The 142,621-nt window shown below is 41.3% G+C and overlaps 7 protein-coding genes across 17 annotated transcripts in view; 5 read left to right on the forward strand and 2 right to left on the reverse strand.

The window, feature by feature from the left end:
- Positions 1–9,310: 9,310 nt before the first annotated feature.
- htr1e (5-hydroxytryptamine receptor 1E) lies at positions 9,311–10,441 on the forward strand (the record flags this gene model as incomplete). Its single annotated transcript, XM_084377510.1, is given in 2 exon segments — positions 9,311–9,970; positions 9,974–10,441. Coding segments are annotated over 2 exon segments (1,128 nt in total).
- Positions 10,442–14,774: 4,333 nt separating this feature from the next.
- Positions 14,775–47,933, forward strand: znf292b (zinc finger protein 292b). The gene is made up of 8 exons (XM_084376997.1): positions 14,775–14,991; positions 35,686–35,840; positions 36,011–36,086; positions 36,430–36,565; positions 37,329–37,531; positions 39,855–39,991; positions 40,452–40,593; positions 40,993–47,933. Exons 1-8 carry the CDS (start codon positions 14,827–14,829, stop codon positions 47,497–47,499), a joined length of 7,521 nt encoding a protein of 2,506 aa, XP_084233123.1. The 5' UTR covers positions 14,775–14,826; the 3' UTR covers positions 47,500–47,933.
- A 2,029-nt stretch (positions 47,934–49,962) lies between these two features.
- On the reverse strand, positions 49,963–53,186 carry gjb7 (gap junction protein beta 7; the record flags this gene model as incomplete). The annotated part of the gene is made up of 2 exons (XM_084377511.1): positions 53,039–53,186; positions 49,963–50,766 (listed from the first exon to the last, which is right to left on the reverse strand). The coding sequence occupies exon 2, from the start codon at positions 50,749–50,751 to the stop codon at positions 49,963–49,965; it is 789 nt and encodes a 262-aa protein (XP_084233637.1). The 5' UTR covers positions 50,752–50,766; positions 53,039–53,186.
- Positions 53,187–58,745: 5,559 nt separating this feature from the next.
- Positions 58,746–73,862, forward strand: smim8 (small integral membrane protein 8). Its single transcript, XM_084378526.1, has 2 exons — positions 58,746–59,066; positions 73,461–73,862. The coding sequence occupies exons 1-2, from the start codon at positions 58,938–58,940 to the stop codon at positions 73,617–73,619; spliced, it is 288 nt and encodes a 95-aa protein (XP_084234652.1). The 5' UTR covers positions 58,746–58,937; the 3' UTR covers positions 73,620–73,862.
- A 3,405-nt stretch (positions 73,863–77,267) lies between these two features.
- Positions 77,268–106,888, forward strand: rad51 (RAD51 recombinase). Of its 7 annotated transcripts, XM_084377556.1 has the most exons (14): positions 77,289–77,387; positions 77,801–77,929; positions 78,051–78,089; positions 78,241–78,306; positions 79,131–79,230; positions 96,978–97,078; positions 98,735–98,872; positions 99,297–99,414; positions 99,560–99,651; positions 100,231–100,325; positions 104,839–104,952; positions 105,804–105,933; positions 106,023–106,144; positions 106,246–106,888. In XM_084377556.1, exons 5-14 carry the CDS (start codon positions 79,221–79,223, stop codon positions 106,367–106,369), a joined length of 1,044 nt encoding a protein of 347 aa, XP_084233682.1. In that variant the 5' UTR covers positions 77,289–77,387; positions 77,801–77,929; positions 78,051–78,089; positions 78,241–78,306; positions 79,131–79,220; the 3' UTR covers positions 106,370–106,888. The 7 variants fall into 7 exon arrangements, with proteins under 7 accessions (XP_084233684.1, XP_084233685.1, XP_084233686.1 ...); XM_084377557.1 differs by lacking the exon at positions 77,801–77,929 and having other exon boundaries at positions 77,285–77,387; XM_084377558.1 differs by lacking the exons at positions 96,978–97,078; positions 98,735–98,872; positions 99,297–99,414; ... (4 more) ...; positions 106,023–106,144; positions 106,246–106,888 and adding exons at positions 82,061–82,265; positions 83,207–83,457; positions 83,756–83,946; ... (1 more) ...; positions 84,957–85,156; positions 85,417–85,896 and having other exon boundaries at positions 77,268–77,387.
- Positions 106,889–107,745: 857 nt separating this feature from the next.
- On the reverse strand, positions 107,746–121,531 carry rmdn3 (regulator of microtubule dynamics 3). The gene is made up of 12 exons (XM_084376921.1): positions 120,908–121,531; positions 119,920–120,109; positions 117,535–117,678; positions 114,682–115,006; positions 112,738–112,840; positions 110,244–110,304; positions 110,088–110,163; positions 109,938–110,015; positions 109,737–109,835; positions 109,528–109,581; positions 109,279–109,359; positions 107,746–109,152 (listed from the first exon to the last, which is right to left on the reverse strand). Exons 1-12 carry the CDS (start codon positions 121,107–121,109, stop codon positions 109,093–109,095), a joined length of 1,473 nt encoding a protein of 490 aa, XP_084233047.1. The 5' UTR covers positions 121,110–121,531; the 3' UTR covers positions 107,746–109,092.
- Positions 121,532–127,805: 6,274 nt separating this feature from the next.
- The window catches only part of LOC311272178 (uncharacterized protein), a 40,151-nt gene continuing 25,335 nt past the window's right edge, over positions 127,806–142,621 (forward strand). For 3 of the 5 annotated variants that reach the window (XM_084378400.1, XM_084378401.1, XM_084378403.1), the window contains exons 1-7: positions 127,807–128,558; positions 128,985–129,071; positions 129,660–129,783; positions 129,873–129,975; positions 132,977–133,090; positions 133,171–133,287; positions 135,868–136,028. In XM_084378400.1, coding sequence (XP_084234526.1) covers positions 128,540–128,558; positions 128,985–129,071; positions 129,660–129,783; positions 129,873–129,975; positions 132,977–133,090; positions 133,171–133,287; positions 135,868–136,028 — 725 coding nt within the window. In that variant the 5' untranslated portion in view covers positions 127,807–128,539. Of the gene's footprint in view, positions 128,559–128,984; positions 129,072–129,659; positions 129,784–129,872; positions 129,976–132,976; positions 133,091–133,170; positions 133,288–135,867; positions 136,029–142,621 lie in introns of all 5 variants that reach the window. The other 2 variants (XM_084378399.1, XM_084378402.1) reach the window with 1 other exon arrangement.

Here is a 142,621-nt window from a genome sequence, read left to right on the forward strand (position 1 = left end):
TAAACACTTCATTAATCATAACTGAAAACAGTACTGGACTAACTATACTCCCTTGAGGAGTTCCATTTTCCACTACATACTTGTTACTATATTCTTTCCCTATTCTTACTGTTATCAACCTATCCGTTAAAAAGTTTTTAATCCAACTATACATTCTTCCTTTTATTCCCATCTGATATAATTTGATCATTAACCCTTGTTTCCACAACATGTCATAAGCCTTCTCAACATCAAAAAATACAGCGATTACACTTTCTTTATTAACCTGTGCTTTTCTAATCTCATTTTCTAAACATGATGCCGGATCTATTGTGCTTCTTCCCTTTCTGAATCCACTCTGGTAGTTCTTCAATAACTCCTTGGTTTCTAGATAGTACCTTAATCTTTCATCTATCATTTTTTCCATAGTTTTCCCTATATGCGATGTTAAAGCAATAGGTCTATAACTTTCTGTTAAGCTCGGGTCTTTACCTGGCTTACATATAGGCACAATAACTGATTCTTTCCACTTTTTTGGCAAATACCCCTCTTCCCATGTCTTATTATATAATCTTAATAATATTTCTTTACTCCTTTCACTTAAGTTTTTTAGCATACAATAATTTATTTGGTCTTTTCCTGGCGTTGTCTTCCCAGTTTTCCTTAAAACACTATTTAACTCTCCTATTGTAAACTTCATATTTATTGTACTTCCATCCTCCCCAACCTCCTGCAGTGCCTCTATATTTTTCTCTATTGTTCTCTCCCTCTGTCTCTTTTCCTCATTATTCAAATTTACATTACTATGTACCTTTACAAATGTCTTTGCTAGTACCTCTGCTTTATCTTTACTTTCTATTATTATTTTCCCTCCTTCGTTCATTACAGGATATCCATATTCTTTCCTATTTCCAGACATTCTCTTAATCATACCCCATACTCGGTCTAAAGGTGTAGTTCTTCCTAATGAATCACAATACTTCCTCCAGTAGTTCCTTTTAACTTCCTTTATTGTTTTTCTTACTACTGCCTGCTTCCTTTTATACTCAACTAAATTCTGAAGATTATGTGTTTTTTTTAAGACTTTAAATGCCTTATTTCTATTTTTAATTGCTTTAGTGCACTCTTGTGTCCACCACGGAACTATCCTTTTCAGTTTATTCCCACTTCTTTTTGGTATTGACTCCTTTGCTGCTCCTAGAATAATGCTGCTTATTTCTGCATTGAGATCATCAATTTCCTGGTTTATATTGATCTTTTTTAATTTTCCTTCTGTCAACACTCTATACTTGTTCCAATTTGCTTCTTCAAATTTCCATCTTCCTTCTCTCTCATCCCGTTTCATCTCCCTTTCAGCTCCAACATCTGTGTAAATAGGATAGTTATCACTCCCTATGGTGGTTCCTTTAAATACTTCCCAATTACTATTCCCGACTAATGATTGTGACACCAACGTAAGGTCGACTACTGACTCCGTACCCTTCCCCAAATTAATCCTTGTGCCTGCTCCATCATTTAAACACACCAAATCCTTCTCATCCATTATTTCCTCTAAAATCTCTCCATTTAAATCATCTTTACCCCCCCACACTGTGCTATGTGCATTGAAATCCCCACACCAAATGATATTACCTCTCCAGTGTTCCAATATTAACTCTAGTTTTCCCTTTTCTAACTTTTTGCACGGATTATAAAAATTTATTATTTTCAAACTACCTCCCTTACTACATATTTCAATAACTATTACCTCCAACTCTTGTATTGTATCTAACTGTCTATACTGTATACCTTCTTTAATAAATATTGCACACCCTCCACCATTACCATTGTTTCTATCCTTGCGTATAACAGTATACCCCTTAATAATGAAATCCAGTGTTGTTTTGAGCCATGTTTCTTGGATGCATATGATGTCTGGTTTCCTTTCTAAATGATCAATATATCCTTTAAATTCCTGTCCATTTGCAATCAGACTCCTTGCATTCCACTGAAGTATTAACATTATGTTATGAATTGTGAAGCTGCCTCCGATGTCCCTTCACCGTGGCTAAGGTCAGCCTGTATTTTCTCCCATGATAAGTCTTTCATATTGAGGAATTTAGCTGCTGCCTTTACTATGATTTTGATTTTCTCTGTCTTGGTTTTCGCTTGCTCTGAACAGTTGATGACATATGCTAAGAATAGCACTAATCTGTCCATTGGTACTCCTATATTTTCCTTTTGTGCCTGCCCTAACGCCACGCTTTGTTCATGTTTGCTTTGGTTATTATTATTCACCATTATTGTTATTTCATATTTCACCATTATTTTATTCACAGTAGTTGGTCTGAATGTTGATGAATGTAACCGTAAGAGTGTGTGTGTTAATGTGAGGCAGAGAATAGAGATTAGTGCAGGCACTGTGGGCAGCCAGGGGTCCAGGTAGGGGTCCTCAGGGTCAGGAAGGCGCGTACGTGCTATAGTAAACAGAGCGCCGCAGTGAGCGACCACGTAACTTACCATGTCTGTATTCCTGTGTTATCAGATATTAAAGAAAGACACAAAACTCATGCACACCTGGAAGTGTACTCTGTCCAAGTGTGCAACAAATACACTTGGTGCAAGGTCCCCATTAATCACATGTAATTAGTGGGGACCTTGTGTGAGTTATGTAAATTAATTTACATATATACAAATGAGGTCCTCGTGAACCATGTTAAATTGATTTTTCCCAAGTCCCCAGTTGGCATGGTCCAACTACTACTTCACCAATTCTGATATTTGAAGTTGTGTATAACCTAACAAAGCCATAGTTGTTATACTTGATTTTTTTCATGGCTGTATAACATTTAGAAAGGGTGGTCCCCACATGTGATGAATAAAAAGTCGGTCCCCATAGACCACAGAAACCAGTATGTGTGTGTGTGTGTGTGTGACGTGATGCCAGGTTATAGAAGATGGTTAGTTGCATGCAAAGACCCTGAGTCTGTGTGAAGCATCATTCGACTAACGTCAAATTAGCCGTCTAGGAAAGCAAACTACCAATAACCTGACCTGAGATCACAATAACACTCAAACAGTGGACACACATAAATTGAACACATATGCATTACATCAACCAGAGTTTAAAGTCCTGTGCTTAGCCGTGCTATGCTATGCTATCTAACCCCCTCAATGTTACCAGTCTTTGAAGAAAAGGTGCTGGTGGTTGCAGGAGAACGTTGGGATTCCAATGTTGAATGCTGTTCTTGCTGTGCAAGGACTGATGAAAGTCGGCAGAGGAGGAAACGGTTCGCTCCTTTCCTTTGCAGGGATAGCAGCTCAGTGCTAACTTGCTTGATGTTCCTCAGATTATGAAGTTAGCTGGCAAGCTTTGCGTTGCAGCTGCTGGTGCTAACTGATCAGGAATACTGGCAGGACCTCGTGTCGCTGCAGTGAGGAGAAGTTCTTTGGGCCTGCTGCAAATGAAGCTTGCAGCTCTCCGCAGCTGTTAGGCCCAGAAGAAGAGATCTTGAGGGCAGGCAGCCCCGTGGGGGGGGAGATGGAGAGGAGCCCTTGAGGATAAGAGAAGCTTGTGGAGAAGAGAGCTTGTGGAGAAGAGAGCTTGTGGAGAAGAGAGAGAACAAAGGAAGGCGCAGGAGTTTTGACTCTCTGATCAGAGGGGGGTCTGTCACACTGACCAATAGTAGCTCAAAGCTGAATTTTGCACCTAGGTGTGAAGAATGGGGAATTCTGGGACACTGAGTTCAGTTCAGAGTCCATTTTGAAATCTACAATGAATGACTTCATCTGTGGGTCCCAACACTACACTATCACTGGTCAGGCGCGCACACGCTGTTATTGATACAATTGGCTGTAGAGTGTGACAATCTGTCAATAAAAATCAGCCTCCTCCGATCTACATTGATCTCATACTGTGAGTCGCCTCTGTGAAGTTTGAATGACGAAAATCCGTCCTAGCGACGGAGAACTTTAATCCATGCACCAGTCACTGTAAGTGCTGTGTGGGGGAGTATCTACTCCAAAGAGTAGACACTGAGCAAGCAGGACTGATGACATGATGCGGCGGTGCGACAAATAAAAAAAAAAGAAATTTGAAGGAGCGGCAGCTAGGATTTAGGAATGGCGGTCGCCACTCCTAAATGAATGTAGAGGAAACACTGACAAACAGATATAGCAGAGAGATGTCTGTTAACATGAAGTACATGGAAAACGATTTAAAGGAGAGGGGTGGGTCATATAGATATACCTTGGTCTGTTTTCTGTTGTTGGCTGTATATGCAAATAATTTTCAATCCAATTTATATATATATCATGGTTCGTCCTGGTTAGGGCCTGTTAGGAGGATAGGTTAGATGGTTATTTGCAGCACAACGCTAGAAGAGGGGTGTGCGATCTCGACAGGTTCAGTAGATCAGCATAAGGATTTAAGGCTCAGTTTTAGTTTTAGTTCTGTAGTTAGACAGGGACTTTTTCGCGCTTTCTTATTTTTCTTATTTATCCTAGAAGCACAATGTCTGATATATGAAAGTAAGGCCATATTTGTTTTTTGAGTTGGAACATAAAGGGAATCCATAACCCAGTGAAGCAAAGTAGGGTGTTTGCACATATAAAAACATTAGGAAGTTATATCTTGTTTTACAGGAGACTCACTTACAATCAAGTAAATGCACAAAGCTAAAGAAAAGGGCAATTATTCTGTTAAAAAAATGAGGATAGAGCACGTGGTACAGCTATTTTGATTAGAAAGGGCATCCCATTCATCCCATCATAGACCTTGTGTCATTCCAGGGGTAGATGTGTTACAGTGACTGGCAAATTGTAGGGTACCCAAGTAACATTAGCTAATGTATACGGACCCAATTGGGACAACCCACTTTTTTTTACTAACTTTATAGCAGTATTACCAGATCTCACTAACAACCAATTGATACTGGGGGGCGATTGCAACTATGTTTTACACCCGAAACTAGACAGATCAAATCCCACACCTAATAGTAATATCTCAAACTCAGGTGCAGTTATCCAGTCATTTATAGACACATACGCACTTTTTGACCCCTGGAGAAGAGACAACCCAACTACTAGAAAATACTGCTTCTTCTCCCCAGTTCACCACTCGTTTTCCAGGATTGACTTTTTCCTTGTAGATAGCAGAACTCTCCCTATGGTCAAGGATAGCCATTATAACAGCATTGTTATTTCTGACCATGGCCCAATGCAGCTGGATATATGTTTCCCAGAGTGCATCAGACCACGCCGTACATGGCGCTTTGACCCTCTGTTGTTATCTAGGGACTCTCAAGAAATTTATCTCCCAACAAATTGATAGTTTTTTGGAATTCAATCTCACACCAGATATGTCACTAACCACAGTGTGGGAGGCTCTTAAGGCCTATCTCAGGGGTCAGATAATATCTTATACAGCTTATGAGAGAAAGAAACGCAAACAACGCTTGAGCGACCTGTCTCACAGTATAGCAGAGATGGATCGTAAATATGCTGACTCCCCAACGCCCGAGCTCTACAGAGAAAAATTGCTGTTAAAAACTGAATTCGATAACCTCTCCATTAAACAAACCGAAGTTATTTTTTAAATCAAAACAAAATGAAAACGGGGAGAAGGCTGGAAAGCTTTTAGCCCATCAAATTAGACAGTCCGCAGCTGTAAGCACTATTGCTGAGATCCGAACAGAACTGGGGGAGAAAACTACTAACCCTAATGCAATAAATGATGAGTTTAAACAATTCTATATGACTCTCTACAGGTCAGAGCCACCAGACGACCCGTTGGATATTATTAAAGTGCAACTATACCCCCAAACCACTTTTTTCTGCTGAAAACAAATGTATTTGGGTATGAAGTAGTGTTGTTGATGTATTCTGGGGGGGGGGGGGGCTGCACAGAGTGTCTGGACCTGTCTTAACTGCTCCTGGAGCCCCACCCACAATCAAGGCATTTTTTGAATTTCCAGCCCAGATGCACCTCAGCCAAAACCTATGGGTTTAGTTAAATTCTTGGAAGGGCTGACCATTCCAACAATCACCCCAGAGGACAGTTTACACATAGATAGAGGGATTACGGCGGGCAAAGTAATGCAGGCAATTAAATCAGTGCAGAGCGGCAAGGCCGGGGGGCCTGAGGGGTTTTCAATTGAGATATACAAAGAATTTGCTGATAAGCTAGCACCAATACTTAGCCAGTTGTACCAGGACATTTTTGAACAACGGAGATTGCCACAAATCATGACTCAGGCCATAATTTCAGTACTGCTCAAAAAAGACAAAGACCCTTTATTATGCGCCTCATACTGCCCAATAAGCCTTTTAAACTGTGACTACAAAATTCTAACAAAAATATTAGCCACCCATATAGACAGTGTAATCCCTACAGTCATCGATCCGGATCAAACGGGCTTCATTCCAGGTAGACAATCATTCTATAATATGCGTAAATTGTTCAATGTCCTGTACACCCCGCACGCAGCATCTGAGGAGACCACAGAAGTGGTGACAGAAGAACTTGGATGCGGAAAAGGCGTTTGATCGTGTTGAGTGGCAATACCTGTTTGCCATCTTAGAAAAATTTGGCTTTGGATCATCATTCTGGACGTGGATTAAAATAATATATATGACGCACCCACTGCGGCTGTAAGGACCAATAACATTATCTCTGACTATTTCCCCCTTCACAGGGCTTGCAGGCAGGGCTGCGGCCTCTCCCCATTTCTGTTTGATCTGGCGGTCGAACCCCTTGCTATAGCCCTAAAGTCCATAAGGTGGCGCTATACGCGGATGACCTGCTTTTGTATATATCCAACCTGACAGTATCGATACCAAAGCTGTTGTTGATGCTAGAAAACTTTAGGGACCTCTCAGGCTATAAATTGAACTATTCAAAGAGTCTGCTTTTTCCAATTGACCGCACAGACGGAGATTACTCCAAATTTCCATTCAAAATAGAATGCAATATGTTCACATATCTAGGAATTAAAGTTACCCACAAGATGGAGAATTTGTAGAAACACAACTTTAAGTCATTATTAGAACAAACAAAGCAAAATCTTAGGAAATGGTCAACATTGCCGATTTCGTTAGCAGGTTGCATTAATATAGTTAAAATGACAGTTCTACCTAGATTTCTTTATGTGTTTCAGATGATCCCCATATTTATCCCTCTGAAAACATTTAAACAGCTAGATAGACTAATATATGGATATATATATATATATATATAATATATAAGATACCCTTATATGGAACAATTCTAATCCTAGGATGAAAAAAATTTACCTGGAGGTTCCTAAAGATGCTGGTGGGTTAGGATTACCCAATATTCTTTGGTATTATTGGGTGGCTAACATAGTAAAATGTATTAATTGGATTTACACATATGAGAATAAGCAGGGTCCAGACTGGGTCCACATGGAACTATTATCCAACCCTCTACCAACACTCACATCATCGTTAGTCATGATCACTGATTTGTCTTTTTTGTAGTTCACAAACCCGGTTGTTAAAGCCTCACTTTAGATATGGTTACAGTTTAGGAGACATTTTGATTTAAAGCAGTATAGCAGGTATTTCCCAGTAGCAAATAACCATCTCTTTCTTCCATCTGGGTTCAACAATGCATTTCAATATTGGCATAGAAATGGGTTGATATTCTTCTGCAATTTGTACTCTGATAACACATTTACTTCATTTGAAATACTTGAAAATGACCACAATATACCCAGATCGCATTATTTTAGGTTTTTTCAGATACGTAGCTTTACCAGAGAAAAGTTTCCCTCATTTCCTTTCATACCACCTAGGAATCATTTAGATGCAATTCTAGAACTGGATCCTTATGAGAAGAAACATGTATCTGTGATTTACAATATGATAAGGGACTTGAAACTGATATCATGGGATAAAAATCGTCACTGTGTATAGGCCATGGTTTAATTCAATTTAAAGTACTCCATCGCCTGCACTATTCAAGGGATAAACTTGCCAAACTCTTTCCCACCACAAATCCTGGTTGTCTGAGGTGCAGCTATGTACCTGCCACAATAGGACACATGTTCTGGTAATGCACCTCCCTCAACGACTATTGGAGACAGATATTTGATGTATTTTCCAAAATCTGTGGTCAGACTATAGCACCTGACTATCACACAGCCATCTTTGGCGTACCACCCCCAGGCTGCAAAGTCTTAGATTTACAAGTTTCCCTGCTTGCAGACTCATACTTTTTGATTGGAAATCAAATTCAACCCCGTCATTTCTGTAGTGGTTGAGGAATGTACTATCTTTTCTACCTTTAGAGAAACTGAGATACAAGATATGTAAAGCCCGCAAAAACTTCACCCTGACCTGGAGTGCCTTTATAGAATTTGTAGAAGGTTTTCCCTTTCAATGATGCATCTTAACACTAGTTGTATTGGCTAGTTACAACTACTTATAATATGCTCAAAACATCAATTCACCCATTATATGATAAGAAGTTCCTGTCTGACTACTTTTGTATTTGTCCTTGTATTTTTCTGTTTATTTAATTTTATCCTTGTTTAAGAGCCTTGAGGGTGGGGATGGGAGGATACATTTATTTTTGTGTCTACGTTTGTATGTTGTATGCTTGTTAATGAAAAACTGCAAAATAATGTTGTTTTTTTTTAAAAGTGTCCCAAATGAACACTGCAGTGACTGTAAGGACTGCTTCATGATGACTGATGGAAGTCAAAACAACAGTAATGTCTTTCTAGCACCCCCTAGAGGATGCAGCACCATATATTTCAGTCTCTTCACCAACAGGTTCTTGTTCAGGGACATAGGAGTTTGCAGAATATCCTACCATGCATTGTGTGAAATGTGGGAAGCACCCTGGCCCTGAAGCAGAGCACTGAACGTGTACTATTTCTAGGTTCAAGAGTTATTTCATTATCGTTATACAACACAGATTGTCCAACCAAATCTGAGCTGTATTTCCTTTATGCTACACAAAAAAATATTTTCATGGTGGAGTGTTGATGATGAGTTCAGGAGTCTCACAGTCTGGGGAGTGAAGCCTCTCTGTAGTCTGGTGGTACAGCAGCAGATACTTCTATATCTGTATCCTTTGGGCTCTGTGCAGAGCATCACTGTTATCACTGATGCCCTGTAGATGGTACCAGTGATGTTCTGGTGGTTTTAATCATCCGCTGTAGAGCCTTCCTGTCCTGGGCCGTGAACCATGTCAGTTTGTGATGTTTCCAGTCAGGATGCTTTCTGTTACTCCACTGTAAAAGTTGTATTTTTTGTGTTGTTGTTTCAGACTGACCCTTTGACCCCTGAGAGAGTCTCCCTGGGTGTGACTCCAGCAATGGACATGGAAAACTACCCAGGGGGGAGCACTTCCGAACCCAACATCACAAACTGCTCCGGCCCCCCTGCCGACAGCCTGCAGAGGGTCCAGTTCAAAGACGGGATGGCGGTGGTGGTTTTTGTCCTTGGCTTCCTCACCCTACTCACTGCGCTCATCAATGGCGCAGTCATCATGGCAATCTGCACCACCAAGAAGCTCCACTTGCCCGCTAACTACCTCATTTGCTCTCTGGCCGTGACCGATTTCCTTGTAGCGCTCCTTGTGATGCCCATCAGCATTGTCTACATCACCATGAAGACGTGGTCCCTGGGTCAGGTGGTATGTGAGATGTGGTTGTGCGTGGACATGACCTGCTGCACCTGCTCCATCCTGCACCTGTGCGTCATCGCCCTGGATCGGTACTGGGCCATCACCAAAGCAATCGAGTATGCTCGTAAGAGGTCAGCCCGTCGCGTTGCCATCATGGTGGGAATAGTCTGGGTCATCTCAGTTTTCATATCCATGCCACCCTTGTTCTGGAGACAGAGGTCCAGCAGCGGCAGCCTCCAGCAGTGCATCATAGAGCATGACCACCTGGGATACACTATATACTCTACTCTGGGAGCATTTTATATTCCTATGATCATCATTCTCATCTTATACTACAGGATTTACAACGCTGCTTAAAGTCTCTACCAGAAGCGTGGCTCTTCTCGGCACCTCAGCAGCCGCAGCATGGGCAGTCAGAACTCTGTGGACCACTGTCGTGTCTCCCACACATTCTGCGTGTCGGACTTGTCCAACTCAGATCCCGCACTGGCTACTGACAAACTCAGCACCAACATCCGCATCCCATCCTTTGATGCAGACATGGAAGGGCAGGATGAGAAGGACCAGATATGTACCTCACGGGAAAGGAAGGCAGCGCGAATCCTTGGCCTCATCCTCGGGGCCTTCATTGTCTGCTGGCTGCCTTTCTTTTTAAAAGAGCTCCTGGTGGGGCTGCAAGTGTTACGGCCCTCACAGCTTCTCTCTGACTTCTTGACTTGGCTGGGTTATATCAACTCTCTCATCAACCCCATGCTATACACCAGCTTCAATGATGATTTCAAGCTTGCTTTTAAAAAGCTACTCAAGAGAAAAGAGCATGCATAGGTCTGCAGTCGCACACACTGAGGGGAATGTGTACACCTTTAGTTCACTTGTGGTCTGTCTGCTGGCAGTTTTGAGTGTGATGTTGTGCTTTTCAGGTAAAAAAAAGTTATATCTCAAAGAACAATGTGTTGTCTGTCTTTCTTAATAAAATAATTCAGAATGACTAAACTACTGCTAATTTTTTCATTAATTCACTGCTGCAACTCAAGAATCAGGTTTAGGAGCTAGATTTTTGTCAGTGTCAGTATTTGATGAGTTGAGAATGATACTCACAAAACAGCTTCTTACTAACTGGACCATTAAGGAAACACATTAAAATTGGGAAAACCTCTTCACTAATGCTACAACACATGTACGGTATTTGGGGGAAAAAATGTGCAAAGTGAGAACCACATGCAGAAACATGCTGCAAATACAGAAAACACAGAAAACAGTGTCTAACTGGCCTACACCATACATCCAGGTTGAGTAGTGACGAAGGAGCAGCTGATCCAGCAGAAGGTGGGATCATTGTTTGGGGACTGGGAGACTATGGTTCAAATCCCACCTGCTCAGTAAACTGAGATGTTATTGTGACAAACTGGCTTTTACATAAAGTTCCATTTTGATTGAAACATGGGGAGTTACTTTTTTATTTCATTTTACTTATTTATTTATTTGAATTTTATTTAAAAGGGATGACGCAGTTTAACATAGTTCCAACACAGAGAATACAAATGATGTGCTGCACAGAGACATTATAGCTATAACTGTGCTCAGATTATGGAAAAATAACTAATAATTAGAGATCCTATATATTTAGTGACCATTTAACCTCACAAAAATAAAACTTCTTTTATATTAGAACTCTTTAATTACTTTTTTCCACCAGAATCATCTGCAGGCCAGATCAAACCTTATGGTCGGCAAACTTATGTCAATATGACACAATAATTAAACAACTCAAGTGTTCACAGTATTACAGATAGAAGCTACACGTATAAAGCAACTAGGCTTTAAAATTACTGTCCAGTTCACTCAGACGAGAGAAGGAGGCAGAGAATGAAAGAGAAGGATGCATACAATCTCATGTTATCAAAAATCCAAACAAATAATAAGAAATACACATTTGCAAAATCACTACAGCCTGTGCTTGTTTACAGGGTAAGCCATGTGTGGGTGGTAACAATGGAAACTCATATCTCCTCTCAGCACAATGAACAAAAGTAATGTAATATAGAAGTGCTTAGTGACTGGATGTTTTTGCATAATAATGAAGAAAATGTATTATATATTCTAAGTCAATTGTATTTTTGTATGTCTTTAAACTGAATTTATTATTATTTATTTAACTGTTAATATCTGGCTCCCAATGGTTTGGAATCTTACATGAGATGGCTGAATACCCTGTGCTGTCCACGTCGCACAAACTACACGATCGAAACGCAGCGAAAACTCATATTCACATCTGAAGACAAATTGGGAGTGACAACATCAAACTGTGATGTCACAGTGGTTACAACACATCCAGAGGTCATGTCACAGTGGACTGACCACATCAAAATTCTGTTCTCACATCTACACCTACAGAATACAATAATGATGTCACGGTGGAACAAACATAACCAACAATGATGTCACAGTGGAACAAACATAACCAACTGTGATGTCACAGTGGATCAAACAGTACAACTGTGATTCAGATTTGAGATTTACTTTATTGTCGATTCCCTGAGCATTTACATACACAAAATGAAACTAAATACCGTTTCCGCTCCAATATGTATCAGTGCTTTCAACTGTAATAAATATCTATGTAAAAAGTTCAAAACAAGCTAAAACACATTTTGACAAGAAAAAATACAACAGTTCAGCAGCATTCACCACAGAATGGCAGCAAGCAGTCTCCACCTCAACAGTGTATATTATCAAGTGCTGATTTTACTGCAAAACAGAGTACATAACAAAGTGTTGATTTGAGTCCATGATAAAGTGCTGTATTCCACTGCTGTATTCCACAGTGACCTCAACACATCCAGTTTTGATGTCACAGTAGGTTCACCTGTGAAACCCTTGAGAGCACCTGTGAAACCTATAAGATCACATGTAAAACCTATGAGATCACATGTGAAACCTATGGAACCTATAGGATTGCATGGACAGCCAATACAAATGTCCATGTGAAACATTTGGGATTGTGTGTAAAACCCATCAAAAACTCTACATTGCGTACTGTGATTAATTGGGCCTTGAATTATAACTTTATTCACTGATTTTGGTGAAACTGGGTCATATTTTGATCACCAGAGTAGGATAAAATTCACATTTGTCGATTCAGTAAGCTCAAATTGTTCTAAACTCACAACCCAGCTTCTGAGACTGTTGATACGGCAACATTGGTAGAGTTCAACCAAAGTTGGGCACCGATTTCATCAGAAAAATGCCTTGTCTTCCTCTTCCTCTTCCTTTCACGCTTCCTCTCTGTTCTCATGAAGCTCTGTTATTTCCCCAACATAGTAGAGGTCACCTGAGGCCTTTTATACTCTGAAATTTGATTGAGTTTTAACAAGTGAGAAGAGAGTGAATCCAAATGGTGATGAGGTGGTGGCATTTTGAAGACTTATGCAAATATTGATTTAGAATTTCTATGAGTGAAAACAGTGGAATTGTGCCCAGAGTTGGATGCGGGTCTGATTTTTGATGCATGGGCTTTGAATTTTCAGAATTGTGTGCATATCTCCAGTTTTTGTGAGTATCCATGGAGAAAAACTGTGATAGTGATTTTGATGATTTGCACTTCACCCGTGTGTCTTGGTTCAAACTGACTGTACATTTAAAGATGTCAATTTTACATTTTAAAATCTTGCCTAACATGATTTAATGACTATATTTCAACAAATTTAAACAGACACTGAAATGCATTCAAAACACATTCAGACTATGTTTATGCTGCCTGTATTCATAAACTCACGTTTACCCAATGTTTAGTCAAGTTTTACAACCTTAAAGTCCTTTCAGCTGCACAAGAATCATCCTCACTCAGAGATACAATATAATAAAATCTATAATCTCCAACATGATATGATTATTATTGAAAGTAGTCTTCCATCAATCAATCAAACGTGACCAATCACAGCATGACAAATAAATGTTTGGTATTCTTTCCTTTAACAGTCCCCTAAAGACTATTTGATCAATTTTAGTTTATTCCCAGGTAATACCCACTGGTGTGGTGTGACACTGCAGGCTGAGTCTCTGGTGAGTGGCAACTTGTTCAGAGAACAAAACTGGACACACACACACACCCTCGTGCCTGCTGTTGCTCACTATCTTGCAGGTAATGTACAGTAAAGTATTCTGTCTGTTTGGGGCAGAGAAACCTGCGATCAAACTCATGGGAGTAATGTGAGGCGAAATTATTTTTTCTTTATCTGTGAACACAGATAGTTTGTAGAACTAGGCCTGCTCCAGCTCCACCCACACTCCACCTCTTTGCATTGTTATGAGTTAGGTGGAGTCAGTGCTGCCAAGAATGGCTATGGCTGGTAGTTCACTCTTCAATCCACACATATATTATAGTAACTCAGTTTAGGCAAGTACTCATCAGAATAAATGTGTTGTTATTCTTCTTCCTCAGACATGCGCATTAAATATCATGTACTGTGTACATAAAACTAATTTATCTCCTTTTTGTTTACAGTCAGTCACTACACATTGCCTTCTTGTGTACAGTTCTGTGAATCAGATCCTTCCTCCAGTCTTTCATGAGCTGTATTCTTACAATAACTACAAACTCCTATCTGTCCATCACCTCAGTTACAGTGTGGTTTAAGTTCAGTGATATGCTTTGCCATCACATATTTTAAATTTAGCACCTTCACAATTTAAGAAAGCTGTTAAAGGTTTGTTTCTATCTCCACAATGTTATCCTCATGGATTATCTGTCCACCTCAGGCCTTCTAATTGTATGTATTTACTTTGTGAATGTCTGCGTGTGTTTTGAATGTGATCCTCTGTCTTCTTCCTTCTTTCTCTTCCTCCGCTCACCCTTTAAATGTTTTTTTCATTGTCTTTCTTTTTAATATAGCCTTTGCACTGGAGAGATCAGGCCCCTCAGGGTTTTTTTTGCACCTCTCCATCACATTTTTGTTACATATGTGTATATCCATCCGTATATTTTGTCGGTGTGTAAACCAGCATTAAAAATACAAATGAAAATGAGGAGATATGAAAGGAAGAACTGAAGAAAGCTTTCCTGAACAGTAGATCTCGTCCGCAGCCACAGTCTATTGTGTGCGCCACACTTCTGAGCAGAAGGTGGCGGTAATGCGCCAATGACCTGAAACAAGAAGAAGCACAAGCAGAAGAAGAAGATACGTAGCTACGCGCAGGAGCTGGGTGTGAAGATGGCGGACGAGGAGGCCGAGCAGGACCGTAGTCCTGAGAACGGTAACACTGAAACCATTGAGGAGCTCAAACAACGGTTGCAACAACTGCAAGAGGTCGTGGGGGGAGAAAGCGGTGACTCTCCAACCCAGTCCTCCTCCGAGTACTGCCAGGAGTTTTGTAGGGTGAGTTATTTTCCACAACGTATTTAGCCAATAAGCTAGCCAGCTAGCATTAATAATAACGGTCTGTCCTGGCTCCTGGCTAACCCAGGGAAATGTTAGATTTCAGAGCCGAGCTGTGGTTGAATGGGCAGGTTAGTTGTAATGTGTGCTTCGTCCAGTTGCAGAATAAGAACATGTGCTGTGGTCAAACTTCAGCCAATCGGTGAAGTAGAGCGTACAAATACTACTCAGTGTGACCGGAGACAGGGCTAGTCGATCTAGCTACTAGCACACGCTAGCTGATAGTTGTTTCTGCAGGAGGTAACGTCAGCTAAGCGTTAGGTTGTGTCGTTCAAATCCTTTACATGGATATCTGGTAGACATACCAGACATATTAATAGCAGTGTTTGTGTGTTTGGTTCAAGGTGGTAACAATTCCCATTTACTCGGTACCAGAGCCACCAAAACAGCTGTACCTGCAGTTAGCCAAAATGTTAGCTTTTATCCTTGTGTGTTTGGCTACATGCGCGTGCACGTGAGAATAATTTGGCTGATCGTCTATGGGGGTTACGTCGCCTCAGGCTAGCTAAATGAATCTCCTGTTTCGTTGTTGGAGCCATTACCACAGAGTCTGCTTTCAACACTACCGCAGCCCGTAGATATGTAGGATGGCACGGCACAGTTTGTTAGCTGTTCCCGCAATGAGTTTCGTGTGTGTACGTGCCGAATCGAGCACATGCTTTTGCAGAAGAGGCACGTAGAGCTGCATGCTAAACCCGATACTACACAAACTACAGCCAGCCTTCTCCAGTCCAGAGCGATGCCCATCAGGAAGCCATCAGCACAGTTCAGTGGTGATAGAGATGTGTGAGCATATGGGCGGATCGGGACACCACTGAACAGCTCTTCTTGGTTGACGGATTTGATGAAATAAAATATATCCGTCGTGCCCACGTACAGTGAGACGCAGTGTTGTGGCAGTTCAATGAAAATGTTTAGGTTAGTCTGAAAAATACAGATGTGTAAATTATTAGCCGGGTCATGTAGAGGGCTTAAGATACTTTATTGATATACTTATTTATATATCAGGCTCTGAGTCAGCATGTGCATGCCAGACATGGGGTAGCAGATCAGAGTGTATAACCTTAATGGGATAAAAGAAAACTGTTTGCATCACAATACATTTCGATTGCAGAAATCAGTCACAAGGTGACATCGATGTCAGTTATCACTCATCCTGTAAAACCTCCAGATGTCATGTTGAGATGTTAGATATTCTGTCTGTGTGCTCACAGTACGATAATATCTCCATAAAAAGTCAACAATCCTTTATTTATGGTGATATTAAAAAAGAAGAAAAAAATTACCTTTTTTTTGTCATGCAATGTGTATTTGCTTGAGGTTTTTATTACTTAATAAAAGTAACCGGCGATGACCTAAGCATGTGTAAAAGTAGCCATGAATTGGCTTTGCCAATTGGACAGTGTGCAACTGCAAAAGAATCCAGAGCAGCCAGTAGCAACCCATCCTTCCTTCTGATTGTACAGCAGGGCTACCAGGGCACCCAGGGGGGTATGACTCTAGAGGACAGCTGAGTCCCACCAATCTCCCTCTCTTGTCGTTCAGCAAATGACCAGGGCCATGAAAATCTTTTTCAGTGCCACTGACACATGATTTCCCAACAGTACGTTCAGTGGTTGTCTTTAGTTAATGGGTTGACGTTATATTTCTCGTGGTTGGTTTGCAATAATAAACAGCCAGCGGCGGAGCTGATGCAGCAGATTGTGAGCTGTATTTTACCTGCCAGTAAACACACCGAAAAACTGGCTGATGCAGCTGCAGTGTCTCCAGGCTCGTAAGGTGAAGCAGACAGGCTGGTACAGCGGCAGGGCTCTGCAGATGGCTCGCCTGTTTGTCAGCCATTAATCGTAACTATAGTAACAGTGTTTCCTACAGGCCCACGCCCACCAGGTATATCAGAGGCGAAAGCTTTTGATAACTTTTCATCTTCAAGGTCTGAGGATGATACTTAGTGAATGTGAAGTCTCTGGCGTTAAAAATGTAGGAGGAGTTGGGTAAAGTACGAGGCATAGAAATGGGTGAAAATCGCAGCAAAATTTCTACTTTGAACCAAAAACACCAAATTCATGTTGGACTGAGGGTATGGGTCCAAGAGGGTTTTTTGTGTGTCTGGTCATGATATATGCGTACCAACTTTCGTTAATGTATGTGCATGTAGGAGGCGGGGCTTCCTCCATCTTTTCAGTTAACACAGTATTGATGCATAGATGTATTCAGGCCCTACCCCTCTACATATGTGACCAATTTGGTGTAGATGGGAAATTGTATGTTGAAGTCATAAGGACTTCCTGCTTTATGGCGAAGGAAAATTGACCGCAGTACCACGCCCACCAGGTATAACGGAGGCGAAAGCTTTTGATAACTTGTCATCCCCAAGGTATGAGGATGATACTTAGTGAATGTGAAGTCTGTGCTGTTAAATATGTAGGAGGAGTTAGTTAAAGTACGAGGCATAGAAATGGGCGGTCGTGCCGCACCGTGTAACTCCGTACAGGGTTTCCTCCAGGATTTTTTTAAACCGTGGGGGAGGTCTGCCCGGGTGGAAGAGGGGGGGTGAAGACGACAACATGAATTTTGAAATGTGAAATTATGACTATTTCAAACTGAATGTTTTTCTAAATACATTATTTACTATAGGGTTTCCGGTACATGAATTAAAAATAATAATTGAAAATAGGATCTTGCAGAAAATTACCTGGGCATTATCTAAGCTAACGTTATGTCGTGCTGTTCAAAACGTGTATCTGAAACGTAACAGGTTTCCTCTATCTATAGAAAATTAAGTTTTACAGTTCTCAACATGCTTTATTAGGCCACTCTTTAACAAGTGTCAATGGTACAAAACTAAAATAAAAATTAAAGCTGCAAGCAGCGATGAACGGGCCCTCGCAGTCCACGCGCGTCGGGGCTTGCTGCTGTCGCGACGTGCTGCTGTCGCTACATGCTGCTGTCGGGGTTTGTACATGCAACAACTTCCATTGAGGAATCAAAAGTCAAGGCAGTCAAGCTGTTGTTTCATCATTTAGCAATAAAAGTGCCCCCTATTGGCCGATTTGCACCAAATTTTTCACAAAACGTCACAGGCCATGGAACACAATTAAAAAACTTAAGTGTTAATGGGACTGTATTTCATCAAGATATGGAAGATTGTCTGTCTGACCACAATGTGCAGGAAATTGTTGTTTCATATTTTGGCCGTTCTTTGGACTATCACAATTCCTTTAATAACTTTTTGTCAGGAGGGTCCACAGATGCTGTGTGCAAAGTTTGGTGCAAATTGGAGAAATTGCTTGGGAGGAGTTAGAAAAAGTAGGTTTGCGACATTTAGTGAATTTGCGAATGGAATTGTGGCGCGAAAGTGGGGATGGCCTACATCACACAATTCCGCTGAATGCAGGGACAGGGGTGATAGTGCTCCGGCGTCACGCCGGATTTCCGGCGTACCGAGGTGTTTGCGAAAAAAAAAAAAAAATCAGGTTCACGTTCGTGGAGATCCAAGAGGCGCTTTCACTCAGACAAGCGAACAGCCTGGTGTCTATTTACTCCGAATTTCGTCTGCTTTCGGGTTCCCGACTGTAGCGGAGACCGAAATCACCAAAATAAAAGTGTTCACCAACATAAAACTTATAAAATAGACATTAACTTGTAATACAATAAAAGCAAAATGTTAACTTAATGGCTCGGGGACTTTCTTGTAAATTATATTCCTTAAATTAAAGAGTTTCACCGCATTTTATTAGCTTGGTGCTTTTATTTTGACGGAAAGGCCTGTCTCTCTCGCCCCACTTCCTACCAAAACAGCGAGTCAGTCAACGGCCCCAGACTACCAGTAGGCATTGGCCATTGATTCAGCAGTCACTCCACTACGAATGTGTTTGGCAGCGTGCAGAGCAATAGCGTGGAGTCATGGAGTGCAATTTTATGAAGCCAGGGGAAGACACCAAAATTGTCGACAGAGGTATAAAAAATAAATGGCGTTGGTCTTGGATTGAGGAGGTAGGCAGAGACGGAAAGCCCTTTGGGAGCTGGTGCCAGAAACTCCGGCAACCACGAGCATGTTTCTGCACTTTGTGCGCAAGGAAAATATTATATGGAACTAGCGGGAAAAAAAGTGCTGCCACGGCACGAGTTAGACGCTAGTCACCAAGCAGCTTCACGAGCAATTCAACACACCTCACGGTTGCCAGGGGCAACAGCCACAGCAGATACCCGACCCTCAATGACAGATCGCGTGGCTCAGGGTTTCCCCCAGTGTATTATAAGCCTGGCAGGCTGCCAGGTCTTACTTGCCCCCCCCCCCCGCCAGGCTAAGCATCGTTTATTTATTTATTTTAAATCAGTTTTTGCGCTCCATCAACACGTGATCAGGTGTCTTTTTCATCACCTGACAACGTCACAACTTCGTCGCGCATAACGGGACATGTCACGGACATCATGCTCATCAGACCACTGCTTCACCAGCTGACCGACCTCGTAGCGCTTAACGTGAGCCAAGCCTCGGCTCTAGAGGCCCAGCCAGCTGCTGCAGCGGCTAGTAGCTGTTAGCTGTTAGCACGTTGTCCCCTGCAGCGGCAGAGCTCCGGACTTCTGTGAGCCGAGGTGCTTTCACCAGATGTGAAAATGACCCAGCGCTGCACTTTTCAGCTCGTACAGTTCGCGTTTACACACGTTTGTTTCCTCTGGTCCAAACAGTAATTACAGAGTATCTTTGGTAGATCCGTGATCGTCACGTTTCCATGACGACTGACCGGAAACAGACGCGTGGTCATGTTTACGTGACTCCAGATTGTAAAAAATAAAGGGAAAAAAAGGAAAAAAATAAAAATCTCTGGAGACACCAGGCAGTTGTTTTCTAGTTTTTAGTGCAGTTGATATTATTTATCTAAATTAGGGATGGGCATTTCGAGTAATTTTCTAACCGAGTACCCAAACCTGGTCCTAATCGAGTAACCGAATAATAAAATATATGACTCATAAATGCGCTCTGTCCATCAGACAGCGCATTGCTGACACACAGCGTCGTCAGACAAAATATCTGGTGGTTAATAAGAGTAGATTGGAGTTTAAGATGCACATATGAGTTTATGACTGGGAAAAAAAAAGTTTCCCCTCTGGACGGAGCGCATTTATACCCCGGGATTTTTTAAAAAATTTTCAGTAATTAGCGGTGCTTATGCTTTCGTGTTTCTTGAACTTTAAGTTGTTTCGCATCGAACTCATTGAGTGGTTGTAAGCCAGTTTAAGGTTACAAATGCGACATACAACCTTGTTTGTATCATCTTTGTCCAGATCACAGTGGTCCCACACAGCACTTTTACTCGCCATCTTCTTTTAACACAAAACTGTAACTTAGCTAGCTGTCAATCATGTCAGACTCCTGTCTGTTCATCAATTCCACTTGACGACCACAAGGCGGCACTGTTGTAAAGCATGGACAACCCTGACATTTACATGAGTTTCACAGACAATTGTGTGTGTTTTAGTTTGTTTTCTGCAGTAAACACAGGTTCTCATTAATCTCAGGCACATTTAGTTGTCTCAACTTGCATGAAATGGATGGTTACCTGCTGCTATTTAGACAGTGACCTGTAATTGTCGGAATAGCGGCATTAAAGTTATTTTTCAAGCGTCCCACTATTTCGACATTGTTTTTTGCCATTGTCAGAGACTTGTCGGAATAGCGGCATGTCGGAATAGCAGGCAGACCCCGAAAAAAGGGTAAGGTATTGCATACATGTTAATTTACGCATTATTTATTAGGATTTACAGGAGATTTCCTGATAGTAGTGATCACACACGGCAACAGAGCAACCATCTTGATGTAAATAAACGATCTTTGGCAGATCATGTTTTCCCATTGGATTTTAGCCCGTCATGTGACGGCACACGGGTCCCTATTGGACAGGCTTGACTGCTCGGCTTCTGGGTAAGCTAGCGTTACAAACACACCGGTGGGGTCGGTGTAAAGGCTGAAATAGACGAGAAACAGAGCGACTATACACCCGGCATCGCCGGCAATGAAATAATCAGAGGGTTAACCGGTTAATAATTCGTAACCGATTAGCAGATTGTCTACTCGGGTACCTGAGTATCCGAGTAACTGTGCACATCCCTAATCTAAATAGTGTTTTTATTATTTATTTACTTTTGTGGTTGGTTGAACAGCATTTCAAGAGTGCAATCTGTAAGACCTGGTGTTACATAAATGTCTTATAATAACACATGATAATGATAATATTTTTAAATTTCCAGTCAACTTTTAACATTGATCTTAAAGCCTTATGGAATCACTCCTTCTAAGTTCTACTACTCCATTAATGAATATGTTATCTATAGGGCCCTGCCATCAGTCAGTGGTCAGGGTCAGGCCCCTGACACAAAAAAACACGCTTGGGCACCAGTGGGCCGCTGGTGGGCCACCCTACCACCGGGCTTAACAAGTTTTCTGATTTAAAAATTCGGTTGTGCTCCTTTATTGCCGAGAATGATCTATCATTTACAATTGCTCATCCACTTGTCCCATTGTGTCAGAAATTAGCGGAGGATAAACTCACCCTTACACATCTGTCTGTCTCAAGGCAGCATGCAAGCTATCTCATTACACATGGCATCTCACCAGAATTTAAAAGAAATCTGTCTGACAAGCTTAAGAATAACATGTTTTCACTCAACATTGATGAGGAACGGACAAAAATTCTAAATGTACTTGTCCGATTTGATGACGAGGATGCAGGCAGTGTGAAAACACAGCACCTTGCCAGCAAAAAAAGTTCAGGCTCAGGATTTTTTTTTTACTATCACCCCTTACAGGGAACACATAGATATAAGGTTTAACAATGTGCACCATGTTATGTGGAAGTTACTAGGCAAAAACGGTTTTATGTTGATAATAGCTCCATCTGCTGGTCATTTTTGGTGTGTGAGTTACAGGGGCCAGTCTATACCACCCCAATAAGTTTCATATCCATAAGTGTTATGGTGTGGGCACAGTGCCAAATATAAAATGAAACTGCCACCAGAGCGCCACCTAGTGTCGGATCTGTAAGACCATTGTCAGCTATCCTCAGGAGGGCATTGGCAATGAGTGTAGCAAGTTTCATATTAATCCGACAAACCGATGTGGAGATATAAATTGTTTCAATTTAAAGAGGGCCACCTAGTGGTCATCGGGCAAAATTTTGCACAGAGCCTTAGGGGCTCATGGGGAAGTAGTATCCTGAGTTTCATGTCATTGGGACGAACAAATGTGGAGATATGCAACACTTCCTGTTTGGAGCGGAATCTGCAGGAAGTTGTTATTTAATAACTTGAGTATTCTTTGGAATATCAAAATTATTTTAATAACTTTTTGTCAGGAGGGTCCAGCAGGTTCCCTGCTTGGGCCCTAATAAGAATCTCTCTGAAATAATGATAGAAATAATGCGTATCCTGTATTAACCAATCAATAACACATTTATCCCGACTCAGGATTTTTTCTGTAGCCTAATCCATCTATAACATTAGGGTCGTTTTCACGGGTTTGAACAAAACTGTATCAAATATAACCTGGCTTAGGTACAGGGCCATAGCCAGGATTTTTGAAATACCGAGGTCAACATTCGGCAGACTCCACATGCATCTCACTGGTTCCTTCTCTTGCTCTTTCTCTCTCCTCTCCTCCTGTCTCTGTCCCTTCAACCTCTTCATCTCTCTCCACTGTCTCATCCTCTGTTGAATTTTTAAAATGAAAAGTCTGAGTATACTACTGAGTCATGATTACTATAATTTGACCTAATATTTTAAGGCCATGTTTAGTCACATTATTACTTATCCATCCAAACATCCAAATAATATTATTGATGGATAATTCATACTGTGACTGAACATGGCCTTAAAATATTCTGATTCATTGCATGTCCTTTAATTTTTCAGCCTAGGCTACATTTACAGTAGGTTACAGATTAGCATCTCTATTGGCTATCTGTTGCATCTGTAGGCTCGTTCACTATTTTTCTCATCCTCTTAGCTTATTACAATTCTCACCTTTCCTCCTCTTTGCCTGATCATCCTCTGCCTTTCTTGCTGCAACAAATGATAACTTGGATTGATGCAGCCTCTTACCACTACGTTGCATCTTTGCTCCGATTCATTTAATTGCCATTCTAAAAATAGACCTGCAGTCACGTCGCGACCGTGTTTTCTTTCGGTTTTAATGAAACGAAACTTAAGGAAAACTAGAAAAATTGCATTTCCTGCGAAAATACAGTGTGAATGCTGACGGCTGAAGTGATTTCGGAAATCTACTGAATGTGCTGGAAAACACTTGCCTAATGCATAAAAGTATGAGAATGAATGGTCAAGAATTTGCAAGCTGAAAAGGCAGAAAGGCTGAAAAGCAATAGGTTGGAAGAGCTTTTTGATAGTTTAACGGTTTCTATAGCTGAATATTTGAAAAGGCAGAAAAGCTGAAAAATAATAGGTTGAAAGAACTTAAAAAGCTGAACAGTTTGATAGTTGAATGGTTTCTATAGCTGAACATGAAGCTGAATATTTGAAAAGGGTGAAAAGCTGAAAGTAATAGCCTGAAAGAGCTTAAAAAGCTGAACAGTTTGACAGCCAAACAGTTTCTGTAGCTGCACATATGCTGGAGCAGTAGCAGAACCAAAGTTGAAAATGTCCCCATAAGAACGAATGGGAAAACACCTCCCAAACACCTGGAGGTTTAGAAAAAAGTGTAATGGTTATGGCCAAAATATGTATACAGTGAGTAACAGGAGACATTGCTGAACCCTGTCATGTCTTTTTTATTTCTGTAGAGTGAAAAATGAGGGCACAAGAGCGAGAGACAAAACTGGTACCGTCTGCTCCGCTCCAGAAATTTAGGCTCAAAGTTAACACTGCGGCCTATGTGGGAGTTGCTGGAGTGCTTGTCGCTCTAGGGCTTCTACAGCCAAAAGTATAAGTCGCACATCTGAAATAAGACCATCATCTGAAAGCCAACAAGATTTCCCACATTTCTATGTATATATTGTCTATGTGAAGTAAAAGATGTGGGACCCAAATCAAGCTGAAGAGTTTTTTCTAAAGTTTTTGCAGCTGCTCTCCACTCTGGCGATGATGTCACCCACTCTAGCTCACGCAACACACACCCATTATAAACCCAGAAGACGAGCTAAAAATCCTTCAAACTAAAGCTGTGATAATTTCAAAACCATAAAAGATTTTAAAAAACTGAAAAACAAGTTCAATAGATCAAGGTCTTGTGAATAGTTTAAAGTTGGAATGGTGTCTCTAGCTCAAAGTATGAGGGAGCAGAAGAGGTTGAAATTGGATGAGTTTTGAGGAGGATTTGGATATTTTCCCATTTGCTTCCATAATATTTTTTTTTCTGAAAAAGCTGAATATTTGAAAAAGTTGAAAAGCTAAAAAGCTGAAAAGTACAAGGCTGAAAGAGCTTAAAAAGCTGAACATTTTGATAGTTGAATGGTTTCTATAGCTGAAAGTATGCTGAAGTAGTAGCAGAGCAAAATTTGAGAAAATCCCCATAAGGATGAATGGGAAAAATTTTGCAGAAAAGGCTGAATATATCCAAAAGTATAATAGATAGAAACGCCAAATTGACACGCCATCATGTCCTTAATGAGCTGAACATTTTGATAGTTGAATGGTTTCTGTAGCACAAAATTTGTAGGAGTAGTAGCGAGCCAAAAAACGTACGGAAGAATAATAATAAAAAGTTTAATAAATTCCAGAAGAACAATAGTGTGAATGCCGTGTCAGCATTCACACTAATTAAAACTGCAAGCAGTGATGAACGGGCCCTCGCCCCCCGACATACGTTGGGCTGTGGCGCCGTCGGAGGCCTGTGCGCCCAGATGTGTGCTTGCCCGTTGCCTGTGGAAATGTCCTACCTAAATGGGATTCGTGTCACACAAAACACAACAGTGACATCTTCAGTGACTTCCAGTGGATGGTGCTATAGATATGACATAGTATTGATACAGAGACGTATTCAGGGTGAGCCCCTCTACTTGATGCAGATGGGAAATTGTATGTTGAAGATATCAGGACTTCCTGCTTGATGGCGAAGGATTGAATTTGAAGGAAAATGGTGGACTTCCTGTTGGACTGAGGGCATGTGTCCAAAAGGGATTTTTGTGCGTCTGGTCATGATACATATGCGTACTGACTTTCGTTGATATGTGTGCATGTAGGAGGCGGGGCTTCAAGTTTGAAATATTCCAGGGGGGCACTATGGAGCCATTTGTTCACTTATCACAGTATTGATGCAAAGACCTATTCAGGGACAACCTCTCTACAATTGTGACCAATTTGGTGTAGATGGGAAATTGTATGTTGAAGTTATAAGGACTTCCTGCGCGATGGCGAAGGATTGAATTGACCGCACCCCCACGCCCACCAAACGCAACACAGGCTGTTGAAGGTCTAAGGATGCTACTGAGTGAATGTGAAGTCTGTGGTGTTAAATCTGTAGGATGAGTTGGTTAAAGTACAAGGCATAGACATATTGGGTCAGTACAGAATGGGAAAAGCCGTAAGGGGGTCATCGAAATTAATCACACTGCCACGCCCACCAGAAATAATGTAGACGAAAGCTTTTCACAACTTTTCATCATCAAGGTTTGAGGATGCTTCTGAGTGAATGTGAAGTCTGAGGTGTTAAATCTGTAGGACGAGTTAGTTAATGTACGACCCCTGGAAATGGGTTTCCTACAGAATGGGAAAAGCCATAAGGGGGTCATTGAAATAAACCGTATCACCACGCCCACCAGAAATGACGTAGGCAAAAGCTGAGCACAACTTTTCATCATCAATGTTAATGTTAAGTCTGTGGTGTAAAATCTGTAGGAGGAGTTAGTTAATGTACGAGGCTTAGAAGAGATTCCTACAGAATGGGAACAGCCATAAGGGGTCATCGCACTGCCACGCCCACCAGGTATATCGAAGGCGAAAGCTTTTCACAAGGTGTCATCATCAAGGTCTGAAGATGATATGTAGTGAGTGTGAAGTCTGTGGCGTTAAATCTGTAGGACAAGTTACATAAAGTATGAGGTGAAAACATGACAAAAAATTAATGGGAAAAGCCATAAGGGGGGCGTTAGGGGGCGCTGCTGAGCTGTCGTGCCACGCATGGTGGCAGATGTGGTATCAAATTAATGTACTCATGTGTTAGAAGCTACGGGCCAAATTTGGCGAGTCTGCAAACATCCTAAAGTGCCGAAAAATGCGTCGGAAAAAACGAAATTTGCCGCACGCCATTCAAGATGGCCGACTTCCTGTTGCAGCTAAAATTCTGAAAAAAATAATTCCAGCCTAAATGAGAGACCCATGACCTCTGTAAATTTCAAGACGATCTGAGAATGTTTTTAGCACCCTGATCCGACGTTAGGTGGTGCCATGGAGCCTCCTGGCCACACCCACCGCCAATCATGTTGAATTCAGATGTGGGCGCGCACATGTGACATATGTTCCGAGTTTGGTGAGTTTTGGGGTATGTTCAGGCCGCCAAATATGCAGTCGACTGGGAAGATAAAAAAGAATAATAAATAATCCTTACAGATACAATAGGTCCTCGCATGAGATTCGTGCTCGGGCCCTAATTAAAGCTGCAAGCAGCGATGAACGGGCCCTCGCAGTCCACGCGTGTCGGGGTGTGCTGCTTACCCCGCGCCATTGCCTAATTATTGTGTACACATGTCTTAACTGTCCGTGTTTGGGTTGGCTGCTCCTGCCTGTAGTAAATAATGTATGTTGAAGTTCGAACAATGTACATGAAGAACAAATAATGAGACAACTACATTGTGTGACCCTAGAGACTCTTAAACAGAGGTTTGTATCCATTAGCAAGGCAGCACTGCCGTCTGTAGGAGAAAGCCTGAATTTACAATCAAAAGTGGAGGCAGTCAAGCTGTTGTTTCATCATTTAGCAATGAAAGCGCCCTCTATTGGCCGATGTGCACCAAATTTTTCACAAACTGTCACCGGGCCATGAAACACAATTAGCCAAAATTTTGTGGTAATGGGACTGTATTTTGTCAAGATATGCAAGACTGAGTGTTTGACCACAATGTGCGGGAAATTGTTGTTTTATATTTTTGGCATTCTTTAGACTATCACAATTCTTTTAATAGCTTTTTGTCAGGAGGGTGCACAGATGCTGTATGCAGGGAACATGTAGATATGAGGTTTAAAGGATAAGTACCGTTTTTTACAACCTGGACCTTATTTCTGGCAAAACATATGGTCATTTACTCACCCAGATAACTTTGGTGTCATTCGGCGTCGTTCGGACGAAATTAGATCCAGTGTAGCGGCGATATATCCATATAATGGGAGAGACGGGGCAGCGACACACAGCCTCTATATAACGCATTATCTGCCACGAAACTAGTTAATTTCATCAATATTTTGTTATGAAATGCTAGCGCTATTCCCCTCTGAGTCCGGGCTCGTCCGTTATCAACATCCGGGGTCAAACTAGCAGTAGCAGCTACAGGTAAACAAGCCGCGCTGTCGCGGGTGCGCGCGCAGCTCAGAGACGACATCTTCCAGGTCAGAGGTAGTAGATCAGCCTACAGACCCCGGATGTTGACAATAGACGAGCCCGGACTCAGAGGCTAATAGCGCTAGCATATCATAACAAAATATTGGTGAAATGAACTAGTTTCGTGGCAGATAATGCGTTATATAGAGGCTGTGTGTCGCTGCCCCGTCTCTCCCATTATATGGATATATCGCCGCTACACTGGATCTAATTTTGTCCAAACGACGCCGAATGACACCAAAGTTATCTGGGTGAGTAAATGACCATATGTTTTGCCAGAAATAAGGTCCAGGTTGTAAAAAACGGTACTTATCCTTTAAGAATGTGCGCCATATTATGTGGGAGTTATTAGCCAAAAACGCTTTTGTGTTGATAATAGCGCCACCTGCTGGTCATTTTTGGTGTGTGAGTTACAGGGGCCAGTCTATACCACACCTATGAATTTCATATCCATAAGCATTATGGTGTTGGCACAGTGCCAAATATAAAGTAAGACTGCCACCAGAGCGCCACCTAGTGGCGGATCGGTAAAACCTTCAACAGATATCCTCAGGAGTGCATTGACAATAATTCTACCAAGTTTCGTGTTAATCTGAGCAACCGATGTGGAGATATAAAATACTTCAATTTAAAGAGCGGCACCAAGTGGTCATCCGGAAAGATTTTGCACAGGGCCTTAGGGGCTCATGGGGAAGTAGTAAGCTGAGTTTGATGTCATTCGGACACACCAATGTGGAGATATGCAACACTTCCCGTTTTGAACAAAATCTGCAGGAAGTTGTTCTTAAAATTCTTTTAATAACCATTTGTCAGGAGGGTCCACAGATGCAGTGTGCAAAGTTTCGCTCAAATCGGTGAAATTGCCTGGGAGGAGTTCGAAAAAGAATGTTTGCGACATTTCGCGAGCTAGCGGAAAAAAAACGGTAGGCAAAAATGGGCGTGGCCTTTATCAGGAGATTCAGCACAATTCACTGAACGCGTGGATATAAGGTTTGTGCATGTGCGACAAAGTATATGGGAGTTTTAAGGAAAAACGCACTTTTCTTGATTATAGCGCCACCTATTCCAAGTTTGATGAGTTTTGGGGTATGTTCAGGCAGTGAAAAATGCGATCATTTTGGCTTAATAATAATAATCATTCGAAAAACAATAGGGTCCTTGCAGGTTCCCTGCTCGGGCCCTAATAAAAAAAACAAATAATAGTCATTCGAAAAACAATAGGGTCCTTGCAGGTTCCCTGCTCAGGCCCTAATAATCACTACAAAAACAATAGGGTCCTTGCAGGTTCCCTGCTCGGGCCCTAATGAAATAATAACTGCTGAGCGTTGGCCCTGCTTGCCTGGTAATCAGTCCAGTCGAGCATGACTTTGGTTACTCACAACGCTGTTATCTATTCTGAACTGCATTTTATAAACACCATTACCTGTTGGTGGATATCCAACATAATGAATGCAAACTAGGGTTGTCACGATACTAAAATTTTCAACTCGATACCGATACTCAGGAAAATATTCGATACTCGATACCATTTTCGATACCACAAGGATAAAAAAAAGACCACAAAATTTAAAAGAAATATTATATAATATTAATATTTTAATATTATATTAACAAGAAAAATGCAAAAATAACCTCTGTTACAACATGTAACAATTAACAGAACCACACGTTAAATATTCGGGGGACTTGGCATCATATTTTCGTTGTTGGTCAAACAGATGGTAGAGTCGGCTGTGTGTGTTGCTGTTTGGTTGCAGGTCGACTTTTCTCTGCTTCATTCTGGGACTTTAACAGAGAAAATAACACTTTTCAGTCACCAACATCTATGTAAACGTAGTATACTGGCACTGTGTCTATTAACGTAATATGGGCATGCCTGATTTATTTATTTATTTATTTCGTTGTTTCTAATCATTAACGTGACGTCAGCCTTTAATATCTAGCTGCGGCTAATGGCTAATAATAACACGGCCAACATTAATGCGGGCCACCGGCCACGATAACATCAGTAATAAGTTTGAAACGAAAGACACTAACTTGTCGAAATTCACTGTAAAGGGCAGGGTGTCGGTCCTTAAGATGTTTCGCGAAGTTGGAAGTGTTACTTGACTTGGTCGCCACCGCCTTGTAGCAGTGTTTGCACACAGGCTTATCCACGTCCTTCGGCTTTCCGTGTTCGTTAGACTCGAAGGCAAAATACCTCCAAACACTTTTCCCTCTTTCATTTTCAACCAAAACTGGTTGATTTGGCCCTCCTGCAGCAGCACTGGCCATGCTCTGTTGTTATTGTGCACGTCACGGTGAGGGGGAGGGTGCCGCTGCTGTGTGTGTGTGAAGGCAGAGAGGGCGAAGGATGCAGCGTCGGCGGCTCGGCGTCCGGGAGGGGAGAGGTGCCGGGGGGGGGGGGGTAAAAGTATCGATACTTTTGAAAATGAGTATCGTATCCGGATACAACATTTTAGTATCGATACTTTTTTGAATTTCGATACTTTTGACAACCCTAATGCAAACACTGGCAGAAACCCTGAGATATGCACCTCAAGCTACAACATTAACTTAACTGTAATTTGAGACCAAAAGTTTAACTGATAGCTGTTCCTGCAAGTCAAGTATACATTCACACTGGCCTTTCAAGGCAGGAATCATGCGTTGATATTCTGCTGCGCAGTCTGTGTGAAAGTAAAGGGGGGGGGGGGTTTTGTTCCACCTCTGATCCTCCTGTGGAGGTAACATCAGAGTTGACACGGCATCTGTGTGAATGGAAAAGCCAGCAGCGTGGGACAGGAGTGTGTCGGTCTGATGGTGTTCACAGTCTGACAGCTAAACAGATCCTTCACTCATCCAATTAAAGAGAATGTCCCACACTTCAACCCACAAAGCAACGTTACAGGACAAACAACAGTAATGTGGTAACATGCCGTGTCTTCAGCAACTTATATGAGGAAGAAAATGCAGAATTTATATGTGGATAAAGTGTCGGTCATCCTGTCTGTCCAACCAACTCTTTGTCACATTTATGCCCGAAAAACAGCGTCTGTCCCCGGCAGAGAAAGCCGGGCAGCTCCTGCTGTTGGTAGAAACCAGAGGGAAACGCGTAACAAAAAAAACACACACACACAGATCTCAGTATTATGATGTGTATCGCCAGCATGCTGTATGAAATAACATACTGGAGTGGCTTTATGGTGGCGCTGCTGGTTCAATGTGAAAGAACAAAGGCAACGTAAAGGCTTCGTTGTGGCGATAATGCAGAACCTCTGTGTGTAAAGGACTATTGACACCTGCTTTGATATGAGTGGGAGGTGACGTGATTCGCATGGCCTGCGACCAAAGCGAGGGAGAGGCAGGCGAGGGGCTTGACTGACTTGGAGGGACATATGATGGATCAGCAGCGCAAAACGGCTTAAGACGTATTAAAGTTATTATAAGAAGTGTAAAAAAAATATTTTCATCATGAAACTGTGGCAGGACAAATTAGTCTGGTAGGTTTGAGAAACACAATAAAGAGCTCATGGCATCCGTCTGGCCTCCAAATTCCCCTCATCCCAATCTGATTGAGTAGGGTTGGGTACCATTCACATTTGAACCAATTCTGATACCCAGAATTCAAAATCAGTACCCAACAGAACCTTTTCTCTGTACTTTACTCTCTCTTTAACAACAAAAAAAAGTCATTTCACTTTTAACCAGTTAAATCATTAACTTCTACAGACAATACATCATGAGTCATCTTCCCAGTAACATTGCACATCAAATGAATCAGTCTTTCTAAATTTTATCTGTTGCATCTTGCTATACGTCATAAAAATACTTTTTGAAGTAAACTGCTACATTCAGCTGCTCCTGCTACATTAATAAAATACTGAATTAAATAATAAATAAGATGTTAGGCCTAAATTAATGGAAAACTGCACACAGCACAAATGTGAGCCTTTAGATTAACATTATTCACTTAAAATTAAACTTGAAAGTTGTCTCTTTAAATCCCTGACCTGTCCTCATAAAAGTGTAAAATAAAATGTACAATAGAATGAATAAAATGAATACTTTATGAAGTAAACTGCTACATTTAGCTGTTCCTGCTCATCAACCCAGTGCTGTAAGATATGCTTTAATAGAAAATATCAGGAAGTAAAAACGTTGCTCGCTCCTGGCAGGCAACTAGAGGTGGCTGTATTTTAAACTGATTGGGAATACTGACTTTGTGCTTTGACTCCTTGAGCTTGCTGTAGTGGCTCAGTGTCACAGTGCTACAGCAGCAGATTGAGTTCATTGTGTGAAGTCAGCAGTTACAAATTTGTTTCCAAAGCATATTAAATACTAGGGGTGTCATGATTCTCCAAATCCTTGATTCTATTCAATTTTCGATTCTAAGGTCGCGGTTCGATTCGATTTTTACATTTATTTTTTTTAAAGCACAGGTTGCTATGCCATTTTTAGACTAGACTTTTATGCAATAGCTATAATATCTGACCTTTGTAAACAATGTACCACGCTACATTGTCAAATTTAAAACATTTATTAACAACATAATGTAACAATAACTTATATCTTCAGTCAATTGGAAACTTAAACAAAATAACCTACCATCGGGTTCACCCCGAAGGTAAACAGAAACTTCGGCCCTGGAGGAAATCATCTCCCCTGTGCTTCCCAACCACGGTCCGGGAGCAGAACAGGAATGGTGTAACACCATGCTATCATTTGACTGGCTGTAGCTAATAGCTACTGGCTCAGCTAGTAGCTAAGTTAGAGGAGGTTGACTCACAGCACTTAAACACGTGTGTGTTTTTTCCCCTTGGCAAGCCGACTGGATGTGACATGGGGGCGTGGCAGCATCGACGATTCTATTTTTTAATTCAAAGTTCAAGATTGTGAATTAATTTCAATCAATTTCGATTTAAAATCGAAATCGTGACACCCTTACTGTATATACATGTGAATATGTGCACACATATAGTTTTATATTAAATATGTGAATTAAAACGTATCATTTGTAAATAAACTTAACATGGTCATGATGTTACCATCTGTTAGCACATTAATAGGATTTCCCATTATGTGTTAGCATCGAGCTAGTGAGCTATGCTTGTCATATAAAATCGGTAAAATTCAGTAATCAAGTATGAAGTCACATACCAGGGTTTCCCCCAGAAAACTTGTTAAGCCCGGTGGTAGGGTGGCCCACCAGCAGCCCCACGGTTCCCAAGCGTGTTCTTTTGTGCCAGGGGCCTGACCCTGACCATTGACTGATGGCAGGGCCCTATAGGTAACAGATTCATTAATGGAGTAGTAGAATTTAGAAGGAGTGATTCCATAAGGCTTTAAGATCAATGTTAAAAGTTGACTGGAAATTTGAAAATATTATCATGTGTTATTATAAGACATTTATGTAACACCAGGTCTTACAGATTGCACTCTTGAAATGTTGTTCAACCAACCACAAAAATAAATAATAAAAATACTATTTAGATAAATGACATCAACTGTCTACACTAAAAACTAAAAAACAACTGCCTGGTATCTCCAGAGACTTTAATTTTTTTCCTCCGATTTTTACAATCTGGAGTCACGTAAACATGACCACACGTCTTTCTCGGTCAGTCGTCATGGAAACGTGACAGTCACGGATCTACCAAAGACGCTCTGTAATCTACTGTTTGGACCAGAGAAAACAAACGTGTGTAAACGCGAACCGTATGAGCTGAAAAATGAAACACTGGGTCATTTTCACATCTGGTAAAAGCACCTCGGCTCACAGAAGTCCGGAGCTCTGACGCTGCAGGGGACGGCGTGCTAACAGCTAACAGCTACTAGCCGCTGCAGCAGCTGGCTGAGCTTCTAGAGCCATGGCTCGGCTCACGTTAACGGCTACGAGGTCGACGTTGACTTGGTGTGTTCCTCTTGGTCAGCTGGTGAAGCAGCGGTCTGATGAGCACGATGTCCGTGACATGTCCCGTTATGCGCGACGAAGTTGTGACGTTGTCAGGTGATGAAAAAGACACTCTGATCACGTGTTGATGGAGCGCAAAAACTGATTTTTTTTTAAAAAAAATAAACGATGCTTAGCCTGGCAGGGGGGGGGACAAGTAAGATTTATTTTTTTAAAATGGGCATTTAATTGCACATTTGAAATAATTTTTACTTAATTAATTGTTTGTGGATGCACAAACAGTCTCGCGGGCCGTATACAGGCCGGAGGTTCCCCATCCCTGCTTTAGAACACTCTTTGACAATATTTTTCTCTTTTCTCTCCAACAATTACAACTACTTTTGCAATATCTTTCTTTTTTGTACAAATTACAGATACAATTACTTACAACTATTTACAACTATTAACAACTATTTGCAATGGTTTTATCTATATCTATCTGTCTGTCTATCTATCTATCTATTTATTTACTTTTGTTTATTTATTTATCTATCTTTATCCATCTCTTTATCATTATCCATCTATCTATCTACTTTTGTTTATCTATCTATCTATCTACTTTTGTTTATTTATCCAGCTATCTGTGTTTTGTTTCTCTTTTTTTGCGTACTTACCAATATCAGTTTTGTACAGCCAGGAGGAATACTTCCTCTCTGACAGCCAAGTTGGGTCGAACCCTGTCAACCTATGGTGACTGGACTTGTGCTGCTTGTCGGGGGGAGGGAGTGAAGCAGGTGGGCTACTGCTCTGCTCCATGGATGTACTCTGCTCTGTGCTTGAACCAGCAGTGGCAGAGAAACTCTCGCTACTACTAGCAGCAGAGCTAACGTTTGCTTTGCCAGAATCACTTTGAGTGCGCTTAAAAAACATGGACATTTTCGCCTGTTTTTCAGGCAGTGGGGGTCGACCTGACATGTTGTCCTCCTTCTCTCCGTGTCTGTCTGTAGGTGTGTGTTCACGCGTTTATTTGTGTGTACGCTGGTGCGAAGCTCCGCCCATCGTAAAACAGAGAGCAGAGGAGAAGCGTAGATGCACAACGATGAATGAAATGAAATATCCTTGCTTAGATCAACAAGATCAGAATTATTTATTAAAAGAACACGGTCCAGACCTGTTCTATAGGAAAAGTGACCTGAAATGACTTCTGTTGTGATTTGGTGATATAAATGAAATTAACTTGACTTTCAGGGGGGGCGCGGGGTCCCATTTGGGGGGCGGGGCGCCCCCCCTATACAACGGTAGGGGAAACACTGCTAAAAACAAACCATTTAATAAACTAAACAGCATGTTTTTAAGGAGCTTCAGGCACAACCAGGTTTGGGGTTATGTCTCTGTACATCTTTCACTCTCTATAGTTACTGTAATGCGCAATCAGATACCAAAATTTGGCACCGACTGATTTAATGTGAATTAGTACTATGTAAGTCCGACATTGTTTAGTTGGTACCCTTACACGTACAGAGTTCAGTACCAAACCCTATGATGAGCGTTCATGGGGAACTCCCAGAACAAGTCCAATCCTTGGAGGCCCCAACATTGATCAAATTTGGCTCTGAACTGTCGAGGCATGGCAACTGAAACTCTTAGGGTGTCCTGCGGTGTCTGGCACCAGGGTGTTTGCGGCAGATTGTTGAGTCCTGTAGGTTGCGAGGTAGGGCTTCACAGTGGATCGGACTTGGCCTGGTACCTCTCAAAGGTGATCGTATTAGGATCTAGGGATTTTTGAGACCAGGTTGATGCCTTGAGCTCTTTGTGACATTCTTTGGGTCATTCCTGAGCAGTTTTTGCGGTGTGTCAGGGTGCATTGTCCTGTTGGGGTGGGCCACTGCCATCGGGGAGTGCAGGTGCCAGGTGGTGATGAGGTGATTGGTGTCAAGTGGCATCCTCATGAATGCCAGGACTCTCTATGCCCCACAAGGCAATGGTAAGGAAAAGCTGTCCTTGGTCAGTCGAACAGTGTCAAACAGGTCTTCTGATGCTTTTCTTCAGTTTCCTGTTGAATGAAACTCGTGAAATGGCTTTCCTGCCCCCATGGGCATTACTGCTTGTGCTCGATAACCACTGTCACTTTGACACTGTTTGTAAAAGCTATCAGTACAAACAGGGTCTCTAACTTTGTTTGTTCAATAGGTGAATGACTGTGGTTCCCTCTCTGCAGACACTTCTGGAGTATGCAGGCCGTTGGAGGATAGAGGAAGAGCCGCTGCCGCTGGTGGAAGTGTACATAGTCGCCCTGCTGAGTTATGCCCAGGCCTCTCAATACCTCTCCCTGCAGTGTGAAAATGTTCCTCTTGTGGTTGAGAGGCTCTCAATGTAAGTACCATTAAAATGGGATTAACTGCAGATAAAATATAGAGCTCACACCCATAATGGATCATTAGAATGCCAAATGCAACCCTGTCACAAATGCTAAAGCTGTCTTATTAATTAACAAATACAAAGATGAATATCATGTTTTTGCTGATTGCTTTTTTATCCTGCAGGAGTTTTGTGGAGCTTTTGCTCTCACTGAAGGAAATTCCAGATGGCTTATGGAAGGAATTCAAGTCATCTGTGCAGGTAATGCTGAGAATTCACACTTTATGGAGTAATATGTTTAATTTAAAAAAATAACACTTGTTTTGCACCACATGACAAAGCATTGTCACCCTACATCTCCCTGTGATTATAGTATGACCACCCCGTTCTTAACACTCTTGTCAGATCTTCAGATTCGAGTGAGGAAAAGGGACTTGAAACTTATTTTACTCCAGCATATGCTGGGTTCTTAAGTGTGATTAAATTAGTGAACTTGCTTTGTCATTTGCATTTCAAACCCTACCAACACCTTGACTCAAACCTCAGATAGTGACATACCTTCTGTGTTGTGTCTGAAGTCCTGAAGTTCTTCTGTTGTGTACAGTTTTCTTACAGTAAGCTGCAGGAGAATGGAATCACTCAGCTGTCTCTGCTGTATGCTTTGGGCCAATACGATGGTGTTTGGACCAACAGGGTCCTGCAAGGCCTTCTGTCCAATGAAAACCTACAGACTGAACATGGTGAGTTCCTGCCCTGGCTACAGTAACAGTAATGTCAGTATTCTATATTAGGTAGAGCAGACAGCTCTCTGCCAGCAGTTGAAGATTAATGGAAGGGTGGATGACATGAAGTTTTCAATAGATATTGGTTGGTTCAAGCATAAAGCATTGTGTTTTACAGGAAGAAAACATGACTGTATTTTAGTATAAAAAGACAAAGAAATATATTTGAGTCACACATTACAAGAAGCACACGGTGAAGCATCATAGCCTCGCAGGGCCTGCTGCAGAGAAGACTCCCTGCAGCAGGCCCTGCAGGACTTGTGAGGATATATAATGTATGCCACAAAATACAGAGGAATGCTGAGATAGGGCCTGCATTGATTTTACTCCAGGCACTGTACATCACAGACTGAGGTTTGGAAAACAGCAGAAAAGTACAAACTCTCAGCCAAAAAGTTGATTTTATTCTATTTATTCATTCATTTATAGCAGGAAAGGCTATAGCTGAGGAATGTATCCAAGTAGGATTTTAACATATTGGAGTCTGGTGGTTCCACTCTCTTCCTAAGTAGCTTATCATATTTGTAGATATCTGTAGTTATGATTAATAATCTAATGGAGAGCAAACTATCTATATTATGTGTGATGTGATTTGATAACACATTATACAGTGCAGTTCCAGCATTTCTTATAAGTGATGTGTACTCTTGTCCCACAAACATTAAATCACCATTTATACAATCAGAACAAAGTGTCATTGTTAATATTCCCTGGTTTTCAGTGGAGGAGTTCCTGGTGCAGGAGGGGCTGGTCCTGTTGGAGATGAGAGTGAAGCAGCTGATGAAGGAGAATGAGATGGGGAAGGCTCTCCTGCTGGCAAAGACGTGCTGTCGGAGTCCCACCTTCCAAGGGAAAGGATCTTTCAAGCAGATGTACCTCGTCTGCCTGTGTGCTACCTCAGAACAGGATCAGCTGATGGACGAGGTAAGTGCAGCTACTTAGTTGAGATTGCCAACTTGCACTTGTATGAGATTTTTTTTTTTTAAAGGCTCAAGAAAAAGCTTTGCCAATTGTGACTTGTGCATAAAGGATCTGATCACACCTAGTAGTGCTTTGCACTATATTGGTTGAATCAAGCAGACCACTGTTAAGAAACTCTACAGCTCACAAGTTTAGTGTCACCGCATATTTTTCTTGTTTTCCATCAAAACTCATGCCTTGGTTCATCAAACAATTTCCCACATGAGTAGAAAATATAGGCAAGACATTATTAGTTCTTCATAGTTTGGAGCTGTGCTTTGATTCATTATCCTGTTGTAGGATATAGTTGGCTCCAATCGTCCACAGGGTATGACATGGTGTTGAAAATTTGAATGATAGCCTTCTGTTTTCATGATCCCTTTAACCTTGTACAAATGTCCCACTTTACCAGCACCAAAGCACCCCAGATCATCACATGGCATCCATCATGCTGACAGATGGAGTCACTCCTCCAGCATCTTTTTTATTTGTTCTATCTTACAAATGTTTGATCCCAACACCTCAAACTTAGATCTGTCTGTCCATAGACACTGGACAGAGGAAGGAGGAAAAAGTGTCTGTGTTCTTTTGCCTATATTAATCTTTTCATTTTTAATGGCCAGTCTATCATAATAATAAAGGGTTTTCTAATGATCATTAGCCTTTTAACACCATGTGCCATTGGGCTACAGGAGTGATTGTTGCTGAAAATGTAGAGATTTCATAAAAAGCTTGTCAAGTGTCAATTACATCATTAGTAATGTCCGGACTGTATTTCTGTATCAGTTTAATGCAGTACTTCTCAAATGGTGAGGTGTCAGGGGGGGCGTGAGAGGCAGGGCAGGACTTTCATTTCATTTTAATTTTTCACTTTCATTATCGGTAGCCCCATTCACACTGCTGTTTGCATGCGGGGATCCTGCGCCAATTCTCCGCATCCGCCTCTGTGTGAAAGTTTCAGATGCGGCAAGGGGTGAAATTTCCCTCCGCCTCTGATGCTTCTCCGGAGGTATCAGAGGCACAGTATTGGCGAACCGAACCAGTGTGAGCAGATAAGCTGGCGGCGGGGAGTGGCGGGGTGTCGATCTGATGGTGTTCACTGTGTGATAGCTAAACAGGTCCAACACTCAATAAAATATAGAGAAATGTCCCACAAAGCAACGTTACAGGATCAAACAACAGTAACGTGGTAACTGGTCGTGTCTTTGGCAACTTATGAGGAAAAAAATACAGCAGTTATATGTGGAGAAGTGTCTGTCAGCCTGTAGGTCCTATCGACTCTTCGTCACATTTCAGGCCGAAAAACAGCTTCACTGATGGTGATTATGTAATTAAGAGAAAAACTTTGTCATTTTCCAGGATGTTTGGTGGGTCAGGATCCCAATCACAACACATTATAACTGCATCCATATGATGATAAGTGTGTACATGTTTAGATTAACATTTTGTAAGTGCGGCATCAGTAAACAAAATAAAGTTAAAGTAAAATAAAGTTTTAAAAAAACGATATTGTTGCCAGTTTTGCACAAAAAAAATTAAAAAGTCCTTTTTGATAAGGAATAAGCTGATGAAGCTGACAAGTGACCAATGTTTACACTTTAAAGTTTTGAATGTTACTGTGTTAAGTCTATAAAAATGCAAATCCCAGTGAATCATTTGCGCTTTTTTCTCTGTTTTGAGAATCACACATTCTTGTTTAAATGTTACATAAATGGGGTTAATAAACTAAACTTGGAAATTGTTTTAATGCAGATGTTAACTCGACTCATTTTTTTAATCTATTTTGATAATCAGGTGATTGTATGCAGAATGCGGATGCCAGCAACTCATACAGTGGTTTATACAGATAAATAAATACATATTATCTGGTTCTCAATAGTATTTCAATTCAAGGGGGGCATGAAAAAATGTCTGTCCTCTAGGGGGGGCATGACAGAAAATAATTGAGAACCCCTGGTTTAATGGTTTTTTAATTGAAACAATTGTACTTGTCTTTCAAAAACAGAAACTTCTAAGTGAACCCAAACTTTTGAGACTTAATATAACTGTCCTGAAATTACCCTTTTGATAACTGAATGGTGTTGTGCATGTTACTGCAGGCCTTACTTCTCTATCTGTGAAATACTTTCTACTGTGTCTGTATTTTGTGTACCTTTGACTGTAATACATTCCTCATCCACAAGATGGCAGACCAAACGTTAACACATTTTGTGAGTCTATTGGAGGCATATATGGTGTCCATTAATTGTTGTGGGTTTTTCCTCAAGTGTCTGTTGTTTTTGTGAAGCTTTCAAAGGAGGACTGCCGCGATGCTTTAGAGATGATCTGCAACCTGGAGTCGGATGGAGATGAGAGGGCAGCTCTTACCTTATGCTCGGCCTTCCTGACCCGACAGCTTCTCCAGGGAGATACATACTGTGCTTGGTAAGAGAACACAAGCCTCCCCATCTGATGCATCTATATAGGGTTTCCTTGTTTAGAGGGAGGGTAACCCTAACCCCAAAAAACACTTCTTTAAATGATATTAATTAGGCTGTATGTTTATCCCACTCACAAATATTTATATATTATAAGTGTTAAAAAGTTGTAACTCTGTGCTTTCCAGGTAAAATATGATATGGTGCTTAAGTGAAGACAATCATACTGATAAAGAACATTATGTTTAAGTTTAATGCAGAATTGGCCTGCAAATGTTCATTCAGGCCAAATGAACCGACGGAGCACAAAATCAATATGAAGTGTTGCACAATCGGTGGTTGATAAAACTCTTCTGTTACTCTTTTGTTTCCTTCTGTGTTAATGAATGGATACATTGAGAGGCTGATTGTCAATATAGGCTAAGACATTGAACAGAAAATGACCAATGACTTTTGTTTCCACTCAGGGAGCTCACTTTGTTTTGGAGCAAGCTGCTGAAGCGATTAGAACCATCAGAGCAGGCCTTCCTCAACAGATGTCGCCAGATGTCCTTACTTTCCAAAACCGTGTACCACATCCTGTTCCTCATCAAGGTCATCCAATCAGAGGTCAGTAAACAGTGAGCTGCAGTGGTTTAGTCAAACAAAAGTTATCTTCTCCCCTTTCTCTTGTGAATTTTAGTTGGATGAAGCAGACTCCAGCTGCTACCCACAGAGAACATTGTACCTTTAGAAACCTCTCTGGTCTACAGTGGTTGAGTTTTTGTTTCAGGGTATAGTTCTCCTTAAAATACATTAAAACGTGAGATGTGTATGTTTGTAATGCATGAAACAATAACAATTATGATCAGAGTAGTGTTTTGGTAATGTTTCACTTTATTATTTAAGTAAGAATTTCTTTTAAAGTGTTTTTCTGTCTTACAAAAAATTAATTTGCGTGATTAATTGTGAGTTTCAGAATAATTGTGTTGGGCAGCTTTAAATTCTTTGACTTCCTTTTTTTCATAGATGGACAGCGTTGGATTGCCAGTGTGCATTGAAATGTGCATAAGGGCTCTTCGGATGGCATCAGATGATGGAAGCCTCAAGGCCACTGTGTGTAAAACTATTTCCTGTTTACTTCCCACTGACCTGGAAGTGAAACGAGCCTGCCAGCTGACAGAGTTTCTCTTGGAGCCCACCGTGGATTCATACTATGCTGTGGAGACTCTTTACAACGAACCAGATCAAAAACTGGAGGAGGAGAGTATGCCTGTTCCCAACTCACTACGCTGCGAGCTCCTGCTGGTTTTTAAAATCCAGTGGCCTTTTGACCCAGAGTTCTGGGATTGGAAAACACTAAAGCGACATTGTTTAGCTCTAATGGGTGAAGAAGCTTCAATAGTATCTTCCATCGACTTGCTAAATGATACTGAGGACCCCGAAGAAGAGGAAGACTTCCTCAGTCAGGATGGGTTTAAGAATATCCCAGAACACTTAATCAGCGGCACCTATGAACTAAAAGATGTCACTGACAAGAGACAGAAAAACAGAGAAATGAAGAAACTGAGAGAGAGAGGTTTCATATCTGCTAGGTTTAGAAACTGGCAGGCATACATGCAGTACTGTGTGCTGTGTGACAAGGAGTTTCTTGGCCACAGGATTGTGCGCCATGCACAAACTCATCTGAGCGGTGGTGTATACAGCTGCCCGATATGTGCCCAAACCTTTACTTCAAAAGAAGCCTTGATTCCCCACGTGACATTACATGTTAAACAGTCGTGCAAGGAAAGACTGACTGCCATGAAAACAAACAAGAAATTGTCTGATCCTAATACAGCTGCCCCTGTAATCGCAGCATTGAAGGCAAAGACAGAAAATGAACTTTATGAAAATGCTGATTCCCACGGGCAGAATGCTGGGTTAATTCGTAATGTTCAGGCCACAGCGTCCAGGTGTAAGACAGACAATAGTGAAGACAATGTGTGCCCTGTTGGAAAATGTAGAAGGAGCTTCAAATTTTTCAAAAATCTTGTTGCACATGTTAAAGCTCATGGGGATGACGAGGAAGCGAAGACTTTCCTTGAAATCCAGAGCAAAAAGGTAGTTTGCCAGTACTGTCGCCGCCACTTTGTTAATGTCACTCATCTAAATGATCATTTACAGGTCCACTGTGGTGTGAAGCCTTACATCTGTATTCAGCTGAACTGTAAGGCAAGTTTCCTGTCCAACACTGAGCTACTTCTACACAGGAAAACACATTCTGTTTTTAAGGCTAGATGCATGTTTCCAAAATGTGGAAAGATTTTCAATGAGGCCTTCAAACTCTACGACCATGAGGCACAGCATTACAAAACTTTCACCTGCAAAGTTGTGGATTGTGGAAAGGTATTCCATTCACAACAACAGCTTGATTTACATCTGGAGAAGCATGCCACCCAGGAAGAGAAAAGGTCATCTTCTGAACACATCTCACAAAATATGCAGCCTGGCCCTTCACTCATTGAACAAATGCTTATCAATCACACTCCAAGTAAACAAGAGAACTCCCAAGAAAACTGGAATGGAAGGCTGCCAGTGCCCTTGGAGGGTGTGCAGAAATCATCACAAGCACCTGCGGAAACAGTAGGTGGGTACAGTGTCAAACATGAACCACAAAACACGCCCTTCTCAACCAGTCACACACCAAGTTTAAATAACTCTGTGATTCAACCTATGAATCCCCCCTTGTCTGATACTAACAGACACAGAGATCGTTGTGATTATACGAGACCACCCCAACAGAATCAAACGGTACGTCCATGTGAAGCTAATTTAGACAACGTGTCACATGACTATAATGCAGATGTCCCACGAGGCCAGCCACAGATGTTCCTCTGTGATGTAAATGCTGGATCAATGAGTTACAATTCTGACTGCAACTTACCTTTGCCAGTGCAGCAAGGGCCAATGTGTAGCAGCAACCTGCTAACAGCATCACCACTCCAGAACTCCACAGAACCAGCAATGTCACAACCACTTCCTCCATCAGTAACCCCACAGCCACTCAATAGGAACAGACCAGACAACTCTGTGACATCCTCGACTAGCGCTGGCCCTCTTCCAGGACAGAGAGAGCGATATCAATGTGCATTTGAAACTTGTACAAGGGACTACAGCTCTTGCAGAAGTGTTGCCAAGCACATGAAAACGGTTCATCCAGATTTCTATGAGCAATGGAAAGTTGCTCGAACTAAGATCAAGATGACCTACGCCTCGGCCCCGAGCACGTCATCTGTTGGACATCTCGGTTCAAATGCCTCACTGCAGCACCAGAAGGACAGCAGAGTACCACTTCATGGAGTTCAGAGGCAAAATGTTATCCAGTCCCCTCCTTATACTTATATGGGTACAAGCACAAAGCATACTGCTCTACACCCCCAGTCCTCATCTGCCCTGAACCAGGATGCTTCCCTTGTGATGGAAAATGTTTTAAATCCCATTGTTCTCTCTCAGCTAGGAAGTGATACAAATCTAGGCACCCAAAACTGGACCTCAGCCCTTGGAAGTGAACAAAATCAAATCTGTGGCTCTTCCCAAGTCTATCCATCCAACATGCGGGCAATGCCACAAGTTGATTCCACCAGTGCTGCTCTGCCACTCAGTGTCCCGTCTTCCTCTATGATGGCGACGAGAATGAACAGCACGGCAGAGTCTTTACAGTCGCCAGTTACAGAAAATGGGTCCCAGTCAGTGTTGCCCTCATACATGGCTGGTGCTAAGGAAGTGTCACAACGAGCAGAAGACCACCTTCAGCCATATACATCACAGATGCAAAGCAGTTTAGTGTCTGGCTCCAGGGCCCCAGAAAAAACAAAATCAATGCAAATTCCCTCTCCAGACAGTGCAAGCCAAAAAAACTGTATCAACCAACCTCAGAATGGCCCAGTCGTCTCTGACAGTGCTTCTGAAAATCCAACACGGGCTAAAAGAAACAAAAGGACCAAATGGCCAGCTATTCTTAGGGATGGCAAATTTGTTTGTTGCAGGTGTTTTAGACAATTTAATAGTCCCAAATCCCTGGGAGGCCATCTGTCCAAGCGTGCAATCTGTAAACCATATGATGAGTCTGAACTGAACACAGACCTGCCAGCATCATTTCTTGACCTTCTCAATTCAGAGCAAACAGTTGGTACCACTCAGCCACAGATACCTTATAATCCTGCTGCTGTGTATCAGGAGAAGCCTCGCCAGTCAGTGACAAATGGTTCAACGGCCGCAAAAGAATACCCCGCTCCTAATTATCCACAAGATAATCTGCGCGTATATGGGAATGGCGAGTCAAACGATGACATTCTTAAACAAATCATGACTGAATCTAACATGTCTGATCTCTTTGTGCATACACCGGCTGCCCAGCCATTGTTCCAAAACTCTTATGGAGCCAGTGAACGTTTGCTAGGAAGCTCAGTCATACAGCATACAGAAAATGTCCAGCTGAAGCTTGAGAACAACTCGTATAGTACAGCCCATTATCCTCAGCTAGGTGTTGATACTTTTGCTGGAAGTGAATTCCCTGATCCACTTCTTTCTCAAAGTCTCCCAGAAAACCCATCCTCTGCTGTTCCTGGAAGTGTTCCCACAAACCACAATGAAGGGTATCGCTCTGAGACGACCATTCAGACACCAGATACAGATTCAAACCAAGTGATGCAAACACTGTTACCTGATATTCAACTTAGTCCATCAACAAGTGGCAAGCAGGCTGAGACACAAAGAAAGACAAGTGAACAAGATATTAAAAAGAGACTACGGGAGCAGATTTTAGCTGGCTCTCAACGTAGAAACATCTTGTGTCATTCAGGCAACACCGACCCCAATGCCAGTTCACAGAATCCCATGACTTTTGGCCCAGTGTGCAGTCCTCCCAATAATTCTGGACTTCATCAAATGTCTTGTGATGCAAAAAGTGACTCAGGAACCGAAGGACAAGTCATTCAAGAAAACTCTGCAATCATCCCAGCAACCTCTGGTGACATGAAACAACTTCTGAACACACAGAGCTTTACTTGTTTCAGAGAGACCTCCACACCGCAGCAGGAGGTACTGAGCCCCACAGGGGTTGGGCCAAATGATGCTGATCCTGAGCCCACTCAGTTATCTGCCAGCCAGCAACAGTGGATGACAGAAATTCAAAGTGCATTTGAAAGGCTTGACTTGGTCAGAGAAATATCTGATCAGATGTCAGCTTCCATCAAACAAAGTAGCAATACTATGAACAGCCAGACAGTATCAGCAAAGGTGGATGTACGCAGCCCAGTGTCGTCAAACTTTGTCAAACCGTATGCTTGTGAGAATGAAAACTGCACATTTAGTTCCATGTCATGTGAAGCTCTTTGGAAACACCTCTCCAAAACTCACAGCTACACACTTGAGATGGTGAATGTAGTTAAAAAAAGGTACGGCCAATATGCTCCTTTCAAGTGTCAAAAATGTAGCAAAGCATTCACTCGAAACTCAAACCTCCGCGTTCACTATCAGTCAGCTCACAAATTATCGGCTAAAGAAATAGCAGATCTGGATATGAAGCGCAGAGAGGCCAAAGCTGCTGCGTTTGCTGCCATACAGAAGCAGGTCAAAGCAGCTCAAAGCACAATGGTTGCTCATTCATCAACAGATCTGTATTCATCTCAAGACGCAGCAAAACATTTCTGCCCATCTGAGGCATTTGTACCACGTACCAACGTGGACACAACTAATCAGAATTTTCAAGATGACAGTCGTTACACAGTCATTCAGGCTTTGCAAAGTGCCATGCCTCAGGATAATGGGCCTCCCTCTCTCAACAAACATGCTGCTATCAATAGGCAACCGATAGTGAAGCCAAGCATAGAGATCTCAAAGAAGACTAAGGAGAGGAAGCCCAGCTCAGGTGAAGCTACGAGTCCATACAGACCATATCGCTGCGTTCATCAGGGCTGTGTGGCAGCCTTCACCATCCAGCACAATCTGATCCTCCATTATAGGGCTGTTCACCAGTCTGCTCTGTCAGCACTGGAAGTGAACAAAGAGCAGGACCAGAGTGAGGGATTGGATGAAGTCATAAACCATGATGAGGACGATCCAGAGGCAGAGATCACCCAAATTTCTGAATTCAGATGCCAAGTCAAAGACTGCTCCCGAGTTTTCCAAGAAGTTCCAAACCTCTTGCAGCATTATCTTCAGCTGCATGAATTCAGTCTTGATAAAGTTGGGAATCTCTTGTCCTGCATCAAGCTTGGCAAATTTGTTTGTGGCCACAAAGGATGCACAGCATCCTTCACTGCTTTCTGGAAATATATAGGACATGTCAAAGAACAGCATAAAGACATAAAGCTGGCCAAACCTGAACAATTAAACGGCACGTTCAAGTGTGAAATTGAAGGCTGTGACCGTTCATATGCCACAAAGTCAAATATGCTGAGACATGTCATGAAAAAGCATCAGGACCTGTATCAGCCCAAGATGAGGAGTCAGCGGACAAAAGAAGAGGCGATGAAACAGAGCTCTAAGACTGTGCTTTACCCAATTACCAAGACGAGTAATGGCAAGGAAAACATCGAGAGCAATAAAAAGATCCTACAGAGAGGAAATGACACAAAAAGAGTTGGCAAGGCAAAAACTAACCACTGGACTAAATATGGAAAACCCTCGCTGAAATCTAAAGTGGAGGCATCCTCCATGTGCACTAAAAAATTCCCTCTACAATACCCCTGTATGATCAAAGGGTGTGATTCAGTCATGAAGTCAGAGAGGAGCATATTAAAACATTACATGGGACACGGGCTGTCGGAGAAGTACCTGGAACAGCAAAGGAGTCATTTCATATTCTGCAAAAAGTTCCCCAGGCAGAAGTGTCGCTCCATCAGGAGTGATGACTCCAAATCAGACAACACCTCTGACCTGTCAGACAACGAGCTGGCAGCAGACACCAGCCAGGAAGGAGGGGGGGAATACGGATACTCCAAGCCAATCCTGCGCAAAAGGACCACAGCAGGGATTCCCCCGGCATTGTTTGATAGCAAGTTGTCTAATGATGAAAGTTCTGACAGCTCTGTAGTGCTCAAACGCAAGCGAGGTCGTCCCAGGAAACTGATCGAAAAAATTGTGAAACGCAAGAAAATTCCTCGAACGACCAAGACGGACATAGTTTACAGCAAGGACGATGAATCGGACTCTTCTTGCCCTGCAATAATCCAGGAGGAGGTGACCGAGCAGACTGCTCCACTGGCTTCTTTTAAACCAATGGGCTTTGAAATGTCTTTCTTAAAGTTCCTGGAACAGTCAAATAAATGTGAACATCCCTTGACGAGGACCGTTGATGTACCAGAAACATGGAGAAAACCCTACCCTTTGAACACCAAAGACACCTGTGTCAGGTTCAGCAACCGTCAGAATTTGAAATCACTTAGTAAGGTTAGAATAATTATAGACCGGGCCTTTTCAGGTGTCACCCACCTCATGTTGAGACAGCTGCAGGACATGCGGCCCACAGTGGTACTGGAAAAATCTGAGTAACGTGTCTTTTTTGTTGTTGAAAGGCAGAATCTCAGGACTAGAATGAGTAAAATCTGCTGCAGACTGGTGCCCTACATACAAAATGTTTTTTACACATCCTGTTATTTAAAAAACAAAAAGAAAAAAAAGTTGTTTTGAACTATACTGTAATATTGTCTGTAAAGTTTTTGTCTTTTTTTATAGAATAGTGTATAGCATGTTTTTATTTATGAACTAAAAAGTTATGTGAAAATTTTGCTAATAATTGAAGTATGACATCAGCCTGTGGTGTCTTAATCATCCCTGTGGGACAAATGGACTTTGAAATAGAATGTTTTGTTGTGTAGTTTGTGATTTGAAGACGTTGTTGATTATTGTGTGTTGTGTATATAGTTTGAAATCACTCACTGCCACCAGCAGTCTTACTATTAAAAGAACGGCTTTTTTACAACCAATCTGACTTGTTTTTCATCATTTGACATTTTGCTCGATTACACTGCAGGTAAGGAGGTTTGGAGTTGCTGCATGCACCCTGAATGGAAAATGATTTTGTGGAAGTTCTTCAATTATTCCCAATAAATGAGCTAGAACCACTAGACGAGTTTCTTGTATTAAATATTTATTTTATAGAAATTTTTATAAGAAATTATATAATGCCCTGTTCATTAAGTTTTTTTCGAGTTAATTTGCTCCACTTGGTGCTTCGCTTTAAGACTAGAAGTTGAGGAAAATGCATTTCTGTTCTACTCCCACTGAGAGAGGTCGGTGTGCTGTATGTAAACTAGTGTAGTGCTCTGTCAGAACATGCTGTTGGGCCCAGATTATCTGGTGACTGAGGCATTTACAGATCCAGGTGCAAATGTATTAATATTGCGAGTCAGAATTGAGCCCAATTGTGACATAGCACTTCTTTGGGTCCTGGATCAGATGAGCGGTTCTGGAGATGAACAACATCATCCAGAGATTCTCTGCTTTATAGTTGTCAGGTCACTGCGTGTTTGAAAGAAGAGCAATTTATGTTGAAGCTGTTTTTTATTAATCTATTATTGGAGTGAACATTTTCACAAGCAGTACAAAAGTATCCAATGAATATGAATGACATTTAACAGTCACAGTTCTAAATATAAATATTACTCTTTATGCTTATCATTTAAAAAACAACCTTTCATTATATCATACACAAATAAGTGATCAGTGCTAAATATTGCTTTAGACAAAATCCAATGAAGAAAGTTCATCCAGTCAGTGTCGCCACATGAAACAAACTCTAGAACCATACCAGAACATGGCTACTTCATACACTGATCCATCTGCCTGTTTGTACAGCTGGTGGGAGCCTGAGTCAGTCTGATGGTGACATACTGTAGTTCTTCATGTTTAGTTTTAGTATGGATGCTTTTACTGCTGTGGCTGGTAAGTTTACACAAAACAGTTTAAATTGACTACCTATTACTGCATTGAAGACAAGTAATGCATTCTTGAGTCATGATTTCTAAGCAGTCAAAATTCAAATTGATATCAGCAGTTAGTATTGTGTTGCAATGTTTAGCATGCTAACCAGCTAGCCCCAGCTGGCCTGGTTTCAAAGCTCCTGTGCCAGCTGTGTAAACATCAACACTCCCCCAGTACTCTGAGCTCCCGACCTGGATCGCGAGCTGCACAGCTAACTGAACTAACTAGCTAAGGACAGCTATAGTTGGCAGTTGTTAACAGTTGCTCTGGTGATATGCTGCCCCCTGTCTGTTGTGAATATGGATTGACCAATTGTTCAAAAGTGACCAATTCTTACATATTGCACCTCAAATCAAATTAGTACTGCACTTCCAAAATGTTTGTGGACTCTTAAGACAACTTATTTTTTAAAACAATGTTCAAAATTGAAGCAACAGAGGCGAACGTATCCTAGTCTCTACACTGGAGCCTACATTTTCCAAAATGCAACTTGGTAGCATCTTTGATTAGACGCTCCATAGTAAATACAGTAACAGACGAAAAGAGTAGCATTAAAAATGTGTAGTTTCTAAGCCATGACATCACTATGACATCATCAGGGTTATTATCTATGACTTGACAAGGCTACTCCAGAGCCACAGAAGGTTTTCACAGGCATCAGTGTGCCCTGATGATGAGATCGTGTACATTCAGCAGAAAAGGGAACAGTTGGCGCTTCTTCAGAGGAGACAGTCTGTCTCATGTTTCCAGCTAAATTGAATTCTAAACTGCAGACTTCATCGTGTCAGGAGTGTATCACATATCTGTCAGGAGTAATTTGACTGGTCATTAACATCTGTAACTGCAGTCTGTTCACACTCATACATGACTCGTCAGCTTTTCTCAATTCAGGCCTAAAATTGTTCCATGAAATCTATTCCTTCTTTTTACAGCACCAGTTGTAAAAGGTGCCACTGTGATCTGTGTCATGGTGGTTTGTCAGGTAAGGCAGGTTTTCCTGTGGTTTCATGTGGAGCTGTGAATATGAGTCCTCTAGGACTGGCCAGGCTGGTTTTCAGCTGTGGATGCAGGTTGTGTGTTGCTGTCCTCTCTGTTGACTGTGGCCTCGGCAGATACAAATGTGTTGACAATGGAAACAGGTGGCTGGTCATGGCTGAAAGACTTGTCTTTCACAGGAATGTAGCGCCTCCTGAAACATTTCCACAGCTGCTTCCATACAATGTACATGAGCTCCAGCACATTGAGAGCGATACACAGGATGGAGGTGCAGCCCATGATGTAGAGGAAGATCTTCTTCTCTGTGGCTTTGCTGATGTAACAGTCCACAGTGTTGGGACAGGGACTCTGGCTGCAGCGGAGCAGTATTGGCACCCCAAAGCCGTCGTACAAGAAGTAGAAAGCGAGCAGGGAGCCCACCTCGAAGGCTGTCTTGAATACCAGGCTGACGGTGTAGGTGCAGAACAGACCTCCATCAATGCTCCTTTTGTCCTTGTACAGTTTCTTCTTGTATTTGGCCTCCCGGTGCTCTCTGTAGGCCACATGCAGGGCCACCAGCAGGGACGGGGTGGACACCATGATCAGCTGCAGAGCCCAGAGGCGCACCTGCGAGATGGGAAAGAAGTGGTCGAAGCAGGCGTTCTCACAGCCGGGCTGCTCGGTGTTGCATACAAAATCCTTCTGCTCATCCTTCCACACCTGCTCGGCTGCCGCCACATACACCAGGATCCTGAAGAGGAAGACCACAGACAGCCAGATGCGCCCGATCACAGTTGAGTACTTGTTCACCCCACTGAGAACGTTCTCCAAGAAGCCCCAGTTCATCTTCCTCTGAGTGTGCTGTCAGGGAACAAACCAACAGATCACAGCACAGCAGATGTCTCAGAGAAGTTCAGTGTGTTCTGACCTTTTACTGAACATGACAGATTTTACACACACATTAGCGGTGGCCAGCTGTCTGAGAGCCACTGATTTCCATTCATAGACATTATGAATATAACTAAACAGATTTAGATTTGACAGAGGCAGCATGTGTAATGTAAAGTGAATGCGTGTGTGTGTCTGTGTCTCTCTCTCTCTGTGCGTGTGTGTGTGTGAACTGGGGTCTGACAGCTTCTTCAGGGGGACCAACATACCGGAGCCCATAACAGGTTTTCAGGTGAACAGAATGTTCAGGTGAAGGGCAGAGGTGAGGATCAGGCTCCAGAAAACAAATCAAGATTGTAAGTGTGTCATGTTATTATTTACTGTAGTGGCCTTTGGTCCTGATCAGTGGAGCCATGAGGGCCTCTGTTATGTTTTATTATGTCTGTCTGAGGTCTAGTGATGCCTCTCTGGCGGTGGTCTGGTGTCGCCTCCCCATCACATATTCACTAAGTGAGACAAAGGCAGTGAGTCGGGAATCACTGTATCTGATATAAGTTACATGTGAGACATGGGTTGTTTCATTTTCAGGTCCAGCATAGGTCACATCTGTCTACCCTGGATTAGACCCAACCTGCATCAGGTGTAGTCAGGGCTCAGCTCGTCACATTCTGTTATGTCCCAAACTAGCTAACCCCATGTATGAGAAGTTTTAAATATCAGTGTCAAACTGATATTTAAAACTTCTCATACATGTATAATATGGATCCTAACCCACTGACTGTGCTGTTTGGTGTAGTCCACCAGGTGACATCAATAACAGCTCATCAGACGGAGGCTGTAGCGTTCTCTACCTCGCTTGCTAGACGTCAGACACTCCTTAGGTGGAAGGTTAGACTATAGTCTCACAGGCGCTGGGTGGAGGAGCTCATCTGGTTCTGTCTGAACCTTAAGCACCTTCGCTACACTGCCCAAGGTTCCACCCAGAAGTGCTCTCTGTCCTTATATCCAGCTCACCCAACCCTGCGTTCTCTTCTCCTTAATAAAAATACTCAACATTTGTACTATTGTTCCATCAAACTGTGTTGACTCAGCATCTTTCCACTGACGGTCTGTAATGTACAGAAGCCCTGAGGGGCAAATGAGATGTTTTCATGGTGATCCATTTTCTAAGTCTGATCTGAATTATGTTCTCTCCTGTGTTTATGACCTGATAACTGGAGTACCATTTGTGGAACTGAGTAAGAACAAAAACAGACAAACTTTTTTTCACGGAAAAGAAAACAAATGAAAAAGATAATTTCACATGTTTTCACAGATGGAAAAAAAAAGGGACAAAACACTTCATAAACATAGGAGAGAAAACAATTTAGATCAGACTTGGATCACCATGAAAAAATACATGTTCTCACTTGTCCCTCAGGGCCTCTACAGTAACGCCTCAACGCTATCTGTTTTAAAGTTCAACAGTTTTGATCGCTGCTGTGATTGTAATATCTGTAAATAATAATAAAACAATGGATGCCTTGTCCTCTACTGGAAACCAGATCTGCCTGCATACAAATAAAGTAACCTGAAGTCAGCTCGTAGTGATGGACCGCCTTCAGATGCAAATGATCGCTGCAGGCTCCAGGGCAGCTGCTTGTTCAGTACACAGTGAGACCAGTTCTGCTGAGTGCAAAGTAAAAACCCATCAGACTGTGTGACAGGACCAGGATGTACAGATGGACTGTTTGATACTTTATCACATGTCCTTTATTGTGACGCCATTGTGTCAAAATGTTTCCAGGTTCCATCTTATCAGGTGACAGAATCTGTCCAGGCCTGGCAGGCTGGTTATATGAAAGGTGGTGTTGATGGTCCAATAATATTCCTGTGTGTGTCACAGTCAATGATACTGAGTCTCAATAAAATTGTCTCAGAGCATGTTAGGCTGAATGCTGCTCAACAGCCTTTAAAGCAGTATTGCTCCAAGATTAATCTTCACATCATCATTAATCATATGAATTATTTTGTCTAATGAAACAAAGATTTCTGGTGTTGATGTTTTATTAAGATGGCCTGTAGATCATAAACAGAATATTCTAAAAACTATATTATCAACAATGACTCTGAAGCAGCCGACGTTTAAAGAGTTTGACGTCGTGATGACAGATCATGACATATCAGCTAACAGTTACAATCTCATTCTACTAGAAGCTTGACTCATTCCTGACAGGCTGTGGAGAGTTTGCTTCAAGGAACTTACCAGTGGTGCCAGATGGGTGTCGTCTCAGTGACAGCAGGTGGTGCTGGGTGGGTCTCCTCTCAGTGACAGCAGGTGGTGCTGGGTGGGTCTCCTCTCAGTGATAGCAGATGGTGCTGGGTGGGTCTCCTCTCAGGTGGTGTCGGGGCTGTGCTGCGTGTCGTCTGCTGCACACCTGCACAGTGCCACACCTCATCCAACCACACTCCGTACAAACAGCTGGGCAGCTGAAATCAGCTGGATCACTCTGCTTTGTTTTGATGTTACTGCGAATCACCAGAATCTGTGACCATGAGCCCTCCCCCTCATCACCTGCTGATTATAAGTGGTGTGTGTGTGTGTGTGTGTGTGTGTGTGTGTACACAGACAGGATCACCATGGAGCTGTCTAATGCAAATAATGCATGCTGCCTGTCCTGTTCATGCTCAGTGTGGGGGAGGAGATCAGTACACACAGCATCACACACACACACACACACTGCCACCTGGACTGACTCATGTAACTTTGATGAGTGTCTGATCACATTACTCTGCTGATCAATAATACATGTGAGCTCAGGCCTGCCTGTGCCTTTTGGTTACACTCATAAAATCCCAAAGTCTGCAAGAAGTGTGCTCTCATGGTCCAATGTTCCTGAGCTGTCGTTATAATAATCAGTCAAAGTGTTCAGTTGAGAGAACATCAGCAGCCTGTCTGTTGTTGTCAGTCTGTTGTTGTCAGTCTGAAGCAGGTGTAACATAATATTTGTATGGTACAAAGCTGTATTCTATGAGGAGACTCAGTCAGATCTTTGCAGTAGGCTGTTCTGACCACTGAGAGGCGCTGTGAGGTAAACTGCGATCAGGCTGTAGCACACTGGATGAAGTCAGGTCTCCTCTGTGATGACATTTAAAATGATGTGACAAACATGTTTAAATAAGGGTGAAGAGGTGACGGCCCTGACCGTCTGCAAAAACACAGAATGAGTTTTCAGATGTTGACCTCTAAGTTAATATGGGCCCTTTGTTCAGGCAGCTGAGTACCTGGTGGTGTACTGTGAGTATGTCCTGTGACTCTGATGTACTTTTACTCCATTTATTTATTTAGATCTTACAGACGAACACATGAACATCTTATAAACTGTGACGAATTGTTATAAAAGACCTAACAGCATCACCTACAACAGAAGAGTGTGTCAAACTAAAATAGTGAACACATTTACATGTGAATGCATCCGTAATAATAATGCTTCTATATATTTTTGCACAGTTGCATGCAGCTTGTTATTATGGTGTCATGGACAAAGACGGCATCATCCTGTGATTGTGTTACTGTCAGCAAATCACAAACCAACATTTTCTGACTTCCTGTCTGTGGCTCACTGGTTACTACTGAAGGCATACTGTACATCTGAAAGAGAAGAGAAAATAAGAAAGTCACAAATATATAGGTGAATTTGTTTTAATACAGAAGTCTCTCATTCCTAATAACTGGTCTCAAAAGACTTCAACAAACATGACTCACACAGGAAGCAGTGCATCGACTAGGGACTACTTCTGTTTGACTATTGAATCACTCATCAGCTTTATTAACCAAGCAAATGTACACATACAAGCAATGTGACTGTGTGTTAAAGTGTGTGTAACTGACAGCAAAGACAAAAACTGTAAGCACTTCATGTAGAAATAGAAAGAAGTAGAGAACATGCATAACACTGAACAAGGACAAAGATATGTGAAGATATAAACAAAGAACTTTACTATACGTGCAGGCAGGTGAAACAACAGGTGTATTAAAGCAACACTGACCATCAACATGCTTCATCATCTCTATGCACAGCAGCTGCTTCTGTAGTCTAATGTAGTGAATGACAGAGGTGTGGACTTGGACTCGAGACTTTAGACTTGACTTGGACTCGAGTCCCGATTTTGATGACTTATGACTCGCTTGATCAAATCAAAAAAAGACTTGGACTTGCTTGGGACTTGATACTCTACTTGGACTTGAGAGCAAAGACTTGAGACTCTACTTGGACTTAACCCTCTTGACTTGAAATTCGAGTCAAGTCACATGCAGCAAGCACAAATATTAAAATATTTTAAAAAGTGTCACATCAATGTTATACTGAAGCAGCCAGCCAGAAATCCCGGCCGTCAGTGACACCTAGTGTCATAAAGTAGTAGCGCCGCCTGTACTCCACGTCGCCACGTCACGTCCCTACGTCACGTTACCTTACGCACAGGTAACAGACCAGAGACGACGAGACCACGTTAGCTAAAATGTCCATTCCAACAATAATTTCGTTTGCTTTCAAGCAGTACAAGGTGGACAGCAAGGGGCGGAAAGCCGTGTGCAAGGTGTGTGGTGCCAAAATTGCAGATGGGATTAAAACAACATCGAATTTTAATCGCCATTTGGAGAGGGGGCACAAAGAAATGTAAGTAACATGCATGCACTGATGATTAGCCACTCGAATCGAATGAGAGCATTTCCACCGGCCACAGCACGTCTCGGTGGACGGCAGCTGCTTCATTATTATGCAGGCACTGCAGCTGTGCAGCCAGTTATATTTTGAACAGGTCACTCCACTATTTCCTACATAAATATCGGATGCTTGACCCAAAAATCTTCTTTAAGTCTTTAATCATTGACTGATGGTGGAAAAAGTTGTGTTTGTGAAAACTTTTGAGAGGAGCTTCACTCAAAGTGTCTCCTAACTGAATGTAGTTGTTCAAAAATGTTTGACAGCAGCTCTTTGTGTTTATCTGTCATAGTTATTTCTAGTGTTACATTGAATGCACACCTGTGTGAAGAGTTTTTGTCACATTTTTGTGACTCGGCTCAGCTGCTCACATCAGCTAACTGCAACACGTAGGCTTGATGTTCCTGGTGTTAATCACTCATTTGACATTTGACACTAAGAGGAACCAGAGCCGTGACCAGTGGTTCAACCTGGTCACGTCTGGGTGCAGCTGGTTTTGAAGTTTTTATGTGCAAGTTTCAAATTGAACTGGTTTTGACGTGTGTTTCCATCACGGTGACAGTCGGGCGGCCTCAGTCAGCTGGTCAGAGAGTCCACGGGGAGGAAGGTGGACAATCCGGCTGGTCCTATGTCCAGGGTGGGGAGGACTTTCTGGTCAGTCTGGGTGAGTGTCTGTGTTGGAAACCACGTTGTCCGATAGCAATACAGCAAGTTTGTGTAGAAATAAAAAGAGAAATACCTTCCAAAGTCTATTGTCTATTGATTTACAAATGCACTCCTGTTATCAGTTTTGGCTGTATAATTAATGCCAATACACTAAAAAAAAAGATACTAAAGATATCTCTCAATTTTTTTCAATTTTAAATAGCTTTATTGGCATGAGAAGGCAGTGCTTATATTGACAAAGCATATTACAATAAAATATTAATAAAAATAAACATATGAATAAGTGGCAGAACATTAACAATAAAATATAAACAACTTAACAATTGAGACGTGGTCATGATACGTATCATTAATTATAATCGATTTGTTTGGGACTCGAAATAAAAATCTTAGGACTTGGTTGGGACTCGAAACAAAAATCTTAGGACTTGGTTGGGACTCTAAACAAAAATCTTAGGACTTGGACTTGACTTGGGACTTGAGCGCAAAGACTTGAGACTCTACTCGAGACTTGAGAGCAAAGACTTGAGACTCTACTTGGACTTGCAACATAGGGACTTTCTCCCACCTCTGGTGAATGATGATCTGTAATGGTGACAGTGGATGTGACTGTGTGACTGATCAGGTGTTCATGGTAGTATTAAAATGTATTAACCTCACATATAATCATTAGCTTTTCATGTTGCGTATTATTACTATTCATTATTTACTTTACATATTGCACTACCTTTATATCTTATATAGTATTGATCCCCTGTGTATGTGTGAGTAGGACCTGACCTGAGCATCAACTGTGTACGTTACTTTTGACATGAGATGAGCAGAACCTCAGCTAATGTACAGGAAACTGTGTGGGCACCTAATATTCTGTTCTCAGGATGTTATCAGTCCTACATAGGTACCGAGATACTTTCAAGGCAGTTTGGACGTCTGGTGTTTCGCTCTGAAACCTCCTTCTTTGTCATGTCCTGCTACTATTCTATAAACTGTGACTTTATAGCTCCATGTCAGACTCACCAGAACCTCCTGCTGTGAAGAGCCAGAGCCTTCAGCTAAAATGGACTAACTCTGTTATTATAGCACTTTATTAAAGTGCACACAGACAACCTTTTGTTTATTCATCTTTATTTGTTCACTTCTCAACAAGAATTTCCACCACATTCATCAGAGGGATGGACTGTGGGGACAAACTGGGCCACAGTGTTCTGTATAGAGGCAGGGACGGGCTGTGTCTGCTGCCTGGTCCGGACTCTGGAGAGGCGTCAGCTCAGGTCTCTGTATCCTGACTGTCCTCTATGGTTAGTGGTGTGCGATACTGCAAGATTTGGTATCGATCCGATACCCAGTAAATACAGGGCCAGTATCGCCGATAATGATACTTTTTAATAATTAAGGTGGATGCATCATCAAATTGCTAAATCTGAATGAATTTTCATGACTTTTAAGTGTTTTTGTGATTTTTCCTTGGATTATTAATTAGTTAAAACCCAGGACAGAATTTGGGTTTAGGGTAAATTTATAGGTAAATAGAAAATACTTTATTATCATAATAAAAGTGTATTGATAAACAATAGAACAGTAACAAAACAATTTTTCCCCATACATTGTCATGCCTGGAGGTTGCAGGTCCTTCACAATCATTTCTGCCAGGCTCCTCGTATTCTCCACCACTCCTGGGGAATCGGCTAAGTGAAATAATAAAATAATTAAGTCTGTAGCACGTCTACTTGTAGTTTAAATAAAGTAATCATGCAGTATCTCTTTCACAGTTAACACAAAAGGGTAATTATATTCAATCAAATCTGAGCCATATTATATTTAGTATATTAGTTTCAATTCCAGTAAATGTATTCATTTTAAGAACACGTTTCAATGGGATAAATGTATTATATCAAGGTCTTAGCATAATTTATACTTTTTGAGTTGGCTAAAGTAACAAAACTGACCAGTTGCACTTTGAAAATTAATATTAACTAATGCCAAAGATGACTAAAACATTACTTTCACCACTATTATCTACCTGGATATTCTCTGCCAGACTGAAAGGGGGGACAGCCAGGTCACCTCTTTGATGAAACTGCAGCAGTGCATACAGGAGAGAGACTGAAACTAAGGTATAGATCTCATTACACTGGTATTGATCAATATCAATACCAACGTTGGTATCGATATTATTGATATTTGGATCGATCCGCCCACCACTATCTGTGGTGTTTCCTGTCTTGGTTGGTGGCCGATCCAAGCCAGGCAGTGATGGAGGAACAGAGGACGGACTATGAGTGCTGTGTAGAACTGAGCTGGTACCTGAGGTTCGTCCTCTTCTGGGCCTGTGATAACCTGCTCCTGTCTGTGTTACTTTATCAGAGAGGCTGCTGGTTATATTTAAACGTTTCTTTTTTTGGATCTAGTATTTCTTTTCGGAATGGGCTAGAATTAATTAGCCCAGACGTAAAACACCTGGTCCAGTGTGAGCAGGTCCGCTGAGCTCATTGTGATGAGCCACAGTGTGACAGGTGTAGAGTTTCCCTCCGGTGACCACTGGGGGCGCTGTGGCATCTGATCGAGCAGTATCCCTCTTCTGCTACTGTGTCGCAGCCGTCGTTGACTGTCCAACATGGCGGCAGAGTAACAGGCACCAGTCTGTCACATGGATCTAATAATACATCCATGGTTGAAATCAACGACGGCCATTTTCCGCTCCGGTATCCACTAATAATCCATGGTCAGTAGCCTACCTGTCAGTCCACAGAGCCGAGCTGCGAACTTTGACCGGACATGTCGGAGAAAGAGGCCGGGAAAGGGAAGGAGGGTCCCGGGGACAAAGGCTACAGGACACCGGGGCTGAGGGGCGCTCAGACCACCACCCTGTTCCGAGCCGTCAACCCCGAACTGTTCATTAAACCTGTGAGAGACACACATACACACGCACACACCCTCTGACAGGGACGTAGAGACTAGCTTAGCAGTTAGCCTCCTCGTATCTATAAGGTGGAGTCTGTAAGTGTATTAATGAATCATGGGGTGACTGTGGTATGAAATGTAATGTGTAAAGTGAGTCATAAATAGGTTACATGTGAGCACACAGTGTACTTATGTCGGCCCATAGTGTGGTGCTGTCAGTACATGTGCAGTCACAGTGGAGCTCTGCCTCTTCATCCATTCCACGTTGATCCAGTTCACAAGGAAACAATAGGCTTGTTCGAGATGAGCCAGGCCTGCGCAGAATCGATCACCGGCGACCACCGCACAATGCATGCCGATTAGATTTGTGTCCGACTTGATCCCGACTTGCTCTGACGTCATGCACGCGCCGGTGTTGTGCCAGTGTAGGTATCCCATGGATGTTGTCAGCATAGATATATATATATAAAGGCTAGATGTCTTACGGCGGAGTCTAGAACGTCCTCACAGGTCGGCCATCTTGGTACAGGTTAGCTCTCTGGCTGGATCTGTGGAACCTGAGGTAAAGTCAGTGATCTGCACAAACACTAACACTCTTATCTCGCTGAAACCTTGACGGATTTACAAACATTTTGGTTTCTTACAAACGTCATTAACGTGGTTATAATTCTGGATGCTTGAACATGTTGAAATCACATCTTTTCTCTTCGAAGAAATCATCACAGTTTTAGTTTAAAGGATTTTTAGCTCGTCTTCTGGGTTTATAATGGGTGTGTATTGCGTGAGCTAGAGTGCGTGACATCATCGCTAGAGTGGAGAGCAGCTACAAAAACTTTAGAAAAAAAACTCTCTTCAGCTTGATTTGGGTCCCACATCTTTTACTTCACATAGACAATATATACATAGAAATGTGGGAAATCTTGTTGGCTTTCAGATGATGGTCTTATTTCAGATGTAGGACTTAAACTTTTGACTGTAGAAGCCCTCGAGTGACAAGCACTCCAGCAACTCCCCCATAAGCTGCAGTGTTAATTTTGAGCCTAAATTTCTGGAGTGGAGCAGACGGTACCGGTTTTGTCTCTCGTTCTTGTGCCCTCATTTTTCACTCTACAGAAATAAAAAATACATCACATGGTTCAGCAATGTCTCCTGTTACTCACTGTATACATATTTTAACCATAACCATTAGACTTTTGGCTAGACCTGCAGGTGTTTGGGAGGTGTTTTCTCATTCATCCTTATGGGGAATTTTTCAAATTTCATTTTACTACTGCTTCAGCATACGTTCAGCTATAGAAGCCGTTCAACTATCAACGTGTTCAGCTTTTTAAGCTCTTTCAGCCTTGTACAGTTCAGCTTTTTAGCTTTTCAACTTTTTCAAATATTAAGCTTTTTCAAAAATAATAGTAATATGGAAGCAAATGTGAAAATCCTCAAATCCTCTTCAAAACTCATCCACTTTCAACCTCTTGTGTTAAAATATTTTCATTCAAAATTGGAAATATGGACTTGTATGGTTATTCGTCTCAAGGCCTCAATTATTCATAAGTATGCAGTGTCATAAACACATCTCTGTACAGGGTGGGGATTTCAACATGCAGCATTTCTTGATGTATAGCCTATTGTAGTCTACCTATTTTAGAACATTATTCTATTTTTTAGAACATAGCATAATTATTCATAAGTATGCAGTGTCATAACTACATCTTTGATGTTTATGACAAATTAAACCGTTTGAAAATCGGTTGAAAATTGAGCAAGTTATGGTTATTTAAAAAGTACATGTTTCATTACCAACACAATGTTATGGGTGAGCGAGCTACCTGTACCAAGATGGCCGACCTGTGCGGACGTTCGACTCCGTTGGCCAGCAACGCGGACGAGACATCTAGCCTTTATATATATCTATGGATGTCAGTGATGTATTATTAGTGGATACAGGACCGGAAAATGGCCGCCGTTGATTTCAACGGAGTTGCTCGCCTGGCGCATACCATGGATGTATTATTAGTGGATACAGGACCGGAAAATGGCCGCCGTTGATTTCAACGGAGTTGCTCGCCTGGCGCATACGCCGAAAAAGTTTCTGACTTCCGGGTTTACTTCCGCGTTATGGGGCCCATAGAGCATGCGCATTTGAGTCACCCCCCATGATGCTCTGGGGCCTCCCATCATGCCCTGGGGCAATGAGAACGAGCAAATTGCGTTCTGGACAAGCGCTGCGCGTTCATGAGTGCTTGTGGATGAGTTTGAGCGGTGACGACAGATCTACACAATCAAATGATGGATTTATAGCGCACATCAACCGATGATGTTCTCAAAGTCATGGTTATAGACTACATGTGGTTAATTTGTGTTGTTTTATTTTTTTTAAGTAAGGATAAAACGTTGTTCTCCGCTGTTTTCCTAGCCCTCCTCCCGGTCGTATGCATTTGTTTTCAGCGAAGTCAATCGATGGATTATCATACACATGTTGTGTTGTGTGTATTTGTGTAGTCTGATCTGTCATAAACAACAGATTACATGTTACGGGGCGCGTTGTCGCGGACTCACGGTGCCACAGAGACGAGAGAGCTGAGCCTGTGGCCAGAGCGACTGTCTGTTTAGTGTTTCATACTGAACACAGTGACTCAACTACATCACACACTGATGGCACTACAGTCTACACATGTGAGCCACAGTAATGATGGCACATGTCCCACCAAATACTAACAAAGTGATACAGCATGTCCAGTCTCCCTCTATTCAGGATCCTGACTCTCCCTTTCAGGCGGAGCTGCTGTGATGTGTAAACAATGTTGTGTGCGAATCCAATAAAGTGCAGATATCTACCGAAGTGCAAGTGCCATTATTCATGTGCATTAAGTTGATTGTGCATATATGTATAAACAATAATTGTAAAATATTTCCAAGGCTCAAACAAATCTGTCCCAAGTAAAAGTTGTTTAATTTGTGATTACAGTCTGCAAACCTGAGAAAAATAGTTTGTAAGAGCCAAGTGAGAGAATAACATGTGACTGCATGTTGACTGTTGTTTCTTGCTTTCTTTAAATAGAGAATGCTTTGACATTACGTAAGTAAAAAGTGCATTTCTTAATTAATTTTATCTTATACGTTTCTATTTTATTCATCTTTATTATTTATTGCGTTGTAGTTTATACTTGCATCATCATCATCAGCTCTGCTGCAGACTGCATGACTCCAGGCCGTCAGACTGAGACGGTTCAAACCGTAATAAAAGGTCGTTATGACAGGATGAAAAGGATATTAAACAGTCATCAGACCCTGGTGACACACATCACCGACACTATCACATGCATGGTAAATAACTTTTGGACTTTTCCACAGCAGTGGCACTGGCAGTAAGTGAACATGCGGTCATTAAGCGGGTAATTTAACGCCAAAATACCTTTAGAACTGCATTTAAAATACATGGCATTAAAATATCAAACTTGTATAACAACTCTGTCTCGAAAAAGACTCACCCTGGAGTCATTTAATTCACTTTCCCCACCACGTTTAGCCTGTTCAGAGCTGTCATTCAGCCAACAGGCATCCTCGCTCCCGAGACACAGCACGACCGCGCTTGGGAGTGCACGCACACAGCTGTGACGTCACCATGAAAAATGAGACTTTGGGGGGGGCCTTTAGAAAACTTTTTGACGGTTTAAAAGTCCATGACTTAAAAATATGGAATACAAAGATGAGCAGTTAACAGTGGTTACAGCTGGAGGTGTCCTGAGAACAGTTTTACAGGCTTCTCTTTTACTATTACGGCTTATGGGAAAAATGCTTTCTGCGCCCCATGGGATTTTTTGTTGCAATACCGCGAGTGGCCACTGGAAAAAATCGGCGTGCCTGCTGAGAGGCTTCGTCATATCCAGGTTATATTATAGATCCATGAGGTATCCCCGACAGAAATGGTTTCCCCTGGCTGCGGGAGCGCGCATTTATTCAGGCGGAAGCCTGAAGGCGGAGCAACAGCGTTACACTTGCTTTCGCCCAAGTAAATCAAAACTAACAGCAATTGCTTTGTTTAATTCAATGTTCTGATGTTGTAATTATCTACGAGGTTTTGTAACATGGCCCACCCATCAAAATAAATGATTTTATTCTTTTGTACGTCGTAGCGTCGTACTAGTACTGAACGGCAAAACGCAGGCAATCATTTCCTCATGTGATTTGACATATAACACGCTGTAATTCAAGTCCTGGTATGGAATTTGTCGAACTAAATAAACGTCAATATCCAAAATCAAGACCACTGTGATTGTTTTCTGGCTTCAATTACGTCTATTTAAGCTACTTCACTCGAAATGTACTATAGTAGACAGATGAAGTCTGACCATCAAATGATTTATTTTAGTGTGTTCTTTAGATAATGCTCTATAACCTCTGTGATTATGAGCAAGTTTCTTCTCTTATACACAAAGTTATGGGGGGGAAGCAGATTATTTCAGACATTTACCTGTCTGCCAGAATTTGTACCCCCCCCCCCCCCCCTCAAAATAGACAGATGAAGTCTGACCATCAAATGATTTATTTTAGTGTGTTCTTTAGATAATGCTCTATAACCTTTGTGATTATGAGCAAGTTTCATCTCTTATAGACAAAGTTATGGGGGGGAAACAGATTATTTCAGACCGTTTACCTGTCTGCCAGAATTTGTATCCCCCCCCTCAAAATAGACAGAGGAAGTCTGACCATCAAATGATTTATTTTAGTGTGTTCTTTAGATAATGCTCTATAACCTCTGAGATTATGAGCAAGTTACTTCTCTTATACACAAAGTTATGGGGGGGAAACAGATTATTTCAGACGTTTACCTGTCTGCCAGAATTTGTACCCCCCCCCCCCCCCCCCCCCCCCCCTCAAAATAGACAAATGAAGTCTGACCATCAAATGATTTATTTTGTGTGTTCTTTAGATAATGCTTTATAACCTCTGTGATTAGGAGCAAGTTTCTTCTCTTATACACAAAGTTATGGGGGGGAAACAGATTATTTCAGACCGTTTACCTGTCTGCCAGAATTTGTATCCCCCCCTCAAAATAGACAGAGGAAGTCTGACCAGCAAATGATTTATTTTAGTGTGTTCTTTAGATAATGCTCTATAACCTCTGAGATTATGAGCAAGTTTCTTCTCTTATACACAAAGTTATGGGGGGGAAACAGATTATTTCAGACGTTTACCTGTCTGCCAGAATTTGTACTCCCCCCCCCCCTCAAAATAGACAGATGAAGTCTGACCATCAAATGATTTATTTTGGGTGTTCTCTAGATAATGCTCTATAACCTCTGTGATTATGAGCAAGTTTCTTCTCTTATACACAAAGTTATGGGGGGGAAACAGATTATTTCAGACCGTTTACCTGTCTGCCAGAATTTGTATCCCCCCCTCAAAATAGACAGAGGAAGTCTGACCATCAAATGATTTATTTTAGTGTGTTCTTTAGATAATGCTCTATAACCTCTGAGATTATGAGCAAGTTTTTTCTCTTATACACAAAGTTATTGGGGGGAAACAGATTATTTCAGACGTTTACCTGTCTGCCAGAATTTGTACCCCCCCCTCAAAATAGACAGATGAAGTCTTCCCATTAATATAGTTTACTTCCAGAAACACTACTTCAATTCATAGTTTTTAAATATACATTTGAGAGATTTCTAAACTATCAAAATATGTGATATCAAAGGCACTCAGTGCCTCTTTTTAAAAAAGTTTTATTAAATCAAGCACAAGTCTGGAATTTGGATGAACTAACCTTTATGGGGGTATATTCAGCAGGCTTTTTTAATGACACCCCGCCAGCCTGGCATGATGTACACTGGGAAACCTGATGATGACAAGTCAAAGGCAACTGATCAATGAACACATGTAATGTAAATACCAGGGTAAAGATGTATTTATTTATTTTTTAAAGACGAAAAAAAGAGCCATTATAAGTCATTATAAGCCTCATCATAGAATAATTACATATGGTTTGGACACATTGTGAACTTACCCACTTGTTGATGTCTACAGACATCCCTGGCCAGTAGAATCTTCGGGGGATGCTCTCTCGTGTTTTGGTCTGGCCAGTGTGTGCCCCAATAGGACTATCGTGAAAGTCCTGAAAAATTTTAGTGGCTTCATCAGCACCACAGACCACCTTGGTCTTTAGGCTTCTGGCTGTGCCTTTGTATCGCCAGTAGTATAGCTCTCCTCCTAAATGGAAGCAATAAACAGTTGGATTTGCAAGATATGATATTCATGACATCAATAGACTATTGATACCAAGACATTTTTCTTGCAATAATCATGCTACTATCACATCTCTCTAATACATTATAGAACCAACAAGAAGTACTGAATATACTTAGTAGCTACATTTACTCATGTTATGGTTGTAAGGTACTTGTACATTACATCCCACTCCATTTATTCGACAACTTGGCTACGTTTCAGACAAATATTTTACATACAACATAATCATGATCCAATAAATTGCATTGCATTAATAAACGATTAAAGCGTTCCAAAACTCTTTGGCTATTTAATATAAGTCTGTCTGAATGTCTGCAAAAGGAGTAATTTTACTTAAATGCTTTAAGAACTTGGTTATATTGAAGTGGATACTTTTACAGTGTGTTATTGATACTGTAGGAGACATTGTTTTAAAAACGTGTTAAAAGCGAGTCACATCCCGCAGCCAACAGAGTGGCTAATTGTTAGGGAAGTCATTACAGATACGTTTACTTAACGGTCTGACAATTTCGCACTCACTGTTTATTATAACATAATACACTCTCTCAAATGCAATATTGTTGCATTACAATGTAGGGCAGCGTCAATGACAGTCAATGACTTCTTTGTCGGGTGTATGTAAAGGTGTTGACGGGTGTTGGTGCTATTCATCAACAGTAGATAATGAGGAGGTCCTTTATGTTGTTGCTTGTGTTATCTTACCTTTAACAACGTACATAGATGCTTTTCTCCGAAGAATAAATTTGTCTCTCTTAGATAAATTCTCTGGGTATTCATTTTTGACTTTGTAATTGACAATCTCTGTGTAGTCTTTCGGATCCATTATCTAGCAGCTCTAAGTCAATAGTTTTTTTCACTCTTGACACCCTGAAAAAACTGTGCAGACTTTACTGACTCCGCCTCCTGACACCGTCTTCACCTCACCAAATTTGCATAAGTAATTGGTAGAATCACCAGACCTCATCTGTCCATTTTGAGGCAGGGATACAAATTCTGGCAGACAGGTTGTTAACAGTCTGAAACAATATGTTCCTCCCACCATAACTTTGTGTATAAGAGAAGAAACTTGCTCATAATCACAGAGGTTATAGAGCATTATCTAAAGAACACACTAAAATAAATCATTTGATGGTCAGACTTCCTCTGTCTATTTTGAGGGGGGGATACAAATTCTGGCAGACAGGTGAACGGTCTGAAATAATCTGTTTCCCCCCCATAACTTTGTGTATAAGAGAAGAAACGTGCTCATAATCACAGAGGTTATAGAGCATTATCTAAAGAACACACAAAATAAATCATTTGATGGTCAGACTTCATCTGACTATTTTGAGGGGGGGGGTACAAATTCTGGCAGACAGGTAAACGGTCTGAAATAATCTGTTTCCCCCCCATAACTTTGTGTATAAGAGAAGAAACTTGCTTATAATCACAGAGGTTATAGAGCATTATCTAAAGAACACACTAAAATAAATCATTTGATGGTCAGACTTCATCTGTCTATTTTGAGGGGGGGATACAAATTCTGGCAGACAGGTAAACGTCTGAAATAATCTGTTTCCCCCCCATAACTTTGTGTATAAGAGAAGAAACTTGCTCATAATCACAGAGGTTGTAGAGCTTTACTAAAGAACACACAAAATAAATCATTTGATGGTCAGACTTCATCTGTCTATTTTGAGGGGGGGATACAAATTCTGGCAGACAGGTAAACGTCTGAAATAATCTGTTTCCCCCCCATAACTTTGTGTATAAGAGAAGAAACTTGCTCATAGTCACAGAGGTTATAGAGTATTATCTAAAGAACAAACAAAATAAATCATTTGATGGTCGGACTTCATCTGTCTATTTTGAGGGGGGATACAAATTCTGGCAGACAGGTAAACATCTGAAATAATCTGTTTCCCCCCCATAACTTTGTGTATAAGAGAAGAAACTTGCTCATAATCACAGAGGTTATAGAGCATTATCTAAAGAACACACTAAAATAAATCATTTGATGTTCAGACTTCATCTGTCTACTATAGTACATTTCGAGTGAAGTAGCTTAAATAGACGTAATTGAAGCCAGAAAACAATCACAGTGGTCTTGATTTTGGATATTGACGTTTATTTAGTTCGACAAATTCCATACCAGAACTTGAATTACAGCGTGTTATATGTCAAATCACATGAGGAAATGATTACCTTCGTGTTGCCGTTCAGTACTAGTACGACGTTACAACGTACAAAAGAATAAAATCATATATTTTGATGGGTGGGCCATGTTACAAAACCTCGTAGATAATTACAACATCAGAACATTGAATTAAACAAAGCAATTGCTGTTAGTTTTGATTTACTTGGGCGAAAGCAAGCGTAACGCTGTTGCTCCGCCTTCAGGCTTCCGCCTGAATGAATGCGCGCTCCCGCAGCCAGGGGAAACAATTTCTGTCGGGGATACCTACACTGGCACAACACCGGCAACGATAACCTCACGAGATCAAGGCGGCCGCACTTGCTCTCCACTGACTGCAAGACCTCAGGGCATGATGGGAAACGCCTGGCTGTCGCCTGATCAAAGAGCTGATTGGTTCTTAGTTAGACTACAAACACTACGTTTTGTCGAAAATCCTAATTTTTTTCTGTGTAATTGTTATATTTAATGCTAGATTATATGACTCTCATGTTGTGCAATGAAGGTTCAGTTAACACACATTTTGTGTGGTTGATGATAATAATAACAATAATAATAATAATAATAATAAAGGTTATTTATATAACACTTATCAAAACGAGCAATCAGTGCTTTACAAGGCGGACAAAAAGAACAAAGGATAGAATACAATGCCAGATACACACATATTCCCACATACTGTATATAATTACAAATATAAATACATCAGTAAATAAAGATTATAAGAAACCTTTGCTGCTTGTCCTCCCCATGTGTAACCTATATATGTAGCTGTGAAAACGTTTGGACTGTTAATTCAGTAGTTCAATTTCTTAAATTTAGGGATTGTATGATTTATAAATGACAGTGCCTTTATATAAATCTACTTTGTAGGCAATTCTTGTTCAATAAATGACTTCCAAGGGCTGAAATCTGCCCAGTCGTTCTGATTCTCACCTCAATCATAACAGTGACTAACCGCGTAAAAGAGAAAGAAGAAGAAGAAATAGAAGAGATTTGCTGCTGTTGAAGTGTACTAAGACGACATGTGAAACATAAGTGTCACATTATGCTTTGTTCATATATTTTATCTTAGTTAAATTATGGCGGTTGGACGTGCAGGCTATATCACGGTCAGTCCCTAAATGTAAACAAGCTGGTGGATGCTAATGTGCTAACATCTAGGTGACCAACATCCTCTTTTGCCCCCCGGACATGTCCACCTTTTACATCCTGTCCCGGGCGTCCGGGCGGGTTTTATAAATTCATGAAAATGTCCGATATATGAAACCCTTCCCGGACATTTTCATGAATTTATAAAACGTTTCACATGTCGTCTTAGTACACTTCAACAGCAGCAAATCTCTGTTATTTCTTCTTCTTTCTCTTTTACGGCGAAGGGAAACCTCCTTCTTTTTCTTCTTCTTCTTCTTCTTGTGAATTTGATTGACGGCTGGCGTGAATAATCACAAGCAACATTTAGTCACGCCCACATTCGAATTTCAGCCAATCGCTGGCGTCATTTAGCCACGCCCACAATTGAATTCCAGCCAATCACAAATCGACCTTTAGTTCCGTCCCTTTCTGCAGGCTGCATCATTCATTTTAGTGATTTCTACAGCAAAATGCGGCTTGAAAGTATCGACTTGTTCTTTGTCGGTTTAACGTGTGATAATCAGTGTTGGGCAAGTTACTTCAAAAGCATAATGCATTATTTATTACTTGTTACTGTCATTTGAAAGTAATTCATTACATTATAATATTACTGTCTTTGAATTGTAAGGCATTACACTACTATTGCATTACTTTTAAGTTACTTTCACCAAAATAACTGGAAATATGGATTTGGCGTTCTAAATATACAGTGCAGCTCATTTCACATCCAGTAGGAGGTGATGTGGTATGGCATAATGACTGGGCTAGGCTTAAAGCTAACAACATATAACATATAACAACATATAATGGCCGCAGTTATGACTCATTGCACAATACATATTGTGATAAGAGATACTGTAACTTTAGGCATATTCACAGTGAAATCAATAGAGCTAGAGCCTATTACTGTATATATATAAACAAAGTAACCTTTTAGATCACTTACAGCTAGACTATTAGCTATATGGGGTTACCCTGTTACATTTCAAAGTGACAAAAAATGGAACTGAAGTGCTTCAAATTAAATTAAAGTGCTTTGGCCTACTGGCCCTCATAGGAAACACAGTTCAATCATTCCAGTCAGACTTCAAACAAATATACAAACAGAGGTAGTGTGCAGCCAAACAAGGCTGGTAAAATTGACATATAGCTTGCTTAAGGTTCTATGGTGGGGAGCCAACCTATTCCACCACATACTTCACTAAAAAATCTGGGCATCAGGAGAAGGCGCCGAAAGCGTCCATCATCAAGATGGTTGCGTTTTGGAGTGAGCACAAGACTCCCGAGACTAAAAAATGTCTTTCTCCTGGTGTGCTGGATGGTGTTGGTGCATTGTAACGGAGTGCGATTTTTTTAATTCTTGGAAACCGATGGAGGCTTCCCATCACAGGGGCAGAATTCAAGTAAGACGTGACCTCTGTTTCCACTGACATGGGTGCATCGGCCGAGACAGTCCTCCTCACTTGGAGCGCCAGCGGCAGGTTGAGGGGCATCAGGCATCAGGGCTGCAGGCTCCTCCGTTGGTAGGGAGCGGCACTCCGTTGTTAGGAGAAAAGTGCTGTGGTCGCTTCTTGGTTCTTCTTTTTTTTTTGTAATGCCTTACATTACCGCGTTACAGCAAAAAGTAATGCATTATAGGGCTGCAACAACTAATCGATTTAATCGATTATAAAAATAGTTGGCGATTAATTTAGTCATCAATTCATTGGATCTATGTTATGCGCATGCGCTGCATCCGCTGCGGCAACGTCTGGTGGTGGCAGTAAGCCAGCCAATGTCGTGCCATGTGCAGCTCATGTGACAACGCCGTCTACCTTGCCTGGAGGAAACGTTTGAAAAATGGTGGAGGCAAGCACTAAAGATAGTTTAGTGGAGCAACGTGTGGAGGTTAATAAGACCACAGAGAAAAGTGTACGACCCAAGTCGTCAAAAGTGTGGGAACACTTTACATTAAAGCCTTCAAAGAAGACAGTTAGCTGCAAAATGTGCAGCGTTGACCTCGCATGGCACGGTAGTACAGCATCACTGCGGGAGCACCTGAAGAGGAAACATGTTGGAGCCATGGATAAAGGGAACTCATGGTACGTAACTTTATAAATCCATAGCCCGGGTACATTGATCCGTCGTGTCCGTGTGCGTGTGTTTTTAATTTTTTGTTAACGAGGAGTAATCCAATTGTTTAACGAAGCGCAGCAGCAACTGCTGTGTATTAATTTTTAAAGTGTTACAAACTTTATGGAGAGTGCGACGACTTTATTTGTTGTGTTGTTTTGGGTCGCAATAGGCATTCATGAGTTCAGCACGCCAGCTCTGTTTGAGTATCCCTTTGTTGCAACTTGGGGCTGATAGTGCGTCGGTCTCCAGCAGATTTGACTCTGTTTTGATGGAGACGCACGGTAACTAATTTCAAAATAAACGTAACGGACATAAATATCTCCGGTTTGTTTCATAATGGATCAATGTAGCCGGGCCACCAATAAAGCTATTTAAATCTATTTAGGGTGGAGAGACACTTTAGTATAACTAACGTTATGGAGTTGCTGGAATTTTTCATGCTATTATTCAGAGGCAGTCTAAAGTGAATCCTTTATTACTTCACAACAGAAATTTGAACAATATCTGATCCAGTTCTGATCTGATTAGTTACATTTCCGTTTTATTTTTGGTGTATGCTGCATCCCCAGTGTCCATTTATTTAATTTAGTTTTTAATGTGTTGGCATTGTCTTTATTTGCCTTTTACATCAGCAGTTATTAATTAAATCAACAAGGTATGTATTGAGTTACATTTAAATGGTGCTACTGTATGTTCATTATATGGTTTCTCTCATTTCAGAAAGAAACAACCCAACATTAGTGACTTTGTTCAAAGGAAGGTCTGCACACCACAGCAAGCAGCTGCATTGACTGATGGTATTCTGAATATGTTGGTAACTGACATGAGGCCACTATCAATGGTGGAGGATGAAGGATTCAGACAAATGATTCACGTCCTCAACCCTGGTTACACTCTTCCCTCGAGGACCCATTTTACCAAACTGATGGAGAGGAAGTACAAGCAGACATTCCAAGCAGTGAAGAGTCAAGTCCTACTTATCCATTCCTGGCACCTCAACACCATCTGAGCATCTCTTCTCTGCAGCAGGCAACATTGCTTCCAAGAAGAGAGCCAGCCTTAGCCCAGAGCATGTGGACATGCTAACATTTTTGCATTGCAATGCACAGTTTCTTGTAAGTCAGTGAGAGTGCGGGTGTTCCTGCATAATCATTCATTCATACTCCAATTCTACCTCCATGGCCTGTTGTTGAAGAGCCATTTACCAAAGCCTGTTAAACACTTGGTTCGTGTTTTATGTTTTTCTTTGTTATTTGAACAGGTTTTTGTTTTGAGAACAAATGGAAAGGCCTGCTATGTGAAATTTGTTAAAATCTATAGCGTTTTTGTTGATAACTGTTAAAAACTGACGTACACTTTATACATTTTACTATTTTTATTAATATTTATTTTATGTTTTTGTTTGTTTAATTCATTTGGCTCATTTTTAAATGGAAGACTTTAAAAGGTTTTTGTGTTGAGAAAAAATGTAAATGTAATGTAGTTATTTGCACTTTATAAAAAAACATTTTTGTAACATTTGCTTTGTTTTGAAAGAACATGGTACAAGAAGACCAGTACGCTTTAAGTTTTTTGAATAAAATACTGGAAAGCATAGAAATGTAGTTTTTGTCTTTTTATCCGATTAATAATCGATTAATTGAAGTAATAATCGACAGATTAATCGATTATCAAATTAGTTGTTAGTTGCAGCCCTAATGCATTACAGTAATTGCATTACTTTTGTAATGCGTTACTCCCAACACTGGTGATAATATAAGTATATATTTATATTGGGGGGGGGGGGCATATTTTACAGATTTTTAGATTTGAGAGATTATGAGAGAACAACATTCTTCGCATTTCTTAAGGCAACCTTTTTCTGTTCTTGATCAATTTGTTCTGCAATCAGATTTTCAAATGTGTAGGCTACTGCTGAATGGGTGTTACATTTGCTCAACCAAGTCAAAGTTGATAAAAAATCAAATGTGTGTGTGTGTCGGGAGAGGGGGTATACGTCAAAGCTGCTTTGAACTTGCCAAGATATGTATCCCCTGGCTGTTTAAGGCAGATACAATGCTACATGTATGGAGTCCATGTTCATATGAATAAACACTCTTAATTACAATGTGTCTAACCTCATTTGACCATCAGGTGTCTGCAGTGATACACAGGAGGGGGATGCTTTATTCGGCAGACCTGTCGTCAGCACATACCAAAAACACTTATTGGTCTCAATGATGCTCCACGAAGTACTGAAGCTGGGGGTTGAATAATAATGCACATGCACCTTCTGTGAAAAGATTTAACTTTGAGTTCAAATGAAACATGTTCTCAAAATAACTCAAATATATCAATAAATTAATTTTGTTGTTTAATGAGGCTTTTTGTCATATGTTTTCATTAACCTCATTACATCATTATTATGATGATATATATAAATATATACTTATATTATCACACGTTAAACCGATAAAGAACAAGTCGATACTTTCAAGCCGCATTTTGCCGTAGAAATCACTAAAACGAATGATCCGTACTTCCACATTTGTTGTGCACGTTCCCGCGAGCGTCTCTGGTTTCAAAGTGTAACACTGACATGTTCTGATGATATTTGGTTTAGATATTCTGAGTAACATGTAGTACAGCCCTCACTGAGCGTATCTGACAGGAGGTAACCTGTATTATTCCCCTCACACAGAATGAGACGGGTCATGAGACAGATAACATGAAGCTGTGCTGTGTTTCAGAATAAACCCGTGATGGCGTTTGGACTGGTGACCATCACCTTGTGTGTGGGCTACCTGGGCTACCTGCACGCAATGAAAGAAAATGACCAGCAGCTATACGAGGCCGTTGACAGTGAAGGAGAAAGATACATGAGGAGGAAGACCTCCAAATGGGACTGAAGGCACAGGAACACTTCTCTGTGTGTGTGTGTGTGTGTGTGTGTGTGTGTGTGTGTGTGTGTGTGTGTGTGTGTGTGTGTGTGTGTGTGTGTGTGTGTGTGTGTGTGTGTGTGTGTGTGTGCGCGCGCTGCACTGTAAGACAGAGTAAAGTAAAACCTGGAAGAGAACGTGTGCGGGTGTAACTGAGCTTTGGGAACTTGTGATGGGTGTTAAAGTTCAATAAACAGATTGATGAAAAAATAATTGATGGATTAATGAGTAATAACAAGCTCAAATTCACAATAGCTTTGACCAGAGAGGCGTAGACATCCACGCGTTCACAAGCACACACACACACACACACACACACACACACAGCCTCACAAACACTTGACCTCCATGATCAGTCCAGCAATGTCTGAACAACAAGCATGACAAATGGTTTTTAATGAGTTGTGAATGTTTCACCTGTAATAGCATTGTTGAAGTTATCCATCAGTGGAGCTGAGGTGGAGCAGGTGAACAGTTTTAGGTTCCTTGTAATTATAATCACTGAGAACCTGTCTTGGTTAAAAAAGCACAGAAAGGCCCTACTTCCTAGGGAAACTTAGAAAGGCTAAACTCTGGAGCTGGATTCTGGTCAGCTTTTACAGAGGAGCAACAGAAAGCATCCTGACTGAAAACATCACAAACTGACATGGTTCATCACAGCCCAGGACAGGAAGGCTCTACATCACTGGTACCATCTACAGAGCATCAGTGGCATCAGTGAAGTGAGATGTCTGCACAGAGCCAACGATATCCAACATTAAAAGCTTTACTATGGCAGAAATGTTTCCTGAAAGATTCCCTCGAGTCACGGTTTCAGACATGTACAAATAGTTGGCTTGTTTTTTTCAGCAAGAAAAGTTTATTTAGTACATTAAAACGTTTTCACTCAGGTTAAATGATGACTTCTAGTTTACTGTGAAGTCCTGTCTTAGACTGTGTGCACTGGAGGCTTTAAGTTTCCATACACTTGTATATGCTCAGATTTTCAATCATCACTGTACACTTTCAGTTAGTGTTTAATATGTTTATTAACTTTTGGACACAAGTGTGCAAAAAACAGCAATAACAACAATTTTTCAAGAAAGGAAAGACAAAAAAACTCCACCCCATACAAAAACAAACTCCTTGCCCCCACTGTCATTTATAAAAAATTTAAAAAAAATCTGTAAAACATAAATATATATAGACCTTCAGTGAGTAAATCAGCCAGAATACTGGATAAAGATTCACTCTGGTACCTTTGTCGATGGTTGGTTAAAAAAAGTCAGAAAAGGCCCCCACACCTGATAAAATTTCTTTTCAGAACCCCTCAACACAAATCTAATTTTCTCCAGTTTAAGATGATATAATACATCTTTCACCCAATGTGAAACAGTAGGCGGGGCAGCATCCCTCCACTTCAAGCGGATCAAGCAGCGTGCTAACAGAGTTGAAAAGGCAATGAGCTTCCAACCCCCGACAGGTAGTCCTAACCCCTCACCAGTGACCCCGAAAAGCAGCAAAAGGGGATTTAATGTTATATTTACACCAAGTACACAAGAAAGTGCTTCACAAATACCCTCCCAATACTGCTGTATTTTGGGACAAAGCCAAAACATATGTATTAAAGTGGCTTCCTCCGATTTATATCTGTTGCACGTTGGGTCAATATGAGGGTAAATTCTTGCCAGTTTGGATTTGTGAATATGAGCTCTGTGTACCACTTTAAACTGAATAAGAGAGTGTCTCGCATACATTGAAGATTAATTAATTTTCTTCAAAACTTTAGTCCAGTCTGCTTCACTGATACCGGTTTTGAGATCTCGCTCCCAGGCCTCTTTGATGGCAGACATGGAAGGAGAATTTAAACTGGAAATCAAGCGTAACATTATAGAAATAGCTTTTTTCTTAGTTGGGTTGAAAGATATCACCTCGTCAATAACATTATAGGGAGGTTTGTCTGGGAACCCCAGAATGGAGGCTAAAACAAAGTGCCTTACTTGCAAGTATCTAAAAAAATGAGAAGGGGGTAAGTTATATTTAACAGATAGTTGTTCAAAAGAAGCAAATGAGTTTTCAATATAGAGGTCTTTAAACGTTTTCAGCCCCTGCCTTTGCCATACATGGAATGTGGCATCCAGCACTGAAGGAGAGAAAAAGGTGTTTGATGCTATTGGGCTAGAGAGACTCATACTTTTGAAATCAAAATGTTTTCTAAATTGTAAGTAGATTTTAACGGAATTATGAACAACAGGATCATTAAACGTTATGTTTAGAGGTAGTGGAACTGATGCACCAATTACAGCTGGTAGGGACAAGGAGCTACAGGAAAGCTTCTCCATCTCCACCCACTTTGGTACACTATTACCAGAATAGCAATGTACCCAAAAGGACAAACCACAAAGATTAGCAGCCCAGTAGTAATATCGAAAATTTGGAAGTGCTAGGCCGCCATCCTGCTTTGACTTCTGCAGGTGTTCTTTACGCAAACGGGGTTTCTTGCCATTCCAAATAAAAGATAATATCACTGATTCAAGCTTCTTAAAATAAGCATTGGAGATGAACACAGGGAGGCTCTGAAATAAATATAAATACCTGGGTAGCACAGACATTTTGACAACATTCACTCTCGCAACCAATGAGAGTGGAAGGAGTGACCAGCTGGATAAGTCCTGCTGAACTTTGTGTTGCAATGCGTCAAAATTATTTTTAAAGAGATCACAAAAATTTCTTGTTACAATGACCCCAAGATAGACAAAGCTGTTAACGGCCATTTTAAAGGGCACTGTAATATTTTGTAATGTTGTGTTAGTCAGATTCAGTGGCAATAATTCGCTCTTATGTAGATTCAGTTTATACCCCGAGATTTCTCCAAATTTTGCAAGAAAATATCTAAAACAGAGAGATTTGGTCGGACATGAAGTTCAGAAAGTTTTCATCAGATAGTAGAAGAGAATTAAATCTCCACATCCGTCTGGGCGTTATAGCATCAGGGAAGTTCAGTTTAAGTAAAAGAGGAGCATGGTCTGATACTACTATAGGGTAATATTCACATGACTGAACCTCCGCTGTTAATTTATTATCAATAAAAAAGTAAACAATTCTGCTATAGGTTTGATGAGCACAGGAAAAGAAAGAGTATTGCCTGTCTTTTGGTGTAAAAGGCGCCAGATATCTGAAATGCCATAAGTGGAAAGAAATGACTGTATATAAGAAACAGATTTAGATGTTGCATATCCCGGCCTAAGAGATGACCTATCCATCCCGGGGTCCAGACAAAAATTAAAGTCCCCTCCCATAATCAGCAAGTGTGAATTTAAGCAAGGCAGCCCGGGAGAAAAACTGAGGGTCATCACAGTTTGGAGCATATATGTTGGCTAAAATAACATTGTGATTATAAAGTTTACCAGTTACTAAAACGTACCGTCCATTGGGGTCGGCTGCAATTATGGAAGGTGTGAAGGAGACGCCTTTATTTATTAATATTGCAATGCCTCTAGCCAGGGGCGGAGCTACGGGGTGGCCACCCCTGGCCACTCTCTGGCCACCCCATGGCTGGGGCATAATTTGACAAAAAACGGCTCTGCGCGCAGAATTTTAGTTCCGCCCAGCCGCCGTTTCCGCACGGACGAATTTTACTGCAGCACACAACAAACTCTCCGCGGGAGCCACAGAAAGCGGGAGCAGAGCAGAGCACAGCAGAGTAGGAGCAGCCAGTCTGTTATGATACGCTGTCGCCAAGCAAGGACACCTTTGGAGGTAAGTTTTCTATGATCACTTTGGACGGTTCTGGTCGAGTTTTCTTACTTGTTGACTGTGACTTTACTTCAGTTCTGAAGCATTTCAGACACATACATCTGAATGGTAAAAGTTAGTCTCCTTGTGGTACGTTAGCGAATGGAGTGTCTGCTCTGACTGCCCTCATTTACGTTACATTATATCGTGTATATCAGTATTTCGTGTTTTTTAAGACAAGTCTTTTGCACTTAAAAAATTTGACATCATTATACCATTGATTAACCACCAGCTGCAATGTTTTTTCCCCACACATTCAGCACACTACAATATCTTTTAATAGTGACTTGCAATGCATGCTGCTACTCTCTGCAGCAGCATGCATGAGCATACACGATAGTCGTGTAATGTATTTTGCTGCTCTCCTTACCTGTCAGGCAAAATGAAAAGAAAGATTACCTGCTACATCAGTAGAAAGACAGGGAAAGTTGAAAGGAGGGACAGTGGTGAGGACAGACAGGAACAGGATGAAAATGAAGTCAGCAGGGAAGAACACAGATCCACAGGTAGCTAACGTTACAGCACACTGTGACTGCCTGCCGTTTCTGCCTTTTGTATCATCTATAATGTAATGATGCTTCATGAAATCATTAAGACTTACTGACAGTTTCAACATTTGTGTTTCAGACACTCTCACCACAGAACCCATGCAGGGCTCATCACAAGGTAGGCATGCCCACAGCTACTGTTTACTTTATGTATTGCAATTAATCATCACATTCTAAGTAACAATGCTTGGTAATAGTATAGTATAATTTAAACCCGACATGACCAAATCCTCCTATTAATATTTTATTGTGTGTGGTTCAACTGACAGGTGTCAACAGACCAGACCCACAGCAGGAGACAGTGAACAACCCTGGGGTGACAGGGCCTCCTACAGGTATATAAATTAGAACTCCAACTAATGATTATTCTAACAATCTATTAATCTGTGGATTTTTTATGCTTTCACGTTCTTATGTGTTGTAAATTGTTTTCTGTCTGTGTACAACATCCATTGCATGTCTGCCTGTCCTGGGTGAGGGATCCCTCCTCTGTTGCTCACCCTGAGGTTTCTCCAATGTTTCCCTGTGTTCTGGAGTTTTTCCTCAGTCAATATGAGGGTCTAAGGGTAGAGGATGTTGTTATGTTACTATGTAAAGCCCTTTGTGACAAACTGTTTGTAAAAATGGGCTATACATATAAAATAGCCTTGCCTTGCCATAAATATATAAATATATTAATTGATGAATCAGCATTTTTAATTTCCATCTCTGCAGAAAAGTGCACAAATAAAAGTTTGCTGCGTTGAACATTCCTGAGCTGTTAAAGTAATAAATAATTATTTTTTTTAGCAGTATTGTATTACATTAGTAATAGTTTTAACAACGGCCCGTGGAGTAACATAAAACTAACTGTGATAAGGATTAGTTTCAATATTAAAATTTGTTCTTAACATGTTTTCTACAAACTAAGTAAAAGTGATGTTAAATGGCACTATCACACAGACCCTTACATTCACAGATCCACACTCAGACTCGCGCTCAGACTCAAACAACAGACACACATGCTAAAACTTTTCTCTTGCTCTGTTGGCACTCTGCTTTTCTTCTCGTGTTTTTTTTTTTTGGCAGTTTGCATCATCATCATACATATTAGACATTGATCTATAAAAATGTTTGAGCACATGGTTATGATGGCTTATAGTGTTTTTTCTTGTTTTAGACATCTCCAGATCAAGGGCCGATGCACCTGTCCAGCCATCCCTAAAAGTTTTCCCGAGGACAGTCTCTGGGGACAGACAAAGAAGTTTCAATGCCTCATGGTATACCCAACACACATGGATCGAATACTCCCAGTCTAGAGACGCTGTTTATTGTTATGCTTGTAAACATTTTATTTTAATTTAACATTAAATAATTTAACATTTCAATCTACATCATCTTTAATATATAAATAAAAGTACATTTATTTCTGACTTTTTGACTTGCACAGATTATGTTCTTGGGGAAACAAGACACTAAAAGAAGAAATTTAATGTATTAATCTAGGACAGTGGGAACAAGCTGATTAATGAAGTTTATTAGCCTAATATTTACATTTGTGGAGATTTCCTGTTAACAATCTAATTGATCTGGGGGCGGCGAGTGGCGCAATGCAGAGCAGCCGCCCCATGTAGAGGCTATAGTCCTCACCGCAGGCGGCTCCGGTTCAAATCCCGCATTGGGCAGCTCTTTCCTGCATGTCATTCCCCCTCTCTCTGCCTCCCCTTTCCTGTCTCTCTCTACCTTGTGCTATCAATAAAGGCATAAAAAGCCAAAAAATATATTTAAAAAAAACAATCTGAATGGTGGCAGGCCCACTGTTTCCCAAATTCACATTTAAAAAAATTAATAAGTAAAAATATAATATTGAAACAGCCATCTAGATGCTTCTGGTATCTACATATTGCCACCCCTATTTAAGTAATGGTCTCACCCTGGCCACCCCAATGAAAAATTTCTGGCTCCGCCACTGCCTCTAGCCTTCCCTTGAAAAGTTGAATGAAAGAACTGTCCCACCCATCCACATCTCAGCCGAGCATTGTCTGAATTCTTGAGGTGTGTTTCTTGAATAAATGCTATTCCTGCACTAAAATTCTTCAGGTGTGTAAGGGCCTTCTTCCTCTTAATTGGATGGTTCAAGCCTTTAACATTCCATGTGACTATATTAAATGAGCCAGCCATTATAATCAAATCAAAAATCCAGATGGTAAAATAAAGATCCACTCATTAATCAACTTTTTATACAATATTAAAGGCCCAGATGTTCTGGCTGCGTAGGTAGAATAAATAAAGATAGAAACAAAGAGAAAAAGTGAAACAAGGTGTTCCTCCCCCAAACCTCCAGGTGACGCTAGCTGCTAGAACAAACAGCACACCTACCCTAACTAAATGTAATACTTCCCTAATTAGTTTACCCATAAGATAAACCCCTTCATCCCACTTAGTTGAAGAAACACACTCCTCGATGTCAGGTCAATTATTTAATGACAACGATGAAGGAGCCCTGCAGCAATACACAGAATAACATCATAAGCTAAAACAGATATGTGATACTGTGTAGCAGAGGCAATAGTATGAGCTTAACCAAGCTTGATAGTAGTGAAAGCAAAATACTAAAACTTACAGGAATATGAACAGAGATGAACCTCCAACCACCATAGCAGGAACATAATAAAATAGATACTCACAAAATGGCCGACTACTAACTGAGCCAGTGTAGCACTAATAAGATACTACCCCCTAGTGGCCAGGAGTACTCCTCATTAGTCAGATGTAAGATAAAACCCACCACATAACAAATCACTTAGTGTAGGCCTACCCTCATCACGAACATAAAGTGCGTATTTTAAAGCATGCACTTATCAAAACAGTAAACATGGCAGAGGTAAACATAGAACGGTTCATGTACAACACGCAGCAGTACTCACCTCTTGAAACTGAAACAGTCACATATTATAGTATCAAAACTAACCAGTCAAGAGTTCTTAAAGTCCTCAGCAAACTTCTCCGCAGAGCTGTACGCGGCGCGGGTGCTGTCAGCGTTGGTAATACGGAGCCGCGCAGGGAACAGCAGTGCAGGTTTCAGTCCCATCTTATACAGTTCTGACATTACCGACGCGTATTTCTTCCTTTGACTAACCACGTCAGGGCTGTAGTCCTCGTAGATCCTGAATGGGTTATTCTGGAACCTCAAATCGCCCCTCTTCCTTGCCTCCCGAATCACCACACTTTCAGTTAGGAATGTGAAAAAACAGCCTTCTTGTGTTAAAGTCTGCACATACATCAGTCTGCACAGTGAAGTTCAAACATTCAACTGTAGGAACAAGACAGAAAAGCACTGGAGGGGGATTATTTTATTAGATTTCTACTGAGCCCCTGAGGGGCACAAGGTTGGCATATGGCATAGGCCATATAGGCGGTCGCCTAGAGCGCCACATGCTGGAGAGGTGCCTCTTTTATTTTACTAATGCATAATCACAAGTAATAATGTGTTATGTTGAATCACTGGTGCAAGTAGTAGTGGGCAAGGTGCAGCAGTTGTGTATCCTTCTCTGTCTGCTGCAATTGTTTTGCTTGTACAATAATAATCAGGCTAATCTACTATATAACTGTAAGCCTCCAGGAGAAGGGCCCTCTAATCTGCCATGTACACCACTCTCTAAAGCATGTAGGTTCACAAAATGATTTGTGGTCTATGATACATTGCTTTGTTTCTATTATTTTTATTATTACTGAATGTTACAGTCAAACATTGTTACCAAATAAATGCAGGTCTTGGTCAAATTAAACAAAGCTTATTTGTACAGTGCCTACTTTATATTAAGTAGAAAGACACAACAGACTAATGCAACAGTGTTCCAAATCCGTGTACCCAACGTTCTTTCGTTTTTTCGTTTCAAAACCAAATTAAAAAAACAGAAAAACAAGTTTGTTTTTCTGTTTTTCTCTTTTAAAACCAGAACGAAAAAACGGGAAAAAAGAATAACACAAAACCACATTCTGTGCCTGTTATTCAGTTTTAAAACAAAAACAGAATAACGTGAAAATCAAGATTTTGATTTTTATTGTTTTGTTATTTTGATATTCTGAAAATTCGGGGAATGCTGGGAGATCTTTGCAGAGTTGAGGAATGCTGGGAGATCTTTGCGGAGTTGAGGAATGCTGGGACATTTTTGCGGAGTCAGAGGCATAGGAAGTGAGCCAGAATGTGGTCTGAAGATCTGCAATGGCAAGCTTTGTCTTTTTCCGGGGGAGTCGCCGGCTCAGCCTAAGGGCTGAAGACCTCTCAACAGAGAAAGTCTCCATGATTTTCCAGGTAATACTGTATGCTAAATGTTTTAACATTACTTAGGCTAATCTAGTGTGGCTATAGTTAACGTTTTGCTAATGTAAGCAGCTCCATTCTAGATTGCTAGCATTGAACTCTAAAGACGTTGGAGGAAAAAAAAAGTCGTAGGTCCTGCAGATTAGATGGTGCCGTTCTGCATAATGAGCCATGTGCTTCTGTTTGTTTGAGAAACGATGGAAGATTCAATGTGAAGGATGGACAGATTAAGAAAGTTTACCTCAGAGTAGATACATATCAGTTTTTTTAGTTGTAGTGGTTGTGAAATAATTTTATAAACATCATATCTAAACTGAGCTCTGTCTTTTAATTGACCAAACAGCAGCCGTCTCTCTCTCTCTCTCTCTCTCTCTCTCTCTCTCTCTCTCTCCCTCCCTCTATCTCACCACAACATAAGCTGTGTTTTCTATTTGATTTGTCATGGCCTATAACTAGGCTAATGATTATTTTCATTATGAATTAATCTGTTAGAAAGTGGTGAAAAATATTGATAACTGTTTCCCAAAGCCCAAGGTAACATCCTCAAATGTATGCCCTGAACTGATGTTCACCCTATATGACTTGATTGGCAGTAAGATGATATTAATTCTAGGGTGAGGTTTTCTGTATATCATCATGCTGAAATCAACTGTAAATCCACATTTTAAAGCTGATATTTGAGAAGAAAAAAAAAAAAAAAAAAAACTTCCCAGGGGGCAGACCCCCAGACCCTCCTACAAAGTTTGAATCCTTGTCACCTTTTTTCACCCCTGCAAGTTTGCATCCCTGCTGTATATTAATGCTCCAGCTTGTTATTAACAAAAGTTGTCTCGGACCATTTACACATCCTCTATGTTAATGTAGGCTACTTGTAGGTTGTCTTATTGGTCTCTTGTATGAGTTTTTAATTGATTTAAAATGTTTATTTCTAGGTCCATGCTCACTGTCTTTATCTGACGGATGACCACAACCGTGGAATACTGCCAGGGCCAGATGGCTTTTTCAGGCCAAGTGACCTGGTACAAGGTGGGCACTATGAGGTCCATGGGGAGGGGACCAATGATGAAGGTGGACCTAGCTGGCAGGGCCAAAATAGATTTGCCTTTCGCCGCCCACCTAGTGCATCCAGTACCTCAACACCTCTGGCTGTACCCAGAGCACCTGGGCCAAAGATGTTGCAAAGGTAAATGTCCAGACTGCTTGAGCCAAAGTTGATGTTCTGCCACTATGACTTATTATAATACTTATAATCTGTCAATAATATGTATTGTGTTGTAATGTCAAGGTATAACATAACTTGAAAGATTTAGACATAGTATCTGTCTTGCTTTGATGTGTCCTGCATTGATATGTCCCATGAAGTAAAAAAGGAGGATACCTGTTTTTAAAATTGTATGTTTTTATGCTTTTCTTTTCTATTTCCGTTTCCAGCTCTTACTGTGATGCCTTGCCTTGCCTAAATGCTTTCTTTACATCCTTAGGAATGTCTTAATAGCAGAGGTGGTGGAAGGGAAGCCTCAGACCAGGAAATCTGTCACTGTCCGGTTTTCAGAACTGGAATGTTCTGTGGGCTCCATAACAGCAAAAGTGGCCGAGGCCCTGGGACCAGAAGAGCGGATTGTGCTGATAGACAACCATGGAAATGAAATCATGGACTGTGAAGGCACCAGAGGTACAAACGTAACATTTTTTTAATTAATAATTTAAAATTGTCAAGACCATATTGAATTGTATTAGTCAATTGTAGACTACCTATCAATGTGTCCTTTCACTAGATTCACAGTGTCTTTGAATTGGGTCTTGTATTCATTACCTTTAAATAATGTAATAGTTGTTCACCATGTATAGGCCTACTGCACATTTAAAGCAATTGCTCAGCAGACCTATATAAGTAAAGGTCATGGAAATTAAGCTTTTTCTACAGTGAAAACCAGGGATATGGCAAAAAAATTGATGCTTGATGTAGAGTAGGAACCCTGTGCATTATTCATAGACCCTAATTCTGTGACATCCATACAATACAGGGTCTGCATTCTGGAAGCAGCATGCTAGGAAAATATATGTTGTACCACAGGAACAGCTCCAGAGGCTGCGAGGGAGTAAAAGAAGGAGAGAAAGGTAGTTTAGCTGCCTAAGATCAGGTCGACAAGGTGTCTGTGATAAATTATATCCCAGAGACCATGGCTGGTGTGCTGTGAGTGATATAATAGAGTATAGATAGGTGTAGATTTTGCGGAAAAATGGCCTCAGCCATTTCTGTAAGTCTACTTATTTTGCATATTTGTTGTTAATTGTTATTGTGAATATGCTTTAATATGTAGTGTATCTGTTTATGTAAGATGCATTAAAATTTGTGTGTAAGCTGAGATTTTGTAAGGTTTTGTATGATGAAGTTTGAACTGCTGCTGAACTTAATATAAAAATGTGAGCCTATAGTGTAGCAGCCAGAAGCATTGGACCTGAGAGCACCTGTGAGCATGAAAAAAAAAAAATCCAAGACTGTTGAAGTTAAAGACTTTGGGGTTGGGGTTGAAGTGGGTTGAGGTACTAAGCGAGGTCTGTGCGACTGCATTCACAGGAGAATATCAAATGTAGACAGACTATTCTTCTTCCCTACTTGTAGACAAAGTTGTAAAGCCCAAGTAAATACACTTTTAACTGTTTTTTTTGTATATTTTCCAGCCGACACGAGGACACAGACCTCCAAGAGGTCGTTGACCAAGTGGAGGAGGTCATCCTGGCCTCCCAGGGTCTCCAGGAGGTCTCCAAAACCCTGAAAGGGCTTGTTGAGTTTGCACAGGCCAACCACAGGACAACAGTGTCCCTCGATGACACACAGGCTACAGCTGTAAAGGCTGCGTTTGCCTGTGTCATCTGTGGAGGTATGTTATATACAATTGTATTTATTTGCTACTTAATACAGAAATGCTCATAGCATAACATTGTTTCTAATAGTCAGTCTGCATTTACCTTAAAATGATATTTAAATTAACCATCTGCAAATTGTAAATGCATAGCTCAGCAGAACAATGTACTTATGGCTGTATAGACATTTACTCAAGTACGTCTTCGTCAAGGAGGTTTTAACAGTGGTGAAACATTAATTAGTTCAGGTGTTAACTCTTCTCTATGTAAATTGCAGGTCCTATGTGGAGGCCCATTTTTTCATTGTACTGCACCAGCCTTCTGGGCTGCCTTACATGTGTGGAGCAGTGGAAGGGAGACCACAGTTACTGCCCAAAGTGCAGAGCTGTGGACTTCTGCAGCCACACAAAGTCAGTGTTGGGGCTAGATGAGGCTTTGGAGGCACTGAACCCCATTATTTTTTAAAATGTGTTCAGGTGTTTAACGTTTTTTTTTAATTATTATTTGTTCGGATCCCCATTAGCTGCGCTCTGGAGCACCGCTAGTCTTCCTGGGGTCCACGTTGTTCTACATATTTGGATGCCATTGTACACCAAAGCTAATGAAATTGTTTTGATATTCTTAAATTAATTGTTCTTAGCTTTTGAATCCCATCTTCATATCTGTCATTTAAAATACTGGTTGAATTGCACATTTGATATTTTGTGTATGATCTGAAGAAACAATCTGCACTCAGTTACATCAGATATTTGAAATAAATTTAATAAAATTGTTTTTATATTCTTAAAGGAATTGTTGTTTTGAATCCCAAGCACCTTTACTTCTATTTGGATGCTGTGAAATACATTTCAGGACATCAGTTACTATTGGGTATGTTGTTTCTGGGCTTTCTTCCTCAAAAGATGTCGGCATGTAGATTAATGATAAAAGAATCTGCGGAGGCGAGGCTGGGTGAGAATGGATAGATCTTCTTCTTTATTGAAACACATTTCAAGCATGCATCCGAACCAGTGCGGCCGCACCCGGTGTTCCCGATATTGGCAAAGTTCTCCCTAAAGCTTTGCCCTCTGCTCTACCAGAAATCCTCTCTGATCTAGGAGATCTACAAGTACTCACCTAACCTTCTCTGTCTGCGCGGGCCTTTTTAAAGTACTTAAGCCCACACCTACCTCTTCTTCTTAATTGGTCACTTTGGTAGATGTAGGGTTCCTCTGTCCAATAGGCGAAAGAGGCGTTGACCAGTGGAATGTCACCTCCTCTATAGATAACCTACTCTGCTGATGTCCTTCTTTGGGACTTGGGCCCTAAAACTGACCTGACTGTCTCTCTGTCCTCATAGGGAAATATATAGTTGAGCTGGCTCCGACCCTTTGACCTAACAGTTAAACTCAGTTTAGTATCTTGTCCTCCAACTGCCCTCTAAAACACATAGAACTGACTGACTGAATTACTCTACTGTCACCTAACAGATGTCCTCGCCATCTGACACCTTCCTTAACCACTACAACCAAAAGTACCCTGTCACGATTAAATCTTAGCTCAGAATGTGTAGTTGCACAGATACCTCAGGTAATAGCACATTTGATATTTCATGTAAGAAGAAACAATGTGTACTCAATTTTGGTGGTAACAACAGTTTTATAACACATTCAGTACATACAGCCAGTCACACAATCCATAACATTTTACACATACCTCTCTGCGAGAGTTAGCAGGCAGAAAAGGGCCTCACAAAAAACATTGTGGTTGTTATTAACCACGCTGTCAAAAATGACTGACATGTCGGGAAATGACACTGCAAACTCCTCTTCAGCCTGGCTCCTGTCTTCTTCACTCTGAAATGGATCAACTCCAAATGTTGCATCCCTGCTTAAAGAGGATCCCAGCGCCTGATCATATGCATCCGCCGCAACTGAAGCACAGGGTAGCAGGTCCTCAGACACTTTGGCTGGGCATCCTCCTGCAGCAAGGTAATTGGGTATTCCTCGGCCTAGAAAAGGAAATTCAAAAGTTTGTTTTTGTTTTTATTTGGGTGACAGGACTCATTCACAATCTGTTTTAGAATACCTGGGATCCTATGTGCATTCCAGGACTGCACGACCGTGTTCATGCCAACCTGGCTGACCTGACACGTCAAGTTTGACACACAGAATTTCACCAGGTTGTCTTGCATGTCAATGGCCTCTTGGTCAACCAGGTGCACCAGGGCTTCCTTCAGAGGATAATTTACCCGATTATTGATTTCGGGCCAAATCCTCTCCACTCTTAGGTTCTGTTGTTCACATAAAATATGTAGAGGGGAAAAAAAGAAGTCAGGAGGATAAACTGCTTGTAGTAACTGAATTTTCTGAGTTCCCTAACACTGTTTTTAAAATGTGACTATTGTCTTGGCAAATAGCTGGCTTGGGGCACAGCAGAAACATTCATTTCAAATTTCCTTACTGTATACTAATTTGTAAAGCTGTTTTAGGCAAGCCCAACGGTGTTATTTTTTTTTTTTCTTTCAAAGTCTCAGGTTATCACTTGAGTATTACAGTTTTGAGAGTTTTTGAGAGCTGTGAGGTGTTTTACAACAATTGTTGTGTCTTATCTTGCTTGTGTGTAGAGTTTTGACACAATGAGCCAAATTTTGCAAAACAGTGTGCAAGCAATTGGCTGTAATAGAGAGTATAACTTACCCTTGAAGATGTAGTCTGAAGGTAGGGTTGCCGGGTGAGGTTATACCTGTGCCTGGACAGGGTTTCTTGCATGTACAGGCACAGGTAAAACTCCTTCCCATGGTCAACTCTAACCTGGTCCCACATCCCATTGCTGATAGCTGCACATCTGGAACATGTGTATGTGTATGTTAATAAATGTCCAGTTAGTGCAACTGGCATACAGTTACAGTTAAATACATTACACTCAATGGTATAAAATGCAGGCAACAGACATACTGAACTGACATTTAGTGTTATGAGACTTGCAAAACACAATGACAAATTCACTAGTTCAGATAGATTTGGGGGGCTGATAATAAGCATGTTTGATGTAGAGCACTGATAATAGTTGCAACAATGCTGTGACTAATGGGGATCCTAATAAAAACAAACAAACGAGAAGCTTGTTTGGCTTGTAGCTGGCTGATGCCTAACAAAGAAATGCCTAAAGATTGTGAGCAGAAAGATATTGTTTTGTCCACAGACACCCCCTGTGGATAAGGGATAATGTGAGTTCAGAGCTATAGAGGCATGGAGGAGAAAGGGGAGGAGGTGGGATGCTCTGAGACACTGAAACATGACGATGTAGTAGACACAAGGAGGGTTTAAATGTTCAGAAAAGCTGAAATAGGGTAAATGATATGTTAATCTTTATGAACTCCTAAGACAAACAATGTCACTTTTGCTTTGCATTGTATACTGCTTACCTGTACACCTCCTCATAAATAATCAAATTATTTTTGATGGGCATGGTGGCATGTGCAACGATTCTGCTGCTGAAGCCATCAACAGCAACCACGTGGGTGGCACCAAACATGCCAATCTTTTAATTTTGATCCATATGTAGTTTATTGCCCATATACACTGTTGATTTTGTAGGTATTTTTAAAGTTTTTAAATTTAAGCGCTTATTGTGCCCCCCCCAGGAGGAATATTGACATGTCCTTGGAATTAAGTAAGTCTGGCATGGGGCCGGACATTTCTGTAAAGTTTGGTGAGTTTTCGCCCATGGGAAGTATGACTTCCTCGGAAGAAGAAGAAGAAAGAAAGAAAGAAAGAAAGAAAGATTTCCTAGGAATACAATAGGTTCCTGGCAGCTTAGCTGCCCGGACCCTAAAGAAAGAAAGAAAGAATTCCTAGGAATACAATAGTGTATTCCTAATAATATCAATTTGTCAATGTTAGGCTACTTACATGTCGTCTCAGCTCGTGGTAGGGCTGATGAACCTCCTGTAGGACTCTACCAACCCTTTTCTCAGCAGCATTTATGCCGATAGAAGACAGGTACCCTGTCATAAATTTCCGGTCGAAGGTTGGACCCGTCTGTTAAATACATTCAATTAATTAATTATCCGACAGACACGTTTAAGCCTACAGAGAGGCTACTCTGTGTCACATTAAACTTATAACCCCCCCCCCCAACACACACACACACACACACGCACACACACAACAGACAATGTTTCTCTTTGAAATCACCAACTTGTGGGTAATTTATTTCCACAAACACAATCATACAGCAGCAACGAGCCTACATGTAAATATCTGCTTGTGTGTGGTTTATTTTGAAGGAAAAGTGAAATGCTGCTTTAAGAGAAAGTCATTTTCCATAGAGCACCCACTAAAACCACATACCATCGTGATTTCCCCTTTCAAACTAGGGTACATGTATAAGTTGTTTTTTGATCAGTTTATTAAGCCTATTGTAGTCTATGCATTAGTCCATTAGATTCCTTCTGATGCTGACTATCGCACGAAAGGGTGTTTTTGAGGAAGTTAATAAGTGTCCCACTGAATAACAGGCATCAGGCTCAGGCCGACCCCTTGTTGTGTCCATTGGCAGCTCATTATGAGAGAGATTACCTCCACCTTCGGTGGGTGACGCACATTTCCTAATATGGACTTCACTCCTGGAGAGGGTGGGTCATTTGTACAACAGGTGAACGGCGATCACCACAGCTTCTCATTCATGCCGATCATATTTACTGATTAAAACACGTAATACTGAACAATTAGGAAAACAACAGAGGCGAAATAAAAAAGATGAAGAGGAAAGGTCCGATTCGTTACCTTGCAACCAGAGGATTCTCTGTAGCAACTTAATGTTTTCATACTATCACATAAATTTTTACCTGTATAGGTATGTGAATTGGGTGCGATTGCGTGCGTGAGCGAGAGAAAGAGAGAAAGAAAGGAGACACCAGGCGTTTACCAGCAAAAAATGAAAAGAGGGAAATCAGAATATGTCCAGGAGACTCCTCAGGACATGAGGGAGGAAGGATCAGATGGTGGCTCAGGTAGCGATGAGGAAAATATATAGGCTATGGCTGCACATGTGTCAGCTGCACTGTAAGCCGGTGTAGCCTAGACCATGCAGACATTTCTCAAACTTTATTTTGCAGGCTCAGGACGGACTAGATAATGGTTGTATTGGATATAATAGGGTAGCCTAACCTAATAAATCTGTCGGCTGCTGTCCAGTCCGGTAATAACGTCCGGTAATAACGGGTCTGTGGTGTGTACACTACGTATTTCCAGAAAACAGACTGATAAAACGTACCTTGGTCTGCCTTGATGACCAAGGTACGTTTTATCAGTCTGTTTTCTGGAAATAATTGACACAAGCAGAACCCATTAAACGAGCCGTTTTTTCGTTTTTGGGCAAAAAACGAAAATCAAAAGTTCAGCTCGTTTTCTTGTTTTTTGGTTCTCACTTACAGAACGAATTTACCACTCAATATTTTGTTTCCGTTGGTGGGCGGGTCCTCTGACTGGCTAATGTGCTTCCTTGCCCTGTGCTCTTCAAAATAAAAGTTCTTCCGTTTGATAATGTCGACAAAAATATTGCTGTATTATAGACACTAGCAGACACAGAGGTCCCCAACACCCACAGTCAAGACTGACCCGGCTTCAAATAAAAATAATAGTATTCATAATCATTTGAAAATGAGAACTTATGAAGTTATGATGACTTCAGTGCAGTTGATATTTAGCCACAAGGTGGCGCAGTTGTTACATGAAGAGTAGACCTCAGGCCTTTACTACGAAGGAGGCTCAACATCTCCAGGCTCTGTGTTCATAACCCGGCTCAACAAAACCTAAAGCCCCGGTCAGAGCTAACTGTATCACGACGGTGGTCATTGTCCGGCTCTGAGCTTTGTGCTCTGTGCGCGTTCACATTAAAGGAGCTGCGATCGCGGGCTGCTGAGAGCTGAGAGCTGAGGAATAGGAGTGATCACAACCAAATATGAAGTTTTTAATTTCTGACAGCTGAACATTGTGCATCAAAATTCTTGTTGAAAGATATTTTATATTGTTTTCATATTGTTATTTACTGACGGTGATTTCAGAATGTGAGCGTGTTGTATTGAAAGCGAGGCTGGGTGTGCCTATGAATATAGGCTACAGTGAGTTTTTTAAGGTGCTGTACAAGCAAATCATATCGTCTACTCTGTACAATGACAAAGAGCAAACTTACCTCTCTCAAATGCACATTCATGGAAGTCTTGTATTGTCATCCCAGGACAAAACACAAACAATGCAATAATGTAATAATATGCATCTTTAAATGCACAATAACGAGTCATTCAGAGAGTTATTAAATGTTTTTATTATTTAATTACACAGAAACCACATGGCAGGTGATATTTCCTTATCCATAGGCTACTCTAAGTACAGCAATGTGAGGGTTTCATACATGTAGGTTGGATCACTCTTCAGGAGGTGTCCTTACTCTACCAGTAGAGAATGCTTTCCTGAAATTAGTAAGCAAGTAGAGCATACTCTCCCTGGAAGTACAGACTAAAAACGGGTTAGGGGAAAATCCTAGAGGAAACACTGCATATATTTTGGAGAGGGGCGTCGACCATGTGTCTTGTAAGTGTAAACAGTGAGTTACTTTTATCTGAGGAGCACACGTCATAATTGTGAAGGTTTTTTCAGTTGAGCTTGTTTTTTTCTTTTCTTTAATGTGTTTGGAAATTACTTTTAATGATGTTAACTAGATCTTATAAATGGCCTAAACACATCAAATGTGGGTACCCTATACTGTATGACTATAAGACTTGAAGAATCTCCTCTGTGCAACTATTCATGTAGTCAGTCAATGATCAAACTAGTAGCATGAATATGAATTACAGTCCAAGCGGGTTAGGCAAGGCAAGGCAATTTTATTTGTATAGCCTGTTTTTACAAACAGTTTGTCTCAAAGGGCTTTACATAGCATGAGCATCATAACAACATCCTTCTTCAACATCCACTGAGGAAAAACTCCCAGGAAACCCTTTTAACCGGGGAAAAATTGGAGAAACATCAGGATGAGCAACAGAGGAGGGATCCCTCACCTAGGACAGGCAGACGTGCAATAGATGTTGTATACGGACATGAAAACAGTTTATAACAGAGAATATGGAAAAACATGGAAATGGTTGACAGGAGCTGAAGAAGGCAGCTTCTGGTGGGCAGGAAAGGCCGGGAGAGCAGACCCATGGAGAGAGCTGGTTCCACAGTAGAGGAGCCCAGTAACTGAAGGCTCTACCTCCCAGTCTGTTTTTAGAGATGAGTAGAAGTAAAACTACCTGTGTAAAAAACGACTTTGGTAAAAGTGAAAGTACTGATCCAAATATCTACTCAAGTAAAAGTAAAAAGTACAGGCTCTGACACGTACTCAAAAGTATTATTAAAAGTAAAAAGTATTTCTATTGCACAATTCACTGCAAAGCGAATAACCACACGATAATTTATCTGGAATCCATTTCATCAATGTTATTGTTTGAACAAACATTGTTCACTTAAGTTTACCTGCCAAACACACGATGTATCCTTATGTACTTTACTATAGTCAATCGTAGGCATTTGTATTGTACACTTCAGGTTTACACATCACACTTCTGAACATTAAATCTTGGACCGGGACTGGCTACTAAACTGTGGTGTCACAAATCATGCTCGTAGGCCCAACTCTTAATCAACTTTTTTAATAGCACATCAGGCAACAATTGTTTCTCATTGTACAGGTGGTGTGTCATTGTGAGTGGCCAGGGACTACGTATGAAAATACTGTGTCCCTGCCAAATAAAATAAAAATGAAACAAATTTGCACACTGTGTAACCCTTCACAATTATGACGCGTGCTCCTCAGATAACAGTAACTCACTGTTTACTCTTCCAAGACACATGCTCGACCCCCCTCTCCAAAATATATGCAGTGTTTCCTCTAGGATTTTCCCCTAACCTGTTTTTAGTCTGTACTTCCAGGGAAAGTATGCTCTACTTTCTCACTAATTTCAGGAAAGCATTCTCTACTGGTAGAGTAAGGACACCTCCTGAAGAGTGATCCAACCTACATGTATGAAACCCTCACATTGCTGTACTTAGAGTAGCCTATGGATGGGAAAATAGCACCTGCCATGTGGTTTCTGCATAATTAAATAATAAAAACATTTAATAACTCTCTAAATGACTCATTATTGTGCATGTAAAGATGTATATTATTACATTACTGCATTGTTTGTGTTTTGTCCTGGGATGACAATACAAGACTTCCATGAATGTGCATTCGAGAGAGGTAAGTTTGCTTTGTATTCCAGCCGGCCTGTTATGAGCAAATTTCTATACTATAGATCCATTTCATAACATGTTCCAAGTGATACAATTAAGTAGGCTATAGGACAAAGCATAATACATCCCTGGCATGAGTGAAGCTTGCCTGCTGACATGTAAACAAAAATGACTGTCACAACTGCCATGAGCAAAGAGCAAAATCATTTGTTTATAGTGTACAGTAGCCTGCTACTGTACACTATAAACACTCTTTGTCATTGTTCAGAGTAGACAATATGATTTGCTTGTACAGCACCTTAAAAAAACTCACTGTAGCCTATATTCATAGGCACACCCAGCCTCGCTCTCAATATAACACACTCGCATTCTGTAATCACAGTCAGTAAATAATAATATGAAAACAATATAAAATATCTTTCAACAAGAATTTTGATGCACAATGTTCAGCTGTCAGAAATTAAAAACTTCATATTTGGTTGTGATCACTCCTATTCCTCAGCTCTCAGCTCTCAGCAGCCCGCGATCGCAGCTCCTTTAATGTGAACGCGCACAGAGCACAAAGCTCAGAGCCGGACAATGACCACCGTCGTGATACAGTTAGCTCTGACCGGGGCTTTAGGTTTTGTTGAGCCGGGTTATGAACACAGAGCCTGGAGATGTTGAGCCTCCTTCGTAGTAAAGGCCTGAGGTCTACTCTTCATGTAACAACTGCGCCACCTTGTGGCTAAATATCAACTGCACTGAAGTCATCATAACTTCATAAGTTCTCATTTTCAAATGATTATGAATACTATTATTTTTATTTGAAGCCGGGTCAGTCTTGACTGTGGGTGTTGGGGACCTCTGTGTCTGCTAGTGTCTATAATACAGCAATATTTTTGTCGACATTATCAAACGGAAGAACTTTTATTTTGAAGAGCACAGGGCAAGGAAGCACATTAGCCAGTCAGAGGACCCGCCCACCAACGGAAACAAAATATTGAGTGGTAAATTCGTTCTGTAAGTGAGAACCAAAAAACAAGAAAACGAGCTGAACTTTTGATTTTCGTTTTTTGCCCAAAAACGAAAAAACGGCTCGTTTAATGGGTTCTGCTTGTGTCAATTATTTCTAGAAAACAGACTGATAAAACGTACCTTGGTCATCAAGGCAGACCAAGGTACGTTTTATCAGTAGTGCTGCTCTGTTCCTACAGAACCAACCCAAATGAACTACAGAAACAACCAGCAAAACAAAGCAAATAACAAATAAGAAGAAAGAAAAAGAAAATATTAAATAATTTAAATTTAAATTTAAATACAAATAAAGCAAATACTACAACACCTGAGCACCGGAAACAAATAACAAATAAAACAACCACCAGATAGACACACTGTGAGCCCAGTCACACTCACACTTCCTGTTAAAACTGTCATGGGCTTTTATTTTGAAGCATAGATCGATCCGCGATGTGACCAATCAGAAAACGTGTGAGAGCGGCGTCCTTACGTACAACGTCATTGCGTGTCATGACTCGGTTGTGCGCGGGAGCTTTGGTTATCAAACAGAGAAGTGAAGCGAAAGGAGATTGGAACCGAGCTGAGGAAGAAGAAGCTGTTAAGTTAAGACAGGAACACACAGGATTGTGTTTCACGGTCAGATACAGCGGTAACACACAAGTGTTAACACACAAGTGTTCACCTGTACACAACTTGTCACTTCGTTTTCTTCGATCTTGCAGCATTCTCGACGGGCTAGCGAGTAAGTACGATTAGCTCTGTGGCTAAAATGCATCGGGACGAACAGGGCTAATGCTAACAAGCTAAACACTTAATGAATGTCAGTTAGACTTAAACTACAGCTGCTTCTAACAGTAGTTACACCGGCTGTGTTTACTGTCATCCAGTACATGAAGTTATTAGCAGATGTGTCTCTCTTAGCTTGTAGCTCCTGAAGGTGGCTGATTTGGTAAATTGTGTGTTAAAGTTGTGTGACGAAGTCAATACAACAAGTATTAGAGTAACAAAGTATTTTAACACCACTAACGTTACTTTGATATTCATAATGTAACGATAATAAACTAAAGTTATCTTCATTAGAAGAAGTGAGGAGGTTAACCAGTCATTCACCGCTCAGTACATTCAGCAAGAACAGTCAAGTTTATGAAGAATATATAAACATTATATATAGTATATATGTATGTGTGTGTGTGTGTGTGTGTGTGTGTATATATATACATACACATACATATACATACATCACACATGAGAGAATATATACATGAATATAGATAGAATAGAATAATAGATAGAATATATACATGGATATACATTATACAGTTGCAATTGGAACCCCTTCACCTAATAATGATGTAATGAGGTTAATGAAAACATATGACAAAAAGCCTCATTAAACAACAAAATTAATTTATTGATATATTTGAGTTATTTTGAGAACATGTTTCATTTGAACTCAAAGTTAAATCTTTTCACAGAAGGTGCATGTGCATTATTATTATAAGCATTATTTTTTTTATAAGGTCAAGATTTCCAGTTCCTGCAGCAGAAAAACATCCCCACATCATCAGTGACCCACCTCCATGCTTGACCATGGGGATGGTATTCTTCTGGTCATAAGCCTGGCCTTTCTCACGCCAGACATACCGCTGATCCATGTGTCCAAACAGTTCCAGTTTAGTTTCATCAGTCCATAGAAGTGTCTCCCAAAACTCTGCAGTATTATCCAAATTGCTCCCGGCACATTGCAGTCGACCTTTGATGCTCCTTGTGGTCAAGAGTGGAGTGTATGTTGGAGTCTGGCCATGCTCGTTTAATAGTTGCCACTGAAGCACTTGTCCCGGCCTTCATCAGGTCATCCTGTAGGCATTTTGCAGTAACACAGGGGTTTTCTTAGTTGTCCTGATTAAGTTGCTGAGGGCTCTTGATGAAATTTGGGGCTTTCTCCCATGGCCAGGCAGGTTTGCAGCAGCACCATAAGTTTTAAGTTTCTTGTAATGCTCCCAATGGTGTCTCTTGGAATGTTACATTTTTGGGCAATCTTCTTATACCCAAGGCCCCTCAGGTGCAATGAAATAATTTCCTCTCTCAGCTTTTGTGGGAGCTCTTTAGTCTTACCCATGATTGCAACTCACCTTGAACACCTTGGATGCCCAAGGTGAAGCAAATTAATGATCATTATAGAGTTCCCAAAGGCTTAATCATGCTTTAACTCCACCTTAGGCCATAAAAAACTAGCAGACGGTTTTAAAAACAGCAATATTACATAGGGGTTGAATAATTGTGACTTGGCTATATTAACAAAATATACTGTTACACATGAATACTAATCCATACATTTTCTTTGTTGATTTTATGTATCACTCAACTGATAAATAAGTCATCCAAAGCTAAATCTAGCTCTTTGAAAAAAACTTTCATTGGTAAATCCTTACAATCTTTGGGGGGGTTGAATATTTCCGATTGCAACTGTATATATAATATATATATACATGATATCATTGATCTGTAACATGCTCACTACAGTGAGGACAGGACTGTCACTATCTGTCACTGAGCCTCCCTCCTCCTGTCTGTCACACAGGTCTCCACACCATGGCTATGAGGAGCGAGGCCAGGCTGCAGGCAGAGGTCCAGGTGGAGGAGGAGGAGAACTTTGGCCCTCAGCCCCTCTGCAGACTGGAGGTTTGTATCTCACCTGAATCCAAACACAGACTCCTGCTGCACCACTGTGTGTCTGAGTGAGGAGGACCAACAAGCTTGAATTAGGGTTGTCACGATACTAAAATTTTCAACTCGATACCGATACTCAGGAAAATATTCGATACTCGATACCATTTTCGATACCACAAGGATAAAAAAAGACCCCAAAATTTAAAAGAAATACTTTTATTAATGAGAAAAAAATGCAAAAATAACCTCTGTTACAACATGTAACAATTAACAGAACCACACGTTAAATATTCTGGGGACTTGGCATCATATTTTCGTTGTTGGTCAAACACAGATGGTAGAGTCGGCTGTGTGTGTTGCTGTTTGGTTGCAGGTCGACTTTTCTCTGCTTCATTCTGGGACTTTAACAGAGAAAATAACACTTTTCAGTCACCAACATCTATGTAAACTTAGTATACTGACACTGTGTCTATTAACGTAATATGGGCATGCCCGATTAATTTTTTTTTTTTTTTACGTTGTTTATAATCATTAACGTGACGTCAGCCTTTAATCGCTAGCTGCGGCTAATGGCTAATAATAACACGGCCAACATTAATGCGGGCCACCGCGTCTGATGAGACGCTTTACACTCGCATGTCTGTAAATACAAATTAAATTGGACACCTTTTTAACTCTGCTAAGTTCATCTTGGCTGAACTTTTCAGCCAAGATGAATGTTGGTTAGACAGACTGTGAAAGTGGTTGTTGTTGTTGTTGTTGTTGTTGTTGTTGTTGTTGTTGTTGTTATTATTATTATTATTATTATTATTATTATTATTGCTAACAAGCTCTGAACACTGAAGCCACTTTCACAGTCTGTCTAACCAACAGTCATCTTGGCTGAAAAGTTCATTTTACGTCCAATGCATCACATAAATGATGAACTGTTTAAAGGTTGAATGATTTTTCACATAAATCAGTATTTCATTGTACACCTTTTCACATTATTGACTGTGCTAAAATATTTGCAACAGGAATGAATCAGCAATTGTCCTGAATATCCTTCATTTCTTTTTTATAAAAACTAAAAACATGCAATATTAATCAACAACCTGTAAAGTATAATAAGTCATACTGTACGGAATGTAGAGTGAACTGTTTCTACTTCTCCTCTGTAAATCTAAAAACAGGACACAATAGTAGGCTTTCGGCTGAGACTGCAGTCTTTGAAATGACCGTTATTTAATCTTAGTGTAAAAAGATTTTCTACATATGACAATATGTTTAACATACTGTATACTCAACAAGCAACTATCGTACAAGATCTACCTTTAACAAGAAGAACAGTGTGTTAGAATGAGTGATTTGCAGGTGGTGCAGTATGAATGAGAAAAGAGTTTTCCGGTCAGCCGGGCTGTAGCTCTGTCAGGTTTGAATAAAGCTATTCATGTTACAAAGACCAACAGTATTTTTCAAAGCCTTAACACATAGCTGACGCCAGCAGTGTCCCAGCTGTGAACACTACAAACCCTCTACATTGTGTACAGTTCTGTGAACTGAACAGAGACCTTCCTGTATTCAGCCATCTCATGTTACTGGGTTAAGCCCAGCAGCAGGACACTTTGTCTTAATGATCTCTCCCAGTGGATTTATGTGTGACTGACTGTCTGATGTCTCCACACGCAGCAGTGTGGAATCAGTGCCAGTGACATCAAGAAGCTGGAGGATGCAGGCTTCCACACCATCGAGGCAGTGGCCTACGCACCCAAGAAGGAGCTGCTCAACATCAAGGGCATCAGTGAGGCTAAAGCTGACAAAATCATAGTAAGAAACAGAGTGACTGATAACTCTCCTGATGCAGCATGAAACCTTTCTGCTGTGCTTCTGTGAGGACAAACATGGACATTTGTTTATGTGATCAGTGAAACATTTATATGCAGTGTCATTTTTTTCAAAAGCAGAAGTCTGCAGTCTGACAATCAGTCCAGTATGTTGCCATCATTGGACAGTGACAGTTAGAGAGGGAGGGCTGTGACATACATACTCAGGTCATCAGCTGGAACCAAAGCAGCGCTGGCTGTGGTCAGTGTGTGTTGTAACCATTCAGCTGCCAAAGGGCTCGATATGAAAGAAGTCCTGATCAACAGGCTGTAATGGAGGATCATTCTCTCTGTGTTGATATTTAGTATTTAGTAATTCTCTAAGATCGTCTTTCATTCATCTATTTTTCTTGTACTTTGTATCTCAGATTGAAGCTGCCAAACTGGTTCCCATGGGTTTCACCACAGCTACTGAGTTCCACCAGAGGAGAGCGGAGATCATCCAGGTCTCTACAGGCTCCAAGGAGCTCGACAAGCTGCTGCAGGGTTCGTACATGTTGAGTATCATCCAGACATTCAGCCTGAGGATCAGCAGTTGCTCATGTGGGAAAGATGATCCACCACAGACTGGGCCGACCAGTGTCCCAGGGTTTTAACCACAGATTCATCTGACCGGTCATTTGTCCTGCAGGTGGGATTGAGACGGGCTCCATCACAGAGATGTTTGGAGAGTTTCGGACGGGGAAGACCCAGCTGTGCCACACACTGGCTGTCACCTGTCAGGTAGAGTCCACACTGACTGTGCGGGAGTTTGATAATGTAACATGACCCACTGGGCTTTGTTCTGTACTTTAGACTGTTGATAAAATGCATCTTGTATCAGTTTTAGTTACACTGTGGACCAGTGTACTTACTGAGAAGACAGTACTGTGTCATTATAATGATACAGGCTAAATGTACATTCTTGTATTTGGGGCTCACGACGTGGTAACAAAAAGATCATAGTGGGATTATTCTGACAGATATGACGACTGCACTGAGATTCACAGTTCACTTTTTCATTTTCACTGAAAAACTCTAAACATCCTGATGATGTGACATGTCGGGTCTGTAGAGAACAGGACCTGTAGTCCAGGTCATCTCTGCAGCTCTACAGTACTTCACTGTAATGCTGTGTGTCACACAGGTACCTTCATCAGAGAAGTTCAGCCTCTATGATCTGGATATCCCACTTGACCGTATGGGACTTTTGCTAATATTTGGATTACCTGTGCAGCCTTGCTCATGTTGTTTCTGGTGCTGGAAGTTGTACAGTGACCTGTTAGTGCACTGATTGATTTGCACTGTGCCCTCTGTCCACAGCTGCCCATTGATCAGGGGGGTGGAGAAGGTAAAGCCATGTACATTGACACAGAGGGAACCTTCAGACCAGAGAGACTCCTGGCTGTCGCTGAACGGTGAGTCATCATAGAGAACATGTGACTGTTTCTCTCCAGCCCTCACAGATCAGAGCAGTTTGTAATAATTGTTTCTCACCACTCCCTCAGTCTGTACTGCTGTATGTTCTGTGATTGGGATCTGATGATTCAGGATGGGTGTTTTTATGATACCGATTCCATTATTGACTCTGCTGATTAGTCCCATTCTTTATCGAGTCCCTGATTGATTATAGTTGAGCTGTGGTAACGGTCTGTCATCATCTAAATATATGAAATGGGAGAATATTTGTACAGTATTTCGTTTTTATTGTGGTTGTCTCAAAGAAAAAGTCCTCTAAGCCTGCCGACATGGTACATGGATTAAAGGTCTCCGTCACTATGACGGATTTCCGTCATTCAAACTTAACAGAGGCGACCTGTGAGATTAATGTAGATCGGAGGAGAACGGTTGGCTGATTTTTATTGACAGATTGTCACACTCTACAGCCAATTGTATCGTTAGCAGCATGTGCGTGCCTGACCAATGACGGTGTAGTGACCCACACAGGGCGGGATCTCAACACGGAGCGGCGCTAAAGTTTAGCTGCTTAGCTAGCAAGGACTCGTCGCGTTCATGGATCTATAATATAACCTGGATATGATGAAGCCTCTCAGCAGGCATGCCGATTTTTTGCAGTGGCCACTAGTAAAAGAGAAGCCTGTAAAACTGTTCTCAGGACACCTCCAGCTGTAACCACTGTTAGCTGCTAATCTTTGTATTCCATATTTTTAAGTCATGGACTTTTAAACCGTCAAAAAGTTTTCTAAAGGCCAGAAAAGCCCCCCCAAAGTCTCATTTTCCATGGTGACGTCACAGCTGTGTGCGTGAACTCCCAAGCGCGGTCGTGCTGTGTCTCGGGAGCGAGGATGCTTGTTGGCTTAATGACAGCTCTGAACGGGGCTAAATATGGTGGGAAAAGTGAATTAAATGACTCTAGGGTGAGTTTTTTTCGAGACAGAGTTGTGATACAAGTTTGATATTTTTAAATGCAGTTCTAAAGGTATTTTGGCGTTAAATTACCCGCTTAATGACCGCATTTTCACTTACTGCCAGTGCCACTGCTGTGTAAAAGTCGAAAAGTTATTTAGTTTCGGTGATGTGTGTCACCAGGGTCTCGGTCTCACCTTGACTGATGTTCAATATCCTTTTCATCCTATCATAACGACCTTTTATTATGGTTTGAATCGTCTCAGTCTGATGGCCTGGAATTATGCAGTCTGCAGCAGAGCATACTGATGATGATGCAAGTATAAACTACAACGCAATAAATAATAAAGCTGAATAAAATAGAAAAATATAAGATAAAATTAATTAAGAAATGCACATTTTACTTACATAATTTCAATGCATTCTCTATTTAAAGAAAGTAACAGTCAACATGCAGTTACATATGTTATACTCTCACTTGGCTCTTACAAACTATTTTTCTCAGTTTTGCCGACTGTAATCACAAATAAAACAATTTTTACTTGGGACAGATTTGTTTGAGCCTTGGAAATATTTTACAATTATTTTTTATACATATATACACAATCAACTTAACAATGCACATGAATAATGGCACTTGCACTTCGGTAGAGATATTTGCACTTTATTGGATTCGCACACAACATTGTGTACACATCACACCAGGGGGGTATTCCAGAAAGCGGGTTTTGTGAAAACTCTGAGTTTGTTAACCCTGAGATGAGAGAAACTCTGAGTTTTCAGTTCCAGAAAGAGAGGTAACTTAAACTCTGGGTCTGTTACTGAGGTAACTTACTCTGTGAACATAACCTGCTCACTGGCAGGTTTACCTGAAGAAACCCTGAGTCTGACGGAGTTGTCTGACAGCGGCTGTCCTTTCCTTCTCAGTCCAATCATGTTTAAGCAGAAATAATTCACAGTTTTACACCAGGAGGAGAATTTAGATTAATTTAGATGAGCTCTCACTCCCTGACGAGGACTGAACCGAACAGTAGCTACCGCTCCTCATCAGTCCGTCATTTATATTCTCCGGCCGCACAGCGAATATCAGGCTACACGTCATCGCTGACGTGCTCTTAGGTCTAAACAATCCTCTTTAATCACTTCGCAGGTTAATCAATCACCTTCCAGCAGCCAGAAAAAGAGAAATAACTCACATTTCATTTGGCTTTCTGTATTTCCCACTGATAGCTACAAAAGTAGCCTAACCATCAGTAGCCTATTGTAGCAATTTCAAAGTCCGTGTTTCTAGTTTGCCGCCGCATTGAGTAGGAGATTAAATGACTTCTAGTTCAATCTGTAGACAGTAAGTGTGTGTCTGCCTCTAATGTTGGGTCCTGGGGGTGAGTGACGCCCTCTACCTCTGGTCACCCAGCGAGCTGACTCAGGACCAGCTCCTCTGCCTCTGGCGGACGTGGTGGAGGTGGAGGTGAGCACCACTTCATGTTCATCTACTCAGCAGGATGTCAGGACACAGATGTGTGTTAAACAGCATCTGTTGGTGGTAAAAGCTACTACAAGTTAAAATATCCACTGAATAAACTTTTACTTTGTTTAATATGTGAAATAAAACCAAAGTGAGGAGCCATCGTGAGACTGTTTTTATATTTCATTTTCAGCCGATAGCCTAAAATAAAATAGCCTAAAATAAAATAAAATAAAACATTGAACAACATTCAACCACTTCCTCAAAGGCTAATATGAAATAAAGTGATGTTACATTCAAAATGAAAAGAAGACCGCATCTAAAACTCTGTCAGTGATTTTTATAGGGCTGCAGCCGTGTTAGGCTACTTTTTTCCCCCCAGAAAATGTCTGCTTCCTGTTTTCCCCCGTTGCCATGGTGAATCACAGTATCGGAGCTCCATTGATGATGGCTTTTTACTAGTCGTCAGGCACGAGCTCAACTCAGAGTTAACATACTCAGAGTCGACTTACCTAACTCAGATCAACTGTTCTGGAACTGAAAACTCAGAGTTTCACTTCACAGGGTAAGTCAACTCGGAGTTCATGGATAGACTCAGAGTTTGTTGAACCTCCTTTCTGGAATACCCCCCAGCTCCGCCTGAAAGGGAGATAGTCAGGATCCTGAATAGAGGAGATTGGATAAGTTAACTTAATAACTTAATAACTTAGTGTCATTATTTTTTCTGTATTATAATTTCATCATCATTAGGGGCCTCTCTGGGCCCCCCTCAATCATGGGCCCCTAGAATCCGTCTCCTTTACCCCCACTGTGATTTAGTTGAGTCACTGTGTACAGTATGAAACACTAAACAGACAGTCGCTCTGGCCACAGGCTCAGCTCTCTCGTCTCGGTGGGGGAAAAAAAGCTCCCATCTCTGTGGCACCGTGAGTCCGCGACACAAACGCGCCCCGTAACATGTAATCTGTTGTTTATGACAGATCAGACTACACAAATACACACAACATAACATGAATATGATAAGTTCACCCCACACCACGAGTCAGACGAGTTCTCACGTGCTGACTAAACTCAGTTGATAACGTAGCAGTCCTTGCTAGCTAAGCAGCTAAACTTTAGCGACGCTCCGTGCTGAGATCCCGCCCTGTGTGGGTCACTACACTGTCAGTGGTCAGGCGCGCACACGCTGTTAACGATACCATTGGCTGTAGAGTGTGACAATCTGTCAATAAAAATCAGCCAACAGTTCTCCTCCGATCTACATTGATCTCACAAGTCGCCTCTGTTAAGTTTGAATGACGGAAATCCATCATAGCAAAGGAGAACTTTAATCCATGTATTTATATGCGATCGGCTTTTCTGATCTGCACTTTGGTGGCTGATCGATCGGAGCATCCCTAGTAATAATACAAACTCAGACATGTATTTTTCCATATTTCTATAACTGAATAAACAAGCTGTAATAAAATAAGGTCCCAGAACAGTTTGAAGCTAGAAAGGTGGCAGGGTCCACCACGTATAAACATAGTAAAACCATATAAATTGTGTTTGTTTAGGCATAAAAAAAATATCAGCCAATGAAGATGTTTGTCTGCTCATTAACATTTTCTCACCAACACTACAGACTGCTCCTTTAACCATTTCCCATAGAAAGATGTTTCAGCATAGTGCTGCTGACTTGAAGTTCTCATTTGACTGACATTAAGGATCACACGTCATCTGTCTTTGTAAAATGAAGCCGTGCTTTGGACCGGTTCTTCCTCTCCATCATCACTCCTCCTTGTTGACACAAAGTTTGACATCTTTGTTGAGCAGCTGTCAGAAAAGCTGAGATAAAAACAAGTGATAAGCTCTGAGGCATACCATTCTGATGGAGCCAGATCTCAAAGGTTCTGGTTCTATCTTCCCATCCTAAGGAATTATATGAAACATAAAATGTGAAGGTTAAAACGTTTAGAAAGTCGAGGCAGATTGAGATTTGGGGTGGACTTCATGCATCAGTGGTGGCCAATGCATTCTGTATAAAGTGATCCTGTCTGTGCATGGCCTCATCTAGAGAAGGCAATAGATGGATTCACAGGACCGCTGTCTCACTGCAGGTATGGACTGGTAGGCAGTGACGTTCTGGACAACGTGGCCTACGCCCGAGCCTTCAACACAGACCATCAGACCCAGCTGCTGTACCAAGCCTCTGCCATGATGGCTGAGTCCAGGTCAGTGAGTGCTCACACACTATCAGCCTATATTTGACACGCTGTTGTGTGGAAACATATATAAACTGTGGAGTTTATGTTTATTTGGACATAAACAGAACATGTAGAGTAATCATCAACAGCTCTTACAGTATGGTTCTGGTTCTGCTTCTGCCAGGTTGGACTACAACACTACATTACACACAGTTCACTTTGACTCTCAACTCGTGGATGTTCATTTTAATCCCTGAGTTCAGAGCTGCAGTGTGACAGTCAGCAGAACTGATGGAAACACACACATTCACACACACACAAAAAAAACTACACATGAGCCCACAGCACTGATCACACTCCCACCAACAGAGAGCAGCGTCTCCATCCAGGACCAGCTCAACACAAAGAAGACAAGTAGTGATCTGATGGAAAAAGTGAAAAACCTTTGTTGAATTGAACGTTTCTTAGTGAAGACCACTGTACTAGATTTAACATCAAACCATGGCAGCCAGTAACAGAACACAGAGGGCAAATGTGGCCAATAAATCATAAAATCAAGATCATTGTAGAAATACATATGTATTCTTTCCATTTTAATATAATTCCTTGAGACACCAGTGAAGCCTGTTGTACACATTAGTGTTTGAAGAGACAACAGTAGTTATAATCATCACTAACACCTGTGAGTGTGTGTGAAGGTTGAGCTGCTGCCACACGGTGCAGGCAGTAGTGTGTGTCCTTACAGCTAACACACACTCTCTCTCTGTGTGTGTGTGTGTGTGTGTGTGTGTGTGTGTGTGTGTGTGTGTGTGTGTGTGTGTGTGTGTGTGTGTGTGTGTGTGTGTGTGTGTGTGTGTGTGTGTGTGTGTGTGTGTCAGGTATGCTCTGCTGATAGTGGACAGTGCCACAGCTCTGTACAGAACAGACTACTCGGGTCGAGGCGAGCTGTCGGCCAGACAGGGACACCTGGGCCGCTTCCTGCGCATGCTGCTCCGGCTGGCAGATGAGGTGGTCAGCTGCTCTGACACATCGACAGCTCACAGTATCCCTCATATATTTCATTCACTCTCTAATGTAACTCAATCCTGTCACAACAGTTTGGGGTTGCCGTGGTGATAACCAACCAGGTGGTAGCACAGGTGGATGGGGCTGCCATGTTTTCTGCAGACCCCAAGAAACCAATTGGAGGCAACATTATGGCTCACGCCTCCACCACACGGTGAGTGAAGCAGGGTGTGCTTTTATTGCAGCAGGGTTTGAGACAGAGCACACTACATGTCAGCTAGTGTCACTTTGTTCCACCTGGTCTTTTCTGTGCAGTCTGTACCTGAGGAAAGGCCGAGGAGAGACGAGGATCTGTAAAATCTACGACTCGCCCTGCCTGCCAGAGGCTGAAGCCATGTTCGCCATCAATGCTGACGGAGTGGGAGATGCCAAGGACTGAGCTGGCAGAGAGGCAGGAAGCAGCAGGGGTGGTGGCACATGTCACAACTGCTACCTTATCCTGGACTTTAAGTCGTGTGTGTGATTTTGACCCTGCTACCTGTTACTACTGCTGTCACACACAGCCTCAGACTGATGGGTAATCAAGAGACCGGGCGAGGGGTTGGTGAATGATGAGAGTTTTCTGCAGATGGAGGGCTCATTCATACAGAAGCATTGCACACAACAAGGAAAAAAAACTTCCGCAGTCATGACAGAACAAGACACTTCTTTATAGTTACCTGATAGTTTTGTCATTATTATGATTTTGCTTCTCTACAATTACAAAAAATCTCATCATAGAGAGGCGAAGCCCCGCAGTGTGTCCCATTGGACCTTATTTTGGAAAGCATGAGTACAGTAGTGAAGAGAAGAGACAAATGTTTGGTTCCCATTTTAACTGTGCCGTGAATCGCACATGTGATTATGTTGTGATTTGTGTATGATGTTTAAAAAATCAATAAAGCCTCAGTTAGTCATAGAGATGGTTAAGTATCTGGTTTATCAGTGAACTACATTGTGTCATCAACACGTCACCAACACCAACATGGAGCCGACCGGGCTCAGAGAAGGTTCTAAAAAAAATTAACGTATCATATTGACAACTGCAGTTCTGTGAAAGGAGAGTTGGTCAGTTTGGTGAGCTGCTGATAAACAGGAGCTGCTTTTTTCAAGTTGGAAATGATCAAACAGATCAGAGGATCATTTGTCTTTAAGCAGCAACACATTTTTTCTTACACTAGGTCCCATGGTGTCGAGTGGAAAAACGGGCCTTCACCTCTCATTACTTACCAATGCAATGTTCCATAATAATTAAAAAAGCCCTCACAGAATTGGTAGTTGTTTGTCACATCATTATTAGATCTCTGTTGCATAATTAAAAACAAACTAAAGATCTCAGTCATAATTAGAGATGGGGCCAAACTTTTTTCTTTGTTGAATGCAATGTGCTGCTGTAGTTTAAGTGGGGGAAAAAGTATTTGAAATAATTTGAGAACTTTGTCTTTCTTGAGTTTCTGTTGAGTGGTACCTTTTTGGATGTGTGATGGTGAAATGTTTCATGAGAAAGCTGCTGAAACGTATGTATTTTTAAAAAGCTCCTGCCGGCTTCACCACTGCTGGTGGTGTGTTTGTGTTTCTGTATATAATCTTCATTACTAAATTAAATTTGTTTTACTGTCAAATCCACTGTCTCATTGTTAGCATCATCGTCATGAAAGGATTTCAGACTTTGTCAAGTGTTAATATATTGTTTTTCCCCCCTCACACACACACACACACACACACAGCTCAGGAAAGATTACACTGGTTACTAAACACACTCGACTGCAAATTACATACAAGTATAAAACGTTTATTCAGTGGTCAGTTGGTAACAGCAGTGACTGCAAAATCAACCAACATAAATAATAAATAAAAAGCAAAGTGTCATTAAAATGTTAATCACAGAGTTATACCTGCTCACATACTGCAGCTTCAGAAAATAACAGGAATGTAAACAAAAAGTTGAAAAGCAGCAGAAACCCCCAAAATAAATTCAAGGTACAAAAATAATCTTTTCAGTCACAAAATCCACTTCATCATCTAACTGAGGTGCTGGACAGATTCAGTCGCTTCATACGTTTCTATTGGGCTGTTTAGTGAGGTGAAGCTGGGAAAAGACTGATATTCTGATCTGGCACTAGTTAATCACTACATCTACATGAAATGTCATTTATCTACACAAAACAAACATCTGTCAGAGAGCAACAGAGCCCAGCAGAACAACTTGTAATCCATGAAGAGAAAACTCAACAAGATGTATCTGTCGTAGTGACCTTACAGCTCTTTAAACACCCCTGATCAAACTGGATCACCAGCTCCGTGTCCACATCATGTTTACTGTTGTCACTTCCACACGTTCCACTGATGAAATGAGTGAACACGACTTAAATCCTTTTCCAACATGGGAGTGGCTTCGGTCTTTTAGTGCCCATGGTGGAACCCACTGCCCTGTTTCACTAACCTCTGACTTAAACCAGCCAATAAACAAAAGGAAAGTGCAGAATACGTAATAAATAAACATTAATGCAGTTTCATTTTTTTGTGAGTTTAAAATGCTCTTTAAATATATGTGATCCCTTTTTATTAAATACTTTTCATAGTGGAGCTCAGTGGGCAGAGACACGGCAGAAGGCTAGTTAAGGGAACTTTGGATCCAAGCAGGTCTTAAATCTAAACATCACAATACAGTTTGTTTTTGTCTGCTGGCCAGACATTAAGTTTCTGTCTGGGCTACTCTGCTTTAGTTTATCTAGCCATGCAGATAATCACATTCATCTCTGACATCGTTCTAAACTCCACCTGTTAAATTAAGGTGATGGTGCTGAAAAACAAAACCCTGTTATTGTGTTTAATCAGTTGAAAAGGCAAAGAAACAGATAAAACCATTAAAGAAATCTTACACTACATTACAATATATATTACTCAGATCTCATACTAACTCAGTTAAATTGTAATAAAATAAATACACATCAATAAACTCCATATCATTTCACAGTGACAGTATGACAAAGATATCCACCAATGAAGGGAAAGGTGATGAATGTGCTGTTTGTAGAGCTCATCTGATTGGATGACCACTGATTGGCGGCCTGACTAGCCAATCGGTGCCATTGGCTGAGGGGCTACATGTAGATAACTGACTCAGATTTTTCTGTCAGTTAAGACGTGAAGCTGAGCCTCCAGCTGAGATGTCTCTTCATCCTTGGGAAACAACGAAAGGAAACAAAATTATTGTTACGTTAACTTCTTCATTCTACAGCTCAGAGACACATCTGACAAATTGAGTCATGATTTATTTGTTTCTCATTGTAATCAGTGAGCTTTTACATCTTTAGTATTTGTTGACATCTTCAGAGCCAGTTCAGTCCAGTTTGAGGCCTCAGAGATGTTTCCCAGCTCCTTGTGACACTACGAGTCAAACAACACAATGATTCCTGTTTAAAGTCCTGACAGTCGAAACACACAACAAGAGCTCAACCAACAAAATACACCTCAGTATGTTAGCCTTGAAGATGGTTTACTTCTATGACATCATCTGTTAAATGACTCTGAGGGACACGTGGTGAGGTTGGGTACCTTTGCGATGTAAAGCCTCACAGTCTTGGAGAAACCTGGACTCAGTTCCTCTGCCTGCAAGTTCAAACAATACACAAGAGATCATCCCTCCCCTCAAACTGACTGTGTATTGTTACAGAGCTGAACACAGTGTATATTCAACTGATATTTAACACGTCAGATTAACGTGAAGCAGCAGAACTGCGTGGACATCTCCAGCAGTGTGGTACCTTCAGGAAGTTCTCCAGGGCGTCATGCAGGGTGGTGCTGGGGGCACTCTGGAACAGAGCAGCAGCTGCCTTCTTCTCCAGCCAGTCCAGAGTGGCTACCTGCGCACACACACAGACAGACACACAGACACACAGACACACATGGCTGTTCACAGCTGATGTTGGATTTATGGTGGTCATGTGATCAGACTGGAGTCTCACCTCATAGCACCACCTGCCCAGCAGGTAGAAACACATGGGGTCATCGTCTTTGAGGGCGATGGCCCGGTCCAGATGCTCCTGAGGGAAGCACAGATACTCATGATTATCTACATACCACATGTTGACATACATGAAGTGAGCGTGTGTTACCTTTAATATGTGGCTGCTCTTCAGCTTGCTGTGCATGCTCTCATACTGGGAGGGGAGTCCTGTCAGCACAGCAAACCTGGAGGCAAAGACAACCATACTGTGACATGAAGACAGAACCCAGATCACCAGAGAGCTCTGCTCAGTTCACCTTCTTACCATTTGTGACACTCGGCATTCAGGCCGTTCTTCTTCAGGGCCGACTCTGCCTCCTCCCGACCTGCAACACAGCTCACAGGTCACTGACAGAAAGTACAACAGTCACTGTCCACTGGCTCTAACTCTGTCTTCTGTTGGGTCAACAGGTTCCCTGAAATACTCTGGCTGCTCTCTGCAGGGTTGTTTTCTTCACAACCTGAGTGGACAGATTTATTTTAAAAGGAGGAGGATGTTCAGACACAAACACTTAAACACAGACTGTAAATGAGGCTTATCTCCCTGCTGTTGACACTGTGCTGAGTTAACAGCTGAACAGAGTGTGTGTGTTGTTACTGCTGACTTCACGTTACACCACAGAATTTACTGATGGCTCCTCAGCAGCAGATACATAATGTGTGTACACAGTTTCTACAACTAATGTAGTCAAAAGACCATGTCTGAGTTAGGAACAGTCTACCAAGCTCCAACTGTGGCCATGTTTTCTGTTGGCTGGTAAAACGTGTAAGACTCTCCACCACACTGACAGTTAGTGCTGAAAGGCATTTAATAAGAAGCTCTGCTGAGCGTCTCTGCTGCGATTAGGTGTCCTTTGTCTCCATACATTTATCTCTGCATCTCTAATTTAATGTTGGAGTGTGAGACACTCAGAGGGACTTCATGGTGCATTCAGGTGCACGTCTTAAACTCTGAAATCTACACCACTTCATACAGTAAAGGTGTGCTGACAGGGACGTCACGTTGCGTTCAAGTGCACCTCAAACTCAGAAATCTCTGTTCAAAAGGCCATGAAGATTGTTTAAAATTAGATATTTCCCTCAGTTGAAATACACAGGCTTACATCTGTTATAACTGTCTTGTCCATTTGATTTCTACATAGATTTTTAAAATTATATTTAACAAATCTTTTTAAACTGTTCTTAGCAAACTCAACCATGTTCTTCTTCAGCAGGTCCCCAAGTAGCCTGTATGTTCAGCAGCATTCTTAAATAATTAATTACTAAAGACTTGAGATGTGAAAGGTGTGATGTTAATGAATTGAAAATTAAATGTTATTTTGTTATCGCTAATTGTTGGGACCCCTGACAAGTTTGTTCTTCTGTTATTCTCTTTTAAACCCAGAACGAAAAAACGGGAAAAACAGAATAACACAAAACCACATTGTGTGCCTGTTATTCTGTTTTAAAACAAAAACAGAATAACGTGAAAATTAAGTTTTTGATTTTTATTGTTTTTTTATTTTGATATTCTGAAAATTTGAGGAATGCTGAGAGCCTGCTACACTAACGGAAGACAACGCAACACATTTCCATTTAAAAATAAAAGCATTTGTTATTGTAACCTATTAGGTCCGTGCACAAAGTATAAATGAATCTCCATTGTTCACGTTGTATAATGAAACATCCCATTTTGGGGGGTATTTCCTATTTCATTGTCGTAAGACGTGTAATGCTGCTTGTTGCTTTATCCAACTTGATATTTCCGCCACTTTCCCACTCACAACTGAGAGAGATAATCTCCGGGATTTTCAAAGTAAACACACCGTGTTTGAGTCGGAGACTGAGCCGCCGCTGCTGCTCATCAGGTAAGTTAGTCAAACTTTTTATTTGTTCACCTTATCCACCAAACGTCTCCAACCAAACACTGTTTTAAATTTGTTGACCTGCCAGGAACGTAGTTAGCTGTTAACTTCAGAACATAGCCAATGCTAACAATGCTATTTTGTTTGCAGGTAAAGTTGCTAGCTGTTGTAGCTAATGCTAACGTTATGCTAACCACGAGTAAGGTTAGCAATTAGGTTTGTAATTATCAGCTGTTTTGCACATCATTTTAATATTTGTCCATCTAAGTCTGTGTGAAGTGCCTACAAGTATGCTAGAAGTGAGTTAACTGGGCCCTGCTCAGTCATAAGTAAGGCTTAGGGGTGTTTTGATATTAATTTTGATGTATTAAACTGTAGTGTGGTCTGTGTTCACAAATGTATGTTACCAGCAGTGTTTGTGCATGCAGACAGACTGCAAAGTAAAGAAATATTCTAAATAATATAATTCATGTCAAGTGTAGAATCTGTCAATGTGAATTTTTGTTTTTACCACATGGTGCAACCCTGATACGGATACCTCACTTTGTGTAGTTGTGCTGAACATTATTATTATTATTATTATTATTATTATTATAATAAGCAGCCTGCACACATTTGGTGATGATGCTGTTATTTCTTACAGCTGCCACAAGGTGTTACTGAAGAGCCATATTTTGCTGATTGTCCCACTGAAGGTGTCCAGAACCATCTCTACACAACATCAGCATGATGACATCATAATGTTGTTCTCTGAGTAACTCACCCAACATGAGACTGACTGCAACACACAGCACACACAGGTGCCGCTCACTTTGATTTAATTGTGTTTCAGTCAAAAGTTAACATAATCATCTTTATATTGGTGTGTGTGTGTGTGTGTGTGTGTGTGCGTGTGTGTGTGTGCGTGTGTGTGACCTTGCTGTGCGTAGCTCTTCTTCTCCTGCTTGTCCTCAGTGGACTCGTACATGTCGCTGTAAGCCCGAGCCAGTCGCCATAGAAACTCCCTGCTGTCTCCATACTGTGGCCACAGAACAACATCAGTCAGTGTTCAGTCATTCATTACCCCAGAACTGTAATAAGATTACTTTTACCAAGCATTTTGGGTCATGAAAGTCAAGTTAAGTCTCCTGGTTACTGTCTGTTATGTAGTGAGCCCTGACAGTTACAGTGATGGGAGTTTAACATTCAGTCTCAACTGTCTAGCAGCCTTCAGCTTTTAAATTCATACAAAGACTTCCAGGACTTCAAAGTTAACAGAAAGTTTCATTTTAGAATTCATTCCTGCCAATCACAACTACTGAACTCACAGGTCAGATATCACACACTGCACAACAGCTCAGTCAAATAACCAGCTCAGACAAATAACAACTGTGTCTAGCACAGAGTGACGTACGTCCACATGAGGAGTCACTGAGTACGACCACATGAGGCAGTGACATTGTCTCTCAAATTCAGGCCTCTGTACACACAAGCAAAACAGAGCTTTTCTTAAACAGTCTCCTGACAGGGGAAATCCATGGAGCTTTCGCTCAATGATATCAGGAGGTACAGTGTGAACTTTCTGATCACTCCTTTTAAATGTGAATGTACCGATCACACAGCAGCATTCTGGAGTACAGACGGCTTCATGTAGATGATATCTACAATACAACAGCAAACAATCAAGAATCCATTGTAGTCTGCCTCTCAACATCACAACCGCGGGCGCAACGATCATCTGTTACCCCAACAATGACACGCTTAACATCACTGGGTGCTACGTGCCGACTCATGGTGTATCAAACTGCATGGTGTACTGCTACTGCAGCCAGGCAGCGTGAGCCTGTGAGCCTGAGCTCAGGGCAAAGGAAAAGTGAGGTAACAGACAAATCTTTTCTACACATTTGCGGCTCGCTGCATGCATTTGCAGATCTGCCACGGCAAAAGTGTAGCAAAAGTCACGTGTAAAAAGACAGCCAATCGAGAGCTCCTGCCTGAGTTGTAACTGATGACAGACATTTATAGATCTGTGTACGCATTTACAGATCTGTTTACACATTTACAGATTTATGTACACTTACAGATCTGTGTACGCATTCACAGATCTTTGCATGCATTTGCAGATTTGTCTACACTTGCAAATCTGAATACAGACATACAGATTTTTTTTTCACACACACAGATCTGAACATGCACACACAGATCTGACTACACACACACACAGATCTGACTACACACACACACAGATTGAGATATGCATTTGCAAATCGTTTTGCAGCAATTATAACTCCATAGTTCTGGTTGTCCTGTTGACTGACTGAGACATCAGCTGATCCTAAAAGCACAGATACACAACCACAGCACACTCCAGCAGCAGTCTCACTCACAGGCTAACATGGCCGTTTTTACAAGAGGATCTCATTTAAAGTGAAGAATATATCAGACATGGGACAGTAACGCTTAAAGCTTGAGCATAAAGCAGTAATGGCTGAAACAACTTCAGCTATAAATGACACATTGATGACTTTTCTGATTACTGATTTGTCTATAAATGTCAAAAACAAAGACAAGTTCCAAAATTACAATGTGATGTCTTCATTGTGTTTATTCTTTCTGATCAGCAGTCCAGAGAAACAGAGAAATCTATTTCACACGAGCCACAGTAGAGCAGTGAATGTGAGGCGTGAGCACTAATGTTTGGGACTGTGACATGGTAAACTGTCAATCATTTTCTATTGATAACTAAGAAGTTAGTACCTTCACTAAGTGTAACTATATTTATGACACGTGTATGAGAATAACACATGTGGACATAATATTGTAATAGTTCAGCTCTAGTGTATCATCACATGAGCAGTCAGTCTCAGTGGTGTCCCTCACCTCTGCTCTGTTGTCCAGCAGCAGACGGAAGCCCTCTGCCTTTAAACTGGCGTCTCCTGTGTGGAGGATGTCACTCTGAGCCAGGAGGAGAGCCAGCTCCCCACTGGGAGCTTCGGTCACCAGCTGCAGCCTCCCCTCATCTTCCTCCTCCTCATCCTCATCTTCCTCCACCTCCTCTTCCTGGGAGTCCTCCTGACGCAAGGTAAGGACAGTGGCACAGCTTCTGTCCTCGTCTTCCTCTGACTCCTGTTCAGGCTCCCGCTCTCCCTCCTCTCTGTCCGTGTCACGATCTGTGTAGTCTGACTCAGCGTAGGCCGTCGAGTACCTGCAACACACACGAAGGATCAGTGGAGAATCATGAGGTGATTCTCACAGCACTGAAAAATACTCTGCAGGGGTTTATTCTTCTCTTTGAAACTATATTTATGACACAAGCTGAGGTCTGGTCCAGAGTCAAAATGGCTCCATCACAAAAGGCGAGAGAAATAATATATGTTTTTTTTTATGGCTGCACAATCAATCAAAGTATAATCAAAACTGCATCATGACCAAGTGCAATATCCAAACTGCAGGAGCTGTGATTCTTTGATACGTGTGAGACAAACAGCATTATAATAAAGTACTGCAGTGCTGCAGAGACGTCCACTCTGTGTCCAGTTAGAATACAACTGCTGTGAAGAATTAAACATAAGAGTGCTCACACAGAAACACCATCAGGGTGACTGCAGCACCGTTTGAAGAAATATTTCAGTTCTGAGTGGGAGCACCAGCGGGTTGAAAACACAGAGGTTCTGGCAGAAACATTTAACCTGGGTCAACTTTTACTACGACGTGAGGCAGCCTCATCCAACAATCACACACACATCCCATGACTGTGAGGTGAATACTGCTACAGTTTACCTCAGGATCGTCAAGACGAAGGTTAAAACAGTCCCATTGTGATGACTGTCCAGAGCAGTAAAATCGTTCCTCACATTATTTTAATTACTTTACAACCTCATAAGACTTCAAACTCATGGATCTGTTACTCCAGTCGACCTTCGTGGATTGTATTTCAACCTGAAACAGTCACCAGCTCATCATTTGTCATTTGTGTTCTAAACACTCAGTCAGTCAGTCAGTATTAGCCACATGGCACTATTTTTTTATTTTTTTTTCCAACAATATCTTTATTTATTTCCAAACATAATGACACATACATAGAACTCACTTTGTTGTTCTAGGAACATCTGAACAGCGATGAACAAGTGGGTTAATATAACCCCAATTAACTATTTTAAAGTTAACAATGTGACAGTTGCCAAAGATACATTCTGCCTCTTAACTCTTGTTTATAAAGAGAGAAGGAAAAAAGGAAATACCTATAGAGCTTAGTCATGAGGTGAGAAGAGAATGGAGAGTAATATAGCATTAACTGTTACTATAAGCTCTGAGTATGAGCCTTGAACATACTGTTATAAACACTATGTAACAAAAGGTGTATATTTAACATTATAGTTTGTGCGAACTTGGCTCAATCTTGTGTCATTTATTTTTCTCATCAGCTGTTACCTTCTACTTTGTAAACCGCGACACTCCAGATCTTTTCCTAATAATTCAGTCCGGTCCCTCTTCTGACCTGATCCCACATGGCACTAGTTAACTGTCTATAATTGTCTTAGCAGGGATGATCTGATGGGGCCTCTTAAAGGATAAGTACCGTTTTTTACAACCTGGACCTTATTTCTGGCAAAAGATATGGTCATTTACTCACCCAGATAACTTTGGTGTCATTCGGCGTCGTTCGGACGAAATTAGATCCAGTGTAGCGGCGATATATCCATATAATGGGAGAGACGGGGCAGCGACACACAGCCTCTATATAACGCATTATCTGCCACGAAACTAGTTAATTTCATCAATATTTTGTTACGATATGCTAGCGCTATTAGCCTCTGAGTCCGGGCTCGTCCGTTATCAACATCCGGGGTCAAACTAGCAGCAGCAGCTACAGGTAAACAAGGCGCGCTGTCGCGGGTGCGCGCGCAGCTCAGAGACGACATCTTCCAGGTCAGAGGTAGTAGATCAGCCTACAGACCCCGGATGTTGACAATAGACGAGCCCGGACTCAGAGGCTAATAGCGCTAGCATATCGTAACAAAATATTGGTGAAATGAACTAGTTTCGTGGCAGATAATGCGTTATATAGAGGCTGTGTGTCGATGCCCCGTTACTCCCATTATATGGATATATCGCCGCTACACTGGATCTAATTTCGTCCGAACGACGCCGAATGACACCAAAGTTATCTGGGTGAGTAAATGACCATATCTTTTGCCAGAAATAAGGTCCAGGTTGTAAAAAACGGTACTTATCCTTTAAGAAGTTTTAAAGTGCCAACGGCTGTATCAGACCTGGACGTAGTCCTGAACACTGTTAAACCACTAATGGACTCTTTACTCAAGATGGCAAATACATGACTCAAAATGAGTTAGGGATATTGGGATATGGGTGCATATATACATTTGCGTGGATATGAATAAAAGTCAAATGAAACGTGTTGCATCATTTTTGGGGGCCAAAAATATTCCAAAAACAGAAAATAAACATTTAGATATGTCACAGAATAAACAATCTATCCCAGCATCCCTCACTCATTCTGAATAGAGTATTTCCACCTCCTCATCTTCCTCCCCACAAACCAAACAGCAACAACAACAACCCTTTAAAATGTTGACCAGTGAGGCTTTAAAATGATAATGATCAAATGATTATGAAAAATGAAACAGGACACAGAATGTTAGACAAACTACTGACACAGCTTCTTTACAGCGTGTAGTATAATGTATGAGATGGTATCTCAGAAACACTTACCCTCCTTCGCTGGTCTCTTCATACGTGCTGGCCATGCCCTGACTGGCTGTGAAGTAGATGGAGCTGGAGCTGGTGGAGTCGGTGCGCTCCCTGTGGACCACATGGCGCCGACGACGAACCCGCTGACTGTCCTCCACTCCCTTCCTAAAAATGGAACATGGAACAGACATCAGTTCAACATACCAGCAACCTCCATGTGTGGAGCCAGGCCCACTTTGAAGGTTCACGCTTACCCCTTTTTGACCAGGTGCTGGTTCAGAGCCAGTACCACTCTGGAACCAGTTCTTTGCTCTCAGCCAGGAAAACTGGTTCCAGAGTGGCACCAACACGTTGCTGGTCTAGAACAAAGAACCACTTACATCAGAGGCTGGGGGCGAGGTTATCATGACCGTCATTTTTAAACACCAGAGCTAGTGTAGTGTGTTCTGACTGATCCATGGGAGCATAAACAACAGATATTTTAACTATTTTAACTAATCACAGCAGCATCGTCAGAGGACCGCTCATGTTTGGATGCTAATGGAGACATGCAGAGCAGGAGCAGCTCTTGTAAAGACTCGATGTAGTTCGCTGTCTCTGTTCCTAACAATGCTGAGACCTGGAGATGTATACAGTGACTGAATGATGTGACTCTACCATGAACCAGTGCCAGCACCAGCTCAGAACCAGCATGTGATTGACTTTGGTGGAAAAGAGGTCTCTGACTATTGTAACGCTGCACTCTCTTTAGACAGGACATGCAGCTGCTACAGCTGAATCTGTGGCTGTCAGTCAAAGACTTTAAGGACCTCCTGTAGACATGCAGACTTATCAGCTCTTGTTGTGTTGGACAGTAGCAGCCAAATTTAAAACCCTGCAGCCTGATGTACCAACTATGTAAATTGTGTCATTTGAATGTAGTCTTAAAGCAACACTCTAACTTAAGTGAAAAGAAGTTGCACCATACGAGGCAGTTACATTATTAATGTAGAGAGATATTCACCTGAGCAGACTGATGGGAATTATCTGCCAAATTTACCATGTGAGCATGTAGTCTTTGACTAACTATATGTCTTTACAGTTACTCCTTACTGTACTGTACAGTTACTGTTAATCGGACCAGAGTACAAGTATGACTTCACGCTGCATTCACATGAGATGGGGAATCCTGCTGGCTTGAGTTGCATCGAACAGAAACATTTGCAGATTTTATTTATCAGGATCTACTTATCGATTATCCGTCTGGCCCATTCTCACTGAAGGTCTATACAGTATGTAGGCCATATAGAGTTATCAGCATTAGACGGACACAGTTCATAACCAGTTAAACACTCCTCGTGGTATATTTCAGCAGAGAAACTATTCCCCTTCTAAATATGTTAAAGAACAAAACAACCTTTGGTCTGGCCACCAGTGCTTTCAAATATTCTAGTTTCATACAAATTTGCTTTCAGATAAAAAGTCCACAGTTTGACCCACTCCCCCTGTTTGGATCAGTTACAGACATGTTTTAAAGATATATCATGATTATATTGATCATTTATTTCCCAGTAATTTAACCCGATACAATTTCAATCACTTGAGTCACAAGAGTACTGGGTTTAAAATGATGTTCTGTGTTTCCCACAGAATCAGACTTTAATTGTGGTGTTGGCTGTCCAGCTTGAGTGCCATAGAGCATGTGCACTCGAGACTTCCACCACAGACTTCGGCTAACTTCCAGTTTCTCACCAACTAACTAGAATAAAACTTGGATAAAATAATTAAATCGGGCGGCTCTTCTAGACTCTCAAAATTGTATTGGACCGAATTGCTCAAATTCTGACAGTAAAACGAGTCATTTTGCGGGGGTTGTGCATCTTTTATTACCATACAGATACGTCTTTCACAATGTTAGCTTATGGGAATAAGTCCCCAGTGCATCACATGGCAATGTAATTACACGGCTTGGCCATGACAAAAACTGGCTTCAAGGCTTGGCGTTCTTTGTGGGGGCTTGATCTTGACGATAAGGCCAGCCGTCCTCTTTGCAGAGGAAGTTACGGTCAAGCCAACTGCTTTAAATAGTCCTCCTCCTCTTCTTCGTTGGTTTTACTGGCGGACTAAACACCACACCGCCATCCACTGTATCCACTGGAGTATATAACATCATGCTATTCACTGACGGGTGTGCTGTCTTGAGTGAGTGAGAACGGGATGCACCACTCCAAAAATACAAAATCAATATGTGGCGGCCAATGTTGATATTGTGGCGGACTGCCACAAATAAATTAATGTGTGGGAAACACGTTAAACATGTTTGTCCACACAAGATGATTCTGTTATGATGGCCTATGATAGGTACATACTGTGTCAAGGTTCAGTGGGGCAGATAGACACTGTACAGCTCAGCAAACTCTCACTCACTTCACATCCTGGATGATCTGCACTGCGATGTCCTGCAGTCCGCCCCTCAGCTCGGCCACCTCGGAGCGTAGGGAGGCCACACAGTTCAGCACCTGGTCCAGTTGGTTCCTGAGCTCCAGCTGCTGTTCTGGGGAAAGGCCCTGCACCACTGCCTCCACCGCTGCTAGCGCCTGCTGCTGGGCCTCCAACTCTGGAGGAAGACACAGTGACACACAGCATGTTAGACATGTGAGAACTGAGACTTGAACTAACTGCAACAGGACAAAGACACAGCTCTAAACAACGGTCAGGCTTTAAGCTTTCCTCCTTTGAGCAGTGGACAGAAGATGGTGAGTCTTAGTACATGTTTTGTTGGATTGTTACACAGCTCACTGCAATTTTGTATGCATTCAAAACCTCCTGATGAGGAGGAGCCTTCTTTTAGTGAATGGGTCCATTTGTGGGGTAACTGTCTCTATGATGAATATTTATGCTTCAAATGAAAACAATGCAACATGATTAAAGAAGATGTGTGAAATAATTATAGAAAAGGCCAAAGGATTTATTTTGATTGGAAGTGATTTTGTCCAACAGGTCTCATAAAAGTCCACCTTTTGCTCCACCTTTGAGGGTGAATTAGGTCTCATGATGCATGGAGACATACACACCAAGATACAGTACCAGGATTACACATTTTAATCACATTCACACTCCTATTACACAACTGATTATTTGTTACGGTAAAAGTGAGTCTTTGAGAGTCCTGGACAGTAAAATACATAATTTAACCTTAAGTGACCGTTTCCCCCTGAGCCTGGGGCCGATTATCAGTCCAGCCCTTATATATAGATATAATACTACAAGTCCTCTGCTTTCACTTTCACATACATCACAGCCCCTTTAATTCAACTCAATAATACACAGCTGGACCACACACACACACACACACACACACACACACACACGTGATGAGCTGGTGTCAGAACCAGGCGCAGCAGAGTCAACCCACCCTGAGCATCCAGCGTCTCCTGCAGCAGCGCTGCTCCGTCCGCCCCGTCGAACAGCCGGGGAAGTGTCCGGGCCTCCAGCATCACTCTCTGGGACCTTCTCCTTCTGATCTCTCGGTAGATGATGACGGCGATCAAACCCAAACCTGCTGTGGCTCCGACAGCGAGACCGATCAGCCCGTTCCTCCCGAGCGGCATGTTCATGTCTCCTCACTCCGCAGACTCGTTACAAACTACCGTTAACGTCACTTCCTCATAAACACCAGCTTCATACGTCACCAACCGTGTCTGCCGTCATGACCCTCAGGATGTCACGGACACAACGTCAACGGTCCTACAGCTCACTGTTAGCATGTTAGCCTAGCGTCGTTAGCCTAGCGTCGTTAGCCTTTCGCCCCAGCGCTCAGTGGCTAACAACACGGTGTTAATGAACTGAACGCGAGTGTTAATCGTTCTCTGGAGCTCATCTCAAGTCAATCAATCAAGACGACACGCTGTCAGCTCACCTGTGTGTTATAGAAACGACACTGTCAACACTCTGCTCACATCATATGAAGAAGTGAAGGGTCGTCTGCTGGCAGCAGTGATGCTGTGAAACATCAGCACCTCAGTGGCTGTCAGCGAGGCTGGCGCATGGGCAATGTACTTCCGGTTCCTTACAAAATAAAACCAATAAAAATAATCAATAAAATCAAAATGATCAGTCTGATTAACTGAATCCAAGGTAGACTATTTATATGAGACGAGACAAATCAAATCAACTCAAATCAAATTTTATTTGTATAGCCCAAATTCACAAATCACAGTTTGCCTCAGAGGGCTTTACAATCTGTACAGCGACGACACCCTCTGTCCTTCGACCCTCGATTCGAGTGAGGAAAAACTTGCCCCCCAAAAAAGCCCTTTTAACAGGGGGAAAGAAATGCGGAAGAAACCTCAGGAAGAGCCACAGAGGAGGGATCCCTCTCCCAGGACGGACAGACGTGCAATAGATGTCGCATGTACAGAGCAGATCAACGAGATCACAATGTATACAATTATAATGGATGGTTGACAGGAATGAAAGTACATAAAGAGGTATGACAGCAATAATAATGAAATGCACATAATGGAAATGTGATTACTAGTAATAACAGTAGTAGTGGTTAACGGTAAGGATAGTATGTAGTAATGCATTACAATAATAGTAGTGGAACGTGACAGGTCTCTAGATCAAAATTAGGACTTACTGTGATAAAATAAGGCCTGTCCTAGTCCTTTGTTTTTATTATCACAATCCTAGAGACAGTATGTGACAGTTTTAAAACTAATCTATGACTTGCTCTGTAGCTCTCTCCATAACACATAGACACAGGTCGGTTCTTTGAAACGGGCGTTTATTGCTTGTGCATGTCTTGTTTCTCGGAGTCCTTGGACAGTTTCTTTGACTGCTTGCATTACTTCAGACGGCAGTAATTATAAACTTTGATGCAACTTAACGAAGCTTCGGGAGAAAATCAACTCCCGTTGGAGTGTACAGTCCTTAATTCCGTCGTAGTGGCACAACAAACGAACATTGGTTCCGCAACAGAAACGTATAGAACAAAATACAACTGTTCTTTATATAGTGGCTATGACCCTTTTAAACTTGCTAATTTACCTACATTTCAGTAAATTCGATTAGTTATTTATCATATAAAATTATAGAATTAATTGTGAATTAATTATCAGTTGTGCATCATGAACATTGAGTATTTTATAACAGCACCCACAGTTCACCCATAAATGAATTATAAGTCATCATCTCCTCCCTCTTTGACAGGGGCATAAGCAAACTAAGCTGCTGCTTGGGGCCCCCTTCGAATTTTTTTTTTTTTTTTTTACATATTAAATAAATTGAACAAGTGACATAAATGAATGAATAAATGAATAATTCAAGACAAGATGATTCTGATTTCATGACCAATATACCTGTCAAAAAGCAAAAGGCTATGAACCTGAACGAATTTAGGTATTGCCCTTCTCCAGCTGGCCATCCCAAAAATGCACCAGAATACAGGAAATCATATCTACCAAATTCAGAATTTTCTGGGGGAGGACCCCTAGACCCCCCTTCCCCCATTTGCACCCACTTTTGTACAAATAAGGTAGGGGGGTCCTTATGCATCGGTGCCCAGGGGGACAGTAGTTCATAATCTGTCATTGTATTAATACAATTGATAATGTAACATTATAGTGTGACATTTGTGTCAATAATTGTCAAGCACAGGTGACTCCGCGTTGGTGGGAGGGGGCCCCAAATCAAATTCTGCTTAGGGCCCCCAAAATGCTTGGGCCAGCACTGCTCCATGCTGATGAAAGTCAGGTGAAGTCTCATAGTCCTCAAAACATTTCTGGAGCTTCACAGTTAAACAGAGTTGCAGCATTCTGCTAAACAACTAAAGTAGCTGGAGACTTGTTTTAAAATGGAAAGACAACCACAAAGCTGTGGGGGGTTATGACGGAATTTACATTATTAGGTGAGCTGTTCCTTTAGACCCAGTTTTTAATGTTGCAGATACATGGTGCATAAACCAGCCCATGTACACGTAAAGCAAAACTTTTTTAAAATGTCTGCAGTAAAATAAGCTTGCATGTAAACTCCCTTTATCAAAGTGTCTCAAAGTCAAAATGCATAGTTAAGTAATGTGTTGTCAGTCTGTGACCAGAGTCAAGTTGGAATACAGAGCAAGCTAAAATAACTATTCAAGTCACAGCTTCAGGGTCAGCGGTGCACCTAAGGATCTATATTGGATGTATATTAAGGAGGTTATCAGTGGGCTTTTTCCACTGCATATCAAATTTGTGTGAAGTCAGTTGAGCACATTCATGCTGGCCGTTCCTCAAGTGCCACTCATAGGACAACAAGGACAAGTACACCCAATACATTATTTCCCTTATTATTTTTCCTCCCCTAGGCCATGTTTCCTCTGTGAGGCTGACCCAGATCTGTGAGAAAGACAGTGGCTGAAACTATGTTTGTTGGTTTTTTGCTGCAACTGAAGTAAGCCTACCAAGAATGTGTCCAATAGAAAAAACAATGTAATTCATGAAGAGGTGAAATCAGCATGACAGAGACCTGCAGGGAGGACACAGATGCATCTTAAAGAGTCAAGGTGTGAAACAAGGCTGAGACTCAGCACTTAGTCTGAATCAAGAAGGACCTCTGAACGATCAGGTGTGCATATAAATCTTAATGATCACTGACCTCAGCTCTGATGACCTCAAAACTTTGCTTAATTTTTACTAAAATGTAGTTGATGCTGCAGAAAACTGAGATTTTTCTGTTTTCCACACTACTCGTGCAGTGTGAAATATGCTTAATTAGGACAGAAGGCAGATAAACATGGTCTCTGTAAAGCCATTCAGATGTATGATTTAGTTTAGTTGAGTATGTTGAAGATGAAAGTGATTTTATTGAGGTCACTATAGGAATAAAATAAATGGCTGTTTGCAAATAAAATATTCAATGTTAATGAAGCATCACTGACTGATCACTGATTGTAAGTTAAAAACAACAGTGGCCCTAATACTGATGCTTGGGTCATCATATTTGAAAAGTGAAGATGTGTCGACACACACCAAATCATTCCGATCACGTGTGTGTGTGATTACACCAGACGTTAGTGTTCATCCAGATAATCTGTGTTTTTTACTCCAAGATGATCTGGTTATATCAATTAGAGTAGAGTAAATAATCGACTGCAAGTCTATTGGATGAGCTCTCTCAGCCTTGAAGTCTGAATAACATGTTGATCTCATGAAAGTTAGACAAGCTCTCCATCATGTTCCTGTCTCTCTGTAGTCTCTGAAGAAAAACAGATAAAGTATTGATTCGACATATTAGGCCAAAGTTAAACAAAGCTTCTGGGTTAGAATGCAGTTAGACCAGTCAAGTGCATTGACAGAGATTACTTGGCTGTCCCTACACAGGAAATACCTGCAGCACAGGTGTACTTAGAGGTTTTGTACTGCACAAAATAATAATAAATCAAAGCTGCAGCAGCTGAGGTATCCTGACTTTAATACAGAGTGTGGGTCAAATTCTAAAATACTACATCTTACAGTTCCCAAGATGCAAATGGAATCCCTCACAGAGAGACACAGATTGTTGCTAATGGTACGACAGTCTCTGTTGATTGAGTCTTTGTAAAGCTCAGTTTGTTCAGAGTTCTTCTCATATTGCCCTTTTTTACACAAAACATAAATAAGTGTATCTACATGTAAATGAACCTCTTATTGAGTTATATATGTTCCAGTCAGGACATATGGTTGATGAATTGTAATAAATCTATCAGCTTTCTTTTAAGTCTCTTTTATTCTTGTATGCACAAAAAAAGTGTAAATTACAAAAATTATGTCATTAACTTCCTGAGAATATAAAGCCAAGATCTGAGGAGCCCAATTAGTCCTGAAAGATTAGTTATAAATTTTATCTTCTGCTCACATGTATGGAGTTAATATAATTTATCATAATGTTTAAAAACTAAACTGCCACAAAAATGTTCCTTGCATGGTGTTTTGAATGAGGATGATATTTTTTCATACATGATTCATTTCTTCTGCACACAAAATGGCTTCTTCTGGTGATCATAGGCTTGTATATCTTGTGCGCACAAGACTAAAAGATATAGGACTTTAATTTGTCAGGACTAGAAGGGCTCCTTGGTCCTGCGAGTAAATTTGATACAATGTACAGTAATTAGACCTCTGTGTTGGGAAATTAATATACAGAAATATTTTCATTAGCTTGAATCAGGGCTGCATGAGTGGTCCCACCATGAGGTTCAGTGTGTTCCACCAGTTTACTCTCCAAAATACTGTTCTTCAATGCCCTGCACCAATTTGAGTCACAGCTCTACTGTTTTTCTCCCATTTATGACTCCCATTTGCTGTTCTGTACAGGGTGAAGTCCTCTAGCTGCACCTCGTCCTTCTCAATGAGTGAGAGAATCAGACAGAATGAGAAAGAAATACTGACCAAATATCCTTGAAAGAATAAGAAGAATTCCCATTTCTTCAAGGACTAATCCTAACCCAAGCCATAGCATGACCAGATGTCGAACCAAGAACCAACCAAATAAACCAGAACTGGCCGTCATATGGGCCACAGCTCATTCTATTCTGGTGGGCTGAACCTGGCCCAGACTTGGGCCAGATGTGGTTTATTTGGAGCCAGGAGTAGACCGCCCAAGTGCCATCATTACCTGTGGTATGTGGGTGGGATGAGGGTGTCTGGTAAATTTTGCTACCTGGGTATTTTGTAAAATCTGATGTTATTTTCTGTCGATCAGCAGAAAATGACTGAATGAAAACTGATTAATATTAGTCTATGCCAGAGTTTCAGACAAGTTAATGGCAGAGGGGCGATAATTCTGCATCCATCCATCCAAAATTAGAAGTATTTCATATAAAAATGCTGTTGCAGTGTACTTTGTTATTTTCATTCTTTAAAAGTTACCAGAATGCAGGAAACAAGTCTCTGAAAGTCTAGTTCTTCTAGGAAAGGAGCCCCACATCCCCTCTTCAGTTTGGAGGTCTACAAGTTGGCAGGTAGACGAAAAAGAATTAGACAGAAAAACGGATTATACTTTCAGGTCCGACCAAGGGTTGGGTATGAAAGTATAATCCGTTTTTCTGTCAAAACCAAAAAACGAATAAACGGAAACAGCGCCCCTTTTTCCTTTTATCGTTTTGAATCAAAAACGGTAAAACGGTTTTTGCTGTCAGCATCAAAAAACGAGAAAACCAAAAAACCAAAACCAAATAACGGCCGAAATTTGTTTTTTGCAAATTCATTTTTTTCGTTTCTTTTTTTAATGAATATGACGGCGGACAGACCGGAAGCGGATGTGAAGTGTAAAACCATCAATATAATAGTTTAGCGTGCTGGCGCTAACTTCTTAGCATATTATAGACTACCGTCCTCTTCCTACACCATATGGTTCACATTTATTTTACTTCTGTGAAACTATAACAGCTGGTTGTTTGGAAGAACGTGTTAGACCTATAATTATAATTTTAGCCGAGTGTGTGAATGCACTTTGTGGAAAAACTTTACTATTAGCTAGGCTTTACGTTCCCTGCCTAAATTAAGAACATCTATCAAGTCACCCACAGTCAAGACTAGGTGTCCTGACAGTGCAGGTCTGCAGCCAGACTGTCTTGAATGATTTTGAAAATGAGAACTTATGACTTAAGTGCAGTTGTTTAGCCACAGGGTGGCGCAGTTTTTACATGAACAGTAGACCTCAGGGCTACCACGGCGGATGATGGCCAACACAGCCAGGCTCTGTGTTCATGATGCGGCTCAACAAAAACTGAATCCCCGGACAGACCCAACTGGTGTCACGGCGGTGATGAGCTGCGCCTGTGATCACTTCATTTCAGTCGGGAGGAGCAGGTTGATTTAATGGAGAGCTGTGAGGAATAGCCTACAAAAAAGTGATCACAGCCAAATATGACAATGAGGCAAGCTTTTAATTTCTGACAGCATTGCTCATTAACATTCGCCCATTTAAACAAAATAAACGATAGCAACAGCTGTCTGTTTTCTTCCTTTTGTCTTTACCCTTGCTGCCACGACACAGTGATCAGTTCCATGATAGCCTCCTGGAAGGGGCGTGGCTGTTGGTTTACAGCATTGTAGAATAAACTGCATACAATTATAATTATAGGCCTAACACGTTCTTCCAAACAACCAGCTGTTATAGTTTCACAGAAGTAAAATAAATGTGAACCATATGGTGTAGAAAGAGGATGGTAGTCTATAATATACGCTAAGAAGTTAGCGCCAGCACACTAAACTATTATTTTGACGGTTTTACACTTCACTTCCGCTTCCGGTCTGTCCGCCGTCATATTCGCCGTCATTCATGAATTTGCAAAAACCAAATTTCGGCCGTTATTTGGTTTTGTTTTTTTTGTTTTTGATTCAAAACGAAAAAAGGAAAAAGGGGCGCTGTTTCCGTTTATTCGTTTTTTGGTTTTGACAGAAAAACGGATTATACTTTCATACCAGGACCATTTCAGCATCTTAAAGGAGCAGTACGTAAGAAATTTAGTTGGAAACATAAAAAAATAACAAAAGTTCACTAGAATGTGAAGAAATAAAAGTAAGCAAATCTGTGGATTGTGTTGCAGAAATGTATACTGAATTTAGCATGCTAACCAGGTAGCCATGGCCCGCCCCGGTCCAAAGCTCCTGTGCTAGTGGTGTTGACACCAACCTTCCCCTAGTACTTATCTCCCAGTCCGGGTGACTTTTTGTCATTCATGGCCTCGGACCTGTTTGATATGTGCCGGACTCGTCACAGCGGGGCCGGGTCGTGTCTCCAGTACAGTCCGTCCTCCTCCGGGTTTCTCCGCCCACACTGCTTTATAAACGACCTGAACAACATCCAGTCAGCGGGCAGAGCTCACAGCGAGGCGGAGTGGATGCAACATGGCGGAAAGAGGCAGCGAGCAGCCGCGGTCCCCCCGGTCCTCCCGGTCCAGGTCTCCAGCACCGCAGTAGACCTGTTTAATGTGGACTCAGGTCTGTGGGAACAGTGAGGCGACACTTCGACACCACAGGAGACAACCTGCCGTGACACAGCCGCTGCCGAGGAACTACAGATGAGCCGACACGCAACAGGTAAGACAGGTGCAGCAGCGCCTCCATCTTTATCCACTGAGACTGAGTGGCGGGAAACTGGTTCAAATGATAACAACAGCTCCGGTTTCATAGTCTTCATCTTCATAGTCTTCATCACTTCATCAGGTCACAACTATAGTCTTCATCTTCATCACAGCTATAGTCTTCATCACTTCATTGGGTCACAACTATAGTCTTCATCTTCATCACAGCTATAGTCTTCATCACTTCATCAGGTCACATCTATAGTCTTCCTCACTTCATCAGGTCAGATCTATAGTCTGCATCACTTCATCAGTCCAGTGTTTAAAGACAGCGAGGGATCTTCTGGAGCAGTTGCTCCAGCGTCCACACAGTGACAAGTGGTGGAAATAGTTTTATATATATTAAATTATATAATTATATAATCTCCCTCCACCCTTGCAGGCGCCCAGGAGCTGGTGCAGGACGGTGCTCCCTCCCTGCCGCTGCCTGCAGATCGTGTGCTCACCTCTGGCGCTGTGCTCTTCCCTGGTAACTGTTAATCCACACTGCTCTGCATCTTCACAGGCTTCATGTACGGCGGTGGATTATACTGCAGGCAGCTCAGGCCTTCTGAGGAGTGGAAGTGTTGGTTAAAGGAGACGTTCACCCAAAAGCGAAAGTTCCCTCATTACCTCGTCGTCCACAGACATTTCTGGAGCTTCACAGCAAAACGGCGCTGCAGCATTTTCCTGCTGGAGACTTGTTTTAAAGGGGCACTATGTAGTTAAAGGGAATAATTCAAACTCAGAATTTTAACATTTACAATATTAATGAGTTAATGATACAAACTTTTTTCCATAAGTGAATAAACAAGGTGTACTCATGACTGAATCTTAGTTTCTTTGGTTCCTTTAAGAGTATTTTGATGAGAGCTGACATCAACTCTTGTGGTTGTATTGAAGTGACAGATGGTGAGAACACTTATTGATTTTTTTTTTTCGATACATAATCCAGCCTGACCTCAGAATGATTTGAACTGACTGCATGTGTGAAGCTAAATGTTCTGAACTTAGTCTGGATCCAGAGTTTGCAGGCAGCCCTGAACATGTAACATTATGGTGTAATGTGTCTGTACAGGTGCTTTTGATCAACATGGCTGCCCTCTGATCGTGTTCCCAGTGGACGGACAAGCCAAACTCTCCTCAGAACTCGGCAAAGCAGAAGTGGTGGACTTCATAAATTACTTTCTATGTCTGCACAAGTATGTAGAGTCAGACTGCTCTTTGTGTGTGTATATGTGTGTGAGCGAGAGTAGACTGTGCTGATGGTTGGATCATCTCTCTCTGACAGTAAGAGGCAGGAGAAGGACAGTCTGGTGTCGGTGGTGGCTGATCTGAGGCATGCCTCGCTCCAGACGATCCGGTTCATCTCTGAGACTCTGATCCTTCTCGAGGTACAGTTGTGGTGGAGGGCACTGTGTGCTGCTGCTTCTAGCTTGTTTGAAATGAATGTTCTCAAACTAGATATCCATCGGGAAAGTCTTCTGAACGCCTGCCTCTTTACCATCAATGCACCAATCACAGCTGAGTATGAACAACAGTCATCATTCAACTTTAACATCTTTGAAATCTGTACGCTCTCAGACTGTCAAGAACACCTATTTTCCTCACAGAACGGACTTTTACCGCATTTCTACAGCATTAGTGGCTGATTGTGGGAACTGGAGCTGGTACGAGTGTTTCCACCATGACAGAGTTATCAGACAGAACCAGGTGTATGTGTGGATATTTCTGTGTTTGAACGTACACCTCTGTGTTAGCGGTGAGTTTTATCCATCTTGTCCCGGATGCTTCAGTGTGGTTAGTAATACAAAGAGCTCTCTAAAGGGAAATTTTCAGCAGCTGCTCAGTTTTCTTTGAGACAGCAGTGCTTTCACAAACGGATGCAAAGACAGACTCCCTCTTGTCTCTTGCAACCATGAAACTTGCAGGCATGTTTGTTTTGATTGTATCATTGAAATACTGGGCTCTGATTGGACCGTTGTCTCCTACTCTTTCTCACAGTAGTGGTGTATGACAAAGTGGTTAATAAATCATGTGATGTGTTTTTTTTATGTCCTGAGCAGAGAATGAATGAAAACAGTGACGATCAGCTTGTTGTTTAAAGGTCTTAAGTGTAGATGGGTGCTGTAGAAAATGACTGACTGCAGTTGTTGGTGACAACATCTGAATTATATCTGTCATGTTGTGCTGCTGGGCGCCTAGTGAGTCTTTCAGTAGAGTTGTTCAGCACCAGCATGTGTTGTTGAGGTTCTCTTCACATGAATAGCATTCTGTCACATCTTCAGCGTTTCAGTGTGTATGTGGGAACAAACTGAGCATGTGATTATCCCTCTGCACATAAATGCTTTTAGCTTGTATACTGACGTCCCAAAAAATCAACAACCTGTAACCCCCCCGCCCCCCCCAACTTAACTTGTGATCGGTGATTTCGTGTGGGCAGAGGAACGTACAACTCCAGGGTTGAGAAGAATGTCATTCCTCTCTGCTGCAGAAAAATGAGCCCAGTCTTTTTATATAAAACACGTGAATATTGTAAAGTATTGTACCAGTTTAGAGACTTGGAGGCACAGAGCAGCATGAACACAAGTTGGTCCTGTGCACTCGGCTGTCTTCAGCTTGTGATTGCCCTCTTGACTCGCAGAGCTTTTTCTTGCAGCATAAGGTTGTGCAACATTTGTGTTATGGATTCACGGAGCTGTAGTCTGAGCTCAAGTACAATACCAAGTGCGTCACATCTAGTGGAATTCCTTCGGGGGGGGGGTCACATGCATGGCTGGTCACATGCCTGGTTATTTAATAGAAAAACCTCCAGGGAAATTACATTAAATGAGGGCAGTTATGTAGGAGATGCTGCATTTTTGCATCCAGATCAACAGCTCCACATAGTTTCTGTGGTCTGGTTTGCTGGCCTGGGGGGTATTCCAGAAAGGAGGTTCAACAAACTCTGAGTCTATCCCTTGACTTACCCTGTGAAGTGAAACTCTGAGTTTTCAGTTCCAGAACAGCTGATCTGAGTTAGGTAAGTCGACTCTGAGTATGTTAACTCTGAGTTGAGCTCGTGCCTGACGACTAGTAAAAAGCCATCATCAATGGAGCTCCGATACTGTGATTCACCATGGCAACAGGGGAGAAAACAGGAAGCAGACATTTTCTGGGAAAAAAAAAAAAAAGTAGGCTAACATGGCTGCGGCCGTAATGAAAATCACTGACAGAGTTTTAGATGCGGTCGTCTTTTCATTTGGAATTTAACATCAGTTTCTTTCATATTAGCCTTTGGGGAAGTGGTTGAATGTTGTTCAATGTTTTATTTTAGGCTATTTTATTTAATTTAAATCGGCTGAAAATGAAATAGCCTACCTATAAAAACAGTCTCACGATGGCTCCTCCTCCTTCTTGCTGCTGAAGGTGATTGATTAACCTGCGAAGTGATTAAAAAAAAAAAAAAAAAAACCGCAGAGGATGGTTCAGATCTGAGATTAGTCAGCGATGACGTGTAGCCTGATATTCGCTGTGCGGCCGGAGAATATAAATGACGGACTGATGAGGAGCGGTCTACTGTTCGGTTCAGTCCTCGTCAGGGAGTGAGAGCTCATCTAAATTAATCTAAATTCTCCTCCTGGTGTAAAACTATGTGAATTATTTCTACTTCAACATGATCGGACTGAAGGAAAGGACAGCCGCTGTCAGACAGCTCTGTCAGACTCAGAGTTTCTTCAGGTAGGCTAAACCTGCCAGTGAGCAGGTTATGTTCACAGAGTCAGTTACCGCGGTAACAGACCCAGAGTTTAAGTTATCTCTCTTTCTGGAACTGAAAACTCAGAGTTTCTCTCATCTCAGGGTTAACAAACTCAGAGTTTTCACAAAACCCGCTTTCTGGAATACCCCCCTGGTGTCCACATGCATACCAACATGTTTCTGTATTATAATGTGTGAATACGAACTGCTGGACGACAAACCTCACACATAACTGTCACTCGGTCTTCATTCATTTGTACGGGTCCACCAGAACTGAACATGACTTTGTGTGATAGATTTAGTTAAAGGTACATTTATTATTGAATAATGACTGACAACATGATGTGCAACTGAAACAAATCAGTGGATTCTGCCTGATAGCAGTGTTGTCACTTTTTCTGAATGTCATGTCAAACATGAGTGTTTAGGTTATTTAATTTACTGTTGAGGGAGTGGACACGCATGTTACTGGTTGTATAATTGGTAGGGTGGGATCCATTGTTATTGATGTTGGACTTGTCGTGCCCTCTGCTGCTTTGATCTGGACCCTTCTTCAATCCATCCCAGTGAAATCCTAAACTGTTGGAAGGCAGCAAGAGCAACACATCATTTAGGTCAGTGTTGATGTAAAGACAAGTTTTCTGTTCACCTTCCTAGCTGCACAGGCGGACCATCCACGGTGTGTACATCATTCAGCCCAAAAAGAAAGATGCTTTGAAGCTGCTGCTGAAGCTCCTGGCTCCATCCAGGTCTTACACTGCCTCTTTTAAGGTAAATTCAACAAAAACACACTGTAGCCCGGGGTTAATTTTGGGTCCGACTTCAGTAACACTCATCTCATCTTTCTGCAGAAAGTCCTTCTGAAAGAAATCTCCGAGCTCTCCAACTACATTGACAGAAGCCAGCTAACCGTGCCGCTGGGTGGCTACTTTATTTACTGTCACCAGAGTTGGGCTGCCTTCATTAAGGTACTTTATTCAATATATAGCAGATTTTACAATATCAGGTTTCTCTGCAGTGGTCAGGGATCAAACCCCCAGCCTTCTGACTGATGGACGACCACTCTACTGTACCTGTTGAGCAATGACGGCCACATAGATTTCTCCATAGTGGAGCTAGCTCGTGTTTATTTCTTCCACTTGTGCACTTTGCTCCACACGCCCTGGGTGGGAGTAGACTAAGTACTTGCACATGTGCTTTATAGCATTAAGTATTAATGTACAAAACTATTTCCATTATGATGTCCTGAAGCTTGTTGTTGGCAGCTCACAGCTGATAAACTTCAACATTTTATATGAAACATGACTTGTGCCGTTGTCTTCATGTAGCCTACCAGTGCACTATGACACTATGAAATACCTTCACATCTATTTCAACCTACTACGTATGAACAAATGACACCAACTTGTGTTTTGCATCATGTTGATGTCACCATAGTTGAGCTGGTTGAAAAGATGTGAGGTTCAGACTGAATATCAGCCAGAGTTCAAGGAGAAATCACTGGTGGAGTCCCAGTTGTGCTTACTTGCTTAAACAAGTCATATAAGACATGTTTATAAAGTTAAAACAAGATAAGAATAAAAAATGTTGTTACACTGTAGAATTATTTCTCTAAAGAGATTATGTTAGTATTCAGTAAATGTATCCAATAAAAACTCATCCCTCTACAAGTCAACCATTCTGACCAACAACTGTCTAATTACAACTGAACCTGTGAAGCTTCACACAGTGTGTGTTAGTGAGCACACCAAGATCAAGATTCATTCAGTTGTCCCGAAGGAGATTTGTCTTTTAAACATAAAAATACTTATAATACATTACATATATCAGACACAAGATATAAGTACATAACACGACACAAGTGCAAACAATACAGTGAGTGCCAAATACATCCCATCCCTCCTCATACCCACCTTCTGGCCTGAGTTTAGGAGATTCACTGATATGGGGATGAATGAGTCTTTATATCTGTTCGGGTATCTTCTGTTTTATTTAATTGGGTCCCTGTAATGTCAGACAGATGGAAGCAGCTTATATTGATTGTACAGGACATGTGAGGGTTCAGCAGTAATTTTCCTGTCGGACTAGTATCTCAAAGAGCTGGAGGAGGGTTGGATGCTCCCTCACCTTCACTTTTAATGCTGTGTGGACTACTCTATTTAATTCAGATTTCAGCTTAACTGATAGATTCCCAAACCAAGCTGCCATTCCATATCTGAGTATACTCTCTCTCACAGCATGATAAAACGCCAACATCATATTCTTCGTTTGTCTCTAAACACCCTGAGTCTTAAATAAAGCTTTTGCTGGATCCTGCTGCACACAGACACATGCTCATCCCAGGACACATTCATTGTTTAATCACACAACTGTTTATCTGATGTACAACACCACAGCCAAATGTTTCTCCCCGCTACATTTAGCATGTATATGATGGAGGCCGTCTCAGCTAACTCGGCCAGGAGATGTTTTAATTTGTTAACCAATTCATGAGATCCGTCCAGGCGGCCTGCGTCTATTGTTTGTTACCTTGGAGAAGCTTGTGCAAATGCCTCGTGTAATCAGCTGACCTTATTAGCAAGTGAAAGGAGCCCCTCTTTCCAGTGTACGTTTCAGCAGGGGACATGACAGTATTCATTAACCACCGCAGCTCTCTGCCTCTCACAGATCTATTTAGGGTGCAACAATAGTCTCCACTAGAACTACAATTAGGTTCTGTGTGTTGAGCAATCGATCACCTCGATCCATCGTGAGAATGATATTAAGACTCTTAAAGTAAGTATGAATCATAGATTAAGCAGCCATGCTTTAAGCTTATCAAAAGTAAAATAATTTAAATGGTAACGGTGACAGGTAAAGGCAAAATCTGGGCTATAACAACATAAATGGGTCATTCCAACTCACCTAGAACCTCCCAGTTCACGTCCTTGATCTTCGAAGAAATTAATGTTGAAACTTCTATTAAATTCATGGGACCTGGTTAAAATCCTACAGCTGTACTCCAAATCCTTTTTTAAGTTTGGCCCTCTGAGCCAAATTTGAGCATTTTGTGATTCTCTGGGATGTTCAAGACACATTTCAACACAATCCAGTGAAACATAAGACATTGGTGAGGTTCTGAATAAACATGCAGAGACCCTTCATTAATTCAAATAGTTGGTGCTGAATGTTTACAGTCATCAAATTAATATCAGGAAGTATTTTTTTTTTTTTTTTTTAAATGAATGAAGAATGTGTCATTTTCAAAAGTTCATATCTTGCAACCAAACTTTGGTTCTGTGTTGTATGAATGTATTTCTGTCACATCTAGAAGAGGGTTGAACTTCAAAAATTCATTACTTACAAAGTATTTGGAGTACGTATATATGATTTTGGAAGGTTCCATGAATTTAATAGAAGTTTCAACATGAAAATCAATGACATGCACTGGGAGAAGTTCTGGATTTTGGGTGAGTTGGCCTGGAATGACCCATAAACAAATGAACATGAACCATCCTGCACTGATTATGATAGTGGCTATTTAAATGTCTCTCTGCTGCTGCTTGCAGGAGATTGATGTGTTTGTCCAGGAGTTCCTGTCTGTGGTCCAGCGGCTGCCCTCATGTATCTTCACCCTGCATGCTCTGTCCAGGCTGCCGTTGCCCTCCACCTTCAGCGAGCTCCAACACTTCTGCTCCACCAACGAAGCCAAGTTCCAGCAGCTCAGGAGGTCAGGCTCACAACTGTTGTCCTGCTTCTGTTGTAGGCCAATGCTGGTTCAACACTTTTGCTGTCCAGCATTGAAAAGCAGGAAACATGATCACTCAGCATTGTTTGACATAGATGGATTCTTTTACTCCTCTTTCAAACCATCTGTCTTCTCTGGACAACATATTTGCATTGTTGTCTTCAAAGGAATGATTTGTCTCCTTCAGATGTAAGTGCGCAGCAGAGTCTTTACCTGAGGAGTTGGACCTCCTGTGTTGTGCCATTCGTTTATGGAGAGGTTGTTTTGGCTCCCCAATGTACAAATCTGTGAAGTCCTGGCTGCATTAAACAGCATCAACTACATTACTCTGTTTATGCCTGGGTGTTTTGTCCTGAGGATGGACAAGTTTCTGCCTCAGTGTGTTGGTAGGTTTAAAGTGAACCGGGATATGATGTTTAGTAAAGATCCTCCTGAGTTTCTCAGATGTTCCTGCGACATAGGGAATGATGATGTTGTTACGTTTTCTCGTCTCCCCCTCTCTGTCTACTCTGGATCTTTTAGCAGTTTTGACATAGGTCAAGTTTGGGTAGCCACAGGTTGTTTTTTTTTTGCTCCAAGTCTTTTTATTGATTTTTATAGATAGTGTACAAAATCAGAAGCATAGGTGGATAGAAATAATACAAATGAGCATCATACCCCCCCCCCCCCCTCGCTCCAACAGAGCCCCATCCCAGCAACAATATTACTGTACCATCCAACAACCTAGTAGTGATTGAACTTGTATGCAACCACTTATATGACATGCATCACTTGCGTATCAAAATTACATATCCAAAAAAAAATGTATATTAAAACAAAACAGTATGGTACATAAGTGAATAAAAAATAAATAAATAAATAGATAAAATAAAAAAAAAATAAAAAATCAACAAGTAATCAAGAATGGTCCTTATGGGTTTCAAATTATACCAAAATACAGGATCAGCCATATAAAACACCAATATTAGTGAAATCCAATTTCTCTATATAACTTAAAAAGGGTTCCCATGTAGCATAAAATGTTTGAATACATCCTCTTGTAGAATAGCGAATCTTCTCTAATACCAAATGGTGAAGAAGGTCATTTATCCACATCTTAAAGGTTGGGGGAAGTTTTTCCTTCCACTTAAGGAGTATTAATCGCCTAGCTATGAGAGATGCAAAGGCTATCATATTCTTTGCCTGTCGGTTAAGGTGAGTGTCTTGTAGAGTTATTCCAAATATGGCTGTGATGGCAGAAGGTTCTATAGGTACTTGTAAGACATAGATATATACATAAAGGCTAGATGTCTTACGGCGGAGTCTAGAACGTCCTCACAGGTCGGCCATCTTGGTACAGGTTAGCTCTCTGGCTGTATCTGTGGAACCTAAGGTAAAGTCAGTGATCTGCACAAACACTTACTCTTATCTCGCTGAAACCTTGATGGATTTACAAACAGTTTGGTTTCTTACAAACGTCATTAACGTGGTTATAATTCTGGATGCTTGAACATGTTGAAATCGCATCTTTTCTCTTTGAAGAAATCATCACAGTTTTAGTTTTAAGGATTTTTAGCTCCTCTTCTGGGTTTATAATGGGTGTGTATTGCGTGAGCTAGAGTGGGTGACATCATCGCTAGAGTGGAGAGCAGCTGCAAAAACTTTAGAAAAAACCCTCTTCAGCTTGATTTGGGTCCCACATCTTTTACTTCACATAGACAATATATACATAGAAATGTAGGAAATCTTGTTGGCTTTCAGATGATGGTCTTATTTCAGATATAGGACTTAAACTTTTGGCTGTAGAAGCCCTCGAGCGACAAGCGCTCCAGCAACTCCCCCATAAACCGCAGTGTTAACTTTGAGCCTAAATTTCTGGAGTGGAGCAGACGGTACAGGTTTTGTCTCTCGCTCTGGCTCCCTCATTTTTTCACTCTACAGAAATAAAAAACACATCACACGTTCAGCAATGTCTCCTATTACTCACTGTATACATATTTTGGCCACAACCATTACACTTTTGTCTAGACCTGCAGGTGTTTGGGAGGTGTTTTCTCATTCATCCTTATGGGGAATTTTTCAAATGTCATTTTACTACTGCTTCAGCATACGTTCAGCTATAGAAACCAGTCAACTATCAACATGTTCAGCTTTTTAAGCTCTTTCAGCCTTGTACAGTTCAGCTTTTTAGCTTTTCAACTTTTTCAAATATTAAGCTTTTGCAAAAATAATAGTAATATGGAAGCAAATGTAAAAATCCTCAAATCCTCTTCAAAACTCATCCACTTTCAACCTCTTCTTGTGTTAAAATATTTTCATTCAAAATTGGAAATATGGACTTGTATGGTTATTCGTCTCAAGGCCTCAATTATTCATAAGTATGCAGTGTCATAAACACATCTCTGTACAGGGTGGGGATTTCAACATGCAGCATTTCTTGATGTATAGCCTATTGTAGTCTACCTATTTTAGAACATTATTCTATTTTTTAGAACATAACATAATTATTCATAAGTATGCAGTGTCATAACTACATCTTTGACGTTTATAACAAACCAAACCGTTTGAAAATCGGTTGAAAATTGAGCAAGTTATGGTTATTTTAAAAGTACATGTTTCATTACAAACACAATGTTATGGGTGAGCGAGCTACCTGTACCAAGATGGCCGACCTGTGCGGACGTTCGACTCCGTTGGCCAGCAACGCGGACGAGACATCTAGCCTTTATATATATATCTATGCTTGTAAGACATCTGAAAAAGTTTTAAATATTAACTGCCAGAAATTGTCTAGTTTCGAACAAAACCAGAACATATGTGAGAGGGTGGCTGACATTTGCCTGCACCGATCACAAATAGGATTGATGCTAGGTGTGAACTTCGCTAGTCTCACTTTAGACCAATGAAGGCGATGCATAACCTTGAATTGGATAACTGTGTGTCGTAAGCAGATTGAAGAGGAATGTATTCTATTCAAAGCTCTTTCCCAGATCTCCTCAGGAAGTTCGAACCCCAAGTCACCCTCCCATTGAATCTTTAATGATGTCAAAGGCTCCAGATTATATGTATTTAGTAAGGAATATATTTTCCCAATTGTCCCTCTGGAACCTGAATTAAGCTTCAGAATGGAATTTAAGAGGGAGTTGGGTGGCTGGGACGGGAAGTGAATAAATGATGTTGATATAAAACTACGGAGCTGCAAAAATCTAAAAAAGTGAGAATTAGGGATGTTAAATTTAAGCATTAATTGATCAAAGGATGCAAATGTATTATCAATGAATAGATTCTCTATTGTGGCAACTCCTCTATTAGCCCATTCATGGAAAGCGCTGTCTATAATAGACGGCTTGAATTGGTGATTTTTTTATTATAGGAGCACAAGTGGGCAGATCCCTGAGAGAAAAAGCTTGTCTGAACTGTGTCAGAATTCTAAAAGAGTGTTTCACAATTGGATTTAAAGTGAATTTAGATATAGACTCCAAAAGAGGAAGTTTTGAGCAAAGTAGTGAATGTAACGAAGTATGAAGACAAGAGGAGCTCTCCATTCGTAACCACTCAGGGATAGTGTCACCTGATGCAGAATCTTTCCAAAACAGCATAGACCTAAGGTTGGCAGCCCAATAGTAAAACTGGAAGTTAGGGAGGGATAATCCTCCATGTTGACGATGCTGTTGTAAGATCCTTTTCCTTATTCTAGGGTTTTTCTTATTCCATATAAATCCTGACACCAAATTGTCCACTGACATAAAGAAAGATTTAGATAAGTGTAGGGGAATGCATTGAAATATATAAAGACATTTTGGCAAAACATTCATTTTAATTACATTAATTCTGCCTCCTAGTGACAGGGGGAGTAAGCTCCAACGTTCCAGATCTTGCTTAAGGTTGGTTAATAATGGTGAGAAATTAGCTTTGAATATGTCTTTAAAGGCATGTGTTATCCAGATTCCTAAGTATTTAAATTTCTGTGGACTGATTTTAAGTGGGAATAAACCGAAGTCAATTTGCTTAGCTGATGTGTTCACTGGCATAATTTCACTCTTTTGTAGGTTAATTTTGTATCCTGATATTTTGCCGAATTCCTCAAGCAGGTTCAGGGTATTTGGTAGACTAGTTAAAGGATGGGACAGATATAGAAGCATATCATCAGCATACAGGGACACCTTATTATCCGAGTCATATCTCCTTATTCCCTTTATATTGGCTTCACCACGTAACGCTAAAGCCAGTGGTTCAATCGCAATAGCGAATAGGAGGGGTGACAGAGGACAACCCTGTCGGGTGCCACGATGGAGAGGAAAGTAAGAAGAGAGGTTGTTGTTTGTTCGGACAGCTGCTAATGGAGAGGAATACAAAACTTTAATCCAGGAGATGAATTTTTCGCCGAAGCCGAAAAGTTTGAGAGTATGAAAGAGATAATCCCACTCCACCCGATCAAACGCTTTCTCAGCATCAAGTGATAGTAATGTTTCTGGAATGTCAGGTGGAGTGGGACCATAAAGAATATTAAAGGTATAATATGGAGAATGAGCAGAACACCGCCATCTAGTGTCTCGAGGTCGTAGTCGCAACAACAAAAAATAATTCCAGCAGTCGGGTTGCCAGGTTCGTGATTGGTGAAACGCAGTCATGTGACAGAGCCTGTGTTGGAAGTGTCTCCATCAAAACATAAACAAATGGAGTAAATGTAGCTCGCTACTACCCACCTCTGCAGCCAGAACAGAGCAACATTCATTTACAAGTTTAATACGCGGATCGGACCGGGTCGGGTCTTTACTCTGACACCAATGAAGCAGCTTGGAAACTGTTTAAACGGGCGATCGTTGGATGCAATGAAGGAGTTTAACGGCTTCAAAACGCACGCCGAAATAGCTACGTTTCTCCTCGACCGGTAAGCTAACTTTCATGTTTATTTAGCTGTAACGGCTAACGCTAACGGCTAACGCTAACGGTAACTGTCAGTCAAACTGCTCTGCAATATGGTGCGATTTGTCGGAGGGGATGAGTTCAAACAGGCTCGAACAGACCCGGCCCAGTAGCCTACAGGAGACCGGAGTCTGTTCGAGCCTGTTTGACTGACAGTTTGACTGACAGTTACCGTTAGCGTTAGCCGTTAGCGTTAGCCGTTACAGCTAAGTAAACATGAAAGTTAGCTTACCGGTCGATGAGAAACGTAGCCATTTCGGCGTGCGTTTTGAAGCCGTTAAACTCCTTCATTGCAGTCCATTGACTCCATGCTTGGCCTATGTTGACCCTCGACTTTGCCCTTCTCTGGTCACTCAGCTGCTGAGATAAATAACGCCGTCTTCTCTGAGGCTCCCAAACAGCTACATTAGCAAACTCCATCTCACCCAGTGCCAGCCTACAGTAGCTGCGCCGGAGCAACTGGCAACCCGCAATTTACAGCCACTATTGGCTGGTAAAATGTAAACAGAACGTGACAGAAAGTCATTGTCGAGCCCGTCAAAAATTTTAAAAATATTAATTTAGACTAAAAAAAAATTTTTTATGGAAAAGCAATACTTTCATTCTGTACCCCTCAAAACGCCCCGTGGATGTATTATTTTTAAAAAAATATTGCTTTTAATAAAAATTCTACATATTCAACCTTTAAATAGGCGTCTAATGTTAAAAAAGGAGTGACGCCCTTTAATAAAGCCTGTTTGATCGTCAGCCACAATTAAGGGCAAAACCACCTCTAAGCGGCAGGCCAGCATTTTAGAAAGAATTTTACTGTCTACGTTTAAGAGTGAAATGGGACGGAATGAGCAGCCACAGGTTTTAAGTGCTAACCTGATGTTCCTTCTCCTTTCCCTCTGACCTAGTGGGCACGGTCTCAGCCCCCCAGCTTGTGCTCTAGTGGGTGATGAGAGTCAAACAGCATCAACAGTTACTCCATGAATACCACACAGCCCTTAAACAATACAAGATTATATAAACGTATATGAAAATCCAGAACACTATGGTTTAAACCCACATCATATGACCACAGTTCACAAATTAAAATCATTTGAAAACACAAAGAAGAGAACCAAAATACTTGGACGGTCCAGTTACAATGAAAGAGCTACAAGGCTTGTGGTGTTGATGGTGTCAGGACAGAAATGTTACAACGCAGTAGCAGTATAAAATGGCTGAACTAAGATTATTACATTTGGGATTTAAAAAGTGGCATTTATCCTGAAACTTGGAACAAGGGTCTGATTTATTCCTACTTTTAAAGATGGAGATGATTTAAATCCCAGTAATTATAGAGGAGTCTGTGTAAATTCTAATTTGGAGAAACTATTTTGTAGTATAATAAATTAAAGAATACTGTCCGAACTGATGGAAGCAACAAACTAAGTAATCCCAAAAACATGTCAACTGTCCATAATCCAGAAACAAAGAGGAAGAATCGACAGAAAAAACTATGACCAATATTTTCAAAAGGTCAATTTTCAGTGAGTGAAAAACAGTGTTTACATGTGTAAGAAAGGCCCCACCTAAACATAGAAATCTTCTTTCATAATGTTATCTTTGTTCATTCATTCAAGCATTGATCTGTGTGTAGGTTTTCTGTACACATCAATGTTGAGGCTTCTGTCTTCTTCAGT

The sequence above is a fragment of the Pagrus pagrus genome, assembly GCF_965226575.1.
Source record: "Pagrus pagrus genome assembly, chromosome: 16".
NCBI lineage: Eukaryota > Metazoa > Chordata > Actinopteri > Spariformes > Sparidae > Pagrus > Pagrus pagrus.

Bases quoted from the DNA above. Each gene is read 5' to 3' on its own strand.
- znf292b (XM_084376997.1), top strand. From the start codon at position 14,827: ATGGCGGACGAGGAGGCCGAGCAGGACCGTAGTCCTGAGAACGGTAAC. The intron at 39,992-40,451 runs GTAAGAGAACAC...GTTTCCACTCAG, and splicing joins GGAGATACATACTGTGCTTG to GGAGCTCACTTTGTTTTGGA. The intron at 40,594-40,992 runs GTCAGTAAACAG...TTTTTTTCATAG, and splicing joins TCAAGGTCATCCAATCAGAG to ATGGACAGCGTTGGATTGCC.
- smim8 (XM_084378526.1), top strand. From the start codon at position 58,938: ATGTCGGAGAAAGAGGCCGGGAAAGGGAAGGAGGGTCCCGGGGACAAA. The intron at 59,067-73,460 runs GTGAGAGACACA...GCTGTGTTTCAG, and splicing joins CCGAACTGTTCATTAAACCT to AATAAACCCGTGATGGCGTT.
- rad51 (XM_084377554.1), top strand. From the start codon at position 94,907: ATGACTCGGTTGTGCGCGGGAGCTTTGGTTATCAAACAGAGAAGTGAA. The intron at 97,079-98,734 runs GTTTGTATCTCA...CTCCACACGCAG, and splicing joins AGCCCCTCTGCAGACTGGAG to CAGTGTGGAATCAGTGCCAG. The intron at 106,145-106,245 runs GTGAGTGAAGCA...TTTTCTGTGCAG, and splicing joins GCTCACGCCTCCACCACACG to TCTGTACCTGAGGAAAGGCC.
- rmdn3 (XM_084376921.1), bottom strand. From the start codon at position 121,109: ATGAACATGCCGCTCGGGAGGAACGGGCTGATCGGTCTCGCTGTCGGA. The intron at 110,164-110,243 runs GTAAGAAGGTGA...CTTTGCCTCCAG, and splicing joins AATGCCGAGTGTCACAAATG to GTTTGCTGTGCTGACAGGAC. The intron at 109,153-109,278 runs GTAAAAGCTCAC...TTGTTTCCCAAG, and splicing joins TGTCAACAAATACTAAAGAT to GATGAAGAGACATCTCAGCT.